Source organism: Aotus nancymaae, unplaced genomic scaffold, assembly GCF_030222135.1.
Source record: "Aotus nancymaae isolate 86718 unplaced genomic scaffold, 86718_ANA_hifiasm-v0.15.2.pri h1tg000010l, whole genome shotgun sequence".
In the NCBI taxonomy this organism is placed as follows: Eukaryota; Metazoa; Chordata; class Mammalia; order Primates; family Aotidae; genus Aotus; species Aotus nancymaae.
The window spans coordinates 78,206,561-78,322,394 of NW_026988421.1; the positions used below are offsets into that span (position 1 = coordinate 78,206,561).

The following is a 115,834-nucleotide window of genomic DNA, read 5'->3' on the forward strand; positions in this document are numbered from 1 at the left end:
GCACTACCATGCCTGGCTAATTTTCCTATTTTTTGTCGAGACCAGGTTTCACCATGTTGCCCAGTCTGGTCTTATACTTGTGAGCTCAAGCAATCCACCCAACTACGCCTCCCAAACTGCTAGGATTACAAGTGAGAGCCACTGTGCCCAGCCAACCACCAGGCCTGGCCTGTGATTTAAATTTGCAATTCTATGACTCATATTGGCTATTCATATATCATCCTTTGTGAAGTACCTGTTCAAGATTTTTGTTCATTTTTAAATTGAATTATTATTGTAGTAGTTCTTTATAGATTCTGAAGATCCCTTTTTCAGACATATGACTTGTGAATGTTTTCTCCCAGTCTGCCTCTTTATTTTCTTCCAAAGCTAGAGTGTAGCAGCATGGTCATGGCTCACTGTAGCCTTGAACTCCTGGGCTCAGGCAGTCTTCAGACTCAGCCTTCTGTGTAGCTAGAACTACAGGCATATACCACCATGCCCAGCTCATTTGTTTTTTTGCAGAGATAAGGCAGGGGAGAGGGAAAGTCTCACTAAGTTGCCCAGGCTGATCTCAAATTCCTGGTCTCAAGTGATCTGCCTGCCTTGGCCTCATGAAGTGCTGGGATCACAGGCCTGAGCCACCATGCCCAACCCTCTTCATTTTCTTTTTTTTTTTTTAAAGATGGGGTTTCACCATGTTGGTCAGGCTGGTCTTGAACTCCTGACCTCAGGTGATCTGCCCACCTTGGCCTCCAAAGTGCTTGGATTACAGGCGTGAGCCACCATGCCTGGCCTTCATTTTCTTAATGGTTCAAGAATTTACTCAAAGTCAATAAACACATATCAGAAAAAGGATTCAAATTTTATGTGTGATTTGTCTTTCTATCCATAGCCTGCATCCTGAAACCACTCTTACATGGTCATGTTTAAGTGGGGAGAATAGATGGAAACTCCCAGGAAAGATCCTTCAATCTAGTTTTGTGGCTAAAAGCAGTAAGAAGAGGTTGAGGAATCTACTTGTGGTAAATGCAGGAAGGCTAAAGGCTGACAACTAAGAAGAAAACTGAAAAACTAAAAAGCACTTAAAACCTCAGACGCAAAGATGCAAAGAAGTCTTGGATCATACTCATAGGAGCAAAAAATACCTAATTCAGCACAGTAAGTATACCAAGGGCCTAACTGAAAATCCAATCCCTAATTGGCCTGAGTTAACATTATATTCAGGTATTATTAAAAACATGGAGAAATACGTGGTATTTAACAAAAACTGATTAAATGTGTATTGACACACTGTATTTCCCATTAGAGTCAGCTATTTAGTTTGTGGCACTTTGTCCTCCAAAATAGGTCAATAGACTTATGTTAAAGACAACATGTGTATTGAAAGTAGCAATTTTATTTGAGTTAAAATTATTTACAAAAACCCAAAGACATACTTCATGAAACTGGTACAAACTATTTTTTTCCTGCCGTTGGCTTTTGCTCCAAAGATCACAGCTGAGAAATACTGTATAAAATAAAAATAGGATTGGATTCAGAAAAGTACTCTACTGTTCTAATTTCCAATTGGTAGTATTTACAGAAATATTTACAATGGAAAAAAAGGTTACTTTAAAACTTTAGTTAATTTGCAAGTCAGCCTCAAGTACCCTAAAATGCAGAGTTCTCTGAGGGTTAAAAACACACAAATGCACTGCAGTTGGTGAAGTGATTATCTCCCCCACCACCTCCCCCCACCAAAATCTGCATCTCTATCAGTGTTTGACAATTAGTTATTATTTAAAAAACAAAATAAAACAAAAAACTGTTAAACACTGAGGTAAATCAATTCTCAAATGATTACCAGTGTAACAGAAAAATGTAGTTGGCCCTGATTGTTCTCATCCAAATGTTTTAAAATATTCCTTACCATCTGCCACAAGTCAGGTTCACCAAAAATCTGTCCCTTTTCCTAAATCCAATGATTAATAAATATCAATGTATTTTGCATTTTAAAATAATTAAACAAAATATATCTAATTTAATTTTATGGGTATCATTTACCAATATGGTTTTAAAAATATTTTGCTAAGCTAGCTTTAATACTCAGGGCAAATACAATCTCAATGGTTCCCACGTTACACTGGCATACTATGTTCTTAAAAGGTGATGGGTAGGGATTGGAGTGGGTAGAAGGAAGAAAACAATTTGTCTGGAATCAGTTACTTCCTTATAGATTTCCCAACAATCTGCATTATCAAAAATAGGAAGACAATAGAAGGCAGCCACTGCATTTAAAAACATTACAGCTGGCACTGATACAAGAGCCCCGATTTGTCACTTTATACAAGGAAATAACAAAGTCTAAATGGGTAAAAATTAGACTTTTAGCTATTTTCCCCAATACACACCAAACTAATATTTTTATGGCTTCAAGTTTTTCAAATCCAATGAAGAAACGTGATGTAACTACCTGAAAGGTATTTAAAAAGTATTAATGAAAAAGATCTCTAGAAAGCCTGTATTCAGGCCCAATCAATAAAAAGGAAAAAAAAAAAGGTATAACCAGTGGTCTGAAAAATAATTAACACAAGAAAAATCTGCAATGTTGTGAAATTAAATCTATAAAATGTTTTGTGTTCCATTAACTGTTTTTCAAACAACTGCTCTATGAACAAAGAATCTGAATGAAAAAAGGGTCTTCTCTAAACCAGCAATTTAAGGCTTTGCGCTTACGCAATTGATCCTGTCACTCTATAGAAGAATATACATGTTATCTGGAAACATGAATTCCACATTGGTGTTTTAGCTTCCTTATATTTATTGTATTGAACATTAAAAATATAGCCAGAGAGTCTTTCCTCAAAACTTAATGTTTTAAGAGCCTCCCTAGCATTAAGTGTAAACTACCCTGGGTTTGACTATTTTGCTTCTTCCTTTAACAGGGCATATCATCTCATATAATATTCCCTCAAAGTGTTACTTGTTTTCTTGTGTCTCTAGCTATGACACATTATGGTATGATATTGAATATAGTTGTCGTCTCAAAAGTAAAAAACAGTTCAATAACCCAAACCTAATCAAGAATAAAAAAATATACTATTAATCCCTTGTATCTTTGGATTCCATCTAATTTTAAATATAGACAGTAGTTCAGGGAACAACAACCAAAAAATTCACAAAATTATTAAAAGCTTTATTTACGATTGGAATCATTCAACAAAAAAGCAAAAGCAAATGAGCCTGAAAAAGGAACTAAGCTGTTGTCTAGAATGTCCTCAGAACATTCGCTACCTCAGTAGCTAAGCTGCCTTTGCACCTGGCTGGCATGACAACAGTGGCTCAACATACACAGCAGTTGCACTAACAGCAGCACAAATTTTCCCCTTAAAACTTGCCCAGAATAAAGCAAGAGAACAAGGGGAGGGTATAAACTCTGCCAAAGTAAATGTATTTAAATACTGCATGGAACTGTTAACAGCCTGAACCTTTTCCCTCATTTTTGATAGTTGCAGATTGATGTAGTAACTGTCATTTAGCAAATGCTGAATGCATGACGATGAAATCAGGTGGCCTTAAAAATCCAAACATGAATGATATTGATGAATGTTCTTGGTATATCTTCAAGGACTTCTTTCATGACTTGACTTTTCTTTGTCTAAGGATAGCTCCAGCATTACCGAGCACGTGAAGCAAAGGGAAAGCAGCTAGCAATGTTCCAAATACTCAATCACTCTAGAGATAGATTTCTGGCCAGTTGTTCCAACAGCACACTGAAAGGGGGGTGAAGGGGAAAGGAAGTAATAGTTAATATTTAACAGATTTTAAGAAGTATTAAATAAAAGTTTACTTCTAGATTTACTAAACTGAACACTACAAATCAAAGTATACTGAGTTTAAATTGTGAGTGTGATGAAGTTATTTGCCGTAACATGCAATAATTATCTTGAAGAAATAAAACACAATTACTAAAATTAAAAGAAAATCCCTTTTGCTCCCACTTGCTATGGCCATAGTGTTTTTATTTCTACTGTCAATGTATTATACTTAAATTTAAAATCATATAAGCTCCAATAAAAGCTACTTACAGTAAGATTCATGAAGCTCAAAAATTTTTTGAGCATCTCTGTCATTATTGAAAAGTCTCCTTCTGGCAGATATTCCCGCACAGTGGTTACATTGATCTGAGGAAAACAGAGCAAGAAATATTGGTCTGCTGGAAGAAAACATGAGATTGGACCTCATACAATGTTGGTTTTGACACACATCCTGGTGCAAACTTTTACAAGATCCTTGGAACACGTGGTCATTCTCTTTCCACACTCACTCTGCATGCTGTCCATTTCGACCTCACCCCCAGAAAGAAAGAAGAAAGGTAAAGTTGGCAAAAGCTACAATGAAACATTTGTGTGCACATTTACTTTTTTTTTTTTTTTTTTGGTATTTTAGTAGAAACGGGGTTTCACCATGTTGCCCAGGCTGGTCTCCGCCCATCTCAGCCTCCCAAAGTGCTAGGATTAAAGATGTGAGCCACCACACTCATTTTTCTTTTTCTTTTTTTAAATGAAACAGTCACTCTGTTGCCCAGGCTGGAGTGCAGTGGTGCAATGTCAGCTCACTACAACCTCCACCTCCTGGGTTTGAGTGATTCCCATACCTCAGCCTCCCAGGCAGCTAGGATTATAGGCACATGCCACCACACCTGGCTAATTTTTGTATTTTTAGTAGAGACGGGGTTTCATCATGTTGGCCAGGCTGGCCTCAAGTAATCCACACGCCTTGGCCTTCCAAAGTGCTGGGATTATAGGCGTAAGCCAGTGTACCCGGCCTACTTTCATAAATGCAAAGAAAAAGGCGTGAAATAAAAAACTGTACTGTTTAATGTATGTGTGTGTTTCACTGAGGGACCAGAGGGAATAGAAGAGGGTGAGGACTTTAGACTTGAGAATACTCTCACAGAGCTGCTCACAAAATAAAAAGATCAAATAAAATTCACATGCTTCACAGGTGAATTCAACTAATTATATAGGACAGAAATTAACTAGAAGTATCTTTCCAAAGATAATCTAACCTCATGTATAATAAATAGATTCTCAGACAATATCAGGAGAGGAAACCCTTCATTATTAGCAAGAAGCAGCCAAACTACGTATAAACCAATCTGTTGTATGAAAAACATTACATAACCTGCTTAAAAAACTGTTCATTTCATTATATTAAAGAATGCTTTTGGTGGGGCGTGGTGGCTCACACCTGTAATCCCAGCACTTTGGGAGGCCGAGGTGGGCGGATCATGAGGTCAGGAGTTCAAGACCAGCCTGGCCAACATGGTGAAACCCTGTCTCTATTTAAAAAAGAAAAAAAGAATGCTTTAAATGTTTTAGGGAGAATCAAAAGTAAAGATCTTCTAGGAAGGTTCACCAGTAATAAGGAGCAAAACAAAGTATACTGTACCAAGTGTGGGGACACAAGGTAAAGGATTAAACAAAACCAATCAAACAACAACAATAAAATACATGAAAGCTTCCAATTTGACTTTTGTTACTAGAGGCAAAAAAGGAGACACAACTTATTACTTTTCAGAAATTTGCCACTGCCCACCTTCTTTTTCCTATTCCCATGCCAGGGTATTCGAAAAATTAGAAAGCAGCAAAATAATGAGATGAATACAGCTTCAGAAAAGATCTAATCAAAATACTGCTAAAGTACTCATGTGCTGAAGGTATCAGTTACACACATTCAAACTGATCCTCTCCACCAAAAGGTGGACAGAGTAGTGGCTAAGGTGTCTCTGGAGAACAGCTCAGTAGAAAAGTGCACCTCTATAATAAAGAATATATGATTAGCTTCCATGTTTTTGGATGAAAGACCCTCATTAATCCAAATCAAATCCTTCTCTATCAACACACTATAGAACATAACATACAGTGTTTCTGAGGCAAGGGAAGGGACAGTGACAGGATTTTTTTAACAGTGTATAGCAGGTACAAAAAGAAAAGGTATGATACAGCATGGCCTATTTGAAAAATTTAAAAAGTATCCAAGGGTATGTAGGTTTGGAAACTGGAGAAGCAGTCTGAAGTCGAGGGTCTCGCAGTACTAAACAAAGTCATTACTCCCCTTACTGGCTGTGAACCAAAGACTGGGCAAGGAGCTATGTCATCAGCAAGTGTTCTGATGTAAGTTAGCTCTGGTGGCAATGTGCAAGGTCAGGAATGGGGAAGCAAGAAAGCAGAAAGAGCAGGAGGAGACTGACCACTGCAATGCACCCGACGCAAAGTGAGAAGTCACGGAGGGCAGGTGAAAACAGGATCAGACCACAAACCAGCATTTACTGCAACAACCACATGCTTTCTTGTCTGTCTCTTTCACTTACACATCAGGCAAACCAACTCCCTTTACATTTTGTGGTATCAGCTAGCTTTTGGGGTTAATCATAATAATCTCCAAGGCAACAAATAAATCTGGGGATCTATGAATTTACAACATTGCCCACAACTAAGAACATTCTCTCTTTAGAGACAAGATAGATACAGGCAAACATAAGAATTAGCATGGGAAAGATGGCCTAAGATAAATTATATGTGGTAATAACCCAATTTCAAGAACAATTATGTAAGAAAGAACATGACTGAAATATGACTAAACCTACGGTGGATACAAAACAGAGTATCTAAAAATATTTATATTTAACTATTACTTTCAATGCTTTTATTTGAGGCCTGCATTTTCCTCCCGTGTGTGATGTGTTTCTGACTTGCTCTTAAAATCCTGTCACTGGAAATAAGGAAAAGGAATTAAAGATCTTGCAGGGCCTCCAGAGCCATGATGAGAACTTTGGTCTTGATCCTGAAAGCAGTGGTACCCAGAGGGGACTCATAGAGTGGGCTGGTGTATTTAGATTGGTTACAATGTAAGTGTAGAAGAGATGGACAAGATGTACTCAGAAAAATACACAGAACTTAAATACAGAAAGTGGAGGGGGAAAAAAAGGCCATAAAGAGAACTAGATGGCAAAAATGAGGAAACTGGTCCCTGCTTTCTACTGAAACTAACCCCCTCCCTATAGGTCTCCACTCTTTCTTGCCCCCTCAATGCCCTTGCTCCTAGAAAACAATCTGCCTTTCATTTTGAAATATGGCTTTTCAAATGGACTTTACACTTAAAAATAATCCACCTATGCCCAACCCCCCATCTTAAAGGGAGACACTGACAATGATTCTGCCATCTCCTTCCTCAACAGTTTTGCTCCTCATCTTTGTTTTTCCCAAGGCAGCAGACCCCCTAGAGCCATAACCTTCCACTTCTGGGCTGGCTCAGCCTGATTTTCTAGACATTTGCATTTCTCCTAAGTGAATCCTGATGATCTAATCTACTCACAGTAATCCCATGTTCCTGGCCAGTGACTGGTTCAGACAAAAGCATGTGACCCAATACTGTCAACATGAAAAGTCTACCTGGTGAGAGGTGAGAGTGGCATGGGGTCCCACAGGGGAAACAAGTAGCTGTCTTAAAAAAACATGTATTTCCAGCCAACGTAGCTAGGGAAAAAAAAAAAGAACCACAGAGGAAGAGGCACCTATTACTACTGTTATGCATTAACTTGATGAGGCACCTAACTGTAGACAGCACAGGACCATGAGGGTTAGCAGAGGACAACATGTGGAGGACAGTAGCCGAAAGACAGAAATGGGCTGGGCATCATGGTTCACACCTATAATCCCAACACTTTGAGAGGCAGGAGGATCACTTGAGCCCAGGAGTTTGACACCAGCCAGGGCAAAAACCCCATTTCCACCAAAAAACACAGAAAAATAACAATGACAGAAATGATCTGAGTCTCTGATGACCAGAGTGATGCACTGACATCACGCAAATTTGCCATCTTAAGCCAGGTGAGTACAGGTTTCGTACTATCCCTTCCTTTACTCCAACCAAAGGCATCTGAACAGATTCATCCATCAAACAAGAGCTTTTTTTTTTCCTTCCTTACTTTTTTTGAAACAGTCTTGCTCTGCAGCCCAGGCTGAAGTAGACTGGCGCGATCTCAGCTCACTGCAAACTCCACCTCCGGGATTCAAGCTATTCGATTCTCTCCCGAGTAGCTGAGATTACAGGTGTGTACCAACTCGCCCAGCTGATTTTTGTATTTTTAGTAGAGACATGATTCCACCATGTCAGCCAGGCTGGTCTTGAACACCTAACCTCAAGGTATCTGCCCGTCTAGGCCTCCCGAAGTGCTAAGATTATAGGTGTGAGCCACCACGCCCTGTCACAAGAGGTTTTTCATTAGACTTAATGTATTCCGACCTTTGGGATGTACCTTAAAAAGCTCAACAAGTATTTAAAAGTTTTTAATATTATATGCTATCTTAATTTTAAATTTGATTTCATATATGTAATTCTTCATTTTTCATGAGATTAAAAGCACTAACTAGCTTGTTTTCCAGAACTACTTTTTCTTTTATCTTTAAAAGCCTAACTCTGACAGGTACATCCTTTCTAATAAAGCCATAAAGATCAACTTTATTTCACTTTTTAAAAAGTGAAAATCAATTTATTCCACTCCAAACTTTACTTAGTATAACCTATATTGGAAAGGATTAGCATGCAAAAAATGCTACACATTCCCTTTCCAGTACAGATTTTATTAAAGTTTTTACTTTAAAACTATTTAGGTAATTTAAAATAAAACTACCGGAAATGTTAATGCATTTTCTTGCCATTTTTCTTTCATAAAAAACACCAAACAGTTGAAACAACCCTATAACCACATCCAATAGCCTTTGTGAAATAAGTTGAACATTAAAGGGGAAACACTGAAGAAATAAATAAGTGAAACAGACAATGGCATGAAATTGTTACATTGGAATCTTTCAAAGATACATAAAACAGTACTGAACTATGTACTTACTGGACTTTCCTGGCAGAGACACCCTAGAAGTAGTGCTGTGTAGGAGGCCACGATGCAATCCTCCATGTGTTTGCCGGCATGCTGAAGAGCTGAGAGAGTTGAAGAATGGTAACAGATATGAATTAAGACAAATCTCACAAAACCAACCATTCTGTTAGTTATCTTTACTTCAAAATTGCTACAAATCGACAAGTGATGCTAGAACAACTGGATATCCACAAGTTAACAAAAATTAAATCAAAATGGAATAGGGATCCAAAAGAAGAGCTGAAACCATAAAACTTTTAGTTAAATTTTTGTGTTGCAAAGGACACAATGAACAAAGTGAAAAGATAATCCACAGAATGAGAGAATATATTTGCACATCATGAACTTGATAAGGGTCAAGTACCCAGAACAAATAAAAAATTCTTGTCCAGGCACGGTGGCTCATGCCTGTAATCTCAGCACTTTGGGAGGCCAAGGTGGGCGGATCACGAGGTCAAGAGATCGAGACTATCCTGGCCAACATGGTGAAACCCTTCTTATTAAAAAAAAAAAGAAAAAGAAAAGAAAGAAAAGAAAATTCTTACAACTCAACAACAAAAACAATCCAATTAAAACTGGGGCAAAGGGCCAGGCATGGTGGCTCACACATATAATCCCAGCACTTTGGAAGGCTGAGACGAGAGGATCACTTGAGCTCAGGAGTTTGAGACCAACCTAGGCAACATAGTGAGACCTTCTTTCCACTAAAATTCAAAAACCTTAAATGGGTGTGGTGGTACAGGCCTGTAGTCCCCAGCTACTTGCAAGGCTGAGGTGGGAGGACCACCTGAGCCTGGGAAGTCAAGGCTGCAGTGAGCCCTGATCGTGCCACTGTTCTACAGCCTGGGAGACAGAGCAAGACTCTGTCTCAAAAACAACAAAAACAAAAAACCTACAAAACTGGGCAGAGGACTTTATTTCTTCAAACAAGATACACAAATGGCCAATGAACACATAAAAAGATGGTCAACATCATTAATCACCAGGGAAATGCAAATCAAACCACCATGAGATAAATGCCCACTAGGATGACTAAAAATTTTCTTTTACAAGTAATTTGGAACCTTCATACATTGCTGATGGGAATGTAAAATACTGCAGCCACACTGGAAAACAATTGGGCATTTTCTTAGAATGTTAAACAGAGAGTTAGTTAAACAGAGAGTTAACATACAACCCAACAATTCCAACTCCTAGGTATATATCCAAAAGAAATAAAAACGTTATGTCTACAAAAAAAATGGCAGATAATTGTTCAAAAAGCTAAAAAGCAGAAACCACTCAAATGCCCATCAGCGAACAAATGGATAAACAAACTATGGTATAACAATATTACAGAATATTATTTGTCTAAGGAATATAGTATTAACACATACTACATCTGGGACAAACTTTGAAAACATTTGTCTGGCTGAAAGAAGCCAGTCATAAAAGGCCACATATTGTATGACTCCTTTTAAAATGGAATGTCCAAAACAGGCAAATCCATAGAAACAGAAAGTAGATTAGTGGTTGCTAGTGGCCAGGGAGGAGGGGAAAACAGGGGTGATGGCTGCTAATGGGCACAGGGTTCCTTTAGTGGTGATAAAAACGGTATTTGGAATTAGTGGTAATGGTAGCACAACGTTGTCAATATACAAAAAACTACTGAATTACTCACTTTAAAAGGATAAATTGTATAGTATGTGAATTCTGTTTCAATAAAGCTGTAACTTTTAAAGAGACTGCTAAAAAAACAAAAATGTTATTATGCCAAAAAATAGAACAGCATCAAAACCTAGTAACTGAGAAAAAGGAAAAGAAATATATTACAGTATCAGAACTACTGGCATCAGATTTGGGGAGGAGTGGGAGTAACAGAAGAGGCTCAGAATGAGACATTGCTGCGGCTTGCTTTCTAGTGATGTGAAGCTGAACATACTACAATCATCCTCTGCATCCGAGGGGGGATTGGTTCTAGGATGCCAGCACCCTCCAATACCAAAACTGGAGGATGCTCGAATCTCTGATAGGAAGGAGTGCAGTATTTGCATATAACTTACACACATCCTCTGGCATACTTTTAAATCATTTTTAGATTACTTATAATACCTAATACAATGTAAATGTTATGTAAATAGCTGTTATACTACATTATTTATTAACCTGTATTATTTTTTTCTTCCTGAAATATTTTTGATTTGTGGTTGGCTGACTCCATGGATGTGGAACCCACATGTATGGAGGACTGACTGAACTTAAATTTATAACCTTAGTGATAACGAAGTTACAAATGGCTATTTTGCAGAACTTGTATGAATGGCAAAAGTTGTATCACAAATTCTGACAATAGTAGATACTCAATCATCTATAACTGGTGCAGATATTACCTCCAGTATCTTTTTTTTGTTTGTTTTAAATGAGAAAGGGTCTCACTCCGTCACCTATGGTGGAGTGCAATGGTGCAATCATAGCTCACTGCAATTTCAAATTCCTCTGTTCAAGCGATCCTCCCACCTCAGCCTCCCGAGTACCTAGGACTACAGGCTTATGCTACCATGCCAAGCTAACTTTTTAAATTTTTCATAGGGATGGGGTCTTGCTACCCTGTTTCAAACTCTTAGCCTCAGGCGATCCTCCTGCTTCAGCCTCCCAAAGTGCTGGCCTCGCAGGTGTGAGCCACCAGCCTGCAGTATATTTCTTACTGTGTTTACCATCTTAGTACTTACCCTTTGAGAACCATTACTGTAATTTATAACAATAGATCTTCAAGTTTAAAGTGAAGCTAAAAACAGGCAATCTCAAAAACTGGAAACTGCAAAAATCCTATTATGTCTCCTATGTGTCTCTTCACAGATGAGTAAAGGAAAGGAGGCTCCAGGAAGAACAGTAACTTGACTAACTGGATCTTTGCCATCATTAGCATGCCTGCCACTGGCATGCACCTTCCTCACTGTAGGAGAACTACCACAAGCACTTGTATCAAAGCTTGTGTAGCTTGAACTAGGGAGGTCCTCAAGTAATAGCCAGATTAAGACAATCTGTGAATTAAAATGGTTTGAAGAAAAAAACAAAATCAAACCACTATCTTCCATTTAAATACATCATTCAAAGTAAATATACCTTTATTGAGGTCAAGTTCTTCATCCTCCTCCTCCTTCTTATGTTTCTCTTCTGTACCATCAGTCTTTTCAGTTGATACCCACTGTATTTCTCCACTTGTCTCTTGCCACTCTCCACTCTTATCATGCTGAGTGGTGGGAGCATCTTTGATCAACTCATCTGTTTTACTTTCTGCTAGCTGGGCTGCCCGCTCTCGCTCAAGGAATAGCTGATAAAAATTATTTTTGAAGATCATTAAAAAGAGATCGCCAATCAATATGTATATGCGCAAATAAAAAGTTCTGGTTGCTTTTAATCTATCACTAACTCTAACATGGTTATGTGGTAAAAAGAAGTGAGTATAAGTAAAAGCTTTATTCTGCATCTTACTGAAAGCCAAAACAAAAGTATAAATGCTGCTGGGATTCAATGAAGTCATCTACTAATGATGCAGGTTGCTTGCAAAATGAATCTCAATAATTTCCCTTAATTTGCATACGACAAGAAATTCAAGTAAAAAATACAAAATTAGAAAACTCTTAAGTCAAAAGGGAATATGCCAAATTCCTTGCCTTCACCTAACTTTATTTTCCCTATGCTGGTACAATACTGACACAGAAAACACTGAATATACTCATTGACATGATTTGGGAAATGCTCCAGTTACTAGAAAGGACTGCCTGAAAATCAAATGCCAAGTAGACCCCAAAGATTTGTTGAGTATAAAGAAGAGTGACATATAAACTTCAAAGAGAGATTACATAAGAAAATATATTTTAGAAAATAAAAGGTAACCTTCACATAGAACAGCAATTCTCAAAACTGGGTTTAAGAATCCCTGTGGATTCCTAAGACCCTATCAGGGAATATGGCAGGTCAAAATTACACTCATATTACTAAGAGGTCTGCTGACTTCTTTTTTCTTTCATTAAGTTACAGTGAAGTTTTGGAGTCTACATGCTATGTGATTATGTCACTGCTCTAAAAGCTAATGTAATGTTTCCCAGTTTTAATTTCTAATTCAGTAAATATAGATAAATAAAGCACATATTAACAATAAAAGCTCCTTGGCTTTCCCAATAATTTTCAAGCCCTGAGATCAAAATGTATGAGAAGAGAATCATGGACTCCTACTTATGACTCCAGAAAGAACTGAGTTGTTGTGGGTTACTTTGAAGACACAACTTGAAGGATTACTGCCATTGAAAAGACCAAAAAAGGAAGTTAAACAGTTAGCAACGGCTTTGGAAAAATAAAAAGAACGAACCATTACTGTTTCTGGACATGTACAAAGTACCATTTAAGGAAATACCAAAAATATCTAGGAATCTGTTAGACTGGCAAAAATCTTGGCTTAAGAGTATGAAGGAAGGCCAGGCACGGTGGCTCAAGCCTGTAATCCTAGCACTTTGGGAGGCCGAGGTGGGTGGATCACAAGGTCAAGAGATCGAGACCATCCTGGTCAACATGGTGAAACCCCGTCTCTACTAAAAATACAAAAATTAGCTAGGTATGGTGGTGCGTGCCTGTAATCCCAGCTACTCAGGAGGCTGAGGCAGGAGAATTGCCTCAACCCAGGAGACGGAGGTTGCGGTGAGCCGAGATCACACCATTGCACTCCAGCCTGGGTAATAAGAGCGAAACTCCGTATGAAGGAATGGGGACTCATAAATAGTTTTAGGTGGATGTATAAATTGAGGGCACAGGAAATATGTGTTTGGTGATGAGGGTGGGAGGAGTTAGGCATATCAATTTTAAATACAGTACAATATATTCTGACACAACAATTCCTAAACCAGGAAATTACGCCCACAGACATATTTTGAAAAGAATGGCCTGGCCAGGAGGGGTGACTCACGCCTGTAAATCCCAGTACTTTGGGAGGCAGAGGCAGGCAGATCACTTGAAGTCAGGAGTTCACAACAGCCTGACCAACATGGTGAAACCATCTCTACTAAAAATACAAAAATTAGCCAGGTGTCGTGGCGCATGCTTGTAATCCCAGCTACTTGGGAGGCTGAGGCGGGAGGATTACTTGAACCTGAGAGTCAGGGGTTGCAGTGAGCAGAGATGGTGCACTCTAGCCTGGGTGACAGAGTGAGATTTTGTCTCCAAAAAAATTAAAAAAAAAAAAAGTACGGCCTAAGATTTAGATACTAGGATATTTATTTCTTAACAAAATAAAACTAAAAAAACAAAACAAAACAAAAAACCACAAAACAGACTGGGCACTGTAGCTCACGCCTGTAATCCCAGCACTTTGGGAGGCCAAGGCAGGCGGATCACCTAGGTCGGAAGTTCGAGACCAGCCTGACCAACATGGAGAAACCCTGTCTCTACTAAAAATACAAAATTAGCCAGGCATTGTGGTGCATGCCTGTAATCCCAGCTACACAGGAAGCGGAGGCAGGAGAATTACTTGAATCCAGGAGGCAAGAGGCTGCAGTGAGCCGAGGTCAGGCCATTGCACTCCTGGGCAACAACAGCAAAACTCCGTCTCAAAAAAAAAAAAGCCCAGGTGGGTGGCTCATGCCTGTAATCCCAGAACTTTGGGAGGCTGATGCAAGGCGATCACGAGGTCAGGAGTCTGAGACCAGCCAGACCAACGTGGTGAAATCCCGTCTCTACTAAAAATTAGCCAGGTGTGATGGCATACGCATGTAATCCCACCTACTTGGGAGGCTGAGGCAGGAGAATCACTTGAACCTGGGAGGTGGGGATTGCAGTGAGTCGAGATCATGCCACTGCACTCCAGCCTCAGCAACAGAGACAGACTCTGTCTCAAAAAAAAAAGTGTATATTAGTAGAGGTTTGCAGGGATGGTAGCTCATGCCTGTGATCCTAGCACTTTAGGAGGCAATGCAGGGGATCACAGGAGTGCATGAGTTTGAGACCAGCCTGGGCAACACAGTGAAACCTCAGCTCTATAAATACAAAACTCAGCCGAACATGGTGGCACATGCCTGTGGTCCCAGCTACTTGGGAGGCTGAGGTGAAAGGATCACCTGTGCCTGGGAGGTAAAAGCTGCAGTGAGCTATGACTGCACCATTGCAGTTTGTATATATATATGTATGAATGAGACCCTGTTTGTATATATATATGTATGAATGAATCAAAAAGCTACTGACTGGTTTGCAGTCACTACAAAGAATGTGACAAACCTATGTGTTGACATAAAAAGCTCAGTAAGACACAGTAAGCAAAAAGCAGTATACACTAATCACTATGTGCAGTAAGAGTCCATTTATATAAAATGCATTGCACATTTATTTTTTATTTACTTTTCAGACAGGATCTCACTCCCATTGCCCAGGCTGGAGTGCAGTGGCAGGATCATGGCTCACTGCAGCCTCGACTTCCTGGGCTCAAGTGATTCTCCCATCTCAGCCTCCCAAGTAGCTGGGACTACAGGCATATGCCACCACACTTGGCTAATTTTTTATATTTTTAGTAGAGATAATTTTGCCATGTTGATCAGGCTGGGCTTGAACTCCTGGGCTCAAGCAATCTGCCTGCCGTGGCCTCCCAAAGTGTTGGGATTACAGATTACAGGCATGAGCCACCATGTCTGGCCTGCACATTTATTTTGATATATGCATAAACACTAATTTCTCAGGACAGACACAAAACTATTACAAATGGTAACGTTTTAAGAAATAGATTTGTGGAGTTTAAAGCTTTCTGGATCTGACTTTTTTTTCCCCCACTGTGTAAGTGAATTATGTTTGGTTTGTAAAAAATAAGCAGATCCATAAATAGGTAAGAAAAGAACAGCTAGAAAGAGGAAAGTTCATGTCAGTAGTCAAAACTACCTGTAGGATTCCATTTGTACATTATTAAAAAGATACGTAATTTGAAAATTACTGAATTCAGACTGTTGTTATCAGAAGCATAAAGGATATAAATCTGAACATGGATTTTTCCACAGTATCTTTGAATATCGAAATTAAGAGGCATTACTTAATACTTAAGATAACTGATGTGAGTACAAGGCAGCATGATTTTCTATAATGAGTAACAGAATCCATCACCCAAAAGGTATTAAAATTGAAAAACAAAAACTTCAGACTGATTTTAAAATGACAAACCATAGACCACAGCAAATAAAGATATAAGATGATACCCTGAAGGACAAGAAGCTTCTGTAACACTAAGCGCAAAAGAGGAATACTGGAAGTGATATTCCCAGGTCAGTCAGACATAGTACGAAAATTTGAGACAATCCCTAAAACAACTCACAAACAAGGGTCTCCTAGGGTGTGGAGATGGCGTCTGCAAATTAACCCCTATTATGTGAATAATGCAGATCTACCATCTATACCTTCAAACACAACTCCTGAGGCCACCAACGTAAGTTTTTATTCATTTCTAGGTTCCATTTGAAGAAAAGTCAATTTTTAAAAGACAGGGACTAGAATAATAGAAAAAAATAAAACAAGAGATGGAAAAAGATGGAAAACAGGTTAGTGGTAGCTAGGAGACAGGGAGGGCAGGCAGGCTGTGTAGTGAGCAGCACAAGTTTTATACCTCAATGTAGTGGTGACTACATGAATCTATGTAATAAAATTGAACGGAATTACATACATTACACACAAACATAAATGAATGCAGATGAAAATGGTGAAAGTGAATAACATACAAAGTGCAGTTAACAGTAATGTACCATGCTGACTGCTCAGTTTTGCTATGGTACTACAGTTATATAAGATGTCACCATTTGAGAAGTTAGGTAAAGGGTAATGGGATTCTTTGCACTATTTTTGTAACTTACTGTGAGTCTCTACTCTGAAATAAAAAGTTTGAAAACAAATCAACTGTACAGAAAAAAAAATACTTTTTTTAAACGTTTTTGAGACAGGGTCTCACTCTGTTGCCGAGGCAGGAGCACAGTGACATAATCACGACTCACTGCAACTTCAATCTCCTGGGCCCAAGCAATCCTCTCACTTCAGCCTCCCGAGTAGCTGGTACTATGGGTATGTACCACCAGACTTGACCAATTTTTTTACTTTTTGTACACAGGATCTCACTATATTGCCCATGCTGGTCTCAAACTCTTGAGCTCAAATAATCCACCCACCTTGGCCTCCCAAAGTGCTGGAATTATACGTATGCGCTACTTTGCCTGGCCAAGAAATGCTTCATTTAGTAGAAAAATAAGTATGTCAATGGGATCAAGGCAGGAAGTACCAAATGTTTTTAGCATTAAAGAAAATCGCTAAACGATATCTGGAGACTAAAAATAGTCAATTACCAATTATTGTTAGGAAACTACTACTACCATTTACTATTACTGTTACTGATAAGTTATGACAATTTATCAGTAGTTTCACATCTAATTTTGTACTTTAAATAACTAAAATTTCAAGGCTATTGAAGACTGAATATTACGAATCTAAGAAGAAAAGCCTAGCGATTAACTACTTCTCATCTATGGTCAACATTCAGTCACAAATAATAGATTAGAACAAAAGAGGATAATGAAAAATATGACTTTAAATGGCTCAAAGAAGCATTCTCATTCAGGATTTCCCAGACTCGGCTACGCTGACACTTTCCAGAGTGGGTAAGGAAATAGGTGACAAAGGAGTTCCGGTTTTCTGTGGTCTGTAAGGTTAAATAAAGTTCTGGACACAGATCAGACCAGTAAATAAACACTAGAAGACGTGAAGTGAACGAGATGGGCCTGGATTCTGGATTCGACTTAAAAAAAAAAAAAAAAATACAGATGGGAGCTCACTATGTTGCCCAGACTCGTCTTGAACTCCTGGATTCAAGAGATCCTCCCCACCTCGGTCTCCCAAAGTGCTGGGATTACAGGAGTGAGGCACTTTACCTAACTTGATTAATAAAACAGATGTGCCATGTCTCTGCTTTTTGGTAACAATGCATAGGGAGTGATAACAGTTAAGAAAAAACAGCAAAATAAAGTAAGACTACATTTTAAGCAGTGTACCTCTTACTGATTTACAGAGAAATTATACCACCGTTTTTTTTGTTTGTTTGTTTGTTTTTGTTTTTGAGACAGAGTCTTGCTCTGTTGCCCGGGCTGGAGTGCAGTGACATGCTACCTTGGCTCATGCACCCTCCACCTCCTCCATTCAAGCAATTCTCCTGCCTCAGCCTCTTGAGTGGCTAGGATTACAGGTATGTGCCACCACGCCTGGCCTATTTTTGTTTTTTTGTTTTGTTTTGTTTTTTTCTTCGAGATGAAGTTTTGCTCGTTACCCAGGCTGAAGTGCAATGGCGCGATCTCCGCTCACTGCAACCTCTACCTCCTGGGTTCAAGCAATTCTCCTGCCTCAGCCTCCCGAGTAGCTGGGACTACAGGTGTGCGCCACCATGCCCAGTTAATTTTTGTATTTTTAGTAGAGACAAGGTTTCACCATGTTGACCAGGATGGTCTTGATCTCTTGACCTCGTGATCTGCCGGCCTCGGCCTCCCAAAGTGCTAGGATTATAGGCATGAGCCACCACGCGCGGCTATTTTTTTTTTTTTTTTTGAGACGGAGTTTCGCTCTTGTTACCCAGGCTGGAGTGCAATGGCGCGATCTCGGCTCACCGCAACCTCCGCCTCCTGGGTTCAGGCAATTCTCCTGCCTCAGCCTCCTGAGTAGCTGGGATTACAGGCATGCGCCACCATGCCCAGCTAATTTTTTGTGTTAGTAGAGACGGGGTTTCACCATGTTGACCAGGATGGTCTCGATCTCTTGACCTCATGATCCACCCGCCTCGGCCTCCCAAAGTGCTGGGATTACAGGCTTGAGCCACCGCGCCCAGCCTATTTTTGTATTTTTAATAGAGATGGGGTTTCATCACATTCGTCAGGCTGGTCTTGAACTCCTGACCTCAAGTGATCCACCCACCTCGGCCTCTCAAAGTGCTAGGATTACAGGCATGAGCCACCGCACCTGGCCTGTACCACATTTTTAATTGGTTACAAATATTGGTTTAAAATAAGCTTTCGCCCTTGAAGGTACAAATATTTAAAAATTGGTCAGGTGTAAAACAGTCCCTTTCCACCCCAGCAGAGACATGCTTCAGGAGTTCTAACTAAGAAGGCCGGGGAAGGGCTGGAGGGGGCCAGAAGTGGAAGGGCAAGACAAAGTGGTAAAAGGTGCAAATGACAAAGAAATTGGTCAAATGCAACAAACTGTAGTTATGAGTTTGTTTTTAAAGTGGTTGCTTACCTGCACTAAAGCCTGGACAGCATGAACTTGTCCAGCTATCCTTAAGCGATCATCCCCTTCTCCAGTACAGATGGAAGAATCAAAAGAACACGATGTTTCCATGTTGACAAGGCAGTGCCGATTCCGAGCACTATACTCCACTAGATTTATCAGCAGACCTAAGCCCTTCAAAAATTTTAAGAGACACGTATAATCAGAGATGAGTACTTAAAACAAAGGAACGCAATATACATAATTTTTCTGGGCAGCGAAAAAGCTGAAAATCAGTATTCTACTATCTACAAAATGGCTAAAACCCATTACGTATGAAAGGCCAAAAAATAAAGACCAAAAAGGAAAAAAAGGCCAGGCACAGTGGCTCATGACTGTAATCCCAGCACTTTGGGAGGCCGGAGCGGGCAGATCACCTGAGTCCAGGAGTTTGAGACCAGCCAGGGTAACATGGCGAAACCCCATCTGTACTAAAAATACAAAAATTAGCTGGGTGTGGTGGCACAACCCTGTAGTCCCAAGCATCTGGAAGGCTGAGGCAGGAGAATTGCTTGAAGCAGGGAGGCAGAGGTTGCAGTGAGCCAAGATGCTGCCACTGCACTCCAGCCTGGGTGACAGGGTGACAATCTGTCTCATAAAAAAAAAAAGAAGTATGTTCATCAGGAAATTCACGAAAACAACCACAATATTAAAGGGTTGGTTCTTAAACCCAAACTAAGGTGAACATTTTGCACACCTTACTAGATAAAACACTCTTCCAGAAAACGTCATTTCAACTTACCAGCACTCGAATATCAAATCTCTGTTCCTGAGGTAGGTACTTTGGAACCTGAAGCACACAGTTTAGCGCTGTGCCTATGAGACCGTCCTGCTCTCCTGTTTTGGTGCTGCCCCACTCTGAAATAAGAAAGGGATATAGGAAAATTGTTACTGATTCTTCCTTAGGACACTAATAACAGATTTATTAACATGGATATTAACTTAGGATTGTACAGTCATTCCTCTACTGAAACATACTGTTGATACTTCCAGGTCAAGCTACTAGGCTTATAGAAATATCAACTCTTGAAAGCGATTTTTAAACCTACACATAAGTACATTAAGACAAATCAAAAAATCACTACACCAAGAAAAGGAGAAACAAAACAAAAAACTTGTTTTCACATGCAATATACATCTTTCAATGAGAAAAAAATGGAAAAAATCTTACCATTATCGTTAGTTAAATTGAGCAACACCCCAATGATGGCCCTCATGCAGTCCTCCACTGCTTTGCCCACATGGTTAGTTACATTCTGGTGAGGCAGAGGCTTACTGTCAGCTAAGCATATGCTGTCCTCGGCACGGTTGTACTGCTGAATCAGTTCTTCACAATGTTGTAATGCTCTTAAAAGAAAATAAAATATAGACTATGATAGTAAATAATAGGTACACAACATATTTCTATTTACTTGAACCTAAAGGCTATCAGATAAAACTTCACTTTATTTTGGAAAAACCTGATACCTTAAAAAAACTACCCAAGGAATGTTAAAAATTAAACACTAATGGCAGAAGTTTATATCTGTACTACCTACACTTACCCTAGTAATCTCTTTATTTCCAAGTTGTCTCGCATGTTATTGATCTCTCCAACAGACAGACCACAACCCTTTCTCAAACAGGGAAAATGGTTAAGAGCTAATGTTGAACACTTCTGAGGTAGTAAATGTTATTGCCAATATTACATAACGAATGTTAATGTAAAGACAAGTATGAAATACTTCATATGCATTAGAGCAAATAATTTTTATTATCTTAACTACCAACGTGACAGTATAATCATTATTTTTTAATTTAAGGTCAAACTGACATGTCTCCTTGACAGTTATCCAAGGGGATGAGCTACATCCAAGTAGTCTCAAGATACTACCCAAATTAACAAGGAAATATAATCCCTAAACGGGTCTAGTATTTCTAAAGACACTGTTTAAATCACCAAGTCCACTATTTTTAAGTTCAATACAAATCAAGTAAGCTGCCTCTGTCAGTTGATTCTTCATGCATTATGTAAAAGAACACAAGATTCTTAAAGAAATCATATCTAATCTACGCCTAGTTGCCCTTTAAAACATACTGAGGAAATTCTGTAAAGGTTTCCTAATATTTTATAACCCTTAGGTCAGGAAGGTGTTCCTCATGTGTAACCTAAAATAATTTGTACTTCTGGTATTGAATGCTGGTCAGGATTACGATACTGTCATTGGTAACTCAACTGTTTTTACACTGAGCTAAACTAAGGCTTTGAAGATAAAAGGAGGTTCAGCATATGTTATTTAATCTTTCTGTATGCTACCCCTGCATTCATTATGGTTTCTGCTGAAAAGCTTAAAAATCTAGAGATGAGTGCTCTTTTACAAACAATTCTGACCTCTACCGTCACTTCCAAGACATTTGGCCTGAACTTCCTAATCACAACAAAAGAGCTAAAATGAGTCATATTAAATATTCCATTTACAAGGCACTTGTTGGAGGTAATGAAGTATACAAAAAGAGATATTTTTAAATCAGAAAACATACACTATTTTTGTCACTTTAAAAAAGAAAATGAAATCAGAAACATTTAACTTCAACAATCTTTGGTAAGAAAGGGTAAAACATGGTAGCAAACAAGCAGAATGCATGTGGTAAGAGCACTAACTATATAGGCAGGGCACAGTACTTCATGCCTATAATCCCTACACTTTGGGAGGTCAGGGTGGGAGGATCACGTGAGCCCAGGAGTTTGAGAACAGCCTGGGCAACACGGCAAGACCTTGTACCTATTTTTTAAAAAAGAATACTAAATATATATAAAATAGGCCAGGTACACCTATAATCCCAGCACTCTGGAAGGCTGAGGAGGGTGGCATCACCTGAGGTCAGGACTTTGAGACCAGCCTGGTCAACACGATGAAACCCCATCTCTAATAAAAATACAAATATTAGCTGCGTGTGGTGCGCATGCCTGCTGTCCCAGCTACTCAGGAGGCTGAGGCAGAATAGCTTGAACCCACGGGGTGGAAATTGTAGTGAGCCGAGATCATGCCACTGCACTCCAGCCTGGGCAACAGAGACTCCATCTCAGAAAAATAAAAATAAATAAAAGTAAAATATACCATTGAAAGATACAAAATGTACAAATGCAATCAAGTCCACAAATGTTCTGGAGGAAGACAAAAAAAAATGTACAAATGCAAGACAAAAAAAGGAGATTTAAAAAACCTACAGATTAAGAAAATCTATTGAGACTAGAAATTTGAGATTACTGAAAATTAGAATATTGACTAAACATAAAATAGTAAGCAACTAGATAATCAGTGGTATGAAAATGGTATTGGGTTATATTTTTTAAAAGAGTCACTTTCTTTCAGATATTGTATACTTAAGTATTTATGAATGAAATGATAATATCTGGATTTGTTTCAAATAATACAAGAGGGGGAATGGATGGGGTTATAGATGAAAACCAGACTGGCCATGATCGATAATGTGTACATTACAGTTTATTACACTACTTATATTTGAAATCCTCCAAAATAAGAGGTTAAAAAACAGATAAATCAGAATAAGACTGCAATGGGCTTTTGATAAGGCTGACTTCCTTTAATAAGAAAGTTGCATATATATCCAAAGACAATAAGCAATCAGAGATTTGAGGAATTAAAATTATTTTTCAAAGCAGAGATTTGGAGAAAGTTAACTTCATGTGTTACTGTTCTAGGCTAAAGGCCAGAGAAGTAGGGCAGATATTAAGAACTAGGACAGAGATATCACGAAGAGGCTGCCGTAGTAAGATAGAACCAGGACTGGAGACATACTTGGGAATTTTACCTGCACGGAGGTGACAGCATTAGTCTAATTGTGATGAAATGTGTGTGGGAAGAAAGAATGTGGAATGGGAGAAGTTACATACAGATATGGAAAAACAAGTCTAAATAAAGTGCACAAGAAGAGGGTTAGAAATGTCCATTGAAAACAAGAATGAGGACAAATGCTCAGTATTTATTATATGCCAAGTACTGTTCTAGGCTTTGCATATTAACTAATTTAACTCATTAACACGTATCATACATAATATACAAAAGATACTTTTTAAATAATTAAATTTTCAAAATGTTTATATATATATAATATACACATATTTTAAAGTATCTACTAAGAATATATTTCTTACAAACATACAAATTAACTCATTTTATTGTAATAACAATCCTAGGTGGGTTAGATACAATTATTATCCCTTTTGTAAAGAGTTTGATTTGTACATTACAAAAGTTATACAGCTGAAATTATTAAGCTGGAATCCATAGTTATTTTGTGTCCAAAATCTGTACTCTTAAAGCTTTAGTTACACAATGTGCACCAATTCATAGAACTCAATAGAGCATTTCATAAAGGAAGCTAATCCAAATTTCTTTTATTTGCGGTCAATCCAAATGTTTAAAATAAGTAACAATGTTAGTTGTTAGCTAATAAACAAAAAACTTACTTAGCTGATGAAACAATAAGTTGGGAATCTTTATATGCTATCAAGTAGCTTTGATTTTCAGGATTATGCACAGTTACCTAAAAGGGAAGAATATAAAATAATTGTGGCAATCCAAAACTTTCATTCATTCACATAACATCACACTCTGCCTGGTCCCTAAAAGATACAAAGAGGAAAAAAACAGTCCTTGTTGTCTAAGGGAATAATTTCACAACCCACAGGTTCCAGATGTAAAATAAGAAAGCTAATGTTTCATGAAAAAACTAAGACATCACTGTTATCATTCATTCATAATTTACTTTACACTATATATTTACTGTAACGAACTGCTAAACACATTGAATGTCAGAATAGAGCACTCCTTAACTTACAAATAACAAATAGCAAACAAATAACATAAAGCTCTTAAGTAGATTCATTTAGAATACATTTTGACAAAGAAATATCTGTTATCTACTGTTCCCAAAGAACTGTAGAAGACATACGAAATAATTACCATTTAATCTATGCCAGAAGTTTTTAATTTATACTACACTATTGTCCCCACAGATGTTTTTAAAATAAGCTGGTGAACAAATCTATGCATTCTGAAGTTTGCTGACAACACAAATTCTAATCTATATGGAACTGGGTTAAAGTCCTTCATGAGAGTCAAAGAACAAAATATACTTACTGCAGTTCAACAGTTCATTTTCCAAAGCCAAATATTATGGCAAGCCATGCTTATTAACAATCTGACTCAGGCCAGGCGTGGTGGCTCACGCCTGTAATCCAAGTACTTTAGAGGCCAAGGCGGGCGGATCACCTGAGGTTGGGAGTTCAAGACCAGCCTGACCAACATGGTGAAACCCCGTTAAAAAAGAAAAGAATTTTGAAGGAAAAAAAGAAAAAAACAATCTGACTCAAATAAAAGTCAAATAAACCAAATGCTAATAATAATTTAAAAATAAAACCTGACCGCATTTAGCGATTGTTATCTGCAAACAATGTAGTCAAGCAGAAACTCACATTAAGGAAAGAACAATAAAGACTGGAGGGGCCCAGCAAGGTAGGTCATGCCTGTAATCCCAACACTCTGGGAGGCTGAAGCCGGCAGTCCACTTGAAGCTAGGAGTTTTGAGACCAGCCTGTCCAACATGGCAAAACCCCAACTCTACTAAAAATACAAAAATTAGTAAGGCATGGTGGCACACACCTGTAATCTCAGCTAGAGAGGCTGAGGCATGAAAATTGCTTGAAACCAAGTGGAGGTTGTAGTGAGTCAAGATCATGCTACTGCACTCTAGCCTGGGTGACAGAGCGACATTCTGGCTCAAAAAATAATAAAATCTTAAAAAAAAAGATTGGTATATATAAACGATCCTGACATTTCATTTGCAGCAATAATACAGGTACTCTTAAAAAACTGCTCATTTAACTTGTTTATTAACAACTGGTTGCTAAAAAAATGTACTGTAATTTCTATCTGGATTAACAGAAGTGAATCCCACAGGAGTATATAAAATATCTGGCAGTCTCTCTCTTCTTTTTTTTTTGAGACGGAGTTTCGCTCTTGGTACCCAGGCTGGAGTGCAATGGCGTGATCTCGGCTCACTGCAACCTCCGCCTCCTGGGTTCAGGCAATTCTCCTGCCTCAGCCTCCTGAGTAGCTGGGATTACAGGCACGCACCACCGTGCCCAGCTAATTTTTTGTATTTTTAGTAGAGACAGGGTTTCACCATGTTGACCAGGATGGTCTCGATCTCTTGACCTCGTGATCCACCCGCCTGAGCTTCCCAAAGTGCTGGGATTACAGGTGTGAGCCACCGCGCCCGGCCTGGCAGTCTGTCTCTTACACACACACTCACAATTAAGACTGAATACTTTTTGCCAAATTGTCATCCATACTTACACTTTCTAAAACTCGTAAACATCTCTCTGCTCCCCATAGTGAGGCTACCAGTTTCTCTTCATCCTCATCTCTACTTAAATGATCCACACATTCTTTTACTAGGTGAAAAGAAACAAATGTAAGTTAATATTTATCATCAATACTTACCAATACAATACTTTTAGCTAACATTAAAAGCCATCTGTACACATGCTATGAACATGCTGGAATCTCTCTGAACATTTTTTATTCTAGGTTTCATACTTCGAGATTTTGAAATGTATCATACTCTGTAATTATTTCGTTTCCATAATCCCACAATATAAAAATGTTAACAGCATTTTTTTTTCTTTGAGACAGAGTTTTGCTCGTTCTCCCAGGCTGGAGTACAATGGTGCAATCTCGGCTCACCACAACCTCCTCCTCCCAGGATCAAGCGATTCTCCTGCCTCAGCCTCCCAAGTAGCTGGGATTAAAGGCATGTGCCACTACGTCCAGCTAATTTTGTATTTTTGGTGGAGATGGGGTTTCTCCATGTTGGTCAGGCCGATCTTGAGCTCCTGACCTCAGGTGATCTGCCCACCTTGGCCTCCCAAAGTGCTGGGATTACAGGCATGAACCACCGTGCCTGGCCCGGCCTATTCTTTAAATGTTAGAAATTTGCAGGATACTACTTGAAAAAACAGACATTTCCAAACTGATACAATAACTTTTTGAAGTATGTCAATGGAGTATTTTCTTCAGGCTTTAAATAATATACAAAAACATTAAACATGTGAATATCATACCTTTATCTACAATATGATCCAGACCACCCAAAAGTCGGAGTTCTTCCTTAAACCAGTCTCCTGCTCGTTTAGAAGTAAGGGACAATAATGTCTCCATAGCTAAATGCCCAGTCTAAAAACCAGAAGCATCATTAATGAATATTTACTTTTAGCAATTCTAAAAATTGTTTCTCTTTGCAAAAATTTACTGCATGCTATCAGTACAGTTTAACATTATATTTACACATAAAATTGAACTAATTTCCAATTTTATCAGAACAGTCTACATTTAACAAAGTTTTAAAACTAGCTTTTCATAGAGAAAATGTGCTATTTCAGTCTTCTATCATTTGTCAGTTTACTATTACACATACATATAGGTACTCATTTCTATAGTACAGAGGCCAAGTGTCAGACTGCTAAGTCAAAGGGTACATGCATTTTTTAATTGTTAATCAATATTAATTTGCCACAAAGGATTTAACAAGTAACACTCTCAGGAGCAAACTGTGGGAGTGCCAGTTGCCCTGAATCTGCAAAACCACAAGTTATCACTTAACATTTTTCTCTGAGTATACAAAATGGTAACATACTGCTTTTGGTTGTATTTTTACAACTACAGTAAACTTGACCAGTTTTTCACATATGAATTAACTCTATTTCTAGTATGAGATTGCTGTTCATTATTCTTTCCATATTTTTCTGCAAAACTGATTGTCTTTCCTTATTGTTTGGTGTATTGTGTCTATTCTGCATACAAATCCTTTGCTCACTTTAGTACTGCAAACTGACTAGCTTTAAACTGACTACTGCAGGCTTAGCAGCTCAGGTATTCATCATGTGGCCATGATGACAAAAACTATTCAAATAATGCTTTAGGATTACCACCAAAAGAGTACAAAAGCTAAGAGCCACATTTACAATCAGAGTAAAATTTGTCTTTCTCTTTATTTCACTTTAGCTGTTGTTTTTCTATTTAAAGCATACAGCCACCTCCCAACAAAGAGCAATTTGGTTTCCGTTGTAATAAAGGAACTTTGGCATAACAAAAGAAATGCTTTAATTAGCAAAGACTGACAAGACCTAGTTTTTCTCCCAGTTTCTCCCCTTCAAAAGATGATAGGTCCTTCAGGCCTATTTGAAAACTGCACATAAACTAGAGATTTAGAAATTCAAACAACAGGTATTACCAGTATTGCACATTTAGGAGAGATATAGAAGATTTTTAATCTACTTCTTTTAGAACAGTTGTTCTTGGCTGAGTATGGTTGGTAGCTCACGCTTGTAATCCCAGCACTTCGGGAGGCTGAGGTAGGTGGATCACCTCAGGTCAGGAGTTCAAGACCAGCCTGGCCAATATGGTAAAACCCGTATCTACTAAAAACACAAAAATTGCCGGGCGCGGTGGCTCAAGCCTGTAATCCCAGCACTTTGGGAGGCCGAGGCGGGTGGATCACGAGGTCAAGAGATCGAGACCATCCTAGTCAACATGGTGAAACCCCGTCTCTACTAATACAAAAAAAAAAATTAGCTGGGCACGGTGGCGCGTGCCTGTAATCCCAGCTACTCAGGAGGCTGAGGCAGGAGAATTGCCTGAACCCAGGAGGCGGACGTTACGGTGAGCCGAAATCACGCCATTGCACTCCAGCCTGGGTAACAAGCGAAACTCCGTCTCAAAAAAAAAAAAAAAAAACAAAAACACAAAAATTAGCCGGGCATGGTAGTGGGCACCTGTAATCCCAGCTACTCAGGAGGCCGAGGCAGGGAGAATTGCTTGAATCCAGGAGGCGGAGGTTGCAGTCAGCCAAGATCATGGCACTGCACTCTGGCCTGGGCAACAGAACAAGACTCTGCCTCAAAGAAAAGAAAAGAAAAGAAAAAGAAAAGGTTGTTCTCCAAGGTGACAAATGTAGAACTAAAACCCAATACTACAAAAACAGATTCAATTCTGTCCATTTCTCATTCTGTCCCTCAAAGAATAATTTAGATTGGTTAGGTGTATTAATTCATGAGTCATACTGGAAAAGCTGAAGACTAATGAGGCATTATTTGTTTAGGAAGAAAGGTGATGGTAATTTGATATTAATAATTAAAACTCGTGCCTTTTTATGCTTAAAAGGGAGTTTCATTTTTGTTTCTATTGGCATAAAAAGGATTCTTTAATGTTTTAGGCTACATTAAGTATACTGCAAGCTAGCATTTAAAAATTGCCTATTATTCAAGCATGCTATTTAAAAACTTGAATAGTCCTCAGAGTTAAAGCACAGCCAAATCATTAACCAGAAAATAAGAGGATTAGGCTGTGAGGTGGCTGACACCTGTAACCCCAGCACTTTGGGACGCTGAGGCACAGGATTGCTTAAGCCTGGGAGACGGATGTTGCAGTGAGACCAGATCACATTAGTGTACTCCAGCCTGGGTGACACAGTCAAACAATCTCAAGGGGGAAAAAAGAAAAAAAAAACATCCTGAGACAGGTCCTTCAGGAGGCATTCCAGGACAAGACATTGTTATCACGGGAGATGACATCTCCATTCATGATTTACTGTCCCTAAAACGTTCCAATGGGACAAGATGTGGAGGTGAAGAAGTTATATTGATAATCCTGACCCTGTGTGGATCTAGGTTAACGTGTGTCTTCATTTTTAACAAAAACAGTTTTAAAAGTTGAAAAAAAAATTAATTTTGAAAGAAGAAAAAAGCTTATAGAATATTTTTGTACAGTATACAATGTTTTAAGCTAAGTGTTATTACAAAAGAGTCAAGAGTTAAACAGTGTAGCCAGAGTGTACAGTGTTTATCAAGTCTACAGTGCTGTGCAATAATGTCCTAGGCCTTCACATTCACTCATCACTCACTCACTGACTGTACTGACACAGAGCAACTTCCAGCCCTGCAAGCTCTACTCATGGTAAGTGTCCATATAGGTTTATCTGTTTAAATCTTTTATACCGTACTTTTACTGTACCGCTTTTGTGTTTAGGTGTACAAATTTTGCCGCCACTGTGTTCCAGTTGCCTGCAGTGTTCAATATAGTAACACGTTGTACAGGTTTGCACCCTGAAAGCAACAGGCTGTAGCACATGTAGTACGGCCTGTTGCTTTTAGGGTGCAAACCTGTACAGTCTAGATGTGTAGTAGGCCATAACTTTTAGGTCTGTGCAAGTACACTCTGATGCTCATACAACAACAAAATCACCTAATGATTCATTTTCAGAACACATCTGTCATTGAACAAAGCATGACTATACTATTTTAAATTATCTTTTCATGGCACATCAGCAATACCAATATATTCAAGAAATTAAGCAACTAGTAACAATACTAATGTGTAGAAGATATTCATCGTACAAAACAATATAGTAAATCTACCGTACAATTTAAAACAAACAATACTCAACAACAGTTAACGTCAGGGGGAAAAAAGAGGAATCCTAAAATTGACATCTGTGCTCTGCCTTAATCGTATGAATAAAAAAGTTGTTTTATCTAATACAGTAAAGTTTTTATTCTGGTATTTATCATCCTAATAAATTCAACAAAGCATAAGACAAATTAAATTATCAAGTTTATCATGTTATTTAACAGCATACCTGAAATGAATCTAAATGTTGAACATAGGAGACAAAAAAATAAAGGCACATTCACCAACTATGTAGGCAATTAAAAATTATAGGCTCAAATTTATTCTTTTATAGTATGAAAAAATGAGTAGACATTGTAAAAATGGTATAAATAAAAATTACAAATGTTTTGGCCAGGCGCAGCGGCTCACATCTGTAATCCCAGGAAGGCCGAGGTGGGCAGATCACCTTAGTTCAGGAGTTCAAGACCAGCTTGGCCAACATGGCAAAGCCCTGTCTCTACTAAAAATACAAAAAAAAAAAAAAAAAAAAAAAAAAATACCTGGGTATGGTGGCATACACCTGTAATCCCAACTATCTGGGAGGCTGAGGCATGAGAATACCTTGAAATCGGGAGGCGGAGGCTGCAGTGAGCAGAGATCACACCACTGGACTCCAGCCTGGGTGACAGAGTAAGACTTCATCTCAAAAAAGAAAAAAAGCTATAAAGTTTTAAATGTAGTATACAGATGGTATGATGACATGGAGGATCACAGATTTGCCATTTGAGTGCAACATCTCTCTCCACAATCTTATAAAGTGAAAAGTACTGAATACAGTTTTGTGTCTTGCTGTGTAAAGTTAAACTGCTCTCCCATCCTCCACCTTAACCAGAATCTATTATCACCTCTACCCTAATTAAAACAGAATAGAGCAAGAGCCTTAAGTCACATCTGGCTAGCACAAAGCATTCTATACATTTTTGTGGCAAATGCTGCAGTTTTCAGTTAAGTAATGGGGAGACATTGGCTTTTTTTTAGAAATAGTCTTACTCTGTCACCCAGGATGGACTTCAGTCGCGCCAATCCTGGCTCACTGCAACCTCTACCTTGCCTCCTAGGTTCCAGGTCCAAGTAATTCTTGTGCCTTCACCTCCCCAAGTAGCTGGGAATACAGACACCCGCCACCAGGTCCAGCTATAATTTTTATATTTTTAGTAGAGATGGGGTTTCACCATGTTGGCAGAACTCCTGGTCTCAGGTGATCCGCCCACCTCGGACTCCCAAAGTACTGGGATTACAGCTGTGAGTCACATCACCTGGCCTGAGATCTGATTAACATCTGTTCTGGGAAAGCCTCTAAAATTTCTGGTTTACCCATTGTTCCTTGTGTAAAATCAGGTACTTACTGTATATCCTAACCTGAGGTCAAACAACTTGATGTACTTCAATGGCCCTACACAGCTATTCTGAATTATACTTTTCCTATGGCTTATAAACCCTGGATGTGGGGGTAATAGCATGGGGATCCCAAGACACAGACACGGCTTTTGATTATAAGTCCCTACTAAATGATTCTTTCTGAAAAACTGGATTTGTCACTCTTCAGTTTCTCAGCTTCCCTGGACTTTGGGGGTACGTTTGCATAGACAATAATAAATGTTTATTATGGTTTTGATGTTGGAAATGTCTGAAAAACCAGGTTATTAGATAATAAACACTCTTATTTTTTTCCAAAATCACAAGCCAATTATCTTCTACTGGCCTAGAAACCATTGGAACATTATTGATTCTATAAGTAAAAAAGCCAGAAGAAAGCAGAACTGAAATAAAGCAAATATGGCATAGCCATCTCACACATGGTGCGTTGTGATAAGAGCAGCTACTGGCCATGACTATATTATAAGGAACACCACACCTCAGGGGAGGTGAGGTGCCTAAGAGTCTTCGTTAAGGTGTCTTCAGGGTTCTTCAGGTCCCGTGAAACAGACACCCTGAGGTACTTTGGAACAAATACATGCCTACTCATTGAAAATGGCAGTTGTGGCAGGAGCGGTGGCTGACACCTGTAATTCCAACACTTTGGAGGCTGAGGTGACATCGCTTGAGCCCAGGAGTTCAAAACCAGCCTGGGCAACGTGGCGAAAACCCCATCTCTACTAAAAATACAAAAGTTAGCCAGATACGGTGGAATACACCTATAGTCCTAGCTACTTGGGGGGCTGAGGTGGGAGGATCACTTGAGCCCAAGGGCTTGAGGCTACAGTGAGCCATGACTGTACCACTGCATTCCAGCCTGGGTGACATAGCAAGACCCTGTCTCCAAAAATAATCATTATTATAAATTAAAAAAGAAAATGGCGGCCGAGTGTGGTGGCTCACGCCTATAATCCCAGTACCTTGGGAGATCGAGGTGGGTAGATCACGAGGTCAAGAGATCGAGACCATCCTGGTCAACAAGGTGAAAGCACATCTCTACTAAAAATACAAAAATTAGTTGGGCATGGTGGCGCACGCCTGCAGTCCCAGCTACTCAGGAGGCTGAGGCAGGAGAATTGCTTGAACCCAGGAGGTGGAGGTTGCGTGAGCCAAAATCGCACCATTGCACTCCAGCCTGGGTAACAAGAGCTAAACTCCGTCTCAAAAAAAAAAAAAAATGCCAGAGGTAAATCTTCTGAAGGTTTTATTCCTGAAATCCATGGAGAATAAGAATTCAAATTCCTAATAGCCTAAATATAGTTCTACCTTTTTTTTTCTTTCTTTCTTTCTTTTTTTTGAGATGGTCTTGCTCCGTCACCGAGGCTGGAGTGCAGTGGTACAACCTTGGCTTACTGTACCCTCAGACTCCCTGGGCTCAGGAGATCCCCCAACCTAAGCCTCCTGAGTAGCTGGGACTATAGGTGCACACCACCATGTCCAGCTAATTTCTTTTGTATTTTCTGTAGAGATGGGGGTTTTGCCATGTTGCCCAGGCTAGAACCAAACTCCTAGGTTCAAGAAATCCACCTGCCTTGGCCTCTCAAACACTGATATTGTAGGCATGAGCCACTGCACCTGGCCCCCTTTTTTTTTTTCTTAAAAAATGAAATAGAAAATAAAGAGAGAAGGATTAGGCAAAATCCAACAGAAAATGTGCAACAATTTACTGGGCAAAAAACCTAAAAGCACATCAACTAGTTTAGGAAGTTTAGGCAAGGAATGAAATTATACTCAGAGTTAACCCTGAGAATTTGCCAAACTGTAAATCAAGGTTAGAAGTTAAATAATTTGCCCACAGTCACCCAGCTATTGCAACTAACTAAAGACTTTCTGAAACTAATTCTCATCTTAGAAAGAAGAAGGAACCTACCGTTATATTTTCTAGATCAAGATGCTTGTTGTGTACGGTTTCACAGAGCCTTCGGATTTTTTCTTTAATTTTGTTCATGTCTTTTTCGTTCAGTAGCTTGGCTGATGAAGCATCCTGTTCCAGTTCCAAAAGTCGAATCATGAGATCTAAGCTAGCTCTATCAAGATCCATGTTCAAACGATCTCTACTCAGTATATACATGAGGGCAGCTGTACAGAGGGACAGATTCTTCAACAGACCAAAAAAAGAAAAAGAAAAAAGTTCATGTGAGCAACTTCTGACAATCTCAGGAAGTAAGACTGTTAATGACTTTTGCTTACAAGTTAAAATGCCTAAAACTTGTATTACTGACCATGTTGGAAACTTTAAAAATGTTTTATTCGGTGGTCCCTCTAAAAATATTCTGAAGAAACATGCTTAAAAAATGAAATGCTGTTGCCTAAAATTATCCTTTCAATGGACCCTCCATACATGAATGGCTGAAAGCTGTAAGACTATAAGCTGAGTTACATATTTCTTTGGCTATTCTGTGCTAAATGAAGAGTTTATAGGACATTTTTACAGACCTGTGTGTGTGTGTATGCGTATAGATTCTATTATGATATACCTCACTTTTTTTCTGAGACAGGGTTTCACTTTGTAACCCAGGCTGAAGTGCAGTGGCACGATCTCAGCTCACCGTCGCCTTGACCTTCTGGACTCAAGCAATCTTCCCCGCCTCAGCCTCACAAGTAGCTGAGACAACTGGCATGTGCCACCATGCCCAGCTGACTTTTTTGTATTTTTGTAGATGGGGTTTCACTATGTTGCCCAGGCTGGTCCTAAATACCTGAAGTCAAGTGATTCACCCACCTTGGCCTCCCAAATTGCTAAGATTATAGGCATGAGCCACCATGCCAAGGCTATTCTTTATGATATAGTAGAAAGTCATATTTCAGTTTAAAATCAATAAATGAAGGCCGGGTGCGGTGGCTCACACCTGTAATCCCAGCACTATGGGAGGTTGAGGCGGGCAGATCACGAGGTCAAGAGATGGAGACCATCCTGGACAACATGGTGAAACCCCATCTCTACTAAAAATACAAAAATTAGCTGGGCATGGAGGTGCATGCCTGTAGTTCCAGCTACTCAGGAGGCTGAGGCAGGAGAATTGCTTGAACCCAGGAGGTGGAGGTTGCAGTGAACCGTGATGGCACCACTGCACTCCAGCTTGGCACCTGGCAATGGAGCGAGACTCTGTCTCAAAAAAAAAAAAAAATCAATAACTGAAATAACAATTTTAAATCTGTGTCAAACCCTTAACATTTTTTTCTCCTGCGAAACACAGCTGTGTTTACATCTGTATGTAAACCCAGGACGCTGAACGACACATATTTGCATTTCTTTAAAATAAACCAATTGCCAGGTCTGGTGGCTCATGCCTGTAATTCCAGCACTTTGGAAGGCCAAGGCGGGTGGACCACCTGAGGTCAGGAGTTCAAGATCTGCCTGGCCAACATGATGAAACCTCATCTCTAGTAAAAACACACAAAAAATTAGCTGGGCATGGTGATGCACGTCTGTAATCCCAGCCACTCCGGAGGCTGAGGCAGAAGCATTGGTTGAACCCAGGAGGCAGAGGTGCAGTGAGCCAAGATTGCACCGCTGCACTACAGCCTGAGTGACAGAGCGAGACTCTGTCTCAAAAAATAAATAAAATAAAATAAAACATCGGGGAAGGATAATGTTAGGAGAAATACCTAATAAAGGTGACGGGGACATGGAGGCAGCAAACCACCATGGCATGTGTATACCTATGTAACAATCCTGCAAGATCTGCGCAAGTAACCCAGAACTTAAAGTATAATAAAATAAATAAAACAAAATAAAATACAAAAATTAGCCAGGTGTGGTGGCAGGTGTCTGTAGTCCCAGTTACTGGAGAGGCTGAGTTGTGAGGATTGCTTGAAAAAATAAAATAAACCAATCAAGTCTGGGTGAACCAAATAATTTTTTAAATCATTAATAAAATGTACCAAAATCACTCAGATCAGGTAGTTAAGTTAGCACATTCTACATATTTTTATTTATTTATTTATTTATCTATTTATTTTGAAAACAAGTCTCACTCTGTCACTGAGGCTGCAGTGCAGAGGCACAATCTCGGCTCACTGCAACCTCTGCCTCTGGGGTTCCAGCAATTCTTGTGCCTCAGCGTCCTGAGTAGCTAACATTACAAGCACGCACCACCACGCCTGGCTAGGTTTTTGTATTTTTAGTAGAGATGAGGTTTCACCATGTTGCCCAGGCTGGTCTTGAACTCCTGCGCTCAGGCAATCTGCCCACCTTGACCTCCCAAAGTGTTAGGATTACAGGCATGAGCCGCCACACTTGGCCAGCACACTCTACTTATACAATCTAAACGTACAATCTAAAAATACTGAAAGTGAAGTATTTTAGATAAATGTTAATATAAAAAAAGGTCTTACATTTGGGATATTCCAACACTTGAGATACTCTGTTCTTACACTTATTTCAACATACAGAAAATACAACTATCTAAAGATTTAAACTTTGAGCCCCTAGAAGTATAGAAGCGTCAGACCAGGTGTCTGATTAAATGTTTATACAGCAAATTATTTTTGGAAAATAGGATGCCATAGTAAAGGCCATGGGGAACCCACTGCCCTTAAATTACATACTGTAATGCCTTAGTCCCCTGTTAACTACATAATAAAACAAACAAAGTCTCTTTTTTGTTTGTTTTTAAGAGATGAGCTCTCACTAGGTTTCCCAGAATGGATCTGAACTCCTGGGCTCAAGAAATCCTCCCACCTTCATCTCCAGAGTAGCTGGGACTCCTTGTCCAGCAACTAACTACTTTTTGTTTGTTTGTTTTTTTTTTTTTGATACAGAGTGTCTGTCTCCCAGGCTGGAGTGCAGTGGCAAGATCTTGCATCATTGGAACCTCTGACTCCCAGGTTCAAGTGATTCTCCTGCTTCTGCCTCTTGAGTAGCTGGGACTGCAGGCGCATGTCACCATGTTGACCAGGCTCATCTCAAACTCTTGACCTGAGGTGATCCGCCCACTTTGGTCTCCCAAAGTGCTGGGATTACAGGCATGAGCCAAGACGCCTGGCCCAGAAGATGCAGTATTAAATTAATTCTGTATCACCTAATCCATTTTTAGAACATAATTTCTTTAACAAAAATATTGCAAGGCCATCTCAAAATACTACTAATGATAATAATTAGTAATGATGGTTACTTTCTTCTAATTTTGGAAAATATAAACCTAATTACTTTTGTTATGTTTGCTTATTAAGCAAAAACATCAAAGGCAAGGAAAATGAAGAATGCATTCCTTATCACAATGAGGCTATGTTCCAGAGTCAACAATGAACAAAAATGTTTCTAAAAAAGTTAAAGCTACATTTCCAAACCAGTTTTTTTTCCATGCATTAGTATCAAATAATACTAACAGATTCTTCTCAGCACTTTCTGATTATTGGGGAAATCATGCTTACAAAATTCAGTATCGGTATGCTACATTAGCCAAGATAACAAAATAAAATTTTAATAGTATAAAATGACAAATTAAGAAAAAACGTTTTCATGAGAAAATAAGTATTAAGCAAAAACTTCTGACCATAAGCACTACAAATTTAGCAAACAATGAACTCAATCTATAATTAGGATATATTTGTAGAATATCCAGTGAAGACATTTTTTGATAGCCAAACAGACTAGTAGTTTTCTCAATCTCAGAAAGTTAAAAATACCTGATGGTGCTGGGAATCATCCAAGGTTTTAAAGACCATTGCTACCATCCCATGTGCTCTCAGGTGCATTCGAAAACTGGGCATGGCACATTTAGTAGCCAAGCTAATAACACTAGAAGAAAATAGAGTAGGTTAGGGGAACTGGAAACAGCTAGTACATTAGTTTTTAGTTCGTGTAATACCATAACCAGCAAATAGGAAGGGGGTAAAAGGGTCAAAGCATTGCCCATACATCATCACAATATAAAAACCAGAGGCAAAACACATTATTAAAACTATACTGGTGCCTAGTATGTGACTAGGTACACTATATTTTTGAAAAATAACGTAATTGTCTTTAGTGCATTCTTTACATTACTACTATCATTAAAAGCTAACCTCAGAGTTACCTTTCATAATACTTCTAACAAAAATTAGAATTAATTACATTTGATTGAATATACTCCAAACGACTCAAAAATTCAATCAGAATTATGGTATTCAATCAATTCATTAGGGAATACAAAAGATCATCTTTTTATTTTGAGCATTTGGGTGTAAATGTAAGCACTCAGACCACAACATGCTTAAATAAATCTAATTTATTACTTGAACATCAAAGGTAAAAATAACTTAAAAGATTCTTTTTTAAAAATTATGTATCTTCTTTCTGGTATTTTTTTCTTCCTTTTTCTGGAGACAGAGTCTCACCTCACTCTATCATCCAGGTCAAGCCATCCTGCCACGTCAGCCTCCCAAGGAGCTGAAACTACAGGCACATGCCACCATGACTCACTTTTTATTTTTTATTTTTATTTATTTATTTTTTTTGAGACAGAGTTTCGCTCTTGTTACCCAGACTGGAGTGCAATGGCGTGATCTCGGCTCACCGCAACCTCCGCCTCCTGGGTTCAGGCAATTCTCCTGCCTCAGCCTCCTGAGTAGCTGGGATTACAGGCACGCGCCACTGTGCCCAGCTAATTTTTTGTATTTTTAGTAGAGACGGGGTTTCACCATGTTGACCAGGATAGTCTCGATCTCTTGACCTCGTGATCCACCCGCCTCGGCCTCCCAAAGTGCTGAGATTACAGGCGTGAGCCACCGCGCCCGGCCACTTTTTATTTTTTATAGACATAGGGTCACATTATGTTGCCCAAGGTGGTCTCGAACTCTTAGGCACATGCAATCCTCCATACTTGGCCTCCCAAAATGCTGGGATTATAGGTATGAGCCACCATACCGGGCAAAAAGATGCTTTAGCATGTTGTTCTTGTTTTTTAACCACTTAAAAACTGAAGCCTATGCTATGCTAAAAAGGCTGTGATCACCCAACTTTCCCTCTATCGTGTAGAACCAAATTCTTTATAAAGAAATGGATAGCTCTGGCCGGACGAGGTGACTCACGCCTGTAATCCCAGTACTTTGGGAGATTGAGCAGGTGGATCACAAGGTCAGGCGTTCAAAACCAGCCTGACCAACATAGTGAAAGCTCATCTCTACTAAAACTACAAAAAAGTAGCTGGGCGTAGTGGCTCGTGCCTGTAATCCCAGCTAACCAGCTACTCGGGAGGCTGAGGCAAGACAATCACCTGAACCCAGGAGGTGGAGGTTGCTGCAAGTGGAGATCGTACCACTGCACTCCAGCGGGGGTGACAGTGTGAGAAACGAGAAAAGAGAGGACAGGAAAGAAAAGGAAAGGAAAAGAAGACAGAGGAAGGAAGGAAGGAAGGAAGGGAGGAAGGGAGGAAGGGAGGGAGGGAGGGAGGCAGGGAGTGAGGGAGGGCGGGCAGGCGGGCATTTTAACATATCACTGGCTATATATACTATACACATCATAACAAAATTAAAAATGTCTGGCTTTTTGGACAACACATAGTTGAGAAAATTTAATACAGCATGTATATAATTGTAAAATATAAAAGTCTTACCTAAGGCAACGTGTGTTTAGAGGCTGAGTGCTCTTTAAGCCACTTAACAAGTACTCAATGTCATCAGTGAACTCTTGATTTTCACCAAATTCTACGACATCATTGAAGTGCTTCACGTGCTGAACAACAGTATATAACTGCCAAGAAAAAAAAAGTTCACCCCTTTTTATCTATGAACTATTTAAATCTGTGGGCTCACTGTACTTTATCTAAGTGCATAAAATAGTTTGTTAGATGGCAACAAAAATATTTTTAGAACAATGATGATGGTAGGACAAAAGAAGTTTGTGGTTCAAAACTGAGTATCAGTATACTGATATTTGTTGAAGATATTAAAAGGCTAAGCGTTACATACAAAAATCTATCAACATGCAGTAAACACTGTATATGGCTGCTTACTTCTTTGTCTTCTCGTCTGCATTTCAGTGCAGTAACTATATCTTGGTAGGGCTGAGTAGGTATTGTCACAGTTTTTATCACTTTGGATGGTGGCGCAGGAGCCTTAAAAACTCCATCATCTTTTTGATTTGGTTCCTTTGAAGACAGCCTCACCTATTAATAAAGGTATTAAATTAGTTGTTCTAAATAAATATACAAAAATAGGAACATCTCATCTATCTGGCAAATTCAGCTTCAAAAAAGTAAATAAAGCTTTTTTTAAAAAAAGGGGGAATGGGGAGGCCTCTCAAAGGTCTTTAGAAATATTTTCAATTCCATGCACTAACAGGTAAGACATATGTATGTCTACATACAGAAGAACCACTCAAGGATTCTTTCTGGTCTTTTTAAAACTTTTTATTTCACACAATTTGTTGTCTCTAGTACCATGAGAAAGACTACAGAACCACAACTGCATGCAAAAATAGCTTTCCTAAGCAGAAACGGACAGGACAGAAAAACTAGAGTCAAAAGAATTTTAACATCACAAGAGTGTGAAATAGTTTAGGGCAGAAACAAATAGCTGTAACAGGAGCATGATATATTACTACTAATATACAAAATGATTTCTTTATACTATCAAAAGGAGTCTAATCAGTTTACGAAGACAGGGAACTGTACATTATGTATTAGAAAAACTTCTATCCCCAAATTATTTGTTGCTATAAAGAACTAATTTACCTGATAACCCCAGATGACTGAAGCTTTACTGTTAACCTAGAAATCATGTATGATACTATCAGTCATTCTGGAGAAAACAAGTTGCTAAGAATCTTTTCCCTAATGTTTTGGATTGAAAAGTATTACTGGAATACAGAAAGAAATTTGCCTCTGAAAAGCAAATTAAGCACGGAAAGCCACTTAGAAATATATACAGGATGCAATATACAATATACCTCTTATACAAACATCAAATATGGACAATCTTGCTCTTCAGCACTAAATACTATGAATTCCATGAAATGTGGGTCAGGAGGTCTTATTTTTTCTGGCTTTCATTTTTAACCTAGCAGCACTAGAATTTCTGCTATCTTACCGACAACCCTCAGTTTTCCAATGAATTAAACTGAAACTACTGTTTTAGTGAGGAAAGTCAAAATAAACTGTTAAATAGGGAAGTCAAAGATTTACAAATTGTGAATTAAAAGAGTAACTGCTTAATTTATAGCTTATTAAAAAACACAAAATAAGTAAGTACAGTTCACTTACTGTGACACTCTGAGGTTTTACTACTGGTGGCCCAGGCAGTTCTTCTGAATCTGGATGATTCCAATGTCTGGCATTATATACAGCTTTTGTGGGTGACTAGAGAAATGAGAGAAAGATCAACTGCTTCCATCCTTATAAACGACTCTCAATAAACTAAAAATCATAAAGAATAATTTATATGCATAAATGTGTATCCTAGAAACAGCAGGACATAATTCCCATTCCCATGCCATTAGCAAATATAATCACTGTAGGACTAGGTCACAGTATCGGCAATTAGTGCTCTGAGCAACTATGACTGACCAAGAAAAGATGGCACTTGAAAGTAAACCTAGGCAGGGCATGGTGGCTCATGTCTGTAACCCAGTACTTTGGGAAGCCAAGGCGAGTGGATCACTTGAGGTCAGGAGTTTGAGACCAGTCTGGCCAACATGGTGAAACTATCTCTACTAAAAATAACAAAAAAATAGCTGAGCCTGGTGCTGCACGCCTGTAATTCCAGCTACTTGGGAGGCTGAGGCAGGAGAATCACCTGAACCTGGGAGGCAGAGATTGCAGTAAGCTGACATTGATCCACTGTACTCCAGCCTGGGAGACAGAGTGAGACTCCATCTCAAAAAAAAAAAAAGTAAGTAAACCTGCTGCTAGGCTTGTCCTGACTAACTAATCAACACATTTAATTCAACATGGGCTGGGCATGATGGCTCATGCCTGTAACCCCAGCACTTCGGGAGAGTGAGGCAGAAAGATCGCTTGAGTCCAGGAGTTTGAGACCAACCTGGGTGACAAAGCAAGACCCCATCTCAAAAAATTAAAAAAAAAAAAAATAGTAATGATGATAATAATAGTTCAACATGTTCTTTGGCAAAACTTTATTCTCCATACTACTGATTCATGCCTCACAATCTTCCAATCTTCCAACAACGGGAATCCAGCAGTTTATGACAGATAATGCAGTCATTTAAAGCAAACCACTGCAGCCAGATGTATGCTACCGCTCAAAAGTTCTCAATTCTGTTTAGAATACATATACCACATATTCCAAAAGTACCATGTAATAACATACACGATTTCTGCAGCAAAATGTCACACTAAGCAGGACAAAGATGTAAAGTCTCTCATATCAATTCAGGTTATTGTGCTGCCCTATCAATTTACTTAAACTTATAGGGGGGATTTTCAGTTTTAACACTGAATTTCAGAATTGAGAACAGATGACAGTAAACCTACAAAATCAAATCAAGGAAAAGAACAAAACCCTCACTTTCAATAGAAAATGCAGAATTACAAAGATTGACAAGACAGAAAGGTAATGCCTCATTCTGTCTATCTTCTACAAAAGTGATGTTAAATTATGTTCTGAAGTTCAAATAAATGGTGTGGTCATAAACCATTTCTTTCTTTCATAAACAGATGTTCTTTCATAAATGGAGAAATTTTCTGTTTATGAAACTAATCTTATTTTCAGTACAACACAGAAATAAGTGGAAAAATAATATTTCAAGACTGTCCATAAATCCACATTAAAAAAGCAGCTATCTCCCCTTACTAGTTGCAGTGAAGCAACACAATTAGCATTAAGCATTAGTGTGACCTAATGGTTAGCTTTTTATATACCATCTTTAAGTAAGGCAGAAAAACATCATTTGTATTATGTATACAGACCCATCACTCTTATATGCCAGTTTGCATAATATGATGATGCATTAGCAATCCGAAACAATTTATGCAGTCACGCAATGACTCAAACTGGTTTCCTGAGGCACAACACATAACGTGGACACAATTTTATGTGACTAAAACCTACCTCTCTATTCCTTCCACTCTTATCAAAGACCAGCTATATAACGTGTGTGTCTGCTAGCTATGGATCCCTGATTTGAACTACCATTAGTACCGCATGCATACTCAGAGCCCAGGCTTTGGTAACAGCCTTTTGGTAAGAACAAGGGCCTTAAAGCTCAAGCATTTTATTTCTTTTTAGAAAGCATTGACTAGGCCAGATGCACTGGCTGACACCAGTAAGTGCAGCACGCCTGCAGTCCTAGGCAGGAAGATCACTTGAAGCCAGTTGTTCAAGACAAGCCTGGGCAACAAAGCAAGACCCTATCTCTAACAAAAAATAAAACAAATAAAATTTAAAAAAACAAAAAGAAATTAAAAAAAAAAAAGCACTGATGGCTCGGTGCTGTGGCTCACACCTGTAATACCAGCACTTTGCGAGGCCGAATCAGCTAAGGTCAGGAGTTCAAGACTAGTCTGGCCAACATGGTGAAACCCCGTCTCTAACAAAACAAACGAACAAACAAACAAACAAAACAAACAAAAGCACTGACTACAGGTAATAATCTAGCTACCTAGTTCCATAGCTAACAAAATACTAGGGTGGCTCAAAGTTCTAAATTAAAACACTGTAAGGAATACCTGAAAGAGTATCTGCCTTATAAGTATTAAATACTATTGATAATAATTGTTATTTGATGATGTGCTGCTCAGTTTAAGTCTAATACATTTGTAAGAAAACAGAAATACATAGCCTAACTAACTATTAAAGAATATGATAAACAAATAGGATAACTGATGTGTCTAGAATAATAGGATAACTCATCTCAAAACTCCTTGAAGCATAATAGTATATGACTGAATAGCTTATATTAAAAGGTCATATTAAAGGAACATTTGGTTATGCTGTTGAACAAGGCGATTTAGTAACACTATTAGATTTAAAGCTTTTGATGATGCTTTACCATTTTAATACTAATAAGCAATATAAAGGGAAGAAGTCCAATAAGAACTTTTTCTTGACTCTTACTTCAATTACAAGACTAATATAGGACTTACTAAGGGAGGAGGGATACTGGAGACACATCCTTCTAACTAAAAATTAAAATAAGTAATATCTGTATATGGCTAACATACACACATGGCAGAGAGCGGAAGAAACAAGGAAAGAGAAAAAGGAACACCGACTGAGCTTTTTCCATCATTCCAAAACAGTACAATAATTCCACATGCTCATAAGTGAATTGTGTATGTGAAGCACACAACAGTGGTATGTCACATACTAACTTCACTCAATGAAAGTGATTGTGTGTGTACATGTAAAAATAACATACAGCAATCAACTTTCCATGGAAAATCAAAAATCACCCTTACCATTTAGCAACCTAGCTAAATGTTAACAGCATCATTCTGATTGCATCACCAGGCTTGTCTTTAATCTTGTTAATTTTACTCTGGTTTGAAAAGCCAATACAGGGCCAGGCACAGTGGCTCCAGACTATAATCCGAGCATTTTGGGAGGCTGAGGCAGGTGGATCATTTGAGCTCAGGAGTCAGAGACTAGCCTGACCAACATGGTTAAACCATCTCTACTAAATACATAAACTTGGCCAGGCATGGTGGCAGGTGCCTGCAATGCCAGCTACTTGAGAGGCTGAGGCAGGAGAATCGCTTGAACCCAGAAGGCAGAGGTTGCAGTAAGCCAAGATTGTGCCATTGCACTTCAGCCTGGGCGACAAAAAAGTGGCTCACGATTGTAATCCTAGCATTCTCGGAGGCCACGGCAGGCGGATCACATGAGGTCAGGAGTTCAAAACCAGCCTGGCCAACATTGTGAAACCCCATCTCAAATAAAAATATTTTTAAAGTTAGTGGGGTGTGGTGGTGGGCATCTGTAATCCCAGCTACTCAGGAGGCTGAGGCAGGAGAATTGTTTGAACCACGGAGGCAGAGGTTGCAGTGAACACAGATCCCGCCATTACATTCCAGCCTGGGCAACAAGTGTGAAATTCAATCTCAAAAAAAAAAAAAAAAGAAAGAAAGAAAGAACGAAAGAAAAAAAAAAGAGAAGAACAGCAGATATAGCAAATAAACCAGATTCCTAAACTTTTTTTCTGTGTTAAAAAAAAAATCTGTGGCTAGGCGTGCTGGCTCTCACCCGTAATCCCAGCACTGTGGGAGGCCAAGGCAGACAGATGGCTTGAGCCCGGAGTTTAAAACAGCCTGTGTAACATGGTGAAACTCGGTCTCTACAAAAAATAGAAAAATTAGCTGGGCATGGTGGAATGTGCCTGTGGTCCCAGCTACTCTAGAGGCTGAGGTGGGAGGATCACCTCCTGAGTCCAGGAGGTAGAGGCTGCAGTGAGCCAAGATCATACCACAGCACTCCAGCCTGGGGGACAAAGCAAGATCCTGTCTCCACAAAAAAAGGTGGATTATGTTTGCTATACAAATTAGTAAGAAAAATACTTACAACAAAATAAGCAAAAAGTTTGTAAAAAGAACATTCTAAATATTCAGAACCATTTTAGCATACTTCAATACTAGTAATCTTAAATATATTATTCTTTTGTATTCAGTGCTCTGGGGCATGATAAGCAAGAAAAACCTCAAAAGTGACATTCCATTAAAGCTAAGGAAAAAAAATATTCCAGTGATAAACTGAAGGGGCATTTCTCCATGACAGAGAATATAGCTTCTATAAATACAATGGATAAAAATTGGTTTTTATACCACCACCAAGGTTGTGGTTAAAAGACTGGATTGCTGAATCACAACTATAAACCAGAGGAAAAGGCTGGGCACGGTGGCTCATGCCTGTTATCCCAGCACTTTGAGAGACTGAGGTGAGCAGATCACTTGAGGTCAGGAGTTTGAGACCAGACTGGCCACCATGGTAAAACCCTGTCTCTACTAAAAATACAAAACAATTAGCCAGGCCTGGTGGCACACGTCTGTAACCCCAGCTACCCCGGGAAGGCTCAGGAAGAAGAACTGCTTGAGCCCGGGAGATAGAGGTGGAAGTGAGTTGAGATTGCACTACTGTACTCAGCCTGGGTGACAGAGTGACACACCAGCTCAGAGAGGAGAAAACAAAAACAAGAAAAAAAACACCAGAGGAAAGGAAGCATTCCTTCCTGAAAAGCTAAGAGGAAGTGACAACACGATGTTATCCCCCACTGGACTGCTCATAAAAGGGGGGAAAAAGGAATTTCTTAAGCCATAAATACTTCATAAACAATAAGAGCAAATTTATTTATACATTTTAAAAACTATGTGCTACATGAAGACAAAAATAGTAAGCTGATTAGAATTCATCCAGCCTTACCCACCGAAGGATAACACCAATAATTCAATCAGCATGAAGTACAACTAAATGAACTCTGAAGAAGTACTGCACGAATAACCGTGTGTGGATGTGTGCACGGTACTTTAGTGGAAATTCAAAAGGGGAAAGAAGAAAACAAAACAATCTCGATTTGGATTTTTAAAAATTTCATGACAGAGGCTGGGCGTAGTGGCTCACACCTGTCATCCCAGTACTTTGGGAGGCCAAGGCAGGCGGATCACTACGTCAAGAGTTCAAGACCAGACCCGCCTGGCTAACGTGGTGAAACCCTGTCTCTCCTAAAAATACAAAACGTAGCCAGGCATGCTGGTGTGTGCCTTCAATCTCAGCTACTCGGGAGGCTGAGGCAGGAGAATTGCTTGAACTGGGACTCAGGAGGTGGAGGCTGCAGTGAGCACAGATCATGCCGAAGCACTCCAGCCTGGGCTACAGAACAAAACTCCATCTCAAAAAGAAAAAAATTCTTTACAAGTCTTTTATAAAAGACAATTTGAATCAGATGCAGGAGAGGAAAGTCTTACAAAGAATCTTTTAGCTCTCTACAACTCCCTTTTAAGCATAATAATACAATCTCAAATTGTCTTAAACTATAAAAAATGTAACACATGTTAAATATTCCGAGTATTGAATTATTTGAGGGAAGACTAGAGAAATTCCTAAATTAAAGCCAACAGCATCTGTACTATCAAGAACTAGAAATTGTAATATGCAATATGCGACACTGTGTGGAGAATCTAATCCACAGCTAACAGCAAGAAATAAAGCTGCAAAGTACTTCTTCTCTGCCTGAATCAATTACCTACTACAGGTAGTAACAACTTTTAAAAAGACAGCTGCCTTTTTTTTTTTTTTTTTTTTTTTTTGGCTGGAGTTTTGTTCTTGTTGCCCAGGCTGAAGTGCAATGGCGCGATCTCGGATCATCGCAACCTCCACCTCCTGGGTTCAGGCAATTCTCCTGCCTCAGCCTCCCGAGTAGCTGGGACTACAGGCATGTGCCACCATGCCCAGATAATTTTTGTATTTTTAGTAGAAACGGGGTTTCACCATGTTGACCAGGATGGTCTCGATCTCTTGACCTCGTGATCCACCCACCTCGGCCTCCCAAAGTGCTGGCATTATAGGCGTGAGCCACCACGCCAGGCTGACAGCTGCCATTTTTATGAAGAAATTGTCAGTTCCTTTCTTCATGAAGAACAACGCACACCACTACCCTGAGTATAACTTCAAAAGTGTAACTAGTAGCCACAGTTTTATAAAATAAAAGATATAACTTTTACTACATAAAAGTTATAAAAATAAAAACCCAGAAGCTATAAGTATCTTGAGACAACACCTGTGATTAGGGAATATCCATTCTACCCTTCCTTTAAGAACATTTAGCTGGACACACGCTCACATAGATTTTTCAACATCTTAATGCTTGTATGGGCATGTCACTAAGCTGTAGTCAATGACATGTGAAGAGAAGTGAGGTACACCTTCTGGGTCCTGGCTTCTAGGGAAGGTTCACTGCCTCGCCTTCCAGTTCTATCTTAGTCAAGAGTCTAGAAATGGCAGAACACTACCACACAAGGGATGCCTGGGTCCCCTACACTGCAGCAGTTTGAAAACTGTCCAGATATAAACAACCAGAGTCTGGTAAGCCAGAGAAAAATAAGCTATCTATTAAAAACTATTTTGGGATTTCTTTTACAACATCTGAACTAAATCCTAAGACACCACCTTTGAACAACAGTAAAATTGAGATTACAAACAAATAATAATAGGACATGCTGAAAGTATAAAATTTTGGCAATACTGGATGTGAGTAAACTATGCACATATAACAATAAAAAGAAACAACTTAAAAGATATAATCAGTCAAGGTGTAAGAGAATGAAGAAAGACAGAAACTAAAGGAGAAAATAAAACCTAAAACCAACTTTTTAGAATTATAAAAATATATACTAAGAAAGACCTATATGAACTGATACAAAGTGATTTCCAAGAAATACTATTCAATTTTAAAGGAGAAACAGTGCAAAAGAACACAATAGATGCTACTTTTTATGTAAGAAAAAAAATTTTTTTAATTAAATTTTTTTTTTTTTGAGATAGAGTCTCGCTTTGTCACCCAGTCTAGAGTGCAGGGGTGCGATCTCAGCTCACTGAAACCTCTGCTTCCCAGGTTCAAGTGATTCTCCTGCCTCAGCCTCTCAAGTAGCTGGGACTACAGGCGTGTGCCACCACGTCCGGCTAATTTTTTCTACCTTCAGTAGGGAGATGGGGTTTCACCATGTTAGCCAGAATGGTCTCGATCTCCTGACTTCGTCATTCGCACACCTCGGCCTCCCAAAGTGCTGGGATTACAGGCGTGAGCCACTGTGCCCCCCTTTTTTTTATTTTTTTAAGTCAGAGTTTCACTCTTCTTACCCAGGCTGGAGTGCAATGGTGTAATTTTGGCTCACTGCAACCTCTACCTCCCAGGTTCACGCGATTCTCCTGTCTCAGTCTCCTGAGTAAGCTGGGATTACAGGCATGTGCCACCACACCCAGCTAATTTTGAACTTTAGTAGAGACAGAATTTCTCCGTGTTTGTCAGGCTGGTCTCGAACTCCCAACCTCAGGTGATCTGCCCACCTTAGCCTCCCAAAGTGCTGGGATTATAGGCTGAGCCACTGCACCCAGCTGAAAAATTTTAAAGTCTGCTTATTTTTATATAAAATAGAAAAACAGAAATAAAAACAGAAAACAATAAAATTGGTTCCTTACAAGGGTGGATGACAGACTAGAACAGCTCTCAGATGAAGACCTCATTAAACTTACCTTCTTAGTTTTTTGTCTTTTATAATGTTGTACATTTTAAAAAAAAAAAAAACAGTAAGAATGGAAAGGGAAAACATCACCGTTCTGTAAATCAAACCAGAACAAAGAAACCTACTCATATTTCACATGGACAGCAAATACTGTGAAGACAGACAAACCACCCATCTCACTGACCAACCAAGAGGCAGGCAGGCAGAAATAATCCCAAGTAATTTGTGCACACATTATTTGACTTTATACCCTCAATCGTGGCAGGGTGGAGTAGGGCAGGTGCAGAACTGCCAAACAATTCCTAAACATTTTTGTAGAGTTACTTATTATAGTGGAATGGGCGAAGCAATTCTGTACCTATTTAGGTATATTATTAAAGGTTGAGTAAATGTGCTGCTGTTGTTCACTGTGAAAAAGACAGAAGGCAAGAAAGAACCCTGGGTTCTCACTGTGAAAAAGACAGAAGGAAAGAAATCCTGTGAGGATGCATTGATACCGTAGGTATCAGTGTGAATTCATGATTTCTAGATCATTTATGTGCATAGGCATGAATCCACATATATATGTGAAGGTATATTTATATGTGAATATACATGTATGTATGTAATATACGTATACATGCATGTTTCCTATGCCTGTTTGCTAAAAGGGCCAAGAAGCAAAGAGCACACCTAGAGCCCATTATCATAGTCTCCAGTACCACTCTCCACTAAGAGAATGATTACTCCTCAGAGAATGGGCCTGATCCCAAGGCTACAGCTAAGCAGGTAACAAGATAAATCTGTGTTACACCAGGAAGAAAGACGTTTTCATAGAATGATGGGGACCTGGCAGAGGAATAAAACAGCCAGCTTGATGAGGCTCTACTAGCCAAATGAGGACCAATTTAGGCTCAAAAGAATTAAGTACAGTAAGCCGGGTGTGGGGGCTCACGCCTGTAAATCCCAGCAATTTGGGAGGCAGGCAGATCACCTGAGGTCAGGAGTGTGAGACCAGCCTGACCAACATGGAGAAACCCTGTCTCTACTAAAAGTACAAAATTAGCCGGGCATGGTGGCACATGCCTGTAATCCCAGCTACTTGGGAGGCTGAGGCAGGAGAATTGCTTGAACCCAGGAGGCAGAGGTTGAGGTGAACCAAGATCGCACCATTGCACTCCAGCCTAGGCAACAAGAGCCTTGGTCTCAAATAAAAGAATTTAGTACAGTAATAGATTATAAACCATTGGGGAAAAAGTAGGTATTCACTAAGGAAGTCAAATTCATAGGAACGAGGAATAGAAAGGTGTTTGCCAGGGCTGGCAGGTGGGAAAATGGGATTTTGGTCAAAGGGTACAAACTTCCCATTATAAAATGATTAGGTTCTGAAGATCTGACTTATAGAACGGTGACTACAGTTAATAATAATGTACTTTATAGAGTCATGAACCACATAACAAGGTTTTGGTCCATTACAAACTTCATATACAACAGTGGTCCCATAAAATTGTAAGGGAGCTGAAAAATTCCTGTTGCTTAGTGACATCCTAGCACAATGCATTAGGCAAGTGTTTGTGGTGGTGCTTTCATAAACGAACCTACTGAGCTGCCAGTGTTATAAGAGTATAGCACATAGAATTAAGTACAGTATGTAACACTTGACAATGACTAGTAACAATAACACAGTTACTGGTTTACATATTTATATATATTACTACACTGTATTTTTAACCATTTTTGAGTACACTCCTTCTACATATCAAAGGAAAAAAGTTCACTGTAAAACAGCTTTAGACAGGTCCTCCAGGTGTTATTCCAGAAGAAGGCTGACATCATAGGATGACAGCTCCATTCATGTTATTGCCCTTGAAGACCTTGCAGTAGGGCAAAATATGGAGGTGAAAGACAGTGAGAATGATGACCTCGATCCTGGGAAGGCCTAGGCTAGTGTGGTCTTAGTTTTTAACAAAAAAATGATTTTTTTTTTTTTTTTTTGAGACAGTCTTGCTCTGTTGTCCAGGCTGGAATACAGCGGCGTGATCTCAGCTCCTGCCACCATGTCCAGCTAATTGTTGTATTTTTAGCAGAGATGGAGTTTCACCATGTTGGCCAGACTGGTTTCAAACTCTTGACTTCAGGTGATCCACCCGCCTCGACCTCCCAAAGTGCTGGGATTACAGGCATGAGAGCCACCATGCCCAGGCAACAAAGAAGTTTTTAAAGTAAAATTAAGAATAATTTTTAAAAGAGAAAAAAGCTTAAAGATATAAAGAATGAAAATATTTTTGTACGTAGTATAGTGTGTTTAAGCTGAATGTTGTAACAAAGCCAAAAAGTTCTAAAGAAATTAAATGTTTATAAAGTTAAAAAGTTACAGTAAGCTAGCTGGCCACAGTGGCTCACGTCTGTAATCCCAGCGCTCTGGGAGACCACGTGGTGAGGATCACTTGAACCCATGAGTTTGAGACCAGCCTGGACAGCATGGTGAAACCCCATCTCTACAAGAAATACAAAAATGGGCAGGGTGTGATGTTGTCCACCTGTAGTCCTAGCTACTAGGGAGGTTAAGGTGGGAGGATCAATTGAGCCCAGGAGGTTGAGGCTGCAATGAGCAGTGATCACACCACTGTACTCCAACCTGGGTGACAGACTGTCTCAAAACAAAAAGCAAAAAAAGAAACCAAAACAAAAAAGCCATTACAGTAAGCTGAGGCTAATTATCATTGAATAAAATTATTGTCTTATAACTTTAGTGCAGCATATGTGTACAGTCTTTATAAAGTCTACAATAGTGTTCTAGGCTTTCACACTCAGTGACTCCCCACAGCAACTTGCAATCCTGCAAGCTCCATTCACGGTTAAGTGTCCTATATAAGTATACCATTTTTATTTGTATTTTTACTGTACCTTTTCTATGTTTAGATACACAAATACTTACCATTGGGTTACAACTGCCTACAACATTCAGTACAGCAACATGCCAGGAGCAACAGGCTACCCCATATAGCCCAGGTGAGCGGTAGGCTATCTCATCTAGCTTTGTGTAAGTACACTATTTGCACAACAATGAAATCGCCTAATGATACAGTTCTCAGAACGTATCCCTGTTAAGCAATGTGTGATTGTAGTACAAAATGGAAAAACAAGTGAAATTCCTAAACACCCTAACATACACAAAGGCACACATGCGTGCGCATACTTACACTTTCTCTCTCTCTGACCATCCCCCGCCCCGCCAACTGTCAAAGGGATGCCAGTGCCCTTTTGATAACCTATGGACACATTTTCTCATTTCAAGCCTCATTTCCTGGGAAATAAGAGTAAAATATTTTGAACTTTGAAACTTTAAAGGAACCTATACTAAAGAAAGTAAGATTAGGCTGGGTGTGGTGGCTTACACCTGTAATCCCAGCACTTCGGGAGGAAGGCAGGTGGATCACTTGAGATCAGGAGTTCAATACCAGCCTGGCCAACATGATAAAACTCCGTCTCTACTAAAAATACAAAAATAGCCGTAGAACATGGTGACACCTGCCTATCGTCTCAGCTACTCAGGAAGCTGAGGCAGTAGAATCACTTGAACCCAAGAGGCAGAGACTCTGCAGTGAGCCAAGATTGCGCCACTGCACTCTAGCTGGGCAACAGAGCGAAACTCTGCATCCAAAAAAAAAAAAAAGAATAGTACTTTCGTTCCATATTAAAATCCTGCCAGAATAAAGTATTAAAAAAAAAAAAAAAGCACAAGAATTGGATCACAAAGAGAAAATAAATTACATTTTCCTAAGTCTTTTTGAGTTAGGAAAGTCAAAAAAGGAAGATATATAAGGAAGATAAATGCTTCTGGTTTGGAACAAACACACTGAGGAAATACTAAGAGTGCTCAAAATTCTGGTAGGAAAAACAATTCTGCCTTTTTAAGATACTCTTCTTATTCCTTTTTGTATCCCTAGCACAGTGAAAGTCATGTAATAAACACTAAATAAAAACAAAGATGGAAAAAAGGATAACTAAAACTAACTCCCTCTCTTCCATACCCAGGCCCAGCCAGAATCTGCTCAGCTTCAACAACTCTTTGGATCACCGACCCAGGAGCTGTAAATGAATGGCAGCATCTATTAACTGCCACAATTTTGCCAGTTTCCCTAACCACCAAGCCAACTGCTACAGTCTTTTTTCAGGCTTCATATCAATTAAGAGCTCAGGTTTCTAGTACTTGAGAATATAGTGGCTCTCACAATACCACATGATGACTGGATCTCAAGATGGTCAGTGAGTCCCCAAACATAGAACAAAGGTAACACTGGGTAAAACTGTTCTGACAGATAGATGCTATTTCATGAGAGTGGGTTCTAACTGCTACAGGAAGATACTGTGTGAAAGAAACATTGTTTTTGGGTGAGATGTAGGAGCACTTGCCCTTAAAAGTCACTTCAATTGTAAGATTTTCTAGTGAGTTGACAACCTGTATAAACTCATTTTATAAAACAAAAAAATTAAGTTTACCAAACTATGAAGCTATACCCAACTTTAAAATGCAGGTTTATATAATTATAACATTCTAAAACAACTAAATATGTAACCACGATTTATACTGATAAGTTTTAATTGCCCAGATGCCCACTATCCAGTGTCATATTGAAGGACAGATGGGAAGAAAAAATTAAGTCCAAAATGTTCCTTAAAGAGTTAAACAAAAGACAGTGCCAGAAGGACATAGTTTGAAACCATAGGGGAATGATAAAAGTAAAGGTACAGGCTGGGCACCATGGCTTATGCTTGTAATCCCACCACTTGGAAAGCCAACACCAGCAGATGGCTAGAGCTCAGGAACCTGAGACTAGCCTGGGAAAAATGGTGAAATCCCATCTCTACAAAAAATACAAAAAATCAGCCAGTTGCAGTGGCATGCACCTGTAGTCCCAGCTACTCGAGACGCTGAAGCAGGAGAATCACTTGAGCCCAAGAAGTCGAGGCTACAGTGAGACATGATCGCACCACTGTACTCCAGCCTGGGCGAGAGGAGTGAAACCCAGTCTCAACAACAACAAAAAGAAAGAAAGTAAAGGTATAAATATTTGAGAATTGAAACTGAGACTGACGTTGTGGTTAGTTTCATCAATGACCCAGCAGCAGTCTTAAAGGCAAAACAAGATGGCCAACATCCCAGGTAAAACACAACCAATCCTGCAAGCTGAAAACCTGTGTAGTCAGGCTAACTATACAGACAATGAATGCTTACAGGCAGTAGCTGAATAAAAAGGTAGAAATCAAACCATAAGCAAGGCAAGCAGGACACAATCTATCAGCACAAATATGACAGATACAAATAATGGCATGTAGAGAAACCGAAGCCAGATATCAGAAACCAGATGACATTTCATGAATGAAAGCACCAAGAATTGCTCCATCATCAAAACCTTACCTAGAAACAACAGGTACTTAAATCCAGGTATGTTTCAACACAATCTATCAAATTCTATCTTTATTTTTTCTCACCAGCAAATGACAACTTTTCTGATTCATCATTTCAACTATGTTCTTGCTAGAAGTTTTCTTTACCCTTCTCATCTTCTTTCTGGACATGTATTCCTACAGCCAGCCCTCAATCTGGATATTAACAACTTCTCTATATTCCTGTGAGATGTTAAAGTAAATTCTCACAGACAAGTATGCTTAAGAGCTAATGCTTTCTAACACAAGGTAGAGGGGCAGGGAGAGGGAAGGGGGACCTCTTCGCCAGACTCTGTCAGCAGTACTAAAGTCAGGAAGATGGGCGGCGTAGTCAAGAAATTGGCTATATACGTGAGGATTGAGAAAATAAGAACACATGTGGAGGATAAGGGAAACCAGATTTCTCCTGGTAAAGAGAAGTAAAATATGGCAAATGACAAGCCTAGAATAAAACATACTATTGGACTAGAATCAGAAATATTAGTGTGAACTCATGGTTCTAAACATAAATAGAGGCCGGGTGGGCGGCTCAGGCCTGTAATCCTAGCACTTTGGGAGGCTAAGGTGGGTTAATCACCTGAGGTAAGGAGTACGAGATCAGCCTGGCCAACTTGGCAAAACCCTGTCTCTACTAAAAATACAAAAAAGCCACGCGTGGTGGCACATGCCTGTAATCCCAGCTACTTGGGAAGCTGAGGAAGGAGAATCACTTGAATCCGGGAAGTGGAGGTTGCAGTGAGCCGAGATTGCGCCACCGCACTCCAGCCTTCACGTTGGGAGTGAGACTCCATCTCAAAAAAAAAAAAAAAATTACATAGAATGATCATGAAATAGGCATGTGTCTGAATATGAAAGAATATATGCATATTTTTACATGTTTCCTGTCTACTCAAAGAGGACCTAGAAGCAATGACACTTCAGAAGAAATAGCCATACCGAGTAGTGAGCAACAACTCTCTGTCGCCAGGCTGGAGTGCAGTGGCACAATCTTGGCTCACTGTAACCTCCGCCTCCCCGGGTCCAAGCAATTCTCCTGCCTCAGCTTCCTGAGTAGCTGGGATTACAGGCACCCACCACCGTGCGTAGCTAATTTTTGTATTTTTTAGTACAGATGGGATTTCGCCACCTTGGCCAAGATGGTCTCGATCTCTTGACCTTGTAATCCACCTGCCTTGGCCTCCCAAAAGTGCTGGGATTACAGGTGCGAGTCACTGTGCCCAGCCTAAAAATACATATATACATTTTAACATACATGGAGGGGAAGAAAAGATCCACCGTACAATAGAAGGCCAAATACTAGTAACTGTAGAACAAATGCTATAATTAGGACATCACATTTGGCAACCAATGTTGTAAAAACTAACTCAGGCAAGAATCAATGCTAAAACTAGGGGATCAAAGTCTAATCAAGAAAGGTGATGAACCTGGTAAGATACCGTCTTAACCAAGTGATCAGTTAACATTAATAGTAATGGTACAAACAGATATTGAGTACCATCTGATGGGAAACAGCCAGAAAATGGCAGCTCCTCTGTACTGCCATCAAAACTGTGTAACATAAATCAAAACATGAGAAAGTATCAAACACAAACTAAAGGATATTCGACAAAATCACTGGCCTTAACTCCCCCAAAGATGTAAAAGCCACGAAAAGTCCAGGAAACACAGATCCCATGGCAGACTAAGGGAGAGTAGAGACTTGTGACAACTAAACGTAACATGTGATTCTGGATTAGATCATGGGTTCTTTGTTTAGTAGATGTGGGGGTGTGGTTTAGTTGTTTTGCTATAAAGAACATTACTGGGACAACTGCTAAAATTTGAATGGGATTTGTGGACTAGACAATGGATTACATCAATGTTTGATGGGTATGCTGTGGCAATAGAGTGAAGTACTCTTGTTTTTAGAAGGTACAAACTAGGTATTTAGGAGTAATGGGCATCATATCTGAATTTACTATCAAGTCACACACACATATATATACATCAATGGGAGAAGGACGCATTTCACCCTCCAGGGGACATTCGGCAACATCTAAAGACATTTTGGGTTGTAACAACTAGGAAAGTCGGGGAGGGGTGCTACTGACAACTAGTGGATAGAGGCCAGGGATGTTGCTGAATATCCTCCAGTATACAGGGCCAGCCTCCAAAACAAGAATTATTCAGTCTAAAATATCAATAGTGCTCAGGCTGAAAAACTATGAGAAAGGAGGAGGAAAACTCTTACCACTCTAAGTCACGGACTACCTCTTTACCACTTGGAAATGGGGACACTGATATCCTTAACTCTAATCAGATTAGAGAGCCAGAAAATCCAGATACTCCCACTGACTACCAACTACATGAGGGTTTTTCTATTGTAACAGAGAATGAGCCAGACAAAATGGCTCTTGCCTGCAATTTCAGCACTTCAGAAGGCCGAAGAGAGCAGATCACCTGAGCCCAGGAATTCAAGACCAGCCTGGGCAATATAATGAGACCCCGCCATCTGTACAAAAAATACAAAAATTAGCAAGTGTGGTGTCGTGTGACTGTAGTCCCAGCTACGGGCACCAGCTACCCTCAGGAGGCTGAGATGCAATGAGCCATCATCATGCCACTGCACTCCAGCCTAGGCAACAAAGCGAGACCATGTTTCAAACAAAAACAGGGACTGGAATGACTGCTGAGAACATTTCCTATATCCACCTAACAGGCCTTCTTTTTTTCCTCCTGGTCCGTGAAAGATAACTTATGTAAAACTTCCTTGGAGAACGGAGCTTTCCATGAATCCTAATTTCTCATATATAAACAAATCTGTGTCATCTACATAAGTAAGCCTCTTCGGGGAATAAAATGCTAGGGCTACACCTAAGATCCTGCTCCTGTTAAGTGGTGAAATCAACTGAAGTTGGCTCCTAAAACTTGTGTTTATTCCAGTTTTGTTTTTAAGTAGGTTTTCTGAGAATTCATTTATATTTACTCTATGTCTTTTAAATTAGAAAATATTTGTTGGCCAGGCGCGGTGGCTCATGCCTGTACTCCCAGCAGTTTGGGAGGCTGAGGTGGGTGGATTACTTGAGGCCAGGAGTTCGAGACCAGCCTACCCAACATAGTGAAACCCTGTCTCCACTAAAAATACAAAAAAAAAAATTAGCCAGGCGTGGTGGTGGACATCTGTAATCCCAGCCACTTGGGAGGCTGAGGCAGAAGAATCACTTGAACCTGGGAGGCAGAGGTTGCAGTAAGTCAAGATCACACCACTGCACTCCAGTCTGGGCAACAAGAGCAAAAACTCCATTACAAACAAAAATAATAATAAAGAAAATAAAGAAATAAAATATTTTTTATTATGTATGTCCTTTTAGATTTTACCTGCAGTTCATACTTTGAAATGCTCACCCAGTAGTGTCTTATCCAGCATTGTCTAAATCTGAGCATCATACAGTGGAATCAAACTTCAGTAGGAAATCACGAGTTATTAATACATTTTCCATTCAAATACTATTTTCAGAAGAAAACATAAACTATGATTCTTAATAGGGCTAATCTGAATTAATCTGCCTTTATGTTTGGGGAAAAAGTAGCTGAGACATTGCATGAAAGATGTTGTGGGATAGATGTTGATCTTTTGGCCCCATTTGTTAATTACCTATTTGAACACTGTCCTGTTTTATTGTTAGTTTTCCTCACCATTTACTGTATAGTCAACTTTTAAATTTCTGTAATATTAGACCTTTCTCTGTCTTTTAAATTATTGTTATCTAAAATTAATAAATCCAGATTATATGTTTCTTATACTTGGGCAACATTACAATGAATAAAGGCTTTGCCTTGCAAAAAAAAAAAAAGTTAGGGATACTATGTTAAAACATAGCTTGTTAAGACACAGCTTTGGCTGGATGTGGTGGCTCACCCATGTAATACCGGTACTTTGGAAGGCCAAGGTGGGCAAATCACTTGAGGTCAGCAGTTCAAGACCAGCCTGGAAAACAGGTAAAACCCCATCTCTACTAAAAATATAAAAATTAGCTGGGCATTGTGGTACATGTCTGTAATCCCAGCTACTCAGAAAGCCAAGGCAGAAGAATTGCTTGTACCCAGGAGGCAGAGGTTGCAGTGAGCCGAGATCATGACACTGCACTGCAGCCTGGGGATAGAGTGAGACTCCATCTCAAAAAAGATACAGCTTTACTCATATTACATTTTTCAAATAAACTCAGTCCCATAGCCCTTTTTGTTTTATAAATTAGCAATAATTGTCTTAATTTTCTCTGACACTATCACGTTGCATCCATCAACAGTAAATAGGTCTGCTGCTGACTCAGTTGCCATGACCTGATTTACTTTAGGCCAGACAGATTCCTTTGTAATCAGGTCAAGTACATGTACACTGCTGCCTTCTAAGTTATGTTAGTAACAAAGAAATTACTCCAATATTAAGTTCAAAACTAAAAAAAACAGAACACAAATAGGTACAAATAAACTCAACTGAACACAGAATTAACATAAGGAGACAATATAAAAATCATTTCAACTAATTTTAACATACTACCATGGCTGTTCATCCTAAGTAAACTATAATCTAAAGACAAAACAAATTACAAAGAAATTAAAATTCACTCAATATATTTATTGTTCATATTATTGGAATTATAATTTATATATATATGTATGTTGTAGGATAAAGTAAGTACACAATTCTGTAATGCTAAATTTGAAATAAAACTATCAATAATATAAACTCATGGTTCATTTTTCAACATATTTCCTAACTCTATCTGAAGAGCAAGCCTAGAAATGATGAACACATTCAGCACTCAGATCTTGGTTTCTAAGTACTAATGTCCACAAAAACGACCAAGGTTCCTAGAAAAACAGATGATTCCATAACTTAAACACGGAATCTACAAGATGAGCCTAAGCCATCTTATGGTACCGAAGGCAAGGGAAGTGCTCAAAGATGATAGGTTATTTCAAAAGGATAAAAGAGACAGTTTGAAATGGTTCACATTGGCCAAATCTGAAACAACTTCAACTTTTTTTTAAAAAAAAAGGCAAAATCAACTATAACACATTTAGTAAATATTTATTTTTATTGCATATATTTAACATATGCAAGATGTTTTGATATACACAGTGATTACTACAAGCAAACAAATTAACGTATTCATCACTTTCCATAGTTCATTCTGTGTGTGTGTTAAAAGCACCTAAATCTTCTCTCATAGCAAATATCCTATATATACTATTAACTACAGGCCTCTTACTATATATTAGATAGCTACAATTATTCATCCTACATAACTGCAAGTATGTACTATCTGACCAACACTGCCCTATTTCCTCCTCCTCCTCATCCCTGGTAACCACCATTCTGTTTCTACGTCTTCAACTATTTTTAGTTTGACACATAAGTGAGACCATGTAGTTTTTAATATTTTCTGTGAGACCATGTATAATTATGGTCAAAATCTTAATTGGAAAGCAATCTAGGCAGAGGGATATGGGTATTCATTTTACTGCTCTTTCACATTTTCTGCATATTTCAAATCTTCATTTATTTATTTATTTATTTTTAAGAGACAGGGTATCACTCTGTTGCCCAGGCTGGAGTGAAATGCTGTGATCATAATTCACTGCGGCCTTGAACTCCCGGGTTCAACTGATCTTCCTGCCTCAACCTCCCAATTACCTGGGACTACAAACAAGTCACCATGCCCAACTACTATTTTTTTTTTAAGAGATGGGGCTGCCAGGCGCAGTGGCTCATGCCTGTAATCTCAGCACTTTGGGAGGCCGAGGTGGGTGGATCAAGAGGTCAGGAGTTCGACACCAGCCTAAACAAGATAGTGAAACCTTGTTTCTACTAAAAATAGAAAAATTAGCTGGGTGCAGTGGCAGGTGCCTCCAATCCCAGCTACTCTAGGGGCTAAGGCAGGAGAATTGCTTGAACCTGGGAGGAGGAGGTTACGGTGAGCTGAGATTGCACCACTGCACTCTGTAGCCTGGGCGACAGAGTAAGACTCCATTTCAAAAAAAAAAAAAAAAAAATAGGGCCAGGCGCATTGGCTCACGCCTGTAATCCCAACACTTTGGGAGGCCGAGGCAGGCAGATCACCTGACGCCAGGAGTTCGAGACCAGACTGACCAACATGATGAAACCCCATCTCTACTAAAAATACAAAAAATTAGCCAGGCATGGTGGTGCTCTCCTGTAGTCCCAGCTACTCAGGAGGCTGAGGCAGAATTGCTTGTGCCTGGGAGACAGAGGTTACAACAAACTGAGATCACGCTACTGCACTCCAGCCTGGGCAACAGGGCAAGACTATGTCTCAAAAACTTTTTTACGCCAGGCGCTATGCCTCACGTCTGTAATCCCAGCACTTTAGGAAGTCAAGAAGGGCAGATCATAAGGTCAGGGACCAAGACCATCCTGGCTAACATGGTGAAACCTCATCTCCATTAAAAATACAAAAAATTAGCCAGAGTGGTGGTACACACTTGTAGTCCCAGCTATTCAGGAGGCTGAGGCAGGAAAATCACTTGAACCCGGGAGGGAGAGGTTGCAGTGAGCCAAGATCGCACCACTGCACTCCAGCCTGGGCAACACAGTGAGACTCTGTCTAAAAAAAAAAAAAAAAATTAAAAAAAAATCAAAAGATGTTATTTGGCTTTTTTACTGCACTGACATTTGTATGGATGGGTAAAGTTGCTGGTGCCTTGGCATGAATAAAGGTAGGATCTCTGAACTGCTACATACTGTGTAGCACTCAAAAAGTAAAATGTCAGTTTCACTTAAAACTCTTAATGAAGGAAGAAAAATGATTAATTTTATTAAATCTCTACCGCTGAATATACTAATAATTTCTGTGACAAAACAAGCATGCATAAAACACTGCTGCTGCATGCAAAGCATAGTGGCTGTATGGAGGGAAAAAATACCACTATTTAAGTTGCAAGCCAAACTAACTACTTTTTTCTCAAACGTCATTCTTTTTTGAGACAGAGTCTAACTCCATCATCAGGCTGGAGTGCAGGGGCACGATCTCAGCGCACTGCAACCTCCGCCTCCCGGGTTCAAGCGATTCTCCTGCCTCAGCCTCCTGAGTAGCTGGAACTACAGGCACACACCACCACACCCAGCTAATTTTTTGTATTGTTAGTAGAGAGAGGGTTTCACCATGTTGGCCAGGATGGTTTCAAGCTCTTGACCTCAGGATCCACCTGCCCTGGCCTCCCAAAGTGCTGGGATTACTGGCATGAGCCACCACAGCCGGTCTCAAACATCATTCTTTACTGGAAAGATTGACAAACTATGCTGATTCAAACGTGGGAATGTGGCAGGGATTTTCTCAAAAACAAACAGTCAATCTGTCACTGCCAGTTGTTTTCCTTGAAGTCTTTGCTTCCAATTTAAAAAAAAAAATGGAACTTTCAAGCAAAAACGACTTTTAGAGAACTTGTATCTACCACTGTTAACTTCACAGGTTCCCAGTACTTACAAACTTTTCTGAATTCGGCAGTGGTATTAACGTGGTTTTTTTCTGATACTGTATAATGAAATGTGTCATCATTTGAAAGATGTGCATAATTTATTGTTACCAGTATTTTGTAAGTGACCAGTGTACGATGTTACAAAGCATGTATGGGTAAACACCCATTCAAAATGCAAGACCAAGCAACAGATCTTAATATAATGGTATAAAAGGTTACTGGCATGGTTTTAGATTCCAAGTTGCAACTAAGAAACTCCCATTTCTTGAGTTCTGGGGTAGTACTGTATATATAAGAATATCCAAAATTACCTGAAAAGGCTGTTAAAATATAACAACGTATCACCGTGAAGTCATAGAGTTTTCTAGAAATTCAAAGTCTCAGCTAAGCACCTGGGAGTGCAAAAGCATAACACAATTACAGTGAAAAGATCCCCAAATGGGCTCTTCAGGTAAAAGAAGAAAAATCAAAAATAAGGGCATAAAAATTGAACACATTCATTCTTTAGTTACTTAAAAGCAATTCAATCTACGAGAATAAAAGGTACTGACAACCTCTAATTGTAACTTTAAATAACAAAATCCTAAAACAAGCTCTTTAAGGAATGTTTTACAAAAAAGGTGAAGTCAAACAAATCATTCTCAATACCTATGCTGGACCATATTACACTTTAGGAGGCCAAGGCAAGCAGATAGTCTGAGCCTAGGAGTTGAAGACCAGCCTGGGCAACAAAGTGAAACCCCATCTCTACAAAAAATACAAAAGTTAGCAAGGTGTGATGGCGCACACTTGTAGTCCCAGTTATTCAGGAGTCTGAGGTAGGAGGATCACCTGAGCCCGAGGAGGTCAAGGCTGCACTGAGCTGTGATCATGCAACTGCACTCCACCCTGAGTGGGAGTGAAACTATCTCAAAGCAATAGAAGAGGGGGAATAAAATTTGCCCTAACCTTATGCCATATACAAAAATTAACTTAAAATAGAACAAAAACCTAAACATAAAGACCTAAACCTATAAACTCTTGGAAGAAAACATAGACGAAAAGGTATGTATCACTGGATCTGGCAACAATTTCTCAGATATGACAGCAAAAGCACAGACAACAAAAGAAAATTTTAAATCTTTTTACATCAAAGGACAGTATCAAGACAGTGAAAAACAACTAACAGAATAGCAGAAAATATCTGTAAATCATATAACTGATAACGATTAACAAACTACTACAACTCAATAAAAACAAAAAAACTCAATTGAAAAATGGGCAAACGGCCATACGTGGTGACTCATGCCTGCAATCTCAAAACGTTGGGAGACCAAGGCAGGTGGATCACCTGAGGTCAGCAGGTCGAGACCCGCCTGATGAACATGGTGAAACGCCATATCTACTAAAAATACAAAATTAGCCAGGCATGGTGTCACATGCCTGTAATCCCAGCTACTTGGGAGGCCGAGGCAGGAGAATCGCTTAAACCCGGGAGGAGGAGGGTTGCAGTGAGCCAAGATGGTACCATTGCACTCCTGCCTGGGTAACAAGAGCAAAACTCCATCTCAAAACAAAAAAACAAAAATGGGCAAAGGACTTGGACATTTCTTCAAAAACAGCCAATAAGCACATAAAACATGCTCAACATCACTAATCATTAGTGAAGTGCAAATTAAACCACAATGAGATACCATTTCACACCTATTAGGCTATGATCAAAAAACACAAATAGAAGTGTTGGTAAGGATATGAACAAACTAGAGCCCTCATACACTGCTGGTAGCAGTAAAGCGGTTGCAGCCACCACAGAGGACAGTTTGGCAGCTCCTCAAAAAGTTATAGGCCTACCATATTAATCCAGGAAATCCACTCCTAGGTATATATATCCAGAAGAACTGAAAGCAGAGACTCAGACAGAGATCTGTATGCCAACCTTCACAGCAGCATTATTCACAGTAGTCAAAAGGTGAGAACAATGCAAGTGTCCATCAACAGATGAATAAACAAAATGTGGAAGGTGTAGGGGTGTGGTGGTGTAGGGATGTGTGTCACACACAATGGGATATTATTCATATATATATAACTCACATACAATAGAATTTTATTCAGCCACAAAAAGGAGTGAAATTTTCACATACAGTAAAAGACAGATGTATCTTAGAAACATCAGGCTTAGTGAAATAAATCAGACACAAAAGGACAAATATTGTATGATTCTACTTACACAAGATAGTTAGAAAAGGCACATTCCTAGAGAGAGAGTAGAATAGTGTTGACTAGGCGTGGGGTGGGTTATTGGTTAATGTGTACAGTTTTTGTTGGATATGATAAAAAGGTTTTGGGTATAGATAATTACCATCATGAAAGTAATGCCACTGACTTGTACACTTGAGAATGGTTTAAAAAATATGTGTACTTTACCACAATTTTAAAAAAATTCTCACATTTGAAAGAATGACTTACATATATCCTTTGAAAGACAGTTGCTGTTTATTAGTGACTTTCAAGTTAAAAGTTAAGAGTTGAGCCCTCCAATAACAAATAAATAATAAAAATCACTGATAGTGCTTTACTTACCCGTTTGGGGCCACTAAAAATCTTTCTGGTATTTTCTTTTGATTTATCTCCTTGTTTATTTATGGGTTTCTTCACACTTTCAGGCACACCAGGCAAGTCCTCTGTAAAATCCAAGTTTTCTGAAATGGTAACCAAAACTATCTAGCTTACTAACATTTCAAATTACCTACCAGACAACCCATGAAGATTAAATATATATGAATGAATGAAAATGGGAATTAAAGAATAAAGGAATCAGAGCACCACAGAGTTGACAAAATACACCCCAGAATAAGAAGTTTCATTCTGCCATTCTTCTCCCTTCCTGCTTGTTCCTTCCATAAGAGAAATCATAAACCTGGTTGCTGTCTATGTGTTCTAGTCCTATTTTATGTTAAATGGCAAAATTAAATCTTTTCCAAAATAATTTTCTTACTTTCGAGAGGTCACATAACTGCTGGATATCTATGGATACTGACACTGAAATGGTCTAGTTTATATACACACAAAGCGTCATGCGGTATCCACCTGTAGCATTTTTTAGGAACTTTAAATCCACTAAATCATGTTGGCCTTCAAAGAATGCCTGTTGGCAACTATAAAAGCCACATTTAAAACACCAGAAAGGGAGGACAGTTATCCTTGGCAAGAGATTTAAAATGACCTAATACAACAATGTTTAATGATTTGTCGGTCTTCAAACACAAATGACCAAGAATCAGCTTATTTCCCAACTGGTTAAAAATATGTTATCTTTATCTAAGCTAAACAAAAAAAGGAAACTATGAAGACTTTTCTCTATCCTAATGCTTAAAATTTTTTGCTGTTTCACATATGGTATGAAGACTGAAATTTCAATTTTCGGTAGATCAACCAAATGGCCTCTAATTTTGAAATGTCATTTATTATCTACTTTAAGTTTCTCAAAGGGAGTCTAATCTCACATTTTAAAGCTTTAAAAGTTTTACTACCCGAGGTGTAAATTTCAGCCACAGATTTTCAATTGCAGACTAGGATAACTTGCCATCCAAGTCAGAATAAAAGCTAAGTAAACTGCAGCAGGACAAGGGCACCGGTATTGTATAGCAGCATTTATCATTCTCCTGGGGAACCAAACGTCTAGCTATTCTGCCCCCAGATCTCAAGAGACTACAGTAAGGCTGCTGCAAATTTCCATTATCCAGAAAGGATTCAAACATAACACTGGATGTATGCCTATTTTGGGGGGGAGGTGGGGCAGGGGTGAACCCCTAGGGGTACTCCTGTGTATGTCTAATTTTTAAGAATAAATTGAACAAAACTATTTTTAGGCCAAATAAAGCAAAATGGTAGATAATCTCAAGAATGACTTATACTCTACAAGAGAATCTATATTTTAAAATACTATTATAATTCTAATTTACCATAATGACACTTCTGTGGCCCTATCAGGACAAAAACTTTACTTAATATGTAAACCAATCCAGAAAACCTGTATTTGGTTAAGAAACCATGTATCCCAGAGGCTTTCACAAATTATTCCTCACTAGACAGTCAATCTACTTCATAAAGTCCTTGTAAGGTAACGACTTAATTATAGCAGAGCTAACCTATTTCTTTTGTCTGTCTCTCACAGTGGAGACTGAACTCCCAGAGGACCATTAGTCATTCCTGGGTCTACAATCTCCCACAGATTAAATTTCCACAGCTAAGAGTGAATGCATACTTACCTGGCACTTTTCAATTTTACTGAACCAACTTAAGAGGGTTTGAGGGTATTTTGAATGTTTATTAGTTTTAACTCAACCACAAAGCGTTTTTCAATTCTAATCTTGTTATTTCCCTCATTATAACCATCTGTTATCAGGATAGTTCCAAAGGTCCAAAATCTAACCTATGTCTTCACTGCATTTGGATTTGTCAAAGTGAAAACATCACTATGTTTGGTGCCCCTACCCCATATACCTATATACTTTAAAATTCTCAAGTGCTAAAGGTTAAATTAAAACTCAAATATGAAGACTCTCCAATTTACAAACTGGTTCCTTACAACCTAGGACCTGATCATTAACATTTAAAATGCTATACCTCTGGATAAGGTAATTTGTGGTTCTCAACAGGTACTTTTAATATATATAACAACCTAAAATTGAGTATCTAGGAAGAAACTATATAGCTGTTGATTTAAGCCTGAAAAGCACACTTAAAGTAGTCCCCCTGCCAGCAATAGGCGACACATGCCAGTCCCTAGTAGATGCCTAAAACCATGGAATAGTACACCAAAACCTGTGTGTACTATGTTTTTTAATATACATACCTATGATAAAGTTTTAATTTATAAATCAAGCACAGTAAGAGATTAACAATAACTAAGAATAAAACAATCATTATAACAATATGCTATAATAAAAGTTATGTGAATGGGGACTTTATCTTCTTATGCTATACTCACCTATTTTCAGAATGTGGTTGACCTTGGGTATGGGGGGGACTACAGTACTTATTATATATTTTTTTAAATTCTTACCTGCATTATTAGTACCAGACTGACTGTCCTGGGAATTATCATTGCTTTCTAGGGGAGGCTGCAAGGAGGGTGATGGAGCCATTTTAGTTCTTTTTTTGCTTATCTTTCTTTCCACTTGACAGTCTTCATCTTCATCATCTTCGCTTTCACTGAGATCATCAAAGCCAAAATATTTAATTTTGTAATTAGAACTTCCAGAACCTCCTTCATCACCTCCTGTCTCATGATCTTCAAAACCAAAAAATTCAAGTTTAACATCCTTTTTGGATTTAGTATTACTAGGTCGAAATCTAGTGGTGGTCTTAGAAGTTGCAATATCTGCCTTTTTTCTGAGACGACCAGCTTCTCCCAAATCTGCAGGAGTGGATGCAGTGAATTCATCCATGCTGCGTTCCATAGTATCCTGTATAGTAACATTACAAACTGACAAGCAAGATGGATGTAAAACAGTATAATCTCTAGTCCGTCCAACTGTCCCTCTAAAACTGGTCCCACAACTTACACCGCCTTTCTTTGCCTGATTCAGGCCATCTTTACTCGATTCACTGTTTGCTTTGGCTAAGGCCTGACTGGTGCCGTCCATCAGCTTATCAAAATTTGATGCTCCTTGGGAAGATTTCGCTTTATTGGCCCTACAGTACGTCCTACAATTGGTTGGCCTAAGAACACTTTGTACGACGTCATCCTCAATGGCTTCATTCAGATTTTCCAATCGATTTTTAAAATCGTCATCCTTCATCTCCAAAAGGGAATCACCATCCAAACTTAAAATACAGTCTTCTGATCTGATATCTTCAAAATCATTATCCCATTCATATAAACCAGTTCTTACAGATCCCTTGATTGGAGATATTTCTGATGGTGATTCTGGCCTTTTCCCAAACTGGGAGTTCCAAGTATCATTTGTTTCCTTGATTTCAGAAGCCACTGTAGTTTCTGCACTGGGCTTCTTAGTACTGTCGTCAGCATTTTTGTGAATACGGTGACTGTTCTTTTCATGTTCTTCATGAAAATTCTCTACTTTATCTGTAAAAATAAGTCAAAGGATAAAAACATGAGTGGTATCGATATAAAAGTTAATAAATAGCAGATATGTGGTTAATCGATAGTATATGATCAATCTTGAAAGAACTATAATCAAGTTGTGAAGAAATTAACATTTAAATATCAGACATTTCCTCTCCTACCTTTTCAGTATATAGCTCTCATGTCTTCTACTGACCTTTCCTCAGCAACCAAGTCCCTTAAAATTGTAAACTCACAAGAAATTTCAGCAGGGTTAAGCAACTGAATCCAATCAGAATGGCATATAAATGACTCAGCCAAATCTTCTTAGGGGTATTATGGGCTTTTCAAATAAAGATGCTTAAATTAAAAAATATTTAGTAAAACCTAAACCAATTGAACAGTTAATAAAAGCCTTCCACTAGCGTTTGTATTTATCTGGGATAGGGCTGCCCATAAGGTACCCTGGTTCTATCTAGAAGCCTGTCCACAGGATCAGGTTTCTCTAGCTATTTCTGTTCTTTTTTCTAATCCTAAAAGCCATATAGCCTCAAGGAACTTTTAGCAGTAGTTCTGGTGTATTAGTTAAATGGCTAACAGTGGCTATTTATGCATATCAGCCAGTAATAAATCCTTAGCCTGACTATTCATCTTGTATGTGGAGAATTCATTTTTGTTGCCTTCAATTTTTACTATCAGAAACATTCTTTTAACCTTTCCAAATGAGATACAAATATGATTCCTACTGGTATTATGATTAATTCCCTCAGTACTTATAGAAAAACACTGGCAAATGTATACCCTATGCCAAGCAATAAAATTACTTCCACAAAATACATCTACAGTTATGAAAAGCTATTTATAAATCTCAGTATCATCAAATACAGGTGAGAGGGATGCTTTACATGGACAGATTCACTATATACTTTTTAATGCTACCCCAGTAGGTTTTCTTCCCCAAGACAGGGTCTCACTCTGTCACCCAAATTGGAATACAGTGGTGTGATCAAGGCTCACTGCAGCCTCTGAGACCTCCAGGCCTCAAGTGATCCTCCCACCTCAACCTCCTGAGTGGCTGGAATCCTCCTGCCTCGACCTCCCAAAGTGCTATCATTACTGGCGTGAGCCACCTCGCCCAGCCTCCTATACGTTTTAATATAATTTAACAGGTTAAGGTTTGGTAATATCTTTTCAAACTAAAAATGTGCATGTGAAAGAAATGGACTTAAGTCTTGAAGCCAGCAGTTTCATTTGTAAGTATTTAGACATAATAAGAAACTCACTACAATACTGTTTCCTGGTTTTTGCTTTCATAAACAATACAAATACCAATCAATAAAGAACTAATTAAATTACCACGTACCCACACACCTGAATACTATGTAGTTGTTAAAAAGAAGAGGCAGTTCTACATTTTTTATGCTGTATTAAGCTGTCTATTCAAAAGCCAAAACATAAAAACTGCCAAAATTACACATTAAATACCTTCAAGTGTATTTTTTGAGGTCTTTATCTGTTAAGTATATTTATGAATGAAATAAAACAGCTAGAATTTGCTTTCGTGAGGACAAAAATAAAACAAGACTGGCCGGACGCATTGGCTCACACCTGTAATCCCAGTACTTTGGGAGGGCGAGGCAGGTAGAATACGAGGTCAAGAGTTTGAGACGAGCCTAATCAACATGGTGAAACCCCGTCTCTACTAAAAATACAAAAATTAGCCAGGCATGATGGTGGGTGCCTATAATTCCAGCTGCTCAGGAGGCTGAGGCAGAAGAATCGCTTGAACCCGAGAGGAGGAGGTTGCAGTGAGCTGAGATCGTGCAACTGCACTCCAACCTGGGTGACAGAGCAAGACTCTGTCTCCAATAAAAAAGAAACAAGACTGGCAATGAACTGATGTTTTTTGAAGCTGGAGATATAAATAGATACAGAGAGAGAGAGAGAGAGAGAGAGAGAGAGAGAGAGAGAGGCTTTTTTCTAGACATATACACAAAAATGTATACATCTGTGTGATGTATACCAGGTGTATACACACAAATACATACATACTTCCTTCACCCTTCGTATAAGAAAATGAAGATGGCCGGGCGCAGTGGTTCACACCTGTAATCCAAGCACTTTGGAGGCCAAGGTGGGCGGATCACCTGAGGTCAGGAGTTCAAGACCAGCCTGACCAACATAGTGAAACCCCATCTTTAAAAAAAAAAAAAGAAAGAAAGAAAAGAAAATGAAGGTATTTCCTTTGACTACTTACCAAACCAATCATTACACAGATGAGAAAAAGAGACCCAGAGAAGCTAATGACTGCAGAGGTGGCCAATTAAACCAATTAAAAGAGACTCCATAAAAAGACCCATACCAGGCTGTATTACACTACCTCTAGTGGTGGCTGCTAAAAACTGAAATGCTGGGTAGCTCACGCCTGTAATCCCAGCACTTTGGGAGGTTGAGGCAGGCGGGTCACCTGAGATCAGGAGTTCAAGTCCAGCCTGGCCAACATGGTGAAACCCCATCTCTACTAAAAATACAAAAATTAGCCAGGCATGGTGGCAGTTGCCTGTAATCCCAGCTACTCAGGAGGCTGAGGCAGGTGAATCACTTGAACCAAGAGGCAGAGGTTGTAGTGATCCTGGACAAAAGCAAGACTTCGTCTCCAAAACAAAACAAAACACGAATACAAACATAGACATACATGCTGTGCCTATTAAAAATTGTGTAACAAACTGTTAACAATGTTTGTTACAGTGTAAGGGAATTTACTTTTCACTGTTAATAAGGGCATTGGCTAGTCATCAGAGGCACCTAAAAAGCCACAGAGAAAACACGGCACATCTATTTAAGTGAGCAAATCTTTACTCAAAGATTTAAAGGTAAAAATTATTTTTTAAAACACTTAAGGCCAGGTGCTATGGCTCACACCTGTAATCCCAGCACTTTGGGAGGCTGGGATGAGCAGATTACTTGAGGTCAATAGTTTGAGACCAGCCTGGCCAACATGGTGAAACCCCATCCCTACTAATAATACAAAAATTAGCCATGAGTGATGCTGCACACCTGTTATCCCAGCTACTCGGGAGGCTGAGGCAAGAGAATCACTTGAACCCGGAGAGGGAAGAGGCTGCAGTAAGCCGAGAACACACCACCACTGCACTCAGCCTGGGCGACAGAGTGAGACTCCGTCTGGGGGGTGGGGGTGGGAAACCAAAAAACAGTTAAATGTAACCCAAAACATTTTATACTTTATAAGGCATACCTATAAAATACAAAATTTGGGGCCAGGCGCAGTGGCTCACGCCTGTAATCCCAGCACTTTGGGAGGCCGGGGCGGGTGGATCACGAGGTCAAGAGATCGAGACCATCCTGGTCAACATGGTGAAACCCCGTCTCTACTAAAAATACAAAAAATTAGCTGGGCATGCCGGCGCGTGCCTGTAATCCCAGCTACTCAGGAGGCTGAGGCAGGAGAATTGCCTGAACCCAGAAGGCGGAGGTTGCGGTGAGCCGAGATCGCGCCATTGCACTCCAGCCTGGGTAACAAGAGCGAAACTCCGTCTCAAAAAAAAAAAAAAAAAAAAAAGATTTGGCCTGGTGTGGTGGCTCACGCCTTTATAATCCCAGCACTTGGGAGGCTGAGGTGGGCAGATCACCTGAGGTCAGGAGTTCAAGACCAGCCTGACCAACATGGTGAAACCCCATCTCTAAAATAAAAAATAAAAATAAAATATAAAATTTCGATGCAATTTTAAAGATAAAACACTAAACTAAAAACAATTTCAAAAGTACTACGCAGTTTGGCCCACTACACAGAACCATCCAAGTTATCACAACCTTCCCCTAACCCCCACCAACACAGCCTGTGGGGAGCTTCCCAGCCAACTGCCACAGCTTATCTGCACATCAAGGAACTTGTTTGCTCCCTGGCCTCCTGCTGAAGCTACCCATCTCTGCCCCACCCTTGCAGCACAATAGGAAAGACACCACACACCCCAGCCACTCCTCAACCTTGGGCCTCCCTCAGAGATGGCAATTAACTCTTCAAACTAGAGACACATACCCCCGGAGGTATACAAAGGCCTTCCAAATATAGGTACAACTGCCTTTTAAGGAAATTCACTTCTAAATCCCCAACTTCCAGGTGTATATTATTCCAAAAACTGATGTGCCAACCCACCTGGGATTAACCAATCACTCTTCTCCCAATATGCTATTACAAGTATCAGTAACAGCATATTGCTCTCCTGTCCTTAATCTTATATGGTACATTCCTCCAACCCTTCACATGACCTATAAAGAAATAATGTGATAGACTGTTGGTTTCTGTACTTCATAAATAAGTAAAACGTTCCTGTGTGGGTAACAAATCCCTTGGATGTCAGGTGGTTTCCAATTAATTGCATCTCACAAAATCGAAAAGACCTAACAAATTGATTCATTATTCCAACGAATTTTTATGATTACCACATGCTTTGTGGCACACAGGAATTCAACTAATAGGCCGGGCAAGGTGGTTCATCCGGTAACCCCAGCACTTCGGGAGGCCAAGGCAGGTAGATCACCTGAGGTCAGGAATTCGAGACCATCCTGGACAACATGGTGAAATCCCATCTCTACCAAAAATATGGTGGCAGGCATCTATAATCCCAACTACTCGGGAGGTTGAGGTAGGGAAATTGCTTGAACCCAGAAGGTGGAGGTTGCAGGGAGCTGAGATCGTGCCACTGCACTCCAGCCTGGGCGAAAAGAGCAAAACTCCATCTCAAAAAAAAAACAACAACAGAATTCAAATAATACAAACCGCTATAACGAAACTCTTGCCATTCTTATCTTTATTTTGTTAATTTATGGCTTCTCAACATTCACACATATTAAAAAGTTGAAATAGGAATAATAGGGACATAGTAGTACACACTTGTAGTCCCACCCAGAGCTACCCAGGGCACTGTGGCCAACAGTTCATTTGAGGCCAGGAGTCTGAGGCTGCAGTGTTGTGATCACACTTGTGAGTAGCACACCAGCCTGAGCAACAGCGAGGCTCCATCTCAACAACAATAAACAAAAAATAGGAATAAAATTGATGCCAAAAATATTTTTTCCAAAACCTTTATATATGCTAGCAACAACATTCATTCAGATTCAGATATATATAAACTAATTGGAAAAGGCCCACTCATCTCTTAAAAGGTAAATTTCCAATAAATTTTATCTTTTTTGTTTTTTGAAACAGTCTCGCTCTGTCACCAGGCTGGATTTCAGTGGTGCGATCTCGGGTCACTGCAACCTCCGTCCCCCAGGTTCAAGTGAGTTTCCTACTTCAATCTCCCAAGTAGCTGGGACTGCAGAGATGGGGTTTCACCATGTTGGCCAGGATGGTCTCAAACTCCTGACCTCGTGATCCGCCCACCATGGCCTCCCAAAGTGCTGGGATTACAGGAGTGAGCCACCGTGCCCAGCCTAATTTTGTCTTTATATATAGCATTCCGTCAGGCACGGTGGCTCACGCCTGTAATGGCAGGCTGAGGCAGGCGAATCACCTGAAGTCAGGAGTTCAAGGCCAGCCTGGCCAACATGGCGAAACCCTGTCTCTACTAAAAATACAAAACTTAGACAGGCATGGTGGCAGGCGCCTGTAATCCCAGTTACTCGGGAGGCTGAGGCAGGAGAATTGCTTGAACACAGGAGGCAGAGAGGCCGCAATGAGGTGAGATTACACCACTGCACTCCAGCCTAAGCGACAGAGTGAGATTCCGTCTCCAAAATATACATACATATATTTATATATAATTCAAGTTTGATTATAGCATTCAAGCTTGATCAAATATTCTGCTGAGAGAGAGCATTTGATTAACAAAATAAAAGTTTGCACTGATAACTGTGATCATGATGTAGTACAGAATCATTTTTAAAACAGTTTATAGCATTACAGTCACATAAAATTCCTAAAAGCTGTGGGGTTTTTTTTGATAGAGACAGGGTCTCCCTATGTTACCCAGGCTGGTCTCAAACTCCTGGACTCAAGCAATCCTCCCATCTCAGCCTCCCAAAGTACTGAGATTACAGGCTTCAGCCACAGTAATTTTTGTTTGTTTGTTTGTTTGTTTGAGAGAGAGTCTAGCTGTCACCCAGGCAGTGGTGCAATCTCCGCCTACCGCGTTCAAGTGATTCTCCTGTCTCAACCTCCTCAGTTGCTGGGACTACAGGCGCGTGCCACCATTCCTGGCTAATTTTTCCATTTTTAGTAGAGATGGGGATTCACCATGTTGGCCAGGCTGGTCTCAAACTCCTGACCTCAAGTGATCTGCCCGCCTCAGGCTCCCAAAGCGCTGGGATTACAAGCATGAGCCACTGTACCCAGCCACAGCTCTTAGAAGTTTGAATTTAAATGCATACACATACTTTTGTACCAAGAATTACGAAAAGGGTGACCACTAAAAGTCTAAACATAAATACTATAATCAATAGGATAAAATTCTGAAGGGGAAGTAGGATAGAAATACAACTTCAAAAAGAACAAGGAACACTACAAATATTCTGGCCATTGAAGAGCATGTTCTATTTTTTTAAACATATGAAAGTGAATACTTTCTGGGGCATAATGGGTGCTTGTAAGAAAGAAAAATTATTAAAGAAAAAATTTTAAAAAGAATGAACAGCAAGTAATTATGGCATTTGCAAGCAAGAAATTATAAGCCAGAGCAGTGGTTCATGACAGTAATCCCAACACGTTGGGGAGGCCAAGGTGTGAGGACCGCTTGAGCTCAGGAGTTAAAGACCTCAATCTCTACTAAAATAAAAAAAAATTGGCCTGGCATGGTGGCTCACGCCTGTAATCTCAACACTTTGGGAAGCCAGGAGGTCGAGACCAGCTTGACTAACATGGTGAAACCCTGTTTCTATGAAAAATACAAAAATTAGTCGGGCGTGGTGACAGGCCTGTAATTGCAGCTACTCAAAAGGCTGAGGCAGGATAATGGCTTGAACCGGGAGGCGGAGGTTGCAGTGAGATCTCGCTATTGCACTCCAGCCTGGGTGACAGCGAGACTCTGTCTCAAAAAATAAAATAAAATAGATAAATAAAATAGAATAAAATAAATTAGCTGGCCATAATGGCACACACCTGTGGTCCCAGCTTCTTAGGAGGCTGAGACAGAAGGATCACTTGTGCCCAGAAGATTGAGGCTGCAGTGAAATATGATTGTACAACTGCACTCCATCCTGGGCGACGGGGCAAGAGCCTGTCTCCAGAAAAAAAAAAAAAAATAGGATGGCAGCTACTTTGAGAGTGAGGAAGGAGGAAGTGGTGTATGAAAGAGCTTCTAGAGTGGCTGGCACAATTCTATTTCTTAACCTAGGTAATGGTTATGGGAGTGTTCCTCTTCTAGTAATTAATTAAGCTAGACCTCTTGTGTTTTCTGTATGTTTTAGTTTTATTTTACAATTTAAAAAGTTAAAAGAAATCACTATGATACCTAAACTGAATGTTAAATTTTAAAATGTCGGCCGGGCACGGTGGCTCACGCCTGTAATCCCAGCACTCTGGGAGGCCAAGGTGGATGGACCACGAGGGCAAGAGATCGAGACCATACTGGCCAACATGGTGAAAGCCCGTCTCTATTATGTATAAGAAATTTTAAAATGTTTTTATTTAAAAAAATAAATAAATAAAATAAAATAAAATGTCAATATTGGCCAGGCGTGGTGGCTCACGCCTGTAATCCCAGCACTGAGGGGGACCAAAGCAGGGGAATCACCTGCATCCAGGAGTCGAAGACCAGCCTAGGCAATAGAGCAAGAATCTGTCTCTACAAAATAATTTTGAAAATCAGCCGGGCATGGTGGCACATTCCTATAGTCCGCTACTCAGGAAGTGCAGGCAGGAGGATCACTTAAGCCCAGGAGTTTAAGGTTGCAGTGAGTTATGATCATGCCACTGCACTCTAGCCTGGGCAACAGAGTAAGACCCTGTTTCTAAAAAAAAATAAGAAGGATACCTGGGGTTCATTCTTTCTACCACTTCCTTGCCCTACACTTGACTAAGGGTGCCTCTTCTCCAGCAGCCCTCCCTACTATTTCAGAGCAGGACAGTTTGGGGACATTGATATGCTGATTCTCCAGAGCCTCTTTATGAAATGATTACTCCTCCACCCAGTTATATAAAAGCCCCTTCTTGGCTTCTTTTTCTTGTGTAACACTAAACAAATAATAATAACAATAGTAATACAACAAAAATAAATGAGGAAATATTATTTAAAAAAAAAAAAAAGAAAAGGCCAGGCACGGTGGCTCATGCCTGTAATCCCAGCACTTTGGGACGCTGAGGCGGGCGGATCACAAGGTCAAGAGATAGAGACCACCCTGGCCGATACAGTGAAATCCCATCTCTTCTAAAAATGCAAAAATTAGCCAGGTATGGTGGCAGGTGCCTGTAATCTCAGCTACTCAGGAGGCTGAGGCAAGAGAATTGCCCGAGCCTGGGAGGTGGAGGTTGCAGTGAGCCAAGATTGTGCCACTGCACTCCAGCATGGGCAACACAGCAAGACTCTGTCTCAAAAAAAAAAAAAAAAGGTAAAGCCCCTTCTTTTGAGGCTTGTATTAGTTACCGTCTAATCTTCCTAATACCTGTCATCCAACAACCTCTTATTCACCCTTAATGTATTTAAGGATTTTACACCAGATTTATAATCTACTCCTTCATACGAATTTTGCTATCACACTGAATTCCACCAAATTCCAACCCTCTGACTTCCCAGTTTAACCTTATCTCATCAACAATCTCCTACATTCCATCTCAGCCACCAGTTCTCAGTTTCATCCAGAAGCTTGCTGTATGTCCTAAAATGCTTCACTTCTTAAACATTAAAATCAGATAACCCACTTTTTTTTTTATCACAACCTACCAACCATCCAATTTGCTTGTGCCAGTACACCCATTCGTCATTTTTACTGAAGAAGATTCTCAGTATACTACCCCTCTTCTCCCCTTTCTCCTATTTATTAGCCCTGTCCAAGCACTCAACATTTTAAATTCCACAGTTTATCTTCTCAATCACTCTCTGGGCAATAATACCCTAAATTCTCTTGCTTCTCTATCTCTTCATTCTACATGCTGAGTGACAAAATGTCTATCGAGGCCAATTCTAATAATTTTATCCAATATTCTGTATTCTGTGCAGGTTCCAGATAACGGGGCCTACTAAAGAAGGGGGAAAAACATACTCACACGATAGGCAGATTAGTGACCATGTGATTTTTGTTTTGTTTTTTTGTTCTTCTCGCTGGGTTGCCCAGGCTGGAGTGCAGTGGCACGATCTCAGCTCACTGCAACCTCAGCCTCCCAAGTTCAAGCAATTCTCCTCAGCCTCCCGAGAAGCTGGGACTACAGGCGCATGCCACCATGCTCGGCTAATTTTTAGTGACAGCAACTTCAACTAAGGCCTCAATAATGTCCAGAAATTCTACTTTGTCTCTAGACAACACACTCTGCCACTTTTAGTAACATCTATCTGAACTCTTTCCTGTTCCCCTAAACCCCCCAAGTTACCCTGTCTTTCTCCCTTCCAGTAATAACCTCTTTAGTCACTTTATAGGGGGAGGGGAAAACACTTTTAGCTAAAAACCACCTTCTCTTATGTCCTCCCACTAAGCTCATCTTTTTACTCATCTTTCCTCCTTCCAAAACTGCTCTCTTGTGCCTTAGATCCCATGCATTAAACTATCTAGAATCCCTCACATCCCTCTAGCTGCCCTTTTTCTTCTCCTCCCTTCAAACATCTTTAACAAGCTGTAAACACTTATTACCCCTATTTCCACACCCCTTAGATGACTCCAATCCAAGCTGCAAATCCAAGGTCTGCCTTGGAGTCCTCACTTTAGTTGACTGCAGCAGCATTCCGTTTCAGTCAATATTTTCTGAAACACTTTTATGTTGGCTTCTATAATCTATCACTCCCCTGGATTCCCTTAAGCTGCTCTAGTGGCTCCTACTTAATTTCCTTTCTAGTTTCTTCCTCTTCACTCCTTCCATTAGTATTGGAAGTTCTTTACAGCACAGTCCTAATACTTTTTCCTCTTACACTCTCTTTAATGCCTTCGACTAATCCTTTCTTTTCAGATGATATTTATATACTGAATTTCAAATTAATTGTCTCTAGCTAATCAAGGCTTATTTCAGCTCCACTCCAACAAATCTGCCATTTAAACATATCTTACAAACATTTCAAACCCAATGTGCCCAAAACTGAACTCAAACTTTCTGTCAAAATGTTCCCTATCTCAGTAAATAAATGACACTACCATCTGCTCTGCTGCTCACATTACACAGCTGGGAATCATTCTTGATGTCTCCTTCCTCATCGCTCATGTCACCAAACTCCGCCACTACTATCCTTTCTCAGTCCACCAACAGGTCTCAGGTTAAATGACAGCCTTGCCTACATATCCGCACCCCCAGGACAAGCAAATAAGCCCAGAGTGCTACACTCCCACAGCACTCTATATTTTTTCCTTAGTTTTCAACACACTTGTGATTGATTCTTTATCTTCCCCAGTACAATGAAAAAATGCAATTGAGTCCATCTTGTGCATACACACTAAAATAGTAGCTGAATAGCTGGAAGGAGGCATCACCTAGACCTTCCTATGATCAAGCTCATTCTCCTCTACCATCGGGGATCTAGGAAAGTGGAAGACCACTTCCTAAAGGCATAAGCGCTAGACAAGAAAAATCCATGAAGTATAATCTGGCTCCAAGTTCTAAAAACACAGAATACTTACGAAAGATGCTCTGAAAAGCATAAAGTATTAATATAAAAGTGTTGACATCATGTTAGAAGCAAGTTCTTATCATGACCAGCAGAAGTCAATAACTCTAAAGTACAGAGAATCTGTTTATAAATTTCATATTTTACCCTATGACTGGTATTCAATCTGGATCCGAGGAGAGCCTTGTTAGTTGTCTCCCATGCTTTTGTTAATACACAAACCTTGAGAATACTATTCCTTTTATTCAGAAAATCTGAGTAAGAAACAAAAGTTCTGCTTTAGAACAAAATGAATTTACTTAAAATTAATATGCCTCTTTCATAATTTGCATAATGTTGATTTTCCATTTGTATACACACACACACACACACACACACAAAGTAGAAAATATCTATAAAAATGAAGTCAGCATTACTTGGTAAGTATTAAAAATAGTCTGGTCATCATTCTCATTTTGTTTCTGAGATGGTGTATCTTGCTCTCGTTCCCCAGGCTGGGAACCAATCATGGCTCACTGCAGCTTTGAACTCCTGGGCTCAAGCGATCTTCAACTCAGTCTCCCAAGCAGCTGGAACTACGGGTGCACCCCAACACATTGGGCTAACTTTTTTTTTCTTTTGTAGAAATGAGATGTCACTATGTTGACCAGGCTGGTTCTGAAGTCCTGGGCTCAACCCATCCTCCCACTTTGGCCTCCCCAAGTGTTGGTATTACAGTTGTGAGACACCACACCCAGCTCATCATTCTTATTAAAAAGAAAACATGCCAGGCACGGTGGCTCACGCCTGTAATCCCAGCACTTTGGGAGGCTAAGGCGGTCAGATCATGAGGTCAGGAGTTCGAGACCAGCCTGGCCAACCAACATAGTGAAACCCGTCTCTACTAAAAATACAAAAAATTAGCCAAATGTGGTGGCGGGCACCTGTAATCCCAACTACTTGGGAGGCTGAGCCAGGAATCACTTGAACCTGGGAATCGAAGGTTGCAATGAGCTGAGAGCACTCAACTGCACTCCAGCCCAGCTGACAGTATAAGACTCCGTCTCAAAAAAAAAAAAAAAAAGAAAAAAGAAAGAAAGAAAATTACTGCCGGGTATGGTGGCTCACTTCTATAATCCCAGTGCTTTGGGAGGCCGAGGTGGGTGGATCACCAGGTCAGGAGTTTGAGACCAGCCTGGCAAACATGGTGAAACCCCGTCTCTACTAAAATTACAAAAAATTAGCTGGGTGTGGTGGCAGGTGCCTGTAATCCCAATTACTGGGGAGGCTGAGGCAGGAGAATCGCTTGAACCCAGGAGGCAGAGGTTGCAGTGAGCCAAGACCATGCCACAGCATCCAGAGCCTGGGTGACAGAGGGAGACTCTGTCTCAAAAATAAAATAAAATAAAATTACTTAAGACAGGCAGCATGCCTGTCATCTCAGCTGCTCAGAAGGCTGGGAGTATCACCTAAGCCCAGGAGTTTGAGGCCAGCCTGGGCAAGATAGTAAGATCCCACCTCTTTAAAAAAATCAAATTTTAAAATTAAAAAAAGCAGAAAATTCCTTAAATGAAGACAAGAGGGAATTCATAATTTGTCCCTCGCAAAATAACTTTATTTCCAACATCAAGATAAAATTGTTTTTACAGTGACAGTCTCTTCTAAATATACAGCTTTGAAGATGACAAAATTAATCTTTCACATCAGAATACAACAGCACTGTATGTAAAGAACACTTTGGATGTTTCCCAGATTTTCCATTTAACAGTTCAAGTTATTCAACCTTTGAATTGTGTCTTACCCTCAATACAATGGAAATAAAACCTCCTGTTTTAAGGGAGGCTTTATTTCCATTGTATTGAGGGTATAGTGATTAAAGGTCAATTGATATGTAAAAGTAGAAATTTAAGAAATAACAGGGCTGGGCACAGTGGGTCACCCCTGTAATCCCAACAATGTGGGAGGCAGAGGTGAGAGGATCACTTAGCCCAGGAGTTCAGGACCAAGTTGGGCAACATACTGAGACACTGTCTCTACAAAAAATTTAGAAATTAGCCCGGTGTAGTGGTGCACTCCTGTACTCCCAACTACTGGAGAGGCCGAGGAGGGAAGATGGTTTCAGCCCAGAAGGTAGAAGCTGTGACAGCCTGGATGACAGAGTGAGACCCTGTCTCCAAAAAATAAAAAGAAAAAAAGAAATAATTGGTCTTATCTACTTCTCTTAAAAATCTGACTTTAGTTGAGCCTTCCATACAAGCAGGCCCAAACAAACAAACAAAAAAAATCTGACTTTAGGTATGATTTAAATATATTCTATACAACAGACACATTCAATAAATAAAGGCAAGTAACTCTTGCTGATACTATCCTTTCAGGGTTTAAAAAATAATAATAGGCCGGGCACGGTGGCTCACGCCTGTAATCCCAGCACTTTGGGAGGCCGAGGCGGGCGGATCATGAGGTCAAGAGATGGAGACCATCCTGGCCAACATGGTGAAACCCTGTCTCTACTAAAAATACAAAAAAATTAGCTGGGCGTGGTGGCGTGTGCCTGTAGTCCCAGCTACTGGGGAGGCTGAGGCAGGAGAATTGCTTGAACCTGGGAGGCGGAGGTTGCAGTGAACCGAGGTCGCACCACTGCACTCCAGCCTGGCGCCTGGTGACAGAGTGAGACTCTGTCTCAAAATAATAATAATAATAATAATCCTCATTAATCACCTGTAGTTTATCCAATGACAATCTCATCTCTGGTCATAAGTTCCTGGCCTATTTCCCTCACCTAAAAATCACCTTCAGTTCTAAATCTAAGTTCAAAATCTCCTGACAATACCATCCCTCTTACACACATACTCATTACAGCTTTAAGCAAATTAAAAAAAATTTATTGGCTACAAAACCAGTCAGGCAAATTAAGAGCCGATGCTGTAGTTATCTCAATATTTGGCAGGATATGTAGACTGAATCCCAGCTGGCTGGCAAGGAAAGTGTGCCAAGCCGAAATATAAGTCTTTGCACACTTTATTCTAGAGTCCAGATTAAAAACCTGTAGAAGACAGCACAAAGATAGAAGTAGCCTTGCGTAAAAGGCAAGAGAAGCCTTCTTTTACCTCTAATAGACAGCACGGATTCAAACCATTAAGGAATACCTGGAGATCTCTTAGAAGGGTGAACCTCTAGCTCCTGCTAACGTTCATTTTTAATTGTCACACCTGGCTGATAACTCACTGGCTTTAACAGCAATTGCAATCAGAAATTTCTGTTTTCAAAATTAAAGATTAGATACAGAAGTATTTGCAGATAGAAAGATAAATCCTAAATTAGCTTTAAAATCCAGGAAGTAAAGGAGGGGAAGTGGAGAGTAGCGTGCAAAATAGATGAAACAAGATTTGCCAGATACTAACAAGTATCGGAGGTGGACAATCGAGTACATGAGGTTTTTTTTTACTCTTCTATTTTTGTGTGCCTGAAAGTTTCGTAATAAACATTTTCTTCTTGTTTAAATTAAGGAATAGGACATTTTAGCAATTCAACTGTTCCCTGCAGTATCTATTCAGTTTGTAATCTTGTTTCTGGTTCCATGCAACTATCTGTCTGGAAAATGGGAACCACTGTGTTTTGTTTTGTTTTGTTTTGTTTTTTGAGATGGAGTCTTGCTTTGTTGCCCAGGCTGGAGTGCAGTGGCACAATCTCGACTCACTGCAACCACCACCTTCCAGGTTCAGGCAATTTCCAGCTAATTTTTTATATTTTTAGTAGAGATGGGGTTTCACCATGTTGGCCAGGCTGGTCTCAAACTCCTGACCTCAAGTGATCCGCCCACCTCAGCCTCCCAAAGTGCTAGGATTACAGGCATGAGCCACTGCTCCTGGCCCCATTGTATGTTTTGTTTCGTTTTTTGACAGTCTCGCTCTGTCACCCAGGCTGGAGTGCAGTGGCCCGAACTCGTCTCACTGCAAGCTCTGCTTCCCCGGTTTAGGCCATTCTCGTGCTTCAGACTCCCAAGTAGCTTGGATTAAAGGCACCTGCTGCCACGCCCAGCTAATTTTTGTATTTTTAGAGACAGGGTTTCATCATTTTGGCCAGGCTGGTCTCGAACTCCTGACCTCAAGCGATTCACCCCACCTCAGCCTCCCAAAGTGCTGGATTACAGGCATGAGCCACCACGCCTGGCCACTGTATGTTTTATAGTGAACTACTCAACCTGAGTTTCCTCTTCGGGTGAAACACAATTTTTAAAAGTACTATCTATTATAAAAGTACTTAAAGAATTTTAAGTGTCAAAAAAAAAAAAAAAAAATCAACCACATATTCCCCTATAAAGAGACTTAAAAATGTAATGCCAGGACAGATGATACAATAATCCTGAGCCTGGATAAGCCCTTTTCACTGATGCGATACAATTCTACAGCAAAAAATAGTATGAATGAGGAGGGACACTCAACACTCCACTAGAAGGATATAATGGAACTTTACCGGTGCACTTTGAACAAGCTGTTAAAATTTGCAACCGGTTCTTAAATAAAATGCCTAAACATGACCTGCAAAAGACTGCTAAGATTTCTGAGACCTAAGTAGGTACATGAGTACATGCATGGAGAAAAGAGTTCAAAACTTTATCATTCTCAGAAGGATCCCTAATGCAAAAAAGGTTAGGAACCACTTGAGATTTACAGAGACCTCTTTTATCAAAAATTTAGGTTTGGGTTTCTAAATTTCTACTAAAATTACAAGGCTTCCTGAGTGAGAGTAAAGGCAATGGAAATTGACAACATAATGCAAGAAAACAGTCTAGGCCCAAGTAAAATGACCACAGTTTAGAGGGGAGGGACAAAGGAAACGTCACAAAGCACGAAAGCATCCCCACAACTAAAACCAACTTACAAACATACAAACTTATAAATGGTTTATAAGAACAACTAACTTGCACACATTAGAGACAGGATAAGACTACCATGAAAATTAAATGTACTCCCTCAAAGTTCACTTCTTATCCTACAGGGAGCTGCCAAGGTTGTTGTAGCTCTGGATGGCCAAGGGAGAGGAGAAAAAAAGAGAAATATTCATAGTGCAACACCATTGCCTGACCACCAAGAGAGCCTTTGTGAAGGAGGATGGAAGAAGGACAAGATGTTCTTGAACATCTATTTATCTGTATTTTACTATGTATTTTCTCCTCACAAACCAATTTAAATGGAGTTTGGACTCAAGAGTCAGTAGTTCTATCAGCATTAGAACTACAATTTAGCTACATAGACTGGGAAGCAATTATCCCACTTAGCTGCCAACTTCCAACAGAATGAACATAAAGATACATCGTCAGCAAGGCTACATGAACAATTACTTATATGATTAACTTTCACATTCCTTTTCCTCCTTACCTAAACATTCATCTTTATTAATACACTCTGCCATCAGGGCCCCTGCCTGCCAATGATGCCCCATTCCTCAAAAGACCACACACTTAAGGAAGCTGGAATCAACCTTGAGCATTTTCACCACTTCACAGCTTCATCTTACTTCCTCCAGCCTACCCACCCCACAACACTGTAGATTATCTGAAAACAGCAAGAAACGTCAGTAGAAACAACAAACAACACAAGCAGAATAGCGTTTGCAGAGCCTAGTACAGTGGGGTTTGACAAACATTAGGTGCTCAATAATATGTTGACAATAAACGAATCTCATTCCAATTCTGCCATTATCTGACCTTAGACACTTAACCTCTTTGAGCTTCAGGTATGAGACCTGAGTTAAAATTCACTTTCATTCAAAAAAGGTTGATGGGCTAGGCGCGATGGCTCATGCCTGTAATCCCAGTACTCTGGGAGGCCAAGTCAGGTGGATCACCTGAGGTCGTGAGTTCGAGACCAGCCTGACCAACATGGAGAAACCCCATCTCTATTAAAAGTACAATATTAGGCGGTGGCGCATGCCTGCAATCCCAGTTACTCGGGAAGCTGAGGCAGGAGAATCACTTGAACCCGGGAGGCAGAGGTTACGGTGAGCCGATTGCGCCATTACACTCCAGCCTGGGAAATAAGAGCAAAACTCTGTCTCACAAAAAACAAAACAAAAAAAACCCTGTCTCTACAAAAATACAGAAATTAGCCGGGCATGATGGCAGGTGCGTGTAAACTCCAGCTACTGGGGAGGCTGAGGCAGGAGAATCACTTGAACCCGAAAGGCGGAGCTGGCAATTAGCTGAGATTATGCCACTGGACTCCAGCCTGGGCAACAGAGCAAGACTCCATCTCAAAAAAAAAAAAAAAAAATGATGATTTTAATACATTTTTAGGAGCTGACCTGGAAACACTTTTTATGCTGGGTTGCTTTTTTTTCTTTTTTTTTGAGATGACATCTCGCTCTGTTGCCCAGGCTGCAGTGCAGTGGCACAACCTCGGCTCTTTGCAATCTCCGCCTCCTGGGTTCAAGTGATTCTCCTGCCTCAGCCTCCCCAGTAGCTGGGATTACAGGCGCCCACCACCACGCCCAACTAATTTTTTTATTTTTAGTAGAGATGGGGTTTCACCAGGTTGGCCAGGCTGGTCTTGAACTCCTGACCTCAGGTGATTCACTTGGCCTCCCAAAGTTCTGGGATTACAGACACCTGGCCCTTTTTGCTGCTTTTTAATGCAAATGTAACCTAAACTTGTGAACAATGCCTGAGGAGAAATGTAGGCAAAGCAGTAAGGAAAGCCAAATTAGAATTAACCCTGAGGATCAAGGGAATGACAGTAACAGCTGGCTCATCATCTCATCCAAGAGTGAGAAAAAGAGTGAAAAAAATGCTCAGCATTAAAACTATGCAAGGCCCATCACACTGTACTGTTTCACGTGCCTTACATTAAACCTTCAAAGGACAAACTCCCCTTAAAAATTCAGTAAAGTTTTGTGTTTGTGTTTACTTCCTTTCAAAAGTTGAGATTCTTATAACCTTTCATTATTGCTAAACTTTGCCAAGAAGAACTAAGGTTTCTTTTCAATTTCAGTATAGTGCCACCCTTATCCTACTGCTGATAGAGTGCTCCCACTTCTCTCCCCCACCTCTTCCCTAACACCCTCAATATTAGCTCTTCAGTCTTTTAGTTAATTGCACCTTTTTCACTTAAGTCTCAAATCCCTTACAGAGGTAGGACAGAACAAACAAAATATTTTGTTTTAGGAGAGAATACTAGATGCTATTTTTACAAATTAGAATTTTAAAAATAAAATCAGTTTTGTGGTTTAAAATCTATCAATACAAATTGCTACTGCCCCCAAACTAATTTCAATTAGGAATCAAGTTCAATTCTTTAACCTCTCCACTCAATACCTCCTTAATCTTTCTGAACTAGTTTTGGAAGAGAGTCTACTATTCTTAACTAATCCTCATTTTAAATATTCATCTCATTTTTATTATCAATAACCATCCAAATCCTCCATAATAATAGAAATGAGATACTCTGTGATCCTAACACAACAAAAAGAGATATTTCTTACTGGAATTGGGGTCAGAAACTTATTGCTGTTCCCAATATGTACACCGAGTTAACAGTCTTTAAACATTAATATCCAAGTTGTTTTATTAAATATTTCAACCTCTAACTGGTTTCTTTAAAGTTGTTAAATGTCTTTTACAAAACTATCATTAGTCCCCATTTAACCTAAGTTCAGAAAAAAACACTATATATATATTTTTTTGTTGTTGTTGTTTATGTGTTTGAGACAGAGTCTCACTCTATCGCTCACGCTCTGTCATCAGGCGCCATGTTGGAGTGCAGTGGCACAATCTCAGCTCACTGCAACCTCCACCTCCCAGGTTCAAGCCATTCTCCTGCCACAGCCTCCTGAGTAGCTGGGATTACAGGTGCGCACTACAACGTCCAGCTATTTTTTGTATTTTTAGTACAGATGGGGTTTGGCCGGGCACGGTGGCTCATGCCTGTAATCCCAGCACTTTGGGAGGCTGAGGTGGGTGGATCACAAGGTCAAGAGATTGAGACCATCCTGGCCAACATGGTGAAACCCCGTCTCTACTAAAAAATACAAAAATTAGCTGCGTGGTGGCGCACGCCTGTAATCCCAGCACTTTGGGAGGCCGAGGCGGGTGGATCACGAGGTCAAGAGATCGAGACCATCCTGGTCAACATGGTGAAACCCTGCCTCTACTAAAAATACAGAAAATTAGCTGGGCATGGTGGTGCGTGCCTGTAGTCCCAGCTACTCAGGAGGCTGAGGCAGGAGAATTGCCTGAACCCGGGAGGCGGAGGTTGCGGTTAGCCGAGATCGCGCCATTGCACTCCAGCCTGGGTAACAAGAGCGAAACTCTGTCTCAAAAAAAAAAAAAAAAATACAAAAATTAGCTGCGTGGTGGCGCACGCCTGTAGTCCCAGCTACTCGGGAGGCTGAGGCAGGAGAACTGCTTGAACCTGGGAGATGGAGGTTGCAGCAAGCCGAGATCATGCCACTGCACTCCAGCCTGGCGCCTGGTGACAGAGTGAGACTCTGTCTCAAAGAGAAAAAAAAAAAAAAAAAGAGATGGGGTTTCACCATGTTGGTCAGGCTGGTCTCAAACTCCTGACCTCATGATCTGCCCACCTTGGCCTCCCAAAGCACTGTAGCCACCGCATGCGGCTGAACAATATATATTTTAGAATTTAAATCATTTAAATAAATTTCTTGCACAAACCTCTTTTGGCTAATAAAGAAAATCAAAACTTACCTGAAGTTATTAATTTATTACAGCTACTTATGCTTGCATCATCTTCTATGATTCGGTTTGTGCTCTTTTCTTTCCCAAGCGAAGTGTCCTCCAAAGGGAAGCATTTATCAGATACAACAGTGTCTTCAACCACCACATGACTAATTTTGCTATTAGCTTCAAGTACTGAAGTGACCTCTTCCAGCTGAGCAGCTTCACTACATTCTGAATAAGAAGAACCCTTACCCTGGGCTAAATTCTTTGAAGAAACTGGTAGAGACTCATCATCACTATCAAATCCAAAAGGATCTCCAGTATTTTCTTCTTCCACTTTAGGTTTCTTCGGAATTTCTTGGATATCTGGTTTGAAATTGGGCCTCTTCTGCCCTAATTTAGCCATAAATGTGGTCTCTCCCCATTTTGTGCTAAGGGTGGTCCGTTTGTTGGAAAAGACTTCATCAAATTTTGAACTGCCATTTCCACCTTTCCTACTGTATGTTTTCCCAAATCTGGATGTCATTTTGACACTAGTTTCATATTCTCTGTGAAAAAAAAATTTAAAAAAAAACATAATCATCAAATACTTAACAAGTGTTAAACAGTGCGTACAAAAATAAAAACCTAGGGATTTTCCCCTCATGATTTTGTCACACTCACCATACAGACTTTTAAATAAACAAATATGAGGAAGGGGTATAAAGAAAGGCTGATTTATTACTCTAAATGCTTCCATGTCAATTTTCCTCTACGACGAGTATATTCCTATGCTTTACGAAGTAAAAAAGTTAATTATTAACCAACTTATAATACGGTATCCACAAAGCCAACTTAAAATGAAATGTCTTTTTAAGTTCAAAATGAATCAACTTACTATTCTTATAAACATCATTTATACCTTGAAAAAATAATCTATATAGGCTGGGCGCGGTGGTTCACGCCTGTAATCCCAGCACTTTGGGAGGCCAAGGAGAGCACATCAAAAGGTCAGGAGTTCGAGCCCAGCCTGGCCAACATGGTGAAACCCTGTCTCTACTAAAAAAATACAAAAATTAGCTGGGCGTGGTGGCGCCAGCTACTTGGGAGGCTGAGGCAGGAGAGTTGCTTGAACCTGGGAGACGGAGGTTGCAGTGAGCCAAGATCGCACCACTGCACTCCAGCCTGGTGCCTGGTGACAAAGCAAGACTTTGTCTCAAAAAAAAAAATACAAAATTAGCTGGGCGTGGTGGCGCACACCTGTAGTCCTAGCTACTCGGGAGGCTGAGGCAGGAGAATCACTTGAACCCGGAAGGCAGAGGTTGGTTGCAGTGAGCCGAGATCATGCCACTGCACTCCAGCCTGCCGACACAGCGAGACTCCATCTCAAAAAATAGTAATAACAATGTAGAGGCTGGGTGCTTTATACAGATTACACTCAGACCTGTAATCCTAGTACTTTGGGAGGCCAAAGAGGGCAGATCACTTGAGGTCAGCAGTTTGAGACTAGCCTGGCCAGCATGGTAAAACCTCATCTCTACTAAAAATACAAAAATTTGGCTGGGCATGGTGGCTTGCACATGTAATCCCAGCACTTTGGGAGGCTGAGACAGGTGGATCACGAGGTCAGGAGTTCGAGACCAGCCTGGCCAACATGGTGAAAACCTGTCTCTACTAAAAAGACAAAAATTAGCTGGGCACAGTGGTAGGCGCCTGTAATCCAAGCTACTTGAGAGGCTGGGGCAGGAGAATCGCTTGAACCCAAGAGATGGAGGTTGAAGTGAGCCAAGATTGTGCCACTGCACTCTAGCCTAAACGAGTCTTAAAAAAAAAAAAAAAAAAAACACTTAAAAAAAAAAATTAGCTGGGAGTGGTGGCACATGCTTGTGATCCCAGCTACTTGGGAGGATAAGGCAGAAGAATTACTTGAAGCTGGGAGATGGAGGTTGCAGGGAGGTGAGATCACACCAATAACTATAATAATATTAATATAATAACCCATATAGAGTAATTACCTCTAATATAAAATCATAAGCACAGAATGTTAATTTTTTTCAGGATCCCAGAAATATCCAATAATTTATTAAATTTAGTATTTTGAAATTTCATAGCACTAATTCATGAAAAAAAAGGTCCCCAAAATGGTGCTTTTTCTCATGTTTTACAATCTGCAGCTTTTAACCCAATCTTGAAGACTATGCTTCTTGGGGCAATGTAATTTGGGCTGTGACTTAAAAAAATATTCCTTAGATGGTCACCTCTCTAAGGGAAAGAAACTATCCTTATCCTATCTGCCGTGTCCCGATAGTGCTGTGCTCATTTGCTGAGTTACATTTTCTGGAGCTGGTGAGCTCCAGCATATTACCCTGTTTCATACAGGAATAGAAACATATAACCTTTATTTTACTCTTGAATTTATAAATGACAAATCGATTCACCTGATTTATCTACTTCACAGGACAAAAAAAAAAAAAACTTTGGGGCAGTAAATCAAGAGTCAAACATTTTTTTAAAACAAGGTACTTGCATTGGTTCTGTGCCCATTAAAAAAAATTACAGTACTTTTTAAACATTATCAATCCTTATCAGTTTCCTACACTTTGACCTTTCTACAGTTCGAACATCAATACATTGAATATAACTTTAAAAACTGAACAAAGCCCTAAGGGCTTGAAAAACCTTCATTAATTTGAAACCTACAAGAATTTAAATATTTGAACCATACTTCTGAATATGTTTTGACCTATACTTATTTTCCCTTAACTTAAATTCCTACAACTTATAATGAATCAGTTTTATATAAAATCAGTAGTGATCTGTGCCCCGCCCCATCCCCTCTTCCTGAGAAGCCAATTTTAATTTAACAAAATAATTTAGTCATCATACATCTGTGTTAAAATAGTGTTCCTGAAGGAGATCTATTTCATCTTCTACTGCAGTTCTAACACTAACAAGTCTTACTGTCTCTCTTGTTAAGTACAGCCTAAAACACAACAGGATACTGTACAACTACCACAGACAACAAAATAAAAGTCAATTATCTTGATTCTTTTAAGAATATAAAGCTGGGCTGGGCACCGTGGCTCATGCCTGTAATCCCAGCACTTTGGGAGGCCAAGGTGGGTAGATCACGAGGTTAGGAGTTCGACACCAGCCTCCTGACCAACATGGTGAAACCCCATCTCTTTAAAAAAAAAAAAAAAAAGTAAAGCTGAGATCCTGCAGGTCTGTAAGTGTACTTACGTATACACCAAGGAAGCTAACCAGAATGTTTTGGATACACTTACATGATAATGATCTAAAAATACTGACCAAAGGCCAAACCAAAAACCTAGACTTGAGTTCCTTTATGCCAACATCAGAAAAACTCATTATAAAAATGGTTCTAGAACCACAAAGCATTCACTCCTGAAAGTTTAAAGTCTGCAGATGAATACACAACAGTAAGGACTTAATTATGTGATGAGAAATAATTTTGTGATGGCCCGGCACGGTGGCTCACCCCTGTAATCCCAGCACTCTGGGAGGCCGAAGCGGAAGGATCACCTGAGGTCGGGAGGTCGATATCAGCCTGAACAACATGGAGAAACCACATCTCTACTAAAAACACAAAACTAGCCAGGCGTGGTGGTGCATGCCCGCAATCCCAGCCAGTCGGGAGGCTGAGGCAGGAGAATCGCTTGAACCTGGGAGGCGGAGGTTGCGGCGAGCCCAGATGGCGCCGCTGCGCTCTAGCCTGGGCAACAACAGCGAAACTCTGTCTCAAAAAATAATAGAAATTTTGTTCTAAAAGACGACGTCTTTTACAAATACATACTGAAATACAGATGAAATAACAACAGCGATTTTCCAACATTAAGGAATGAGAAGTGTATAGATAAATAAATTTAATAGTAGCTGCTGAACCCAAGAAATGGATACAGAAGAGTTCATTATATAATATCTCCTCCTGATTGCCCTTATCGTTTCCCACAATAAAATGTCTTTAAGTCAGCAGACTGTTGCGATGGCATTATCTAAGCGTAAAGCACTATAGATTCCAAAATAAGTGTGCAGACGTCTTTGAAGTAAAAATGTAAGGGTTTCAAGTACCAATCTTGCTCAACCTTTAAACTCCAAAAACTGTCCTAAAAAGGAAAGAATGATTCACGACTAAGTCTTTTCGGTCGCTGGGCTTTTGCCCTAGCCCAAAATCAGGTCGAATTTTGAGGGAAGCGCGCTGTGATTTAAAAAAAAAAAAAAAAAAAAAAATTTTACACTTCACTCCCATCCGAATCTAGCGTCCTCCAGGTCCCCAAAGGTCTTAGGGGCTTCTTAAGGAAGGAAAGAAGACGGGACACAAACCTTACCACCCATAAATTCTCACCTGGGGGCGGCCGGTGCGCCACGGGTAGTGGGCGCGGCGGCCCCCTGTGGCTGGACACTCACTCAACTTTTCTCCTCCCCACCCGCGCCGCCCAGGAAAGGGAGGTCGCTTCCGACGCCCCGGAAGCCTCTGCCACCGAATCCCTAGGGCAGTGCAAGGCCCCAGCGGCAGCCAGGGGCGGATGAAACCAAGAGAAAGGACTCGGGGCTGAAATCAACACAGTTGACTGGGTTTGGGGAGCTAAGTCAATCAGCAGTAACCCGAAAAAGAACTCCGAAAAAGGAAAATACAAGGGGAAAAAGAGTTCTTCAGGTCGTTCCCCTGTCCAACTTCCTCAGCGGCCAGGTGGGCGAGGCAGTGAGACTTCCATCGCCCGCTCCAGCCTCTGCCTCCCCACCCTCCCCGGCGCCCTCCCGGCCTAGGCAGCCGCCCGATACCTCACTTACCCTCGGAGCCTGGCGGGTGCTTTGGCCACGGGCCGCCTCCGCCTCTGCCTCTCCCGCTCCCTACGGCCCGCGGGCAGGCGCGGAACCCCCGCGCGGGAGAGCAGGACCGGCTGGTGAGAGACGAGAGAGGCGAGGGGCTCTGCTTTCGGTAAATAGGAAGCTCGGTGGGGGGGAGGAGCGGCGGCCCCGCAACTTCCCTCCCCGCCTCGAGTGCCGCCGGCCGGGCCCGGGCCTAGCTCTCGCTGGCCGCCGCCGCCGCCGGAGCTGGTGCCGGAGCCCGCTACGTGCCCCCGCTGGGCCGCCGCCGCCTCCTGCGCCGCCGCTTCCTTCGGTGAATGGTCAGCGCTGGAGTTTGAACAGGGCCCTGAACCATCTCAACGCCATTTGCGCTCCCGGCCCCCACCTCCTTCCTCCAACAGCCGCTCGCTCCGTCACCCCGCTTCCCACAGTCCCCGCGCGGCCGCCTGACCCTGCAGCCAATCACGCAGCCGTTTACTCAAACCGCCGCGCAGGCGCTGCGCCCCGCATGCTCCGGCGCCCGCCATTGGCCCGGCCGCGGGGCCCGACGGGATTTGTAGTCCAGGTCCGCGAGGTTGCGGAGCCGAGGTCGAGGCTCGGGCGCAGGAGCTGGAGCGGGCGACAGGCCTGGCCCTCCCGGGCTCTGGAGCCACTGCTAGCTCCTGGCCCCGCCAGGAGATGCAGGTGCCACGGGGATAGGCGGCCGGGCCGGGGACGCAGTGCAGGCAGCTGTATCAATCGCTTCCCCTCCGGGGACCCGCCGGTGTCTGGGGACCGCGGGTTGTGCAGCTGCGCCGGGCCTGCTGGGGCCGTCGCCCGGGAGCGGAGAGACAGGGGGCGCGTGGTCCAGAGCCTCCCTCGATCTGGCCTGGCCGGTCCTGGCTTGGCGCAGGTGACGACGGCGGGGACTGCGAGGCGCCGGACACCCGAGGCGAGCAGTATCGTCCCGCGCTTTTCGCGCCCCTCCAGCCCTGCAGTCCTTCCTCCTGCTCTTAACTCCTTATACCCCTCACCGATTAAAAGTGGCCCCGAGAATATTGGATGGTATTGAGCAATTATCATTAACCTTGCTGGGTGTGGTAACGGTAATGTGGTAATGGTTTTGTTTTTTTTAAAACCTAAAGTGTTGACAGGTAGAGTGATCTGGTGTCAGAACTGTAAAATACGCCTATGGAAACTGGGGGAGAGGAATAAACAAGCTGGCAGGACGTTTTTCATTGTTAACGCTGCCTGATGCGAACACATGCGCTCATCATACAGTCTCTCTACTTGTGTATCAGAAACTTTCCATAATAAAAAGTTTAAAGAAGTGAACTAGTGATGGCCTCTAGGGAGGACAGGGAGGTGGTGGCTGACGGGAGGAAGGAGTATTGATTTTTCGCTGTACACCCTTTTGTGCTGTTTTAGGTTTTTCCCATTCAATGTGTTACCTAATTCAGAAAATTGGGAAGTTTTTTTTTAAGGCAACCATGGGAAAACAGCGTTTTAAAGAGGAGCACAACCAGTTCCCCCTGAGAGGTGCATGATTCATCGGATTCGGACAGCCTTGGTGTTTGTTAGACGGTTAATGGAGACCCACCTGGGAAATTAGAACACTAATTGCTTTCAGTGAAAAGCCCGCCCTTCCACAAATGGATGATTTGCTTTTAATGCACCCAGAAGTTATCCAGCTCCCTCCAGTATAATCGGGGAAACTCCAAATAAAGGAAAAAGTAGTTCAGAGACCCTGCAACCTTTCCCAGTAGGAATTTAAGATGGATTTTAGTGTGGTTGGATTGTTTTGCCTACCTGACTGTTTGCAGAATTTATATTCTGACACTTACAATTTCCCAAATACGGAATCCGTATTTTTCTTGTTTCAAAATAAATCAACTTCTTCTGCAGTTTATATGAATAACAAGTCACGTTTTCCACTGTGGATGGGATCCACGTGACTTTCATTTGGGTCAGTTTTGTCTCTTTTATTTAATTGGCAGTTTAGGAACTTGTTTTTATCATTTTGTTTAAATATCTCTGGCAGAGGTGCAGGTTGCACTTACTGTAATTATTTAGATGACAAGGTGGCGGGTGCTAATTAAAGGGTAATTATCATCAGAGGCAAAAGGTAAGATCAAAAAGCCAGAAGAGGTGAGGAGACAATTGCCAGGATCTTCCTGTAGGAGGGTGTTGTGAACCTCCCAAGACTAAAGGATGTGTCCATTATGCCTGGCCTCTCTAGTGCTGGACACTTGGCAGGGTCAGTGGCTGCAAGAAGCTAAAGTGGAAGGGCTCATTGTCTACGCTGTGTGATGCCTTTTGAGGGCTTTTGTGTGGTGGTTGTGTTAAGTAATGGAACTTAGTGTCAAATTCTTGCCACTCAAAGAATGATCCCCAGTCAGCAGTGTAGCATAACCTGGGAGTCTGTAAGGAATGCATAATTCCTATCCTCACCCAGCTCCACTGAATCAGAACCTGCATTTTAACAGGATTCCCCCAGCTGATTGCGCTGCACATTAAAGTTTGACAAGCACTGATTTAAAGTATACCCGTAGCATGTAACAGCAATCCAGTATTTTTTGTTAGGATAAGGGAGAGGAAGGAAGATGATTAAGAACCTTGTATTCATCAGGTAAGATGCTAGGCTGATCAGGGGCCTTGTGTGCTTCCCAGCCTGTTACCCTATCTTACAGGTAAGGAAATGGGGAGACTTGTATATTATAACTAATGAGGTAGTCAAGCTTTTTCTTAACGGTTGTTTACCCACTAGTACTTGTGGATGTTCTTGAATCTGGTAGAAAGTGGTACATAATTTGAGAAGTAAACTGTGTGTGTGTGTGTTTAGTTTGTGGAAGCTTAGTGTGTGTGTGTGTGTTTGTGTATTTAGTCTGTGAAAGCTTATTTTGTGTGTATTTAGTCTGGAAGCGTGTGTGTGTGTGTGTGTGTGTGTGTGTGTGTAATCTGAAAGCTTATTTTGTGTATGTGTATTTAGTCTGGAAGCGTGTGTGTGTGTGTGTGTGTGTGTCTTTAGTCTGTGGAAGCTTGGTATATGAATATTAAGCAGAGCTCTTCTGGGCTCTATACCCTTGTGTGCCTCATACTAAAGAGACCTCTTGGTCCCCTCCTGGAGGGAGTTCAGACTCTGAGCCCTACGGGCTGTACCACCACCTTAACCCCTTACCTCCCCTGCTTCCACTGAGGCAGGCAAATGTCCTGAAGTCATCTCATTCCCTTACCGGGGCCCTGGGTTCCACACCAGAATGAGCAAACAGGACTCCAGTGTGGATAATACATGGCTGAGCAGCTTTTTGTTGTACTGTTTGTTTTCCTAGTTCTCTCAACTCAGGCTCCGCCCTCTGCCCATCCACCTGACCCCCCCTCAACCAGTAGAATGGTTGTCTTCATGAGAATCTTCTTCACACTATCATCAAGTAGCCTATAGGTGCTTTTTGTTTTGCTAGAAAGCCTCTGTGCAAGCTCTCAGATACCTGATTTATTCCCCTCACTAAATGTTGTATTTGTGTCAGAAACTGAAATCATGGATTGGAGCCAAGTTTGTAGTACCCTTAGGAGGGGCTTCTGCCCTCCTGTGTGCTGCCTGCTTGAGGGCAGAACTCCCTACTGCCTGGAGCTCCACTTGAGTGGGCCCATACCTGTACTTTCCTCTGAAAAAAGAAAATCCTGGCCGGGCGTGGTGGCTCACGCCTGTAATCCCAGCACTTTGGGAGGCCGAGGCGGGCAGATCACGAGGTCGAGATCAAGACCATCCTGGCCAACATGGTGAAACCCTGTCTCTACTAACAGTACAAAAAATTAGCCAGGTGTGGTGGTGCCTGCCTGTAGTCCCAGCTACTCGGGAGGCTGAGGCAGGAGAATCGCCTGAACCCAGGAGGCAGAGGTTGCAGTGAGCCAAGATCGCGACACTGCACTCCAGCCTGGCGACAGAGCAAGACTCCACCTCAGTTAAAAAAAAAAAAGAAAACATCTGTTCTGCCATTGCAGTGCCCTTATTCTAGCCCAGACATGAGAACTGTCAGAATTGGAGTCACTAAACAGAATTTGTTAGTCTTTTTCTCATTATGTTTAGTAAAGTGTATTACAACTTACAGAATTCGACATAAGGAACTGAAGGTCAGAAAATACCAATTTTGGTAGCAGTCAATTTTTCTTTGCCATAGAATGTTGAATAAAATGTTAAATTGTACACTTGGATATTGTTGTGGTTGTGTTACAAAGCTCTACAAGATGTGGGCCAGGCCCTGCCCTTCACTCATGCAGCTCCTACTTTCTGATCTGCCTACACCTGACTCTTTGCTGTTTCCCCACCTTAGGGCCTTTGCATTTCCTATTCCCTTTGCCCACAACTCCCCGAGATACCAGCCTGCTTCAATTCCTCACCTCCTTTAGGTTTTTACTCAAATAGGACTTTTCAATGAATCTCCCCTGACCAAATTATTTTAAATTGTTGTAACATCCTCACTCCTAAATGTCACTGTCCCTGCTTTACTTTCCTTCAGAGGATTTATCTCCCCATCTAACATCAGGCGTTTTGCATGTTTATCTTACGTGTTGTTAAGGGCAGGGATCTCTGCCTGTCTTGTGAAAACAAGACAAACCTTGCTGCAACCCTAGCACCTAGAAGAGTGCCTGGCACAGAGTAGTGCTCAATAAATATTTGTTGAACAAAGGCACCCATTTATTTCCTTCTTTCATATAAGATTATATACATATATATACACACATGTACATATATGTATGCTACTGCACTCCAGCCTGGGCAATGCAGTGAGACTCTGTCTCAAAAAAAAAACAAAGTATATATACACACACACACACACACACACACACACACAAGTACACATACATAGAGTGTATATATATATATACTTTTTAATGTATATATATATTTATATACTTATATATATATAGTGTGTGTGTGTGTGTATATATATATATATATATATATACTTTTTTTTTTTTGAGACAGAGTCTCACTGCATTGCCCAGGCTGGAGTGCAGTAGTATAATCTCTAGTCACTGCAACCTCCACCTCCAGGGCTCAAGCCATCCTTTCACCTCAGCCTCCCCAGTAGTTGGGACTACATGTCTGTGCTACCATGACCCGCTAATTTTTGTATTTTTGTTAGAGGTTTTCACCATGTTGCCCAGGCTGGTCTTGAACTTCTGGGCTCAAGCCATCCACCTACCTTGGCCTCCCAAGTTGCTGGGGTTACAGGCATGAGCCCCTGCCCCTGCCTATATCTTGAAAGGAAAGTGACAAAACTATCAAGAGTTTCACATAACCTGGTAGCTCCAATAAAGTGTTGGCTGGGTTTTCACAATGGGGAAGGGTGTGCCTTCTGGAATTACCTTTTGTTCTTGCCTTGGATAGCTTTTCATTCTGAGAATGGAGAAAACGAGTACTCTCATAATCCCAATTATCTTATTTCCCAGGATAATTGGAATATGTTCTTTGGAGATAGTAACATCCTTTGGGGAATACGCTGCTGTCTAGGTAGATGAAACACAAAGCAAAGGAAATTCTCTAGGAGCACGTTGCCTGACAAGATTGGTACCAGCAACCTCAAAGAAGTCTGGCTTCCTAACCCTTGTCCTGGCAACAGCCCTTTTCTTCCCAGGATCCTCACCCCTAATACTGTATGATAACCTCCTAGTCAAATACCCTCAAGGGTCCTCCTGTCACTAAGACTAAAATCCAAAATTCTTACGGCAAAAAGGCCCTGCATGATCTAGCCCCTGAGTACTCCTATCCCTAGCCGCCTTGCCAAGCCTGTCTACTACTAGAACATGCCAAACCAGCTCCTGCCTGCGGGCCCTCTTCGTACTTACTGTTCCATCTGCTAGTCCTCAGGAGACACACATGACTCATTCCCTCCATGCTTTCAGGTCTTTGCTCAAGTGTCTCTTTCTCAGTAGTGTCTTCCCTGGCCATGCTATTTAAGGCCATCCAGCACCCTGTATCTCCTTTCCCTGCTGCTGCTTTTCTCCATAACATAGTCATTGCATTTGTTTTGTCTATGAATTTGTTTATTATCTATTTCCTTTCACAAGAATATCAACTCCATAAGGATGACGATGGTTGACTTTTGTTCACTTTATATGCCCAGCACACCTAGAGTAGTGCCTCACACACAGAAAGTGTGCTATAAATATTTGTTGACTGAATACCTGAATTAATTCAAGCTTTAAATTGTGTTCAGCTCACACCTGTAATCCCAGCACTTTGGGAGGCTAAAGCAGGTGGATCACCTGAGGTCAGGAGGTTGAGAACAGCCTGGCCAACATGGTGTAACCCTGTTTCTACTCAAAATACAAAAATTAGCCAGGTGGGTGGGAGGCACCTGTAATTCCAGCTGCTTGGGAGGCTGAGGCAGGAGGATCACTTGAATCTGGGAGGTGGAGGTTGCAGTGAGCTGAGACCACACTATTGCACTCCAGCCTGGGCGACAAGAGCAAAACTCCATCTCAAAAATAATAATAAATAATAAATTGTGTGTAACTTTTCTAAATCTTTAATATTTTTTCTCTGCTTGACCTATAATTGGAAAACATACATGAACTCCTCTGACTATAAAGTAATATTAGCCAGGTGGAGTGGTTCACACCTGTAATCCCAGCACTTTGGGAGGCTAAGGTGGGTGGATCACCTGAGGTCAGGACTTCGAGACCAGCCTGGCCAACATAGTGAATCCCTGTCCCTACTAAAAATACAAAAAATTAGCTGAGCATGGTGGTGCATGCCTGTGATTCCAGCTACTCTGGAGGCTGAGGCCAGAGAATCACTTGCACCAGGAGGCAGAGGTTGCAGTGAGCTGAGATCGCACCACTGCACACCAGCCTGTGCAACAAGAGCAAAACTCCATCTCAAAAAAAAAAAAAAAAGTATTCTTGGCCGGGTACAGTGGCTCACGCCTGTAATCCCAGCACGTTGGGAGGCCGAGGCGGGTGGATCACGAGGTCAAGAGATCGAGACCATCCTGGTCAACATGGTGAAACCCCATCTCTACTAAAAATACAAAAAATTAGCTGGGCATGGTGGTGCGTGCCTGTAATCCCAGCTACTCAGGAGGCTGAGGCAGGAGAATTGCCTGAACCCAGGAGGCGGAGGTTGCGGTGAGCCGAGATCGCGCCATTGCACTCCAGCCTAGGTAACAAGAGCGAAACTCCGTCTCAAAAAAAAGAAAAAAAAAAGTATTCTTATTCATTTCTCCCTGTAGTTCTATTTTTCTTTTTGCATTTTGAGGCTATTTTATTGGGCACATACTGTACAAGTTTAGAATTGCTATCGCTTCCTGATAGAATTGAAAGCTTTTAAAGTAATATGGGAGATTAATTGCAAAAATTGCCTAAATTTTCCACTCCTCCCTGTAGCCACACCTTTTGCAATGTGACTTGATAGCTCCTCCCAGAATCTCAGCTGGACTTTAACTCACCTTGGCCAAAAGAAAATGACAGAAGTGATAAAGTCCTGAGCCTGAGCCTTAAGACACCTTGAATGCTTCCACATTCTCTTTGGGATCCCTGCCTCTGCCATGAGAACAGGCCTGGGCTAGTTTGATGGAAGATGAGAAGCCACATGGAAAAAAGCTGAAGTCTTCCCTGACCTGTAACAGCCAGCAGATCCCAAACATGTAAGTCCAGCCAGGAGCAGCATGGCCACCCACCTGATCTGCAGCCACCCAAAGATGAATATGTGAGTTCACCTGGGACTAGAACTGTCCTGATGACCTGTAGACTCATGAATAATAATAGCCAGTTATTATGTTAAGCCTCTGAATTTTACAGTGGTCTGTTATACAGCATTGTGACAACAGATAATTGATAACAAGTAGTGATTTTTCCATGGGTAATGCCTCCTTTTTGGGGTCTCAACCTCCAAAAGGCTTTCCTGACTACGCAGGCAATCTGAAGTAGCTTCCCAGTCTCTATCATAACACTGGTGTATTATTAACACATAATCACTCTCCAAAATTATCTTTTTTTTTCTTTCAGATAGGGTCTCCCTCTATCACCTGGGCTGGAGTATAGTGGTACAGACATACACAGCTCACTGCAGCCTTGACCTCCCAGGTTCAGCCTCCTGAGGAACTGGGACTACAGGCAAGAACAATGCCCAGGGAAAAATTCAAAAAATGAATTTTTCATTTTTGGTAGAGATGGGGGGTCTCACTACATTGCCCAGGCTGGTCTTGAACTGCTAGCCTCAAGCAGTCCTCTCACCTGGGCTTCCCAAAGTGCTGCGATTGCAGGTGTGAGCCACCACACCCAGCTTGCTTGCTGCTGCTGCTTTTTTTTTTTTTTTTTTTGAGACAGGGTCTCACTCTATCGCCCAGACTGGGGTGCAGTGGCACAATTTTGGCTCACTGCAACCTCTGTCTTCCAGGCCCAAACCATTCTCCTGCCTCAGTCTCCCATGTAGCTGGGATTACAGGCATATACCACTACCACCTGGCTAATTTTTCTATTTTTAGTAGAGACAGGGGTTCACCATGTTGACCAGGATGGTCTCAAACTCCTGACTTCAAATGATCTACCCGTCTCAGCCTCCCAAAGTGCTGGGATTACAGGCAAGAACCGTCACACCGGGCCTACTTTATTATCTGTCTCCCGCATTAGAATGTCAGCTGGGTAAAGGCAGATACCTTGTCCGTTCTGCTCTCTGCTGTATGCTCAGCACCCAGCACAGCCTGTACAGTCCAGTGTGGTAGCCATGAGCTGTGTGTCTACTGAGCACTTGAAATGTAGCTAGTCCAAGCTGAGAAGTGCTGACAATGTAGAACACACACTGGATTTCTTTCCTTTTCTTTTTTCTTTTTTTTGAGATGGAGTCTTACTCTGTTGCCCAGGCTGGAGTGCAATGGCGCGATCTCAGCTCACTGCAACCTCCGCCTCCTAGGTTCAAGCAATTCTCCTGCCTCAGCCTCCCGAGTAGCTGGCATTACAGGCACCTGCCACCATTCCCGGCTAATTTTTGTATTTTTAGTAGAGACGGGGTTTCACCAAGTTGGCTGGGATGGTCTCGATATCTTGACCTTGTGATCCACCCACCTTGGCCTCCCAAAGTGCTGAGATTATACAGGCGTGAGCCACAGCTCTCAGTCTCGCACACTGGATTTCAAAGTCTTCCTACAAAAAAAGAAAATTAAGTATCTCAATATTTTGTACACTGATTAATTTTTTTTTCTTTTTTTACATTTCTTTTTTATAAAGACGGGGTTTCACCATGTTGGTCAGGCTGGTCTTGAACTCGCGACCTCAGGTGATCCACCCGCCTTGGCCTCCAAAGTGCTTGGATTACAGGCGTGAGCCGCTACGCCCAGCCACTGATTAAATGTTGAAATGATTTTTTTTATCGAGTTATATAGAATATGTTAAAGTTAATTTCACCTGTTTTTACCTTTATTTAATGTGGGTACTAGAAAAAATTAACTTACCTTTGTGGCTTGCGTTATATTTATATGGGAAGCACTGATATAGAACCTCAGTAGCTGCGTGCAGTGGCCTATGCTTGTAATCCCAGCATTTTGGGAGCCCAAGGCAGGGTGAATGGCTTGAGCCAATGAGTTTAAGACCAGCCTGGGCGACATGGTGAGACCCTGTCTCTACAAAAAATACAAAAATTAGCCGGATGTGGTGCGGTGCGCCTGTAGTCCCAGCTACTTGGGAGGTTGAGGCAGGAGACTCACTTGAACCTGGGAGGCAGAGGTTGCAGTAAGCTGAGGTCGCACCACTGCACTCCAGCCTGGGTGACAGAGCAGACTCCGTCTCTAAATAAATACATAAAATAATAGAGGAAACTGGGGCAGGGGGTTGGAGAGGGAGGTATATGGGAACACTGTACTATGTGCTCAGTTTTTCTGTGAACCTAAAGTTGTTCTTTTTTTTTTTTTTTTTGAGATGGAGTTTCGCTCGTTACCCAGTCTGGAGTGCAATGGTGCAATCTCGGCTCACCGCAACCTCCGCCTCCTGGGTTCAGGCAATTCTCCTGCCTCAGCCTCCCAAGTAGCTGGGACTACAGGCATACGCCACCACGCCCAGCTAATTTTTGTATTTTTAGTAGAGACAGGGTTTCACTTTGTTGACCAGGATGGTCTCGATCTCTTGACCTCGTGATCCACCCGCCTCGGCCTCCCAAAGTGCTGGGATTATAGGTGTGAGCCACCGCGCCCGGCCAAGTTGTTCTTAAAAAAGTCTATTTTTTAAAAATGAATGTACTCTTCTTGCACAGCTCCCAGAATATTTCTAAAACATACATTTGAGAAATCACTCCCCCCTCCTAAAAAAAAAAAAAAAAAAAAAAAAAAAATCTTTTGCTCCTCACCACCTATGGGAATTAAGTTCATATCCCATAGGCACAAGTAAATTGCATTGGCATTTATTGTTGTGTTCCACCCTGCCATGCCTCTCTCCCTCCTCTCCTGACTAGCTGGACCAGACTACTCGACTCCATGCCCAACTCATGCAGTCCCCTCTATCTAGAACTTCCTTCTCCCTCTGCACTTGTGGAGCCTCACACTGATAGAGTCATACACTCTCTCATATATGAATCAATCATCCTCTAGTCTTTGGTTCCATCAGTTCTGTGTTAAAAGAAAATACAGGCCAGGTGCCATGACTCATGCCTTTAATCCCACACTTTGGGAGGCTGAAGTGGGTGGATCATTTGAGGTCGGCAGTTGGAGACCAGACTGACCAACATAGTGAAACCCTATCTCTACTAAAAATACAAAAAAAATTAGCTAGGTGTAGTAGTGCACGCCTGTAGTCCCAGCTACTCGGGGGGCTGAGGCAGGAGAATCGCTTGAACCTGGAAGGCAGAGGTTGCAGTGAGCCGAGATCACGCCACTGCACTCTAGCCTGGGAGTCAGAGTGAGACTCTGTCTCAAAAAAAATAAAAATAAAAAAGGTAGCCAGGTGTGGTGTGGCATGTTTCTATAGTCCCAGTGAGGCAGGAAAATAGGGTTTGGAGGCAGGAAAATAGGGTTTGGAGGCAGGGAACATAAGGCCAATTCACACTTCATCTATAACAGGAAATGCATTTTCCATAGGGCATACACCGTAAATGACTTTGTAACTTTACTTCATCCTCTCCATTTACATAGGGCAGTACCTGAAGTAACCAATGGAATCCTCTAGGGCGTAATTAAACTCCCAAAATTTCTGTAACGGGGTCTTTGAACCTCATGCTTGGGCTGATTCCCACACTGTGGAGTGTACTTTCATTTTCAGTAAATCCCTTCATTCCTTCCTTGCTTTGGTTGTGCATTTTGTCCAATTCTTTTATTTATTTATTTATTTATTTTGAGACGGAGTTTCGCTCTTTTTACCCAGGCTGGAGTGCAATGGCGCGATCTCGGCTCACCAAAACCTCCGCCTCCTGGGTTCAGGCAATTCTCCTGCCTCAGCCTCCTGAGTAGCTGGGATTATAGGCACGCGCCACCATGCCCAGCTAATTTCTTGTATTTTTAGTAGAGACGGGGTTTCACCATGTTGACCAGGATGGTCTCGATCTCTTGACCTCGTGATCCACCCGCCTCGGACTCCCAAAGTGCTGGGATTACAGGCGTGAGCCACTGCGCCCGGCTTTTGTCCAATTCTTTGTTCAAGACAACAAGAACCTGGACACCCTCCACCGTTAACATAGTTCTGTTAACACCAGCTACTTGGGACACTGAAGTGGGAGATCACTTGAGCCCAGGAGTTCAAGGTTACGGTGAGCTATGATCACCTGAGGACAGGAGTTTGAGACCAGCCTGGCCAATATGGCAAAACCCTGTCTGTACTAAAAAAACAAAAATTAGCTGGTCGTGGTGGCTGGCACCTGTAATCCCAGATACTCAGGAGGCTGAGGCAGGAGACTTGCTTGAACCTGAGAGGCAGAGGTTGCAGTGAGCCAAGATAGCGCAACTGCATTCCAGCCTGGGTGACAAGACTGAAACTCTGTCTCAAAAACAAACAAACAAACAAACAAAAACAAGATGGATATGATGGGTCTATATGTTAATCTTGGAAATTTTGAAAAAGAATCTGGTAGCCGTGGGTGGGTAAGGAATTAATAACCTTGCAATGGAAATAGTAGAAGCAGAACAAGGCTATTGAATGTCAGGGAAGATCTGCTTGGGCTCGCCTCCTAGGTGAAAGGCAGCAGGACACCCAGCTAGGAGCAGAATCCCAGCAGTGAGGCCCTGCTCGCTGACTGCTTGCCCACAATGATGTCAGGAGACAGGCCTCTGGGGTGTCACCTGCTCTGAAAGCCAATCTGCCTCTGAATGCTGCTTGCCCAAGTGAGGATGCCATGACCATACAGTTTCAGGTATTTAACTTCCAGGGCATGACTGAGTGGAGGTAGAGGTAGTAGCAACATTACTGATGTCATGATCTCTACCTCCATACTGTGGAGCCTCAGGAGAGCGTGTGAGAACAAAGGCAAGCTCCAGCTACTCAGGAGACTGAGGCAGGAGGATCTCCTAAGCCCACAAGTTCAAGGTTGCAGTGAGCTATGATCATGCCACTGCACCACCACATGAGTGACAGAGCAAGGTCCTGTCTCTAAAAAAAAATTTTTAAATAAAAGAACAAAGGCAAGCAGCCCCCTAGGTGCTGAGCTGTTCTATTCTTACCTAGGGAGAAGGCTACCATTTCCTGAGTCCTAGTCTTTGCCAGCCACAGTGCAGAATTCCCTGCATTGTAATTTACATTGTTATTTACATTGTCATTGATGCCTCATCTCCTTATCAGGGCTGCATTATCCTACCACTTCTCTGATGGGAAACTTAAGGAATACTGTACAATGGCAAGTGACTTGCCTAAGGTCACCCAGCCGGTTAATGAGACAGAGCCAGGGTTTTAAACCAAAACTGTCCTTCTCCAAAGGCTCCTGGCATGAGGCATGCGCTGTGCAGGTCCCAGAATATCAAGCCAGTGGAGAAACCACATCCTTCTGTTGTCCTTTCAAGCCAGAGGCGCAAGCCTAGAGGAGTGAGGATCAAGGTTGAGAACTCAAAGCTGTTTGGAGGAAGAAGCCAAGTTCAAGGAGGAAGGAGGAATGAGGAATGGTAGGTGGAGAGCCTTTGGCCTGGGGGGAGATCAGGTATTTGTGAGCAGCAAAGGTAGGGCAGACAGACATCTACAAGGCCAGGTTGTTGAAGTCAAGGTCACAGTGCCTTGTCTTAACCAGGCCATGTTTCTTCTTGCCCTGCCCACTTGGTTCTTGACAGCATCCAGATGTATTGCTGGGGCCTGGAGGGAGCTCCTCTACCATAAGCGGCTCTTCCTTCACAGCAATGTCCCACAGCTAGGCCATGGGCTCTGCAACTGGCCCTTGGGCAAAGGGAGGAACTGGTGCAGGGGTGGGAGCTCATGCCTGTAATCCCAGCACTTTGGGAGGCTGAGGCGTGCAGATCACTAGGTCAGGAGTTCAAGACCAACCTGGCCAATATGATGAAACCCCATCTCTACTAAAAATACAAAAATTCCAAAGGTATGGTGGCGCGTGCCTGTAGTCCCAGTTACCTGGGAGGCTGAGGCAGAGGAATCACTTGAACCTGGGAGGCGGAGGTTACAGTAAGTCAAGATTGCACCACTGCAGTCCAGCCTGGGCGACAGAGTGAGACTCAGTCTCAAAATAAATAAATAAATAAATAAAAGTAAAACGGAGGAACTGTGCTTTCTGAGAAGTGCTCAGGAATAACCTGGGAGGGGATCTCCTTCTGTGAGGAACTCCAGGCACTGAGTAGGCAGAGGAGCTCTTCGGCTTGCCCCCATTCCTCTGATTCACCCCTAGCCTGGCCCATAGTTTGGGTCGTTTAGGCAGCCCTGCAGATTCCCTGAGCTGAGGGGCCTCTCCCAGGAGAGTGGGAAAGAATTCTGTCCTTTGTGTAACTCCCTTCATTATGTATGAGTGTTGGCTCCCCTGGCTGAAAAATGATCACTTCTCTATTGGGTTCGCCCAGCTTGAGGCGAAAGCTTTTGGAAGCTCAGGCAGTTTGGAAGATTTCGGGCGTTAGAGAACATTGAAGTTGGAGAACTGTAGTGGGGCCTAAAAAACGTTCCAGAATCAGGACGGCGCCTGATGCCCTACCCAACCCCTCTCCAGCACACAGGAGCCCTGGGACCTTGGCAATCATGTCTCTGCAGCTTGGACCCCATATCCAACAGGTGAGCATGCACCAATTTACTCTCACCCCACCAGGCAAGTGGAGGGCAGGTGACCTGCCAGTTCTCGAAAGAAGCCAGATGACTGACTTTGGTCACCTTATCACAGGTTAATCCATGAGAAGAGCTTGGAACAGCGCCCGGCAGAGTGTCAGCGCTCCCAAAGTGTGTGCGGGTATAATTACCATCGCCAGCAACTGAGCTGGGCAAGGGATCTGACTAGATAATTTTGGCAATAACTGACAAACTATCTAATGTGGACAGGGAAGCGCATGCCAAGGTTTTTAAAAAGCGCCCGCAGTGACACCCCCTGTGTCCTCCCTGGGCGCAGCGGCCTCCCGGCCAGGGACACCCGACCCCGCGTGGTCAGGGCTACCCAAGGACGTCCCGAGGCGTGGGGGCCACTTGGCGGCGGGGTGCAGGCCGGGCTGCGGCCCAGCAGGGCCTGGGCGAAGCCTGCGGCCCGGGCGGGGCCGGGGTTGGGCTCTGCGGGAGCTGCGCCGACGCCGCCCGCCCAGGCTTCCCCGCCCCCACCTGTGACCTGGATTCCGTGGTGCCTGCGCGGGGGCGGAGGGCGTCAAGGACGCGCGCAAATAAATGTCTATGGACCGGGGAAACTTCAACTCCCGGAATCGGTGCACCAAGTATATGTTAAGGCGAGGGGTCGGGGCTGTGTAATCATTTACCCGGTTCGTCGGCGTACACCGGCCTCTCTCCCTTATACCGACGCATGTTTTACCAGGTTCGCACCTGAGCCAGAGGCGGTTTATTAATCCCACAGAGGCTTCTGCCTGCCTTCTAGGAGACGGATCTGGGCCAAGAGGAAGCTTCAAAACATTAACATTTCAAATAAATGCCCCCGGAGTTGGGAGCGGGGTGCCTCCGATTGCTTCTCCCCCCAGGACCCCCCTTTGCACTGGGGTCACCCCGGGCATTTACAAGACAGACGCCGCCTGGGCCGCCTTCGTTGAGCAGGTGACCTTCCCGGCCGGGTCGGTGGCCCGGCTGCTCGGCGGGGCTGTTCTGGTTCCGGGAGCGGGCGCGGGGCGCTGAGCCAGGGCAGGCCCGAGATCGCCCCGGCTCCGCCGTCAGCTGCTGTATGCGCAGTGCTGTGGCCGCCAGGGACCGGGAGCCACGGCAGATTAGGCCGCTGGCCCCCACCTGGGCTTTGATCTCCTTATCTGAGGCTTGGCAGCGACCGCAGCCGTGGCAGCCCTAACGACGTGGACACCCGTACCTACGAGCCTCCCCCTCCGGAGTACCTACGAGGCCAGGCCTGCGCAGCCCCGGGAAGAGGGGTGGGCGCAAACCCGCGGTGGGGGTCGAGGCCCTCGGGCTGCAAAGTTCCTGCCATCCTCGCTTCGCCCTTTCTCCCGCGCTTGCGCCCTCCGTCCTGCTGAAGCTGATCGACACAGCAAACCCGACAGTCACTGACCTGTGTCCCCTTCTTTCCCTCCTCGCCTCCTCGGCGACCCTTGAAAGCACTCAAGTACGAAGTTATAATTGCAGTTATAATTAACTGCGTCCGACATCGGCTTCCCCAAGTCTTGGCTTCCGTTAAGACAGTGTCCTCGCGTCTCCCTGTCTCGGGCAGCCCCAGTTCCCAAGAAATAGTTATGAATGGATGTTTGCATTCGGTACCCAACCTCAGGCTGTGTACTCCTTTCTCCAAGCACAGAGATTCTTCTGGAAGGCCCAGGGACGGTGGAAAGGGAACTAGGCGTGAAGTTCCGAAAAATGACTACAATTATACCAGTCCCCCTCCTCCTCCCCTTCCCAGAAAAGGGATTTAGGAGGCACAAGTGAGGTAGCCACACTCCTGCAGGCTGGTTGATAAGCAGAGGGTCCCAGGCAACCTGGATTTTGTCTTGTGCTGGCCAGAAGCCGCAATGGGTCTCCTGATGCAGAGCCTGTCTGGCAGTGTTGTTACAGTGGGTAGCCGCAGACATGTGAAGGGCAGGAGAGCCCCTCCCAAACCCAGTAATATCAGGGGACCATCAGTTGATGGTCAGGCAGTTGTTAAGCTGTCTCTCTCTAAAATGACAATTGGTCACACCCAGCGCCAGAGAAAGGCAGTCTCCCAACAGACAGAAAAACCCAAAACTGGTGACCAGCTTCCCAATTAGATCTCAGGAGCTGAGCGAGTAGGCTCAAGCATGTGAACTAAGAGGCAAAATGGCAGAGTTTAACTGGTATATGAGCTCTCTCCGGGAACATCCAACTGGTAAGAGAAAAACAACTCGTGAGCATGCGCACCACTTCAGTAAACACTGTGCCAGAGGCCCCTCCCAAGTGCTGGCAGCCACCTCAAGGGAAGCATCAGGGGAGAAGGGACGCAACTACCCCCCACAGCCACCAAGCATCCGAACTTATAAGATTCTAAGTCAAAGGTCAAACCGTGCACTTGAATCTCTCAAGTCACCCACTTGGCCCTCTTCCAAGTGTATTTTTACATTTTTCCTGCTCTAAAACTTTTTATTTTATTATTTTATTTTTATTTTGTTTCTGGTTTTGTTTTTTTGAGACAGAGTTTTGCTCTTGTCGCCCAGGATGGAGTGCAATGGCACGATCTCAGCTCACTGCAACCTCCAGCTCCTGGGTTAAAGTGATTCTCCTGCCTCAGCCTCCAGAGTAGCTGGGATTAAAGGCATGTACCACCACGCCCGGCTAATTTTTTGTATTTTTAGTAGAGACAGGATTTCTCCATGTTGGTCAGGCTGGTCTTGAACTGCCAACCTCAGGTGATCCGCCTGCCTCAGCCTCCCAAAGTTCTGGGATTACAGGCGTTAACTGCCGCGACTGGCCTATTTTTATTATTGTTATTATTTATTTATTTATTTATTTGAGACAGAGTTTCTCTCTTGTTACCCAGGCTGGAGTGCAATGGCGCGATCTCGGCTCACCACAGCCTCCGCCTCCTGGGTTCAAGCAATTCTTCTGCCTCAGCCTCCCGAGTAGCTGGGACTACAGGCGCGCACCACCATGCCCAGCTAATCTTTTTTTTGTATTTTTAGTAGCGACAGGGTTTCACCTTGTTGACCAGGATGGTCTCAATGTCTTGACCTCGTGATCCACCCGCCTCGGCCTCCCAAAGTGCTGGGATTATAGGCTTGAGCCACCGCGCCCAGCCTATTTTTATTATTATTATTATTTTGAGACAGTGTCTTTCTCTTTTGCCCAAGCTGGAGTGCAGTGGTGTGATCTTGGCTCATGGTAACTTCCACCTCCCAGGTTCAAGAGATTTCCATGCCTCAACCTCCCAAGTAACTGGGATTACAGGTGTGTACCACCACAACCAAGTAATTTTTGTATTTTTAGTAGAAACAGGATTTCACCATGTTGGCCAGGCTGGTCTTGAACTCCTGACCTCAGGTGATCCACCTGCCTCGGCCTCCCAAAGTGCTGGGATTACAGGTGTGAGCCACTGCACCCGACCATCTATTTTTACTTTCATTCCTGCTCTAAAAGTTTTTGGAAACGGAGTTTCGCTCTCATTACCCAGGCTGGAGTGCAATGGCGCGATCTCGGCTCACCGCAACCTCCGCCTCCTGGGTTCAGGCAATTCTCCTGCCTCAGCCTCCTGAGTAGCTGGGATTATAGGCACGCGCCACCATGCCCAGCTAATTTTTTGTATTTTTAGTAGAGCCGGGGTTTCACCATGTTGACCAGGATGGTCTCGATCTCTTGACCTCATGATCCATCCGCCTCGGCCTCCCAAAGTGCTGGGATAACAGGCATGAGCCACCGCGCCCGGCCCCTCTAAAAGTTTTTAATAAAACTTTCACTTCTGCTCTAAAACTTGCCCCTCTCTCTCCCCCTGTCTTACGCCCCTTGGTGGAGTACTTTCTTCTGAGGAGGGAAGAATTGAGGTTGCTGCAGCCTCTTAAGGATTTGCCACCACTTACAGCCTTTGGTGCCCACATTCCCTGGGGCTAACAGTCTCAACCTTTGAGAAACAGATATGTTTTGTTAAGTCTCCGTGTCCTGAAGGATGCACATGTCCTTCTGATTTTGTGTACACCCTATTTCAGGCTCCCCTGTGAAGTTTGCCCAAGCCCACGTTTAGGAATCTTGTTCACCTTCCCGATACCCACTTCGCTGCTTATGCCTCTTGCTGGCCTACTTGCTGTTCCCCCAGCAGGCAACTTGGGCTGTCCAGCTTATTTCTTACCAGCAGTGAGCTTGGCTATGGGAGTACCCACTTCCTCTACACCCACTCCCACCCAAATTCTTTATTTTTATTATTTTTTTTTTAATAAAGATGGGGTTTCACCATGTTGGTCAGGCTGGTTTTGAACTTCCGGCCTCAGGTGATCCACCCGCCTTGGCCTCCAAAGTGCTTGGATTACAGGCATGAGCCACTATGTCTGGCCCACCCAAATTCTTTCCTTTCATCCTTCTCCTCGGCAGCCAGGGGTCCTCACCTCCCAGCCTCACCAAAAGCTTGGTGAGCCTTCCGACCTGGCGCCCACTGCTTAGGGTATCAGTCCTGGTGGCTGACACGCTCCTGGGGCAGGGCCTTGACTTCACTTTCTGTCCTTCTCCCTGCCCCATTAGGCCAGTGGATTCTCAGAATTCATAGCATTACCTTGCTGACTGGGCAGTGCTCCAGGACACCTGTGATGACTTCACTGCCAAGGTAATCCCCTAAATGTTCTTTTGACTGGAGATGCCACCAAGAAATCTCCAGATCTTGGAAGACATGCATAATAAATCTAAGACTCAAAAACCTTGCAGGAGTCATCCGCATAAAATAAGTGGAGAAGTACTTTGGGGCTTCCCACATTGAGGGCTCTGCTTATATCCCGTAGGCTGCTCCACAGCAGTGGAGTGAGACGATCACCAGATGCTGATGGAGGCCTTTCATGTACCAGGCAGTAGTTTGGAGGCTGGAGGTCCCCAGAGCAAGTTGGGGTTAGGAATCTAAAACAGACGGCAGCCATAGTGTCTCCTTTTCAGGAGCACTTCCTGCTCTTCCTGAGCTGCTCTCAAGGCTTAAAACTTATTTCTGAGGCTGGGCGTGGTGGCTTACACCTGTAATCCAAGCACTTTGGAGGCCAAGGCAGGTGGATCACCTGAGGTCAGGAGTTCAAGACCAGCCTGACCAACATGGTGAAACCCCGTCTTAAAAAATAATAATAAAATAAAAAATAAAAAAATAAAAACTTATTTCTGTCCCTCCCAACAATATTAGCTTCTCCTTCCTTTGTGCACCGGTTCTTTCCTCTCTTTGAGCAGTTGTTTCATCAGTGCCCACCTGAGCCAGGCTGGTACCCACCTAAAGAAAGGCCGCCAAACATCCTCTAAGCCTGACTGCAAAAGGAAAGGCAGGAAAGGGATTCTGAGGTTGGACACATGCGAATTGGAGGTGCTTGGCCCTGAGGAATCAACAGCTTTGCTTGTTTGTTTGTTTTGAGATGGAGTCTTGCTCTATCACACAGGCTGGAGTGCAATGACACCATCTCGGCTCACTGCAACCCCCGCCTCTGGATTCAAGTGATTCTGTCTCAGCCTCGCAAGTAAATGGGATGACAGGCGCGTGCCACCACGCCTGGCGAATTTTTTTGTATTTTTGGTAGAGACGGGGTTTCATCATATTGGTCAGGCTGGTCTAGAACTCCTTGCCTCAAGTGATCTGCCTTCCTCTACCTCCCAAAGTGCTGGAATTACAGGCCTGAGCCACCACACCCAGCCTTCAACAGTTTTTAAATTCATTTAAAAACGTACCATTTTTTAATGATCATTTTTACTTTTTAGTGTAGCAAAATATAAAGAATAAAAATTATACCTAGCTCTCAGATCTTGGTTCTAATACCATTCTCTAATAAAAGGAATTAGGGCCCGTAGGAGAAACGGCTGATTCTAGGACTAGGGGTAGGAAATATACAAGATGAACCTGGAGTATGGTATCTTGCAGTGTCAGAAAGTAAGGAAGTACTAAAAAACAAAAACCTAAAAACCCAATGCTGAGGCTATATCAAAAAAACAAATGAGCCAGGCGCAGTAGCACACGCCTGTAATCCCAGCACTTTGGGAGGCTGAGGCGGGTGGATTGCTTGAACTCAGGAGTTCAAGACCAATCTGGGCAACGTGGTGAAACCTCATCTCTACAAAAAAGACAAAAATTAGCTGGGCATGGTGGCACATATTTGTGGTGCATGTCTGTAGTCTCTGTTACTCAGGAGGCTGAAGTAGAAGGATCGCTTGAGTCCAGGAGGTTGAAGCTGCAATGAGCCAAGATCATACCACTGCACTCAAGCCAGCGCAACAGAATGAGACCCTGTCTCAAAAACAACAAAGACAAATGGAAAAGAGCATCCAGCGGCCAAAGCAGGAACAATTTAAGTAACAGAATCAATAAAATATTGGATTATGACCCAAAGTGTAAAATAAATATCCATGAGTCTGTACTAATATAAATAAATGATTGAATAGATAAAAGGAGAATTGTAGATAAATCTCCCATGCAGAAGAATCCCAAATAATTTATATGGCTACTGTGCCCTCAGGGAGGGGAACATTACTCCGCACTCCTTCAGTATAGGTTGTACTTAGTGACTTCCTTCCAAAGAGTTCATATAGAAAAAGAGAAAAAAAAGACTACATGGAGAAACCTGACAAATACATCCTCAACCAAGTGATCAAGTCATTGATATGTCATGTTGATAAGTCACTCGAGAGTAAAATACAAAAATTAGCTAGGCATGGTAGTGGGCATTTGTAATGCCAGCTACTATGGAGGCTGAGGCAGGAGAATCACTTAAACCTGGGAAGTGGAAGTTGCAGTAAGCTGAGATCACACCACTGTACTGCAGCCTGGGTGACAGAGGTAGACTCCATCTCAAAAAAAAAAAAGAGAAAGTATGTACCCTTGATAGGATGTGATGAAAATGGAACTTTACCTTGTAGCCCTACTCCTGAAAATCCACACTCCTGGCTGGGCGTACTGGCTCACGCTTGTAATCCCAGCAATTTGAGAGGCCAAGGCAGGTGGATTAGCTGAGGTCAGTAGATCGAGACCATCCTGGCCAACATGGTAAAACCATGTCTCTACTAAATCTTAGCCAGGCGTGGTGGCACGCGCCTGTAGTACCAGCTACTCGGGAGGCTGAGGCAGGAGAACAGCTTGAACCTGGAGGCAGAGGTTGTAGTGACCTGAGGTAGCGCCATAGCACTCCAGCCTGGGTGACAGAGCAAGACTCCGTTTCAAAAAACACACAAAAAAATCCACACTCCTAGTTCAACCACGTGAAAAACACCAAAGAAATTCTATTAGAGGGATATCCTACAAAGCACTGAACTTGGCTAGGCACAGTGGCTCACGCCTGTAATCCTAGCACTTTAGGAGGCCTAAATGGGTGAATCACTTGAGGTCAGGAGTTCAAAACCAGCCTGACCAACATGGTAAAACTCTGTCTCTACTAAAAATACAAAAAATTAGCCATACATGGTGGCAGATGCCTGTAATCCCAGCTACTCAGGAGGCTGAGGCAGGAGAATCGCTTGAACCAGGAGGCAGAGGTTGTGGTGAGCTGAGATCAAGCCACTGTATGTACTCCAGCCTGGGCAACAAGAACAAAACTTTGTCTCAAAAAAAAAAAAAAAAAACCCACTGAACTTAAACCCCATAAAGTTGTCATGGTCGGCCAGATGCAGTGGGTGATGCCTGTAATTCCAGCACTGGTGGGAGGCTGAGGCAGGTGGATAGTTTGAGCTCAGAAGTTCAAGACGAACCTGAGTAACATGGTGAAACCCCATCTCTACAAAAAATACAAAAACTCAGCCAGGTGTGGTGGTGCACACCTGTTGTCCCAGCTACTTAGGAGGCTGAGGTGGGAGGATGGCTTGAACCCGGGAGGCAGAGGTTGCAACGGACCAAGATCAGACCACTGTATGCCAGTCGAGGTGACAGAGCCAGACCCTGTCTCAAACAAACAAAAAAAAAATTGTCATGGTCATTAAAATAAGGAAAGTCATCAGGCATGGTTGCTCACGCCTGTAATTTCAGCACTTTGGGAGGCCAAGTAGGGCAGATCATGAGGTCAGGAGTTCAAGACCAGCCTGGCCAACATGGTGAAACGCTGTCTCTACTAAAAATACAAAAATTAGCTGGGCATGGTAGCACATGTCTGTAGTCTCGGCTACTCAGGAGGCTGAGGCAGGAGAATTGCTTGAAACTGGAAGGTGGAGGTTGCAGTGAGCTGAAATCATGCCACTCCACTCCAGCCTGGGAAACAAGAGCAAAACTCAAAAAAAAAAAAAAAAAAAAAAAAAGGAAAGTCAGAGAAACTGTCCCAGCTAAGAGCAGCTTAAGGGGACGTGACAAGTAAATGTAATATAAATGGATGGGCTCCTGCAACATGAGAAGGCTATTAGGTAAAAAGTAAGCAGCTGGGAGCAGTGGCTCACACCTGTAATCCCAGCACTTTGGAAGGCTGAGCTGGGTGTATCACCTGAGGTCGGGAGTTTGAGACCAGCTTGACCAACATGGAGAAACCCCTTTCCTACTAAAAATACAAAAAAATTATCTGGGCGTGGTGGTGCGCACCTGTAGTCCCAGCTACTGGAGAGGCTGAAGCAGGAGAATCGCTTGAACTGGGGAGGCGCAGGTTGCGGTGAGCCAGGATTGCGCCATTACATACAGCCTGGACAACAAGGGCGAAACTCCATCTCAAAAAAAAAAAAAATTTTAAGAAAAGCTGAATAGCTGAGCTCTGTGGCTCATGCCTGTAATCCCAGCGGTTTGGGAGGCCAAGGCGGGCAGATCGCAAGGTCAGGAATTCAAGACCAGCCTGGCCAATATGGTGAAACCCCTTCTCTACTAAAAATACAAAAATTAGCTGAGCATGGTGGCACATGCCTGTAGTCTTGGCTACTCAGGAGACTGAGGCAGGAGAATCACTTGAACCTGGGAGGCAGAGGTTTCAGTGAGCCAAGGTCTCACCACTGCACTCCAACCTGGACAACAACAACAAAAAAAAAAAAAAAGAAAGAAAGAAAGAAAGAAAAAAGAAAAGCTGAATAAAGCATGGACTTCTATTGACTTTAGTGATGCTATTTCAATATTTGTTCATTAATTTTAACAAGTATACCATACTAATGTAAGATATTAATAATAGGGGATATTGGATGCAAGGCATATAGAAATTTTCTGTATTATATTGTCAATTTTTCTGTAAATCTTTTTTTTTTTTTTGACATGGAATCTTGCTCTGTTGCCCAGCTGGAGTGCAGTGGTGCAATCTCAGCTCCTAGCTCACTGCAACCTCTGCCTCCTGGGTTCAAACAATTCTCCTGCCTCAGCCTCCTGAGTAGCTGGGGTTACAGGCACCCACCATCACGCCCAGCTAATTTTAAAAGTATTTTTAGTAGAGACACGGTTTCACCATGTTGGCTAGGCTGGTCTCGAACTCCTGACCTCAAGTAATCCACCTGCCTTGGCTTCCCAAAGTGCTGGAATTACAGGCATGAGCCACATGCCTGGCCAATTTTTCTGTAAATCTAAAACTGTTCTAAAAATAGTCTATTATTTTTAAAAATTATATCTGTCTGCTTGTTTTGGTTTGTTTGTTTGAGACAGAATCTTGCTCTGTCACCTAGGCTGCAGTGCAATTGCACAATCATGGCTCACTGCACCACCTGGGCCCAATCAATCCTCCTGCCTCAGCCTTCCAAGTAATAGGGACTACAGGCATTCATCACCATGCCCAGCTAATTTTTTTTTTTTTTTTTTTTTGTTAGAGATGGGTCTCACTGTGTTGCCCAGGCTGGCTGGCTATATTTTTCTATTTTCTGTAGAGACAGGGGTCTCACTATGTTGCCCAGGCTGGTCTCAAACTCCTGGACTCAAGCCATTGGCCCACCTCAGCCTCCCAAAATGTTGGGATTACAGGCGTGAGCAACCACACCTGGCCTAAAAACAACATCTGCTTTATTATGAACTACCCTAGTACCCAGCAAGAAGATGGGCTGAGGGGAGGTCCTGCAGGCTGAAGCCTCAGGGCATCCACTTCTGTTGGTGCATCCAGTATTCCTGCCATAGAAAGTTCATTTTGGAAAAAGGAATATTATCCTTTTTTTTTTTTCAGACAGGGTCTCGCTCTGTCGCCCAGGCTAGAGTGCAGTGGTGCAATTTTGACTCACTGCAACCTCTGTTCTGCCTCCTGAGTTCAAGTGATTCTTTTGTTTTTTTTTTTGAGATGGAGTTTTGCTCTTGTTACTCAGGCTGGAGTGCAATGGCGTGATCTCGGCTCACCGC

The 115,834-nt window shown here is 41.6% G+C and overlaps 1 protein-coding gene across 4 annotated transcripts; it reads right to left on the reverse strand.

Annotated features, from left to right (window-relative positions):
• Positions 1–1,358: 1,358 nt before the first annotated feature.
• On the reverse strand, positions 1,359–91,842 carry WAPL (WAPL cohesin release factor). 4 transcript variants are annotated; one of them, XM_064374409.1, is made up of 19 exons: positions 91,408–91,842; positions 86,644–87,164; positions 66,199–67,224; positions 63,714–63,814; positions 40,320–40,415; positions 39,072–39,224; positions 38,673–38,809; positions 36,766–36,877; positions 33,005–33,232; positions 26,334–26,445; positions 25,567–25,664; positions 23,676–23,752; positions 20,376–20,551; positions 19,947–20,062; positions 19,175–19,339; positions 12,005–12,212; positions 8,876–8,964; positions 4,050–4,145; positions 1,359–3,734 (listed from the first exon to the last, which is right to left on the reverse strand). In XM_064374409.1, exons 2-19 carry the CDS (start codon positions 87,140–87,142, stop codon positions 3,669–3,671), a joined length of 3,555 nt encoding a protein of 1,184 aa, XP_064230479.1. In that variant the 5' UTR covers positions 87,143–87,164; positions 91,408–91,842; the 3' UTR covers positions 1,359–3,668. The 4 variants fall into 4 exon arrangements, with proteins under 4 accessions (XP_064230479.1, XP_064230477.1, XP_064230478.1 ...); XM_064374407.1 differs by having other exon boundaries at positions 63,714–63,832; XM_064374408.1 differs by having other exon boundaries at positions 63,714–63,832; positions 91,811–91,827.
• Between the last annotated feature and the right edge of the window lie 23,992 nt (positions 91,843–115,834).

Excerpts from the sequence above, each read along its gene's own strand:
- WAPL (XM_064374407.1), bottom strand. The coding sequence starts at position 87,142 with ATGACATCCAGATTTGGGAAAACATACAGTAGGAAAGGTGGAAATGGC. Across the intron at positions 39,225-40,319 it reads TAAAACCTCAGAGTGTCACA|GTGAGGCTGTCTTCAAAGGA; the intron begins GTAAGTGAACTG and ends CTTTATTAATAG. Across the intron at positions 8,965-12,004 it reads AGAACTTGACCTCAATAAAG|CTCTTCAGCATGCCGGCAAA; the intron begins GTATATTTACTT and ends CAACTCTCTCAG.